General features: G+C 50.5%; 1 protein-coding gene and 2 long non-coding RNA genes across 6 annotated transcripts; 2 read left to right on the top strand and 1 right to left on the bottom strand.

Moving 5' to 3' along the window:
• Nucleotides 1-70,741: 70,741 nt before the first annotated feature.
• ICE1 (interactor of little elongation complex ELL subunit 1) lies at nt 70,742-127,348 on the bottom strand. Of its 3 annotated transcripts, XM_019450829.2 has the most exons (19): nt 127,020-127,347; nt 114,702-114,760; nt 113,981-114,015; nt 111,770-111,788; nt 110,915-111,026; nt 109,332-109,408; nt 108,335-108,372; nt 106,128-106,210; nt 105,866-105,905; nt 105,724-105,780; nt 98,385-98,471; nt 95,204-95,616; nt 88,173-92,936; nt 86,856-87,024; nt 84,097-84,257; nt 80,988-81,178; nt 78,621-78,727; nt 72,828-72,926; nt 71,502-71,795 (listed from the first exon to the last, which is right to left on the bottom strand). In XM_019450829.2, exons 1-19 carry the CDS (start codon nt 127,101-127,103, stop codon nt 71,614-71,616), a joined length of 6,777 nt encoding a protein of 2,258 aa, XP_019306374.2. In that variant the 5' UTR covers nt 127,104-127,347; the 3' UTR covers nt 71,502-71,613. The 3 variants fall into 3 exon arrangements, with proteins under 3 accessions (XP_019306373.2, XP_019306374.2, XP_019306375.2); XM_019450828.2 differs by lacking the exon at nt 78,621-78,727 and having other exon boundaries at nt 70,742-71,795; XM_019450830.2 differs by lacking the exons at nt 71,502-71,795; nt 72,828-72,926 and adding an exon at nt 77,136-77,960 and having other exon boundaries at nt 127,020-127,348.
• Nucleotides 127,349-127,469: 121 nt separating this feature from the next.
• On the top strand, nt 127,470-138,711 carry LOC109267847 (uncharacterized). 2 transcript variants are annotated; one of them, XR_008423648.1, is made up of 3 exons: nt 127,607-128,842; nt 130,023-130,128; nt 138,424-138,711. It is a non-coding gene; the product is annotated as an uncharacterized LOC109267847 (long non-coding RNA). The 2 variants fall into 2 exon arrangements; XR_002080309.2 differs by lacking the exon at nt 138,424-138,711 and having other exon boundaries at nt 127,470-128,842; nt 130,023-130,804.
• On the top strand, nt 132,664-136,165 carry LOC109267848 (uncharacterized). The gene is made up of 3 exons (XR_002080310.2): nt 132,664-132,898; nt 133,266-134,243; nt 134,544-136,165. It is a non-coding gene; the product is annotated as an uncharacterized LOC109267848 (long non-coding RNA).
• Nucleotides 138,712-143,486: the final 4,775 nt, after the last annotated feature.

Raw genomic sequence — 143,486 nt, 5'->3', positions numbered from 1 at the left:
AGTAGTAATGAAAATAGGACAGGTTTTCAGTGAATCGTGCCCCCCACAGCTAGTGCTCTCCTGAGTTCAGACTGTGTTAAACCACTTTTCACAGACACAAGCACTGACTGAGTGTGGGGCAGTTACTGGATTTGGGAGGGAAAAGTGACATCTCTGGGGACAGATGTGATTTCCGTTCAGAGAAAGAGAGAAACCAAGTCCCATTATAGCACATTTGTTAATCTCTTGACTGAAATTAAATTCTAAAAGGGCATCATGTGCTCCTGTGGGCTTACTGTTTACACACACACACACACACACAAAAGACCACATCTCATCTCGTAACTATCCTTTTTAAAGTCCAATTGTAAAGTTTTATCCAAAGATAGCACAGGTGGGAAAACTGAGCTCTGAGAACTTTATCAGAGCTCAGCTTTCCCAAATGGGTAATGGAGTTCAACCAATCTTTTTACTTAGGAAATTAGTAGAGTGTTGGGAATCTTCCCATAGGTGCTTAAAAAAAAAAAAAAAAAAAACAAAAACAAAACCAAAACCAAAACAGTTGACAACTTGGTATCCTGTTCAAGGTTGCAAAGTTCAAACTTCAGGGGAAAAAAACAAGCACCATAACCCCAACAAAAGACACGCTAACTTCCATAAATAACTGGCAGGTGGAGACCAAGGCAGCACCTAGGACAGCTCCTCACCTCCCATTCTCTCCCCTCAACTTGGCACCACCTGACTTTCCATCTCCTCACCCACTGTTCACTGGACTGCAGCTCTCAGTCCTTCCTCTGACCAGTCCAGTGGCCTTTCCTTAGTCTTCAGTCCCCAGCTTTAACACTTCCAGCAATGTCTCCTCTTGCAATCCTTTCCCACTGGGCTCCTCTACCACCATCGTCACAGCATCCCTAACATCTGCATTTCCCCTAACTCTCCTCCTACAGTGCCCTCCTTTCAGTGGCTCCCCCCATCCAGCCCAACATCAGATCTGGAGATCCTACTACAGAATCTCATCCGGCCCAACATCAAATCTGAATGTCCTACCACAAATCTCATCCAGCTCAACATCAGATCTGGAGATCCTACCACAGAATCTCATCCAGCCCAACATCAAATCTGGAGATCCTACCACAGAATCTCATCCAGCCCAACATCAAATCTGAAAGCCCTACCATGAATCTCATCCAGCCCAACATCATATCTGGAGATCCAACCACAGAATCTCATCCAGCCCAACATTAAATCTGAAAGTCCTACCATGAATCTCATCCAGCCCAACATCAAATCTGGAGATCCTACCACAGAATCTCATCAAGCACAACATCATATCTGGAGATCCTACCATAAATCTCATCCAGCCCAACATCAAATCTGAATGTCCTACCACGGAATCTCTCTCATCATTAGTCCACACCCCACACTTTCTCTCTGTTCACTCCATCGATGTTGCATAAGCACACCTAATTCAATAGGTTGGATGTTGACCTTAACATTTCCCAATTAACTCTACTCTCTAATCATTTCCAGTTTAACAGTTGAAAGAAATTTCCTCAAAAATTTGCTCTTATATTTTTATCCAGTTGTCTTTTGGATCTCTTCTTTTAAAGTCTCTTCTATCTGCATTTCGCTCCCATTCGTACAGCCATATTCATCACTCATGCATAGACTTTTGCAATTATATTCTGTCTCTATCCTCTTTCCCCTCCAGTTCACTTTTTATATGATTGCAAAACTAATCATTATGAACCTTGCTTTGAGCAAGTCGCCCTCTGCTGAACAACCACCAGCAACTGCTCTTTGCCTGTCAGATAATGTCTAACTCCTTACCGTGAACTCACAAGATATCACCTAGGACTCTCCCGTTACGTTATTTTCTTTTCATTATTCCTTTCTTCATTCCTTTAGTGCCTGCCGCATGCCAGGCACAGGGTTACATACAGGCTACTTATGATTTCCCTGAATTATCACAACAATCTGCCAAGGTTGGCGCTGATGTTCTATTTTGCAGATGAGGGAATGAGACACGGTAAAGCCAGGAGACGTTGGCGGTCACACGCATCAGACCCCACGGATGTAGTCTCAACCGCAGTATGTATTATCATCCATGCTTTGTCCTGATGGCTAAACGTGTGGCTCTATGTTTGTGGCTAAACAAGAGCTCAATGGATTTACTAGATTCAGATCAGCTGCAAACTTCCACTGCCGCTCACATTGTCTTTGCAACGACGCTCAGAGCTGTAGCTTCACTATGCTCATTAAATCAAATGCCAAAGTTTCCTTCTTTTAAATGCTAAGCAAGTCCCCACAAGTCCCCCACTTCCTATAATTAAAGGGACTACCTGGTAACAGACCATAATGATACCTGCAGCCAGTGAGTCCTGGAAAAGACCCAGAAGGGAAACAAACCCAAGAAGGTCCAGGCAAGATGGGGAAGAAAAATCCAAAGAGGCCACGGTATGGAAACCAAGATGAAGACAGTTGTATCAAGGGGCACTGACTTCTCGAAGGCTACACGGAGGTTGAAACCAGTGATAGCTGAAGGAGGTCGACAGCTATCATTTATCTTAAGTCGGACCAAGCCCACAGAGAATTTTGAAATGTGCAGCATTTCTATAAAAAGTAAAATTGTAACAAATATATGAGAGCAATAAACAAATATAAAAACTTGAACTATTGGGTGTTCTTCCCTAATTGGAAACAGTAGAAAAATAAAAGCATGATTCATTTGACTATTTCTGTTCAAGAAATTCCTTTGGCCAGAGCTGTGCCTCTTATTCAAGCAAAGGGGAGCTGTTGAGAGACAAGTAACAAACACCAGATGGGTGCTTTGGGATTCTACACCTGTCAGTTCTTTCCCCGTAGAGTGAAGTCCACTGGAGGATCCCAAAGGTGATAGGCTTTCGGCAGAGAACGTTTCATAAGATAATTCTCAGCAACTCATCGATTCTCTTCCATTTGCCAACATTTTGCACCTCGTTATGTGACCACAAATTAAAGATGTGATTATTTAGCACAAGTGGAAAGGAGGGAAAGTCTATTTTACTTTACTCTCTTCACCTAAGAGCTACGCCTAATGAGGCGTAAACCAACGGGGAAACTAATTTTGCTACATTTCCATCTGCTGCCCCAGTTTTAGTCTCCTACTTGCTGCTATCCCCAGCCACCACATTAAGGCCGTCCTCCGTGGTCAGCTTACAGAACAACCATTAGCGTCTCCAAACTTAAGGTTCCATCCAGATGTCGTTTGGGTTTCGGTTTTAATCAGAGAAATAGCCTTGAGTTCCTGCACACTGCAGACTGAATTTTGTTTTAAGAAACAAAAAATGTGAACAGGGTATTTTATGTATCAGTGCTTTGTGAATAATTTTCAAAGTGGCACTGAGTATCTTATTCTCCTTTATTCGTATCTTTCTGTGCGGTATGACTTCCCGCAGCCACTAAGGGTCATCGTCGGAGGGCCGAGAATATCTGCTACGTGGACCAGGCAGCATCTTGATTCTTCTCTCCCAGACTGCCCTCCCCTGTCTGCCAGCAGCACTGCACTGCCGTGTGGGGCTGTAAGGCTTCCACAAGGACCCAGGCCACTGAGTCCCGTGAACCCGTGGTCCCTGCGACAGGACACAGACACACGTGCTTACAGTATTTAGCAAGTTACGAACGTAGGGGTCAAGTCCTATCCCAGCTCTCTGGGGGGCTGGTTCCTGTGTTGTCCGACCTGCTTGTTCTCTGGCCTTTGGTCTGGTGACATCACCAGATACAAATAACCTTAAAACCTGGACCATATAGTTATATGTAAATATCTGAACAGCTCTCACAACAAAGTTTCAGCCCTAAACTGCCAATTTTGGAATCTAAAGCTGAGTTAATTTCAATATTACGTGTTGGACGCCTGAGTGGTTCAGTCAGTTAAGCATCTGTCTCTTGATTTCAGCTCAGGTCATGACTTCATGGTTTGTGGGTTTGAGCCCCACATGGGGCTCTGTGCTGGCGGCTTGGAGCCTACTTGGGATTTTCTTCCTCCCTCTCTGCCCCTTCCCCACTCTCTCTCTCTGTCAAAATAAATAAATAAACTTACAAAATTATGTTTTAAAGCACTTTTTTCTTATTGAAAAATGAATATATATATTTACCAAAGAAAATTTGGAAACTATATCAAACAGAAAGACAAAATTTAAAATCACTTCTATTTCCTATATTTACGGAGAACAATGTTATCAGTGTATCTTCTAGTATATATATTGTTTTATATATATATATATATAAAACATAGATATGTACACACTATAGATATGTACATATATGTACATATACACATAGATATGTACATATATAGTACACAAAATATGTAATACACAGTCTATATATGTACATGTATGTATACACAAATATGTACATAAAATGCATAAAGTATGAAATCCATACTTATACATCATGTATGTATATATATAAAGTATGCAATATACACATTACAGGTGTGTATATACGAGTCTATATACACACATATATATAGAGATAAAACAACAGATGTTTGTTTTTTGTTTTAGACGGGGAGGGGCAGAGAGAGGGAGAGTGAGATTCCCAAACAGGGTCCACACTGTCAGAGCAGAGGCTGATGTGGGGTTTGAGCTCCTGAACCATGAGATCACGAATGTGCTGAAGTCAAGAGTCAGAGGCTGAACTGACTGAGCCACCCAGGCACCCCAAAACAATAAATGTTAACTGTGGGAGGAGCCAAGATGGCGGAACAGCATGGACGCTTTTCCCGTCTCTTGCGTCCGTGAAGTACAGCCAGACCAACACTAAACCATCCTACACACCTAGAAAACTCACTGGAGGATTAACACAACAATCTGCACAACCTGAACCACAGAATTCAGCAGGTACACGGCGCAGAGAGCTGAACTTGGGGAGTGAGAAGGTGCAGGAAGGGAGGTGCTTCTGTGAGCGGAGACAGGACAGAGACTGGGGGGGCGGGGGAGAATACGGGAAAAGCACTCCCCCCAAAAGCAGCTGGAGAGAAAGTGGAAAAGTGGAAACAGCCGCAGGGACTGAACTAAAAAGGGAGAAGGGAGAAAGGCGAGGGTTCAAATTCCATTAAGACTGTAAACAAGGGGAGCGCAAGGGCTGCAACTCCGCAGCTCCCTACCTGGCGGTGCTCTGGTGGGAAGGGCGAGTCCCCGGGAGCCGAGTGGGGTCCGGGAGGTTCTCGGGCCACACGGGGAGAAGCGGTTCCACTGCCGGAAGGACAGTTGGTGGAGACTGTTGAAGCCCCCCGGTCCCGGCAGACCCCGGAAGGCGGCCACGTTCGCTGGTGCTGGAACAAGGTCGTTGAGGGTGAAGCCTGGTGCCAGGTGTGTGTTGCGATTTTCCATCATCCCTGAAAAGCTGCTGCTACGCTGTCTCGCGAACTTTTTTGGGGGGGGCTGGCACCCGGCCGCAGTCTCGGGGCACCGGCAGCAGCAGGGTCCCGCGGGCGTTCCTGGGTGCGGCCGACCCTCTGCCATTGCTCGGGGAGACCCTCCCGCAGAGGGGCGGAGCGGGTCAAGGCCGCGGTCCTTGGGGAGTAAGGGGCCGGGGAAAACAGCTGCGTCTGAGACAAAACTTGGGAGAGAGGTGCTGCTGGGGGCCTGGTCATGGGCGGTGAAACAGTGGGGAGTGGACGAGAGCTGAAGAGGGAGGACGGGTGCGCGATTGCTGACCCGGGAGAACAGACCGGGTGGTTGGGTGACGCCATTTTTACCGTTCCCGCGCAGGCGCATACGCACCTACGAGCGCCCCAACACTCCACCCCGGGAGTCTACCAGCGCCATCTGGTGGAGAGCGGAGCCGTTACACTGAGCCCCGCCCAACTGGGCCAACCTCGCTCTTCAAGAGCAGAAGTCTCACCGTCTGCTTAGTTTACAGACTATAAAGAGCTACATAGACTGACTTCCAGGGGAAACGAAGCAATTTCAGTCCTATGTCAATCTGTTAGCAGGTCCATCTATTCAAATTTCTTTCTTTTTTTTCTTTTTCTCTTTTATAATTCTTTTCTTTTTCTTGAATACAGAAAGAAAAAAATTCATTTTTATTTTTAATTTTTATTAACAATGTCTTTCTTTAATTTTTATTACTATATTTTTTACTTTTGTGTAAATTTTTTTAAATTCTACTTCCACCATTTTATTTTAGTCTACTTCAATGTACTCACCTTTTCAGATTTTCAAACAATTTCCATTTTTTCTTTTCTTTTTTTTCTCTTTTTCATTTCTTTTTCTTGAATGCAGAAAGACAAAAACTTCATTTTTACTTTCAATTTCTATCAAAAGTATTTTTATTTAATTTTTATTACTATATTTTTTGCTTTCATGTAATTTTTTTCAAATTCTTACTCCCATCATTTTATTTTAGTCTACCACAGTGTATTCACTTTTTCAAATTTTCAAACAATTTCTTTTTTTTCTTTTTTTATCCTTTTTCTCTTTTTTGTTTCTTTTCTTTCTTAAATACAGAAAACGAAAAATTCATATTTATTTTAAATTTTTATTAAAAATATTTTTCTTTAATTTTTTTCTCTACTATATTCTTTACTTTTATGGATATTTTTTCAAATTCTATTTTACCCCCATCATCTCATTTTAGTCTACTTCAGTGTATTCATTTTTTCAAATTCTCAAAAGATTTCCTTTTTGTTTTCTTCCCCCCACCCTTTCTTTTTTCTCTAATCTGTCAAACCACTTTCAACACCCAGACCAAAACACCCCTAGGATCAAGCATCATCTGTTAGATTTGTGTGTGTGTGTGTGTGTTTTAATTTTAATGTTTTTTATTTTAATTTTTTTTAATTTCAATTTTTCTACCTCACTAATTCCTTTTCTTCCTTCAAAATGACAAAACGAAGTAATTCACCCCAAAAGAAAGATCACGAAGAAACAACAGCTAGGGATTTAACCAACACAGATACGAGCAAGATGTCTGAACCAGAATTTAGAATCATGATAATAAGAATACTAGCTGGAATCGAAAATAGACTAGAATCCCTTTCTGCAGAGATAAAAGAAGTAAAAAATAGCCAGAATGAAATTTAAAAAGCTATAACTGACCTGCAGTTACAGATGGATGCAGTGGCAGCAAGGATGGACAAGGCAGAACAGAGAATCAGCGACATAGAGGACAAACTTATAGAGAATAAGAAAGCAGAAAAAAAGAGGGAGATGAAGGCAAAAGAGCACGATTTAAGAATTAGAGAAATCAGTGACTCATTAAAAAGGAACAACATCAGAATCATAGGGGTCCCAGAGGAGGAAGAGAGAGAAACAGGGGTAGAAGGGTTATGTGAGCAAATCATAGGAGAAAACTTTCCTAACCTGGGGAAAGACCTAGACATCAAAATCCAGAAAACACAGAGGACCCCCATTAGATTCAACAAAAACCAACCATCAGCAAGGCATATCATAGTCAAATTCACAAAATACTCAGGCAAGGAGAGAATCATGAAAGCAGAAAGCAGCAAGGGAAAAAAAGTCCTTAACCTACAAGGTAAGACAGATCAGGTTTGCAGCAGACCTATCCACAGAAACTTGGCAGGCCAGAAAGGAGTGGCAGGATATATTCAATGTGCTGAATCAGGAAAATATGCAGCCAAGAATTCTTTATCTAGAAAGGCTGTCATTCAAAATAGAAGGAGAGAGAAAAAGTTCCCCAGACAAACAAAAATTGAAGGAGTTTGTGACCACTAAACCAGCCCTGCAAGAAATTTTAAGGGGGACTCTCTAGGGGGAGAAAAGATGAAAATATAAATAAATAAATAGATAGATAGATAGATAGATAGATAGATACCAAAAGCAACAAAGACTGGAAAGGACCAGAGAACACCACCAGAAACTTCAACTCTACAAGCATCAAAATGGGAATAAATTCATATCTTTCAGTACTCACTCTAAACATCAATGGACTCAATGTTCCAACCAAAAGACATAGGGTAACAGAATGGATAAGAAAACAAGATCCATCTATATACTGTTTACAAGAGACCCAATTTAGACCTAAAGACACCTTCAGATTGAAAATAAGGGAATAGAGAACCATCTATCATGCTAATGGTCAAAAAAAGAAAGAGTAGCCATACTTATATCAGACAATCTAGACTTCAAAATAAAGACTGTATCAAGAGATGCAGAAGGGCATTATATCATAATCAAGGGGTCTATCCACCAAGAAGACCTAACAATTGTAAACATTTATGTGTCAAATGTGAAAGCACCCAAATATATAAATCAATTCATCACAAACATAAAGAAACTCATTGATAGTAATACCATAATAGTAGGAGACTTCAACACCCCACTCACGGCACTGGACACATCATCTAATAAAAAAATCAACAAGGAAACAATGGCTTTGAATGACACACTGGACAAGATGAACTTAACAGATATATTCAGAACATTTCATCCTAAAGCAGCAGAATATACATTCTTCTCCAGTCCACATGCAATGTTCTCCAGAATAGACCATGTACTGGGACACAAATCAGCCCTCAACAAGCAGAAAAAGATCAAGATCATACTGTGCATATTTTGAGACCACAACGTTATGAAACGCGAAATCAACCACAAGAAAAAATTTGGAAAGGTAACAAATACTTGAGACTGAAGAACATCTTACTAAAGAATAAATGGACTAACCAAGCAGTTAAAGAGGAAATTAAAAAGTATATGGAAGTCAATGACAATGATAACACCACAACCCAAAACCTCTGGGACACAGCAAAGGTGGTCATAAGAGGAAAGTATATAGCAATCCAGGCCTTCCTAAAGAAGGAAGAAAGATCTCAGATACACAACCTAACCTTACGCCTTAAGGAGCTGGAAAAAGAACAACAAATAAAACCCAAAACCAGCAGAAGACAGGAAATAATAAAGATTTGAGCAGAAATTAATCCTATTGAAACAAACAAAAAAAAAACCAGTAGAACAGATCAATGAAACCAGAAGTTGATTCTTTGAAAGAATTAACAAAAATTGATAAACCACTAGCCAGTTTGATCAAAGAGAAAAAGGAAAGGTCCCAAATTAATAAAATCAAGAGTGAAAGAGGAGAGATCACAACAAACACAGCAGAAATAAAAACAAAATAAGAGAATATTATGAGCAATTATATGCCAATAAAATGGGAAATCTGGAAGAAATGGACAAATTCCTAGAAACATATTCACTACCAAAACTGAAACAGGAAGAAATAGAAAATTTGAACAGACCTATAACCAGTAAAGAAATAGAATTAGTAATCAAAAATCTCCCAAAAAACAAGAGTCCTGGGCCAGATGGCTTTCCAGGGGAATTCTACCAAACATTTAAGGAAGATTTAACACCTATTCTCTTGAAACTGTTCCAAAAAATAGAAATGGAAGGAAAACTTCCAAACTCTTTCTATGAAGCCAGCATTACCTTGATTCCAAAACCAGACAGAGACCACACTAAAAAGGAGAACTATAGACCAATTTCCCTGATGAACATGGATGCAAAAATCCTCAACAAGATATTAGCCAACTGGATCCAACAATACATTAAAAAAATTATTCACCACGACCAAGTGGGATTTACACCTGGGATGTAGGGCTCATTCAATATCCGCAAAACAATTAACGTGATTCATCACATCAATAAAAGAAAGGACAAGAACCATATGATACTCTCAATAGATGCAGAGAAAGCATTTGACAAAATACAGCATCCTTTCTTGATAAAAACCCTCAAGAAAGTAGGGTTAGAAGGAGCATACCTCAAGATCATAAAAGCCATATATGAATGACCCAACGCTAACATCATTCTCAATGGGGAAAAACTGAGAGCTTTCCCCCTAAGGTCAGGAACAAGACAGAGATGTCCACTCTCGCCACTGTTATTCAACATAGTATTGGAAGTCTTAGCCTCTGCAATCAGACAACACAAATAAATAAAAGACATACAAATCAGCCAGGAGGAGGTTAAACTTTCACTCTTCGCAGATGACATGATACTCTATATGGAAAACCCAAAAGATTCCACCAAAAAACTGCTAGAATTGATTCATGAATTCAGCAAAGTTGCAGGATATCAAATCAACACACAGAAAACGGTTGCATTCCTATACACCAACAATGAAGCAACAGAAAGAGAAATTAAGAAATTGATCCCATTTACAGTTGCACAAAATACCATAAAATACCTAGGAATAAATCTAACCAAATAGGTGAAAAATCTATACACTGAAAACTATTGAAAGCTTATGAAAGAAATTGAAGACAAAAAAAAATGGAAAAAGATTTCATGCTCCTGGATAGGAAGAACAAATACTGTTAAAATGTTGATACTACCCGAAGCAATCTACATATTCTAATGCAATCCCTATCAAAGTAACACCAGCATTCATCACAGAGCTAGAACAAACAATCCTAAAATTTGTATAGAACCAGAAAAGACCCCGAATAGCCAAAGCAATCTTGAAAAAGAAAACCAAAGCAGGAGGCATCACAATTCCAGACTTCAAGCTATACTACAAAGCTGTAATCATCAAGACAGTATGGTACTGGCATAAGAACAGACGCTCAGATCAATGGAACAGAAGAGAGAACCCAGAAATGGACCCACAAATGTATGGCCAATTAATCTTTGACAAAGCAGGAAAGAATATCCAATGGAATAAAGACAGTCTCTTCAGCAAGTGGTGCTGGGAAAACTGGACAGCGACATGCAGAAGAATGAACCTGGACCACTTTCTCACACCATCCACAAAAAAAAACTCAAAATGGACGAAAGACCTCAATGTAAGACAGGAAGCTATCAAAATCTTCAAGGAGAAAGCAGGCAAAAACCTTTTTGATTTTGGCTGCAGCAACTTCTTACTCAACACGTCTCTGGAGGCAAGGGAAACAAAAGCAAAAATGAACTACTGGGACCTCATCAAAATAAAATCTTCTGCACAGTGAAGGAAACAATCAGCAAAACTAAAAGGCAACCGACAGAATGGGAAAGATATTTGCAAATGACATATCAGATAAAGGGTTAGTATCCAAAATCTATAAAGAACTTATCAAACTCAACACCCAAAAAACAAATAATCCACTGAAGAAATGGGCAAAAGACATGAATAGACACTTCTCCAAGGAAGACATCCAGATGGCCAACCGACACATGAAAAAATGCTCAACATCACTAATTATCAGGGGAATACAAATCAAAACCTCAATGAAATACCACCTTACACCTGTCAGAATGGCTAACAGTAACAAATGAGGCAACAACAGATGTTGGCGAGGATGCGGAGAGAGAGGATCTCTTTTGCATTGTTGGTGGGAATGCAAACTGGTACAGCCACTCTGGAAAACAGTATGGAGGTTCCTCAAAAAACTAAAAATAGAACTACCCTATGACCCAGCAATTGCACTACTAAGCATTTATGCACGGGATACAGGTGTGCTGTTTTGAAGGGACACATGCACCCCCATGTTTACAGCAGCACTATCAACAGTAGCCAAAGTACGGAAAGAGACCAAATGTCCATCGATGGATGAATGGAGAAAGAAAATGTGGTCTGTATATACAATGGAGTATTACTCAGCAATCAAAAAGAATGAAATCTTGCCATTTGCAACTACATGGATGGAACTGGAGGGTATTATGCTAAGTGAAATTAGTCAGTCAGAGAAAGACAAAAATCATATGACTTCACTCATATGAGGACTTTAAGAGACAAAACAGATGAACATAAAGGAAGAGAAACAAAAATAATATAAAAACAAGGAGGGGGACAAAACAGAAGAGACTCATAAATATGGAGAACAAACTGAGGGTTACTGGAAGGGGTGTGTGTGGGGGGGATGGGCTAAGTGGGTAAGGGGCATTAAGGAATCTCCTCCTGAAATCATTGTTTCACTATATGTTAACTAATTTGGATGTAAATTTTAAAAAATAAAAAATTAAATTAAAAAAGCAAAAAACAAAAAAATAAATGGCAACTGTGATTCCCATATATATATATATATATACACACACATATACACACACACGCCTATAAATAGATAACTATATATATAATACATATATCTATAGATAGACAAATATATATAATACATATGTCTGTAGGTAGGTAAATATGATTCACTTTTATTGTATGTATATGTGCATACCCATACATTTGTCTGAAGTACAATCATGTTTTACTTACCAAATTAAGGTAACCTCTTTCCACGTAGACTGTGAGCATGTTGCCATCCATAAAGGACCCACATCACTGCAAACACCTAGTTCTGCTTCGACAGCACAGCCATAATAATATCTGGCCATGGGGGGCCATGGCCATGGGGATTCTCAGCAATTCACATGCACCATTCCAGTTAAAGCATTTAAAGCTCGAAGCCGCACTACCAAGTGGCAGTGGGGAAACTGAGGCACCCGAACTTACACAGATAAAATGTGTTCAGCTGTTGAGATACTGGGGTATAACATGAAACGGATTCTGGTCTTCATCTCCAGGTCCTGGCACAGAGCTCCCAAAAGCCGTGTCAGACTCTTGGAGGGTCCCCTGGGTAGCTCCTGGGTGGAGACTGGTCACCAGAAAGACCAAACTTTAATTGAAAGCTGGGAACGTTCAGCCCCACCCACCTTCTTCTGGGAGGGGAGACGGACTGGATATTGAGTTAATAATCATCCGTACCCATGTGATGAAGTTTCCTTTAAAAACATCCCTAAGTGACAAGGTTAGGAGGCCTTCTGGGTTGGGGAGTACACTCAGGTACCTGGAGGGTGCAGCCCCCAGACACAGACCCTTTTGGACCCCACCTTGTGTACCTCTTCATCAGGCTGTTCACTTGTATCCGCCACGACGTCCTTTATCATAAACCCATAAAAATAAAGTGTTTCCCAGAGTTCTGTGAGCCCTTAGAGCAAACTGTGAAACCTGAGGCAAGGGGTGTGGGAACCTCCCAGTGGCCAGCTGGTCAGAGCTCAGGCGATAGACTGAGACCTATGGTTGGTGTCTGAAGTGGGGGCCATCTTGTGTCTGAGCCCTTCACATGTGGGGTCTGTACTATCTCGGACTAGTTCATGCCAGAATTGAATTAAATTGTACGTTGCCATCCACAGAGACTTGGAGTACTGCTTGGTGTGGAAAACCCGTCATTTAATGGGTCTTCCTATCAAAACTCACAGAATCATAGCTGTCCCCAATGTTATTACTAAAAACGATCTAATGAATATCTTTATGGCCAAATATTCATGTGTATCTGTGATTATTTCTCTAGGATGACATTTTTAGAAGCACGATTGCAGAGCTTAAGTATATGATTACAGTAAAGACTTTTGGTGAGCGACTTCCTAAATTGTGCTCCACTGTTTCTTAATTTGTGGGCTGGTGGGGGAGATACGGCTATTTCTGCTTTTACCTGTCATATCATGTACCACAGCAAACTCCTTGTCAGTCAGACAGGACCTCCGTCCCAGAGAGGTGAGGCTCCGTCTCTTCTCTTTCTCTGGGTGGGCCAAGCTGATTCGGCATTGTTGCTGGTAAACCACACGGGGCACTTTTCTGGAGCTGGGGCGCTGTGTCCTCTGCGATCCGGGACTGGCCCTCCACCGCACCTCGTGCCGACGCACCAGTCTGGAAGCGTGGCCAGCTTGTCGGAAGGATCCGCCATCAAGGTCTATCAACAGCTTTATTTGAAGAGAGCCCGTGCCCCGAGACGGCAGCTATGAATGCAGATCAGTATGTGAACGGACACTAAGTCTATTTATGGTCCTGCCCAGCAACCCTTTTCTTTCATTTCCCCTTTACCAGAAGCTTCCAAGTATAATGTGCTCGGCACTGAATTCAATCAATATCTGCATTAACATCCTTTCAAAGGCAACGGCCCATCAGCGTTCTCGCTTCCCGCGACCTTGCTCCACACGTAGGCTTGGCATGTGCTCAGCACCATCCTCGTGACTGCCCTGTCAGCGTGGGGCGGCGTCATCCTCAGAGAGCGTCCGGGTTAATTAACCTTTAGGTGAAAATGCCGAGGATCCCTGTGATACGTGCTTCCTTCTCGCTCATTACATTCAGCTGGAAAAGCAGCAAGGTGCTACAATAAATGCATTCATTAGGAAAATGATTAAATGCAGTTGCCTTTATTACCTTGGCAGTTAATCCTCTCTGCAAGGTGCCTGAAAAGTCACCCTCATCAGGGGGGAGCCCATGCAGGGGAGAGGCAGCTGTGAGAAGCCCAGGGTCCCTCACTCTCTCACTAGAAGATGAACTCGAGCTTCTACCAGTTCCACAAAAGCCCGGCCCGTCACTCGAGCACAGCATCCTCCCCTGCTTTTCCCCAGAGCCACCCTGCTGACAACATGTTAGACGAGGGTGTGGACACCTGTCACCTGTCACCAGTGGGGAGTACAGACCGTGTGGCCCACAGGTGGGAAGGCTCCCTGGCTGTCTAGCATCTCTGGACACTCAGTGTAGAGTTCTACCAGTGGCGTGAGTGGAAATTAGTAATGACAACTGGTAAGATTGGGCAACGTTTCCAAAGAGAGGTGAAGGGTTTCATTGACAGATGCCCTTACCAAGGAGACATGACCAAGGCCAAACAGCATCCTTCTGGGATGACCGTGCCATCTGATGTGCTGTGTCTCACCCTGGATGGTATGTTGGAACCTGATCTACCATTGCTCAACCCGGAAGTCTCATGGGGTCAAGTTCAATTGCATCCAGTGGGTAAACCGTCCAGAGAACCACTTTTTCTCTCTGCTTTGGGATGCACTGCCTCTCCTCGTTCCCCTTCAAACCCAACCCTGACAACTCTCACCCTTCCCGGAACCACCAGGTTCCCTCCTACCCACACAGACACCGTTCCACTGACCTTCCTGCCAATCTCACTGCCACACTCTTCCCAATAAAATGCAATTCATCCACTTACCTCACATTCATGCTCACAGCGTCAGTTGTCCAAAAGGGGCCTACCGCATAGTAGGTGCTCAGCAAACGTTCATAGAAGCCGACTTGGAAGCATAATACATGATATCTTCCATAAAGATTCAAGGAAAGGGAATCAGCTGTGCTACAGACTCCATGTGAAGGCAATAACTAAAATGTGTAAAGCTGACTCTGCAAGCTGACGTAGGACAGAAGGGAGAGGGGCAGAGAAGAAACGATTCTCCCACCTCAGTGCTCCTCAGGACGGACGTGGGTGTCCACTCAACACCAGCAAACCTCCTTATAAAACCACCTTCTGCCCCTCTCTCTGCAGGGGTCCCTGACCTCCTGCCTCTCCGTCCTATCTTCTGTATGCCATCCCGGAAAATACAACTGAATCTCATTAAAGGTAAAGTCCGAGACTCAAGAATTGTGACATTTACCAATTTCTATGGGGAAAACAATATCAAATTATTAAAAATTAAAATTCTTACCTGCGATGAGTGAAAACCTCTTTTTCCCGGTCGGTTCTACACATTTGCTGTTGACAGAATCACTGCAAAGCCCTGGTGCATCCTGTTCTCTCCAGCCCCCTGTCCCGCACCCTAGGCCTCCGCCAGGTGGGACCGGGCTGTGTCCAGCTGAACATATGCACTGGGTTTTCTCAAGGAAATCTATGAAGGAACTCCAGCTTCCTAAGACTGATCTTCCTTTTAACCTGAGTGAAGATTTACTGAGTCACTTAACTATTTACAGAGTGATTTGCTACTCTATTTGGAGAATGACAACAAGGGCCCCCAAATCCTGCAAACATCTTAAAAACTAAATTAACTTCAGTGCCAGAAGGCTTGTCTACTTTGGGCCTCTCATTCACGGAAATTGAAAGTGATGTCAGTGCTCTGTCTACGAGGCCAGTCCAACCAGGGCAGCGTAGGAAACGCCAAGCCCTCAAAGCCGGTCTTGGCCCACCACGGGTTGATTTGCACCAGCAAATTGCCCTGTCTGCAAAATTTACTGAAGTCCCAACCCCCAGGACCTCAGAATGTGACCTTATGTGGAAACAGGGACCTCGCAGGTGTAGTTAAGCTAAGAGGAAGTCATACTGTAGTTAGGGGGCCCTCTAATCCAACATGGCTAGCGTCCCTATGAAAAGGGGAATTTTGGACACAGAGACAGGCATACGCCCACGGGGAGAATGCCCGTCCCGGGGGCGGGGGAGAAGCGACAGCCAGGCCTCCCACCCCGCAGAGCGGCAGGACCCCAACCAGGCGGCTCGGCCTGACTTCCCTCTCGACCCCGGCCCACCGCCCCACCTCAGAGAGCTCCTCTCTCTCCTCCAGGGCCAGTTCTTCAGCGACAGGAACCCCTTGGGACTGTGGACTCCATCAATCCCACTTGGAGAAAGCCAGTGAGGACAGGACACAGAAAGACAGTGAGGACAAGAGACAGGACACAGTGAGTGCATGGGAGGAAAGCGGAGGCCCTGGCAGGGCCCCGCCTCAGGGAGATGCCCCCAGGTGGCCCTGTTCAGGCCTTTGTGCCGCGGGGGCTCCCTTGCTCTGGCCCAGCCGGGGCTCAGAGCCAGAAGGAGGACATGCTTCTTCTCCTGACCTTCCCCACCCCGGTCCCTAAATCTCCCCGCCTGGACATCCTCTCAGGAAGTATCTCCACCCTGGGACTCACCACAGGGGGATCATCCCGGGCACCACCCCACTTGGTGCTTGGCCAATGGAACTATTTCCAAAAGTGGTATTTCCAAAAGTGGTTCTTTTTCTCGTGCGCAGACACATTCAAAGTGCTCGCCCGCAGACGCTGAGGGATGGTGCCCGTGCCACCAGGCGCTGGCATGGACCCCACCCCTGCCCCCCGCCCCGCCGGGCCATCAAGTGGTTATGCACCAGGCTTGGAGAAAGGATGCAAAGCTTTTGTACCCCACCCCTAGGCACCGGAGTCCCCCTTCTCTGCTTCCTCGACCCCAGTGGAGATGCACGACCCAGGATGTCTCCCCAACCTCCGCTGCAAGAGCAGCGTGGGCTGCGAAGCGTGGAAATGAGCTCTCTATCTCTCATCCGAGCCAACGTCACCGTGAGGCTGCTCTGACGTTCCCACATTGAGCTAACCTTGACACTGTGCCATCTGCACAGAAGCTCCCCGCCGTCGCATCCCTGCGCCTGCGACGTTAGGGGAGGTCTGTTTGCAGCCGACTCACCTGAAGCACGCGTCACTCCTTCCTGGTATTCACACCTAGGTATTTTTTTTTTTTTGACATTCTAATGACTCTTAAATATGCATAATCATTTTCCAGAAAGGCATTCCACACTTTATAATCACTTGCATAAACCGACCAATTTTGAGAGCTCGCCCCTGGAAAGGGGGCACAAGTGAGCCGTAAATTTAATTTGCTCTCACATCTGCTGTCATTACGCCGGGGCCTCCTGGGCTCGATGACTGTCCAGGACTCGTATGTTCTAACGCCTCAGTTTTTGTTGTGACTGTTTTTAATTATAAGCGCTTCCACCAAAATGAATCACCGTTCACAATTCCAGCCGGGGAAGTCATTTTTTTTCTACTGAGCTACACTGAGCCCAAAGCACATTCCGGCTAGAAACGCCGAGGCTCAGAACGAATCCATTACAAGAGCATCCCGGTTTGCTGCTGTCACTTTGTGTCCTGGTGTGGGAGGGCCGTTTCCCTGGCTCAGTGCACCCAGCTAGAGCTCACCACCCAGTGGGAAGCCCCGGCCAGAGGATGCGGGGGTGGGGGTGGGGCTGGTGCAGGAGCACAGGCCCCCAGGGCCGTGGGGGAGGCTGAGGCGGGCTAGGAAGGGGAGCTGTGAGGCTGGAGCCCCCTCTCCCCATCCTGGGAGGTCTGAGAATCCGTATTCAAACTGGCCTTCCCCAGACGCTCAGAAAGACCCAGGGAGAGAATGTGTTTTATTCAGCAGCTGTAACTCTAACTGCCCTGGATTATAATCTGCACTGACTTTGAACCTCAGTGGGGAGATGGTGGGTGGGGGGCGGGGGGTCTGCCTTGGCAGCTGGCCAGGTGCCCGGTGCCCCCGTGCTGGCCTGCCCTGGCTTCCTCCAGCGAGGAGGCCCTCTCACAACGGTTCGGTGAAGTCTGGAAAGAAACAAGAGCCCCAGATCGTAAAAAGCACAGCCCCGAACATAAATTCTTGTTGAAGAAGAAAACAAAAAAGCCCCAGGGTGACCCCGCTGTGTTTTATATGGCTGAGGGGGTGTGATCTTTTTCTCTTAGAACCAAGCTTTTTTGAGGGTTAGTAAAGAGAAAAGGTGCTCTTTGGCTTTTGAAGGATAGTTTGAGTCTCCCGTGGAGCAGAGTCCTGACAGAAGCGGCCGCCAGTGCTGCCTCCTCCCCTTTCGAATTTGCATCATTCATTCATTTTTCCTGCGTGCTGCCTGACCGCTCTCCAGGGCTCAACTGGGGGCCGGGGGGCAGGTAGATTGCTGCAGGGGCCCTGGAAGCTCACGGAGAGGAGACGTGGCGTGCCTGCAGGAGCAGCAGCAGCTTCAGTCGGCTGGAGGGGCCATGAGGCCTCTGGCGGAGGACAGAGTTGAAACGGGCTTGGGGTGTAGGGTTTGGTCATGGGGGTGGCAGTGAGAGGCAGCTCCAGGCTACAAGGGCTGAGAGGAAGAAACAGGCAAGAAGTGATCGCAGACACAGCATGGGATCCAGAATGCCGCGGATACGAGGGGATACGGCTGGAAGTAAAAGTGGAGACCAGTCACAACGGCTTTGCACAGCCTGCTGCAGGTGTGGGACGCTGTGAGGCTGCGGGCGAGGGCACGGCGTGAGGGAGGCGGCCCTTTCTATGTAAGATGCTGCCACTGTGATCATCCTCACAGGGCGCAGCCGATGAGGAGCCGGAGCGAGGAGCCCGAGGCACAGAACTGGGAAGGGAAGGCTGTGGCCATCGGAGGGCCCAGCGCGGGCCAAGGCCACCGCTCGACAGCCCAGCGGGCCTTTGCGGGTGGTGCCCACTGTGTCCTCAGGCCTCCGAAAGCACGTGACGCCCACCTTAGAGACCCAGCAGAGACTGGGTCCAGTAAGTTGCCACAGAAAAGCCTAGATAACACACCAGGATCTGCCCTTGCGTCTGCCTAACCCCGAAGACCATTTCTACCCCTTACTTCACAGGGAGGGTATTAGAAATTAAAAACATATGTACCTATGTTTCTGTAAGACTTGGTGATGCCTTAATCTGGGAGTTTGGAAAAAGAAGGAAAAAAAACATGGCTCAGTCACCATACAAAAACATGGAAGTTCAGGGGAGGGGTGGTTATTTGGGGAAAAGATCAAAAGCCAAGTGTCAGGCTTGTGTGCTTTATGATGAAAAAGGGGCATCCGGGATATGCTCAGGGAATGAACTACGTCGCACCAGGGGCGAAGTCTTTGGAGACTGGGACCGAGAGGTTCTAGTTGTAGGTCTGTGCAGAAAAGCGGGGCCTGGGTCAAGGACTCAAGGGAGCGGTTTATTTTATCAAATCAGGAAAGTAAAAAAAAAAAATAAAAACAAAAACAGTATGGCCTTAGTTTGGTGATTTTTCTTTAATCTGAGTAGAAACAATCCATGCCTCGCCCTCCCCACCCCCCCGCCCCAGGGCTAATTAGAATTAGAAGATGGGTCTGTATACCACAGAGGAAACCAACCAAGCTAAGGCTATTCCAACACCCCATCTTCTAAGGACTGCCCCTCCAGGAGCGGGATGTGCCCGGCCCGGTGGCTTCTGGAGAGCAGGCTGGATTTAGTGACTCCCCTCGGAAGACAGAGCGTGGCAGGGAACCAGGTGTGAAGGGTCCGGGTTCACCAGCACCTCTGCCCCGCTCTCCAGGGAGGTCTCCATTCCGCAGGTGCACGAGAGGTGACCCCGTCCGGTGGGTGAGCTGACACCATGTGGCTCTCTGCAGTGCCTCCCGTCCCCACCGCCCTCAGCCGGCCGCACGCCTCCCACGGTGTCTCTGCGGAGCGGTGGGCACGCAGACCAGTCTGGGTTCCACTGAACACAGACCCACAAACAAACGGATGATGGGAAAGGGAGAGCCGGCCGCTGGAGACATTCTGACCCGGGGAGGGAGGGAGCGAAACCAGATAGGTCTTGGCAGCCTCCCCAGGGGAGGGCTGGGGAATTTCACATCCTGACTGTCCCCAGGGCCTTCCCTCCCATCTCTGTCCCCTGCAGGGAGGCTGGAGAGCAGTGATAAATGGCCTGTCACCTCCCTCGCCATCAGTCTCCAGCTGTTTACTGACACTGGGTTCAACTCTACGGATTCCAGTGACCCTTTTAAAATGGCTTCAAAATGCGTCATCCACCGCTGAACACAATCCCCCACTCTTGAGTCCTAAATGTTGTCACCGCTCGCTTTTCTCAAACCTGGTTTCTTTTTGCCCGGGAAAGGATGCTCGCAGAGAGGCCCCGGTCGGTACAGGAAGCTGCAGTGAGGTCAGGCCAGCATCTGAGGCGGAGGGAGGGCTCGTGGGGCCCGCGCCCATGAAATTTCACCCCTGAGCGCGCCCCTCCCTGATGACACTTCTTCCCCACGGGGGGTTTTACATGCGTCATCTCATTTCAAAGAGAAAACTATGAGGCGGAGGTGAGTAACTCGCCTGGTCACAAAGCCGGGAAGTGAGCAGGCCCCTCCGGACCCCTCTAGACCAGGCCCCGGCCTTGGGCTATGACTCCCAGCTTCTCAGCTTGTAACCCCGCCTCCTTGCAGTAACCATTGTGCGTGTGTGCGTGTGTGTGCACACTTTTTACAAAAATACGATACTGCATAGACTGCTTTTTTAAAAATAATTTTATGGAGGTGAAATTCACGTAACACACAACCATTTTAACGCGAGCACTTTGGCGGCATTTAGCGCATTCATCACGTCTCGCAATCAGAGCTCTGTCTCATTCCAAAACATCGTCATCCTCCAAAGCGAAATCCACTCATCCTTGGGCAGCGTCTTACCATTCGCCCCTCCCCCTCCGGCAACTGCCAGTGTGCCTTCAGTCTCCGCGGATCTGTATGTTCCGGACTTCTCGTATAAACGGAATCATGCAGTATGTGACCTCTGATGTCCGTCTCCTTTGGGCCAACACTATCCTCGAGAACACGCATCCACTTGATAGCACGGATCAGGACTTCGTTCCATTTTACGGCGGAATAAGATACTACTGTGTGGATGGACTACCCTTGATTCATTCATCCCTTATGGACATTTGGGCTCTTTCTGCCTTTTGGCTGTTGCACTTGTGCTGATGGCTATAAGCATGTCCTTGTTGAGTGCTTGTTTTCGATTTTGTTGAGTCTATACTGAGGCGTGGAATTGTAAGGTCACAGGGTAATTGTATGTTTAATTTTTTGAGGAACCACCAAACTGTTTTCCACAGAGGCCTAACCGTTTTCCCCCCACAGGCAATGTACAAGGGCTCTGATTTCTCCGTACCCTCATCAACACGTCGTATTTTCTTTTTCTTTTTTTTTTTACTACTATTATAGCCATACTGGAGGGCGTGATGTGCTATCTCGTGCTTGTCGTCTTCATTTGACTGATAACTAATGGTGCATTTTTCTTCATCAGCTTGTTGGCCATTTGTACATCTTCTTTGGAAAATACGTATGCACATTCTTTGCCCCACTTTCGTAATTGGCTTTTTCTGTTGTTGAATTCTAAGTGCTCTTTACATATTTTAATGTATATATCAATGATCAATGTATAATTTACAACCGATTTTTTCCATTCCCGTATGTTGCCTTTTCACTTCTTCGTAATGTCCTTTGATGACAATATTTTGACGACGTCCAATTTTTGTTTTTTGTTGTCGTTCGTGCTTTTGGTGTCATACCTAAGAATCTATGGCCAAGGTCATGAGGATTTACCCTGATGGATTTCAGCTCCTATATTTAGATCACCGACCCGTTTTGTGTTAATACCTGCGTGTGCTGTGGGTAGGGGTCTGACTTCACTGTGTTTTGCGGGTGGAGATCTAGTCACCCAGCACCACCCGTCCCGGAGATGATCCTCTCCCCGTGAGGAGGTGACTAGTGAGCAGTCTTGGCACCTTTGTTGAAAATCAATTCACCATAGATGTATGAGTTTGTTCTGCACTCTCAGTTTTAGTCCATTAGCTATTATCTCTATCTTTATGCCATTTTTATTTTTGTAGCTGCATATATGGGTTTATAAACTTTTTGGCTTTGCTTAATAAACCGAATACGTTCTGCAATGACAGCACGATAAATATCCTCCTACAACGTCATGACAAGTCAACCTTTTTTGGGTAAGTGGTCCATATTTCTTCATTATCAAGAGCAACATAATAAACACGCTTGTAGTTTCATAAATGAGATGAACCACAATCATTCCTCAGAATAGCTTCTTGCCCAAGATTTTGAAAAACTCTGAGAGTTTACATAGCTGTTGCTGAATTCCCTTCCTGAGAAGCTCTGCCAGCTGGTCCGGTCCCCAGACCGAAGCCACCAGCTCGGTCCCTGTGCCCCGCTCTCTCTTCCCCGCTACCGGACCCCAAGGACAATTGTCCCCTCTTTTCTTCTTTTTCCAACTGCGTTCCGTATCATCTCTTCTTCCTTCCAGAGTTGACGTGAATCACACTTTGGAAAATGTAGCACACCCTCCATATTTCTTTAGCCCAGAGATTGAAAAACTCAGCTCCCTTGGAAAAGCCTGAAAGCCCCATTCCTGGTGCGATGGCCCAGCAAGGACGGAGCCTGATCACGAGTGGCTCCTGGCTGATGCCTCCACTGGGGCACAAATGAAATGATGGGTCCCTGCATCCCAACTGTGCAGTATCAGCTCTCGGTGATCGCCTTCAGAATGGAGAGATGGTTGAAACTACCCAGCATAAATAATTGCTAGTCTCAGCTGAATGATGCTGCTGAACAAAGTCCTCTCAAGCCCGCCGGACAGGGATGACACAACAGAGACAAAAACATGCCTCCTTTAACGTCAGACGTTGACCCTCCTCTCTGATTCCCTGAGAAGACACAGTTCTGAAAAATTCCTGCTCTGTGGCTGACACCTCATCAAAGCCACATGGGCTGCGAAGGTTCAGTGAGATGGAAACGTCCTTCGCCAACGAACTCAGAGCAGGGACTGCTGGGCCGCACATGGGGAGAAATGGAAGCGGGCTGGGGCTGCCGCTGTGCACGACAGGGGAGAGAATCAGGTCCCCCGTCCCTGCATGTCTGATTGTGAGATGCACTCTGCAGCCCGGGGCTGCCCTGCAAAGCTTCCTGCCCAGGTCCAGTCCCTGGATAGGAGCACCGAACCACTTACTGTGCTGAGAAGCTGCTTCCGTAGCTGAGTCCCGGGGACAGCCGCTGGGAAGACAGAGCTTCTGGACTTTGCCTTTATTTCCAGGCTCTTTAAAGACTATGACACAGAGCAAATGAAGAATTGGCAATGAGGAGGGACAGAAAAGCAGGTGGAGAAAGTCAAGAACGCACGGGACAGCAGGAGAGAAGGAGTGACGAACTGGGGGGAAACAAGCGAATACAGACACGACTTTCTGTTTACAGGTTCCCTTCACAAAGCACTTCAAACACTATCATCTGGTCATCTGCTAACTGTACCCCCGGGGCGGGAAGCATCAGCCCTTGTTTCCAGATGAGGCGCTGGGGAGGGGAGACCCCCATGGTCTGAGTGAGGTCACGGGGCTCCTTCGCAGCAGATGTTTGCTAACCCAGGTCTCCTGGCTCCTGTTAGCGTCTCAGCTGATGCCAGATAGACAAATAAATGCACAAGGAAGAACATGTTTAAGAGCCCTGATTTAAAGAACATGTTTAAGAGCTCTGAGTGGAGGAAGGGAAGGGGAGTGCGGGCCAGGAACAGGGCTTGGGGACACGGTCACCCCATCCCCACGGCCTCTGTGGGCGGCAGGGAACTCAGAGGCCGGGGAAGGTCACAGTTCAGAAGGAGCTGGCTGGAAGCACAGAAGCCAAGAGTCGAAAGGAGAGCAGCAAACAGCAGGTGAAGAGAAACTTCCAGATGGAGCAGAGGAAGGACGGAGCTCCACGGAGGACTATGCCAGGGCTCTCGCCAGGTTCAAAGCGGGAAACGCCAGGAGTGGGGCGGGGAAACCGAGGCAGAGGCGACGCACACATCTGGACTCTGATCACAACCTTACGACACTTGGGATTAAAGGAGGCTCCCGGGTGCCTTCTCTGCCTATTTGACACCCCCCTTCCAAAGGTGGCTTGAGAAAAGGATATAAAAGTTCACCTAAAGGTTTCCACTGCAACTCTCTGGTGAGGGACCGCCTGCCACGGCTTGTGTTTTTGTTTCAGCGCTGTGCATTCACAAAACACGGTGATTTGTTTTCCTTGGAGAAAAATCAGAACAGAGTGGCTTTTAGTAGCCATTAATCCCTGCGACGTCATTCACCTTTCTCTTCAAAGAGGGCAGAAACCAGAAACAGATTTCAAAGGAAGGCTCCTCTAATGAGCAGAGACAGACAGGCAATCTGGGAGTAATGATCCCTGAGCCTGTAATCAGCCACCGTGTTAAAAAGTGTCCCCAGACAAGAAAACCCTCGGAATCCAAACAAGCACACATCCTACCTGATGTGGCTTCCTCTCTCCAGAGAAACTCTTCTCCCTGTAATTTCTCACTTTTTCCCCCCTTCCTTCCCACCAAGACCCAGGCGAGAGGTTTGGGGAGTGAGAAGTCTGTTTATTTTATCTTGCCCTGTGGTTCTCAAGCAGAGATAACCCTCCTCCCCCCGCCCCTGCCGAAACCACCACACGTACCGCCCAGGAGACATTTGCAGCGTCCAGAGATACTTTTGAAGGTCATGACCGGGCAGAGGTGAAGGGTGCTGTTAACTCTGGTGGACGGAGGCCAAGGGATGTACCTCACCAGCCTTCAGTGTGTAGGATGGCCCCTAGGACAGGGATCCCGGCCCAAATGTCCATGCAGCAGAGGTGGAGACACCACGGCTAACTGCATGACAGGAGAAATCACGCCTCGCCTGCCGCCTCTGACATCAGAATTAGTTCACACTCAGATCCCGGGTCCGCCATGTTTCCCACAAGTACGGGTTCCAACATTCGTAAACCCAAATAGGGACGTGAGTAGGTGGCTCATTGTTGCCGCCTCATCTACTGCTGACGTGCTGTCTTCCGGTTCAAGATGTTGCTGGCAGAGAAGGTTGGCCTTAATTACACACTGATCTGGGTGGGGATGGCTCCAGAATGTGCGACTGCCTGGGGTAGGGATGCGCCACAGAGAGTTGACTTCGGCACAGTCCACACATCAACTCTTTTTCTGCAAGAATCTCAGAGGCTATATTCTTACCCGCCTCATTTGCTGCACTGCTTTCTAGAAGTCAGCTACCTTCTGATGACTCATCCCGTCCTGATGGGATACTAAGAAAATGAAAGCCCCTCTTTAACCCTGGGCAAGAGGCTGCTGGGAACTCGGAGACTATATGTGTCTAGAGGAAGAAAGGGTTGTGTAACTTTTTTTAATCGTGGTGAAAACAACAGAGAAAACGTCCTTTACGAACTGAGCATGTAGGGGCACCTGGGGGGCCCAGTCGGTTAAGCGTCCGACTTCGGCTCAGGTCATGATTTCACAGTTTGTGAGTTGGAGCCCCACGTCGGGCTCTGTGTTGACAGCTCGGAGCCTGGAGCCTGCTTCAGATTCTGTGTCTCCCTCTCTCTGTCCCTCCCCGGCTCATGCTCTGTCTCTCTCTCAAAAATAAATATTTTAAAAAGGTATGTAACAATAGCTAACACGTGGAAACAACCCAAATATTCATCACCTGATGGATGGATTAACAAAAGCAGGAATGAAGGCCTGAAATAGTCTGCAGCTTGCATGAAGCTTGAAAATATTGCACTAAATGGAAGAAGCCAGATGCAGAGGCCACGTGTGGTATGATTCCACTTATATGAAACGTCAGTAAGCAAGTCAGGTGAGACAGAAGTGGATTAGTGATTGCCAGCTTCTGGGTAAGCAGGGACTGGAGAGTTTGGGGCAGGTCTTGGGCCATACAGGTGTATCAGGCAGATTACCTACCTAGTGCTAATTAAGTGAATTCTGATCGACTTCTGGGTAAGCAGGGACTGGAGAGGGGAGTGGAAAATGTTCCCCAACTAGGTAGAGGTGACGGTTTCACAACGTTGACAATGTACTAAAAACCACTAACATGTAGGCTTTCAAGTGGTTAAATGGTTAGTTTTACATTATGTGAATTTATCTCGATTTCCAAAGGGGGGGGGAAACATGTTTTGGGACATCAGACTTGGGAAAATCTGATAAAATGAGCTCTCTTGAATGGGAGGGAAGTTAAGTATGAAAAACCATTCAGAATCTATTGACTTATGAAAAATAAAGCCAGACAAATAGCAAGAATTATCACAATGTCAGGTGTTCGTGGATGGTAAATTGTATCATCCACTCTTGGCACCCGGTCCCCCAGTTCCGGGACAGAATAAATGAATACATGTCACTGAACGTAAGTCAGTCCCTGATCACTGTCCTGGCATATTGTTCTGTCATTTCCATTTTTAATAGCTTTATGCAGCTTAATTTCACCAAGACTCGGAGAGCTGAGTGTAATCATGGTCAATGCCAACCCCCGGCACAGGTGGCTGCCTATCCACTGGGACCCTGAGACCTCCCTCCCCAACCGTATTTCTGCCAGTGGCATCAATGGATCCCCAACTCTGGAGTCAAAACCTATTCTGCAGGTAGTCCTGGGGAGGAGACAGAGTGCCATGAGCTGTCATCTGTTAAGTCTGCACGACCCTCAACAAAGTGAATAGCATACGGGATGGTGACCAGCCTCTGAGTTACCTAAACCACACTGTGCTTCCTATCAAAGCCTGGGTCAAGCTGGAGACCCTGCAAGCTTGCAAAGGCAGAAGACAAGAAGGAAAGGCATAGCCGTTCTGAAAAGGAGGTGGTTTTCAACAAAAGAAGATGGGGTGGGCTCCAAATAGGAGGAGGTAGGGCCCTAAAGGTCAGCTTCATTGCTTCCACCTGCCTGCAGACCCCACCTTGGGCTCAGTCCCCTGTCATCCTGTGGTTAGATCTGACCGTCACCTACACGCTCCAACCCTGCCTTCTTTTTTGATGCTGCTAGGAAAGGCAGACTTCAGGGTTCCAGAATCTTCCAGCAACTTGTCAATCCCACAATCAAATTCACAGGGTCAAGGTCATTGCAGAAAAGCGGAAGCCATTCCAACCAAGACATTTTTTACAAAGGAGAGCAGGTGTGTCCAGACACTCAGACATTAGACATCGTTTCTCCTGCTCGTTGCTCATTGCTATGCTGCAACAGCACGTGAACGTGTTTTGGGCATTCGCCAGTGTTAGAAGATTAACTGAGGCCTATTAAAAAATTTAAGAGCTTATTTGAACAAAACAGCTCATTCGGATTGGCAGCGTCCAAGCTAGCAGGTAGAAAGGAGATCGGGGGCGCTGTACAGAATTAAAGATTTTTAAAGGCAGAGGTGACTGGAAACAAGGAAGTTCTACCGGCAAAAAAGAAAAGCAGGTTGGCTATTGCAAGGTCACCTTCCTTTAAGAAATCGAAGGAGTTGTAGGAAAGGAAAAAAAAAAATCCTTTCTACCCTACAAAATCCTTCCATCTGGTCTAATAATTTGACTTACGTGAGACAGATTAACAGGAGGAAAAAAGCCAAAGTTTTATTACATGTGCTCGGAGACCCAATGACAAAACTGGGACCCAAAGAAGTGACCAAGGCACCCAGTTTTTATGCTTTTTAGACAGACAATAAATCTGGGAGGAATTGATAAGACAAAAATAACTTAACTTTAGGAGCTTTAATTAGTAAGGAATTCTAAACAGAATTTGGGCTGGGGTAGTAAACTAGTAAAAAGTAACAAAGGGTGTTTATACAGCTTTCGGGCTGTAAGTTCCATATCTCTGGTGATCAGGGTGTCTCTTTACCTCCTGGTACAGGGAGGGTACCTTTCACACTGGACATTTATTTCCTGCTTTCTGGAGGCAAAGTGGGGGGCACAGTGTTCTTTTTGCACTGGCTGTTCTTAAGTATCTCTTAATTCAAAAATAATTAATCAATATGTCAGAGTGGTGCAGTTTGGGGCAGGTCTTGGACCCTACAGGTGTATCAGGAAGATTACCTACCTACTGAAAATTAAGTGACTTCTGATTGACTTATTTCTGCTTCCATTTCTGGGAGAGCCCAAACTTCAAGTCAGTTAATTCTCAGCTTGGTGACATGGGGCTTAGCATAAGCAACTCCGTTTTGAGACTGTTGTCTTGTTTTTGACAGCAGCCTGGGTTATTTTCTTTGATTTGAAGCAGGGTTTAAAAATCACCATAGCCAATGGAAGCTATCCAACCCTTAAGAAAAAATAATTTCCATCTTAAGATTGTCTCAAATGCTAAAATGGGTTTTGTTTTAAACGCTCAAACAACACCAGAAGGCTTTAATAAAACTGAAAAGAAAAACAAACTAACATATAAAGTTTCAAAAATCATAAACCCTCCTAGGCTCCTCCGGTGTGCACTCCCTATGCTTGTCTAAAAATGCACACAGAGGGGAAATGGAGGTTGTTTCGAGTTATTACCCCATCACATAAACAAAGGCAAACACCTTGCTTAGTTACATGCATGGTACCTGATGGCCAAAGCCACAACGTGATCCCTCACACCGGTCAGAGTGGCTGAAATTAGCAACACAGGAAACAACAGATGTCGGCGAGGACGTGGAGAAGGGGGGACCCTCTCGCACTGTTGGTGGGAATGCAAACTGGTGCAGCCGCTCTGGAAGACAGCATGGAGGGTCTTCGGAAAGTTAAAAATAGAATTACCCTATGACCCAGCAATTGTACTACTAGATATTTACCCAAAGCATACAAAAACATAGATTCAAAGGGGCACGTGTACCTGATGTTTATTACAGCCTCGTCAACAACAGCCAAACTACAGAGAGAGCCCAAGTGTCCTTCGACCAAAGAAGACGTGGTATATATATATACAACGGAATGTTACTTAGCCATCAAAAAGAATAAAATCTTGCCATATGCAAGGATGTGGATGGAGCTAGAGTGTTAAGTGAAGCGAAGTAAGTCAGTCAGAGAAAGACAAATACCGTATGATTTCACCCCTATGTGGGACATAAGAACCAAAACAGATAAACATAGGGGAGGAGGAAAAAAGAGAGGGCAGCAAACCATAAGAGACTCTTAACCACGGAGAACAAACTGAGGGAGGAGGGTGGGAGATGGGCTAGATGGGGGATGGGTATGGAGGAGGGCACCTGTTGTGACGAGCCCTGGGTGTTACACGCAAGAGATGAATCATTGAATTCTACTCCTGAAGCCGGTGTTACACGATACGTTAACTCACTAGAATCTAAATAAAAACTTGAAATTAAAAAACAAATTGTGGTCCCAGAGGCTACGAGAGCACAGCGGGGGTGGGGGTGGGGCAGTCACACTGCACGGCCCCTCCTGCCTGCACTGACCTAAAACCCCTGTCTCCTTAACTTCCTCCTTTGGAACTTGGTCTATTTTAAGACTGGGATCAAATATACAGTTGTGTGCTAGAGTTCCTCCAAGTCACTGCCCAGGCCCCTGCTGAGGGCTGCGGTCAACTCCCACGGGCCACCACCCGCCCCTCCGCACCGTGAGGGAGGACACCTGTAGATCGGTGACCGGAAGTCAAGGGGGAGTTGGTGTGTCGACTGGGGTTGACGTGGATCCCAGGTTTCTCGTCGCCCCCTGAGGGAGGGGAGAGGGAGGCCAACAGGGGCTTCGAGGTGTAGGTGGGAGCATTTAGGGACTTCTTTATACATCCGGAAGATGCACTGAACGTGAGCGTGTGTATATGGTACCCATGTGTGAGCACAAACTTGTAAACACGTATAAGCTCATACAAAGATGGGGGTATAAGACACCACCGCCCCCTGTACGAGTCAGCTGGGCTGTCATGAAAAGCACCGTGGACTGGGTGGCGTAAACAATCCATTTTCTCTCGGCTCTGGAAGCCCGAAGTCCAGGGCTCCTTCTGAGGCCTCAGGGAGAGTCATGCCTCTCCCCTCACTTCTGGCTTGTGGGCAATCTTTGGCCTTTCTTGGCTTGTGAACACATCACCCCAGTCTCTGCCTTCACCCTCCCCGAGTGTACGCCTGTGTTCAAAGCCTCTCTTTGTCATAAGGGCGCCAGTCACGCGGGGTTAGGAGCTCACCTCCTCCGGTATGACCTCGTCCTCACTCACTACGTCTGCAAGGACTCTATTTCTCAGTAAGGTCACGTTCTGAGGTACTACAGGCTAGGACTTCAACACATGAATTGGGGGGTTGGTCACGATCTCACAGTTTGGGGGATCGAGCCCCACATCGGGCTCCGTGCTGACAGTGTGCAGCTTACTTGGGATTCTCTCTCTCTCTCTCTCTGCACAACCCCCCCCCCCCACCAAATAAATAAATAAATATTTTTAAAAAGGGAAAAAGTATTCATGACACTTGGCAAGACAGTAAGGCAGACTTTCTTGAGAGGACTCTCACAATCGCTCCAGGAATCACCACAGTAGGGTTTTGTAGAAGAGGAGGGAGGTTGGGCTCGACTCTGGATGTGAGAAGGAAACATGGGAAGTTACAGCCCGGGAGGGGTTCCAGCTCACCCGGCCTGACAGGACTCTTGTTGGAGGTGGGTCGGGGGTCGGGCGTCACCGGGCCAGTGGGGGGGATCAGAGACCTGAGAGATATTGGGGGTGACTAGATATGCAGGGAGGGCGGTTCTGGCTAAAGCAATTTAGCAGGACTTTTGCTAAAAGTTCATGAAGCAGAGAGAGACAGGGAAGTCCGAAAGTCAGGGTCCAGTTGGCAAGAGGGCTCAGAGAGCCCTGACCAGAGTGTGGTCAGCGAGGGGTCACTTGACAGCGTTGGCCCATCGGGTCTGGCGAGTAACAGTCATCTTCCCCATTGTTTCCTTGAAAGAAGCCCCCGCTTCTGAGACCAGCCCTCTCCTCCAGGTCTCCCGAACCATCTGACTCTGATTTCCTCTTCTGCCGGGACCCTGACTGATCCAAGCCTGGGGTCCGGCCCTGTCCGCGACGGCCACCAAAGCCATCACCAAAGCGCCCAACATGAGCTACTGTTTTGTTTCTCCCGGTATCATGCAGCAGAAATTTGAAGACCTCCTGACAACAGGCAGGTCCCTCCTTCAACACAGAGGCACGTGAAAGACAGATGTCCCCCCCCCCACCCCATGCTCTCAAGGCCTCTCAAAGGAGTGGCTTGTGAATAGGAAAGATTTATCACTGTCATCCCTGCTGGGGAAAACAAGTCCGCACCTCACATCAGAGCATTCCAGCCGTAGACAGCGAAGTGAGACCAAATCGGCCCGTGAAGACCGTGGAGACCGTGAAGAGAGGCGCCTCCCCACCGCCAGACGTGGGCTTGTCTCTCACGAATGCTGATCTGCCTCTAAAGGGGATGGCTCTGGCCTGCACCTCGGAGCCCGCGCTTTCATTCTGAGCCTCCCTTTGTCACCGAGAACGACGCAAGCCCACGAGCCCAGTGCGCGGAGTGACCCGTCTAGTCTTGCTGGAAAAACCCACCACGACACACGGGTCAGCGGATCATAACTGGGCGAAACGTGGAGGCAACTGCTTGCTGGTTTTCTCTCACTCAAAGTGGAAAGTGACACCTTTCTTCGACTCATCTTCCTTCACTGACGCCAGAGAACAACCACAGCCTAACAGAGGTAAATGCTTCATATCACGGTTTCTCAAAAGCCACCTCACGGGGGTGCCTGGTGCGGCCCCTCCTCCGCCCCACCTTGAACCACACTCTGCCAGAGGCTCTGACAGGGACCCGGGGCTTTCTCCGTCCGCCTGGTCATCCCCGCTTCCCTTCCGGCCCCATCGGTCTTGGCCCTCGCGTGGCCCGTCTAGTTTTGCTGCACTTTCTGTAACTCAACGCCAGGCATCTCCCCCGCTCTGAGATGACAGCTGCCGGGACCGCCATGTGAGGAAGCACTTGGCCCCCGTCCTTGCACAGCACTGAGCCAGAAGTCGGCCTGCAGGATTCATGCTGAGCATCTGAAAGACAAACCACCTTGAAGACAAAGACACCTGGAGCCCTACTGAGGTTGCTCCGTGTTCTAGAAATCCAACGCACAGCAGCAAGGTGCTTCCACTAAAGGGAAAATAAAAAAACTTTTGTTCAATGGAAGGCTTACACGAGTAAAAGCCTCACGTCGTCAGCTGTGGGCAGTGTTGGCTGGACACTAAATAATGCCACCGCCCACGAGCGGGAGTCTACCCAGCTCTCACGTGTCCATAGTGCATCTGTGGCCGGTAATGTAGTGAATGCACACCAGACCAGGTGACAGACAAGAGGCTGGCGTCGTGGCCCGTGAGCTAAGCCCACTCCGTCTCCTACGTTGCACGTGACCCATCGAGTATTTGCAACCATTGATAAAATAATTTTGGGCTTTGGTATTTTGAAAAACTGTCTTTCATTCCATAGTGGGTCATTAGAAACGGTTTCCTAGTGAACCCACGTTCCACTTACCGAACTTTTCCTCCTGTACATAATCTCTACTAAACGTGAGGATGTCTACAAAGGCCTGGGATTAACTTGCTGATCTATTTACAAACAAAATACTTTTCCATATATAGTGTATTAGTCAGGTTGCAGAGAAACAGAACCATAGTGTACGTGTAGACAGAGAGAGATTTATTTTAAGGAACTGGCTCATGCGATTGTGCAGTCTAGCCAGCATGAAATGTTGAGGGAATGCTGGCAGTCTGGAGACCCAGGGGAGAGTGCACTCTGCAGCTCAAGCCTGAAGGCTGTCTGCAGACAAAATTCCTTCATCCTCAGTGAACACCAGTCTTTCCCCCTAAGGCCTTCACCTGATTGGATGAGGCCCACCCACATTAAGTAAGAAAATCTGCTTTAATCAAAGTCTTCTGATTTAAATGTGAATTACTTCTAAACAAGTACCTTCACAGGGACATCTAGACTGCTGTTTGACCCAACGCTGGGTATCGTGGCATAGCCAAGTTGACTCATTAAATTACCAGTTACACATGCAGATATAGGCAGGTAAAAGTTAAGTAGTCAAGAATGTCCATAGAATGTGCTACCTGTCTACCTGCAGGTGCTAATATGTTTGAGCTTTCTGGGCTAAAGTCCTATTAAATAAAATCAAACTCGATGGCATTAGACGTTCATCATTCATAACAATAAATACCTCTATGCACCTAAGTTGTCCTTTCTGGAAATCGAGGTGATTCAGTTTGCACAAGATATTTTAATAAAGTAGTGTAGTGCAAGACCCAGGGTTTTAGAGGCTGTGCAATCTCTGTTCACACCTTGGCTCCTTTATAGACTCCCTGCGTGATCTCGTACCACCGACCTATCTGCTGAGAGACCATAGAAGCATGGAACTCACAGAGCAGTTGTGAGGAGGTGTGTCTGAGACCCATTAGGGAGGCAGTGCTGGGCGCACAGTTGTGGCTCAGCAAACGGTGGCTGTAAAAGCAAGATGGAGAGGGTTTCAAATCACTGTCTATTGTCCACAGTGGAACAAAGACAGACTCAGATGAAATCAATGAGGATACCAGAGCAGTGAAAGTATCTGAGCTTCAAGGAGGAAGGTGGGGAGCGGTGATGGCCAAGACCCTGCAGAGTTTCTAGGCAGGCGGGGACCTGGGAGATGTGACCAGATGGTCCAGCACAGGGTTTACGGGGATGACCATCTCCACGCCGATTTCATGGCCAGTTAAGAGCAGAAAACACGATCAAGTTGGCAGAGTATCCGAAAGTCATGCACATTCTAGAACAAAAACATTCCAGTGCTGGCATGAGAGCAGTCTTTATTAGTTAGCATGGTCATAGATAGCTGTGAAGAAGATTGGTGGGTAGGTTCGATTACTTTCCCATGTATTACGTGCAAACTTTCCATGAAATCGATTTATCTAACAAATGGTTAAGATATGGCTATACAGTTGAGTTCTAGCTCCACTAATACCAGACTAATCCTTCTCCATGAGAACACCCATAAAATCTGAGAAAATATTGTTGAAATGTATTTAAAGTTGTCAGAAAACTAACACAACAACAACAACAAAAATTACAGAAACAAGCTTTGAGACCAAAATTAAACAGGTGAGTCTAGCATTGGGGGATTTTTGCCCTAGAACCTTCTCCTCCTGCTGAAATGATCAGCAGAACATGTAGCAATGAGCACAGGCTTTGGCTGACTCCCAGGGATAGAGACAGAAACTGGAATTCAGGGCTTTCCTGGTATGGAGGGTGGTTCTGTAAATACATCTAGGCATCGAGTTGGAACCTCAGAGAGTTAAAACCTAGGAATAAAGATCAACCAGAAGTAGACTGACCCTCACAGAAAGACTGTAGTCAAGGCACCTGGGTGGCTCAGTCGGTTAGGGGTCCGACTTCGGCTCAGGACGTGATCTCACGGTTCATGAGTTCGAGCCCCGCGTTGGGCTCTGTGCTGACAGCTCGGAGCCTGGAGCCCGCTTCACATTCTATGTCTCCCTGTCTCTCTGCCCTTTCCCTGCTCATGCTCTGTCTCTCTCTCAAAAATCAACAGTAAAAAAAATTTTTTTAAAGAAAAAGACTATAGTTAAGCGTTGATCCACGCCTGTCCCTGAGAGTCAAGGTAACCCCAGCTTCGAATCTGCTCACCTAGTTATGGTCCAGAAGTAGACTGAAACCCCCTGCATAGGAAGAGAGCATCATAAAGAACCTCAAATTATCTCTACAACTTTTCAAATACGATGCCTGCACCCTGTCAAAAATTACCACGCATGAGGAGAAAAGAAAGCATTATTTAAAATCCAGAGAAACAGTCAACCCACGAGGGATGCAGACAATGGCATTATCAGACACAGACTGTAAAGCAACAATGCTCAATGCGCTTATGGAAGTAAAATACAGGCTGAGAAATTTTATAGAACTAGACGCTGTTTTTGCAGAGAATTTTGTAGACAGCTACGAATTATTTTTAAAAGCCCAGGTGGATCTTCAAGAACCAAACCAAACCAAACCAAACAAAACAAAAACCCAAACAACAAAAAAACTACAGTGACACCATGTTAATGAATTTAACAGAAAATTATGAAGAGCTGAATATGGAATTAGCAAACGGACAGGTAGGGCAGAAGGAATCACCCAGACAGTATAATGAAGACGACAGAAAGAACATAGGAGACGCAGGGACATGGTGAGGAAGTCTACATGACCTATGCCTGAAGACCCAGCCAAAAGGGAAAAATAAAGAGGCAGAGGAAATGATGATACTTTTCCAAAGTATCCAAAGACCTAAGGCCACATATTCAATCAGCTCTACAAACTCAAACAGGGTAATTGTGACAACCCCACACCTACACACAACGTAGAAAAACAGAAAAACAAGGGAGAAATCAGGCAGAGAAAAAAGACGAGTGGCTTTCAGAGCGACGTCCGTGAGAGTTAAAGCTGACTGTTCACGCAAAGTGACGGAATCCAGGAGGAAATGAAGTCATGTCTTCAAACGACAACAACAACAAAACGAAGAATTGAGGTTCATCCGAGTTCTAGGAAAATATATCTCAAGGATGAAAGTAAAACGAAAACATTACGGCAAATGGGCAGAATCTATCAGCCTGGAACCCCACGGGCAGAAAGGCTCGAGTCCTCTCAGGGGAAGAAAAATGACTCCAGGTAACAAAAAAGATGGTAAACATCAAACATGTGAGTAAATCTGAACAGAAGTGTCCATGTCAAGAGCTAATAGCATCCAATCAACGTAAGTGACAACAGGAACACAGGAGGTGGGACAAGACTACATGCAGGTAGGATGGACCACCCTTCCTGCTGGGGGTGGAAGCGAGTAAAAGCAGGGATTGATGTCAGGCATCGCAAGTCACAATGCTTGTTGCATTCTCTAGGGCAATCACTTCTGTAAAAACAGTACATAACTGGGGCCCGTGGGGGGGTGGGGGGCTCAGTCGGTTGGGCGTCCGACTTCGGCTCAGGTCATGATCTCGTGGTCTGTGAGTTCGAGCCCCGCGTCGGGCTCCGTGCTGACAGCTCAGAGCCTGGAACCTGCTTCGGATGCTGTGTCTCCCTCTCTGTCTCTGCTCCTCCCCCACTATGAAGCTAATGAGGGTGGGGGATGGGACAATTAAAAAAAAAAATACTTAACCAGTTTAATAAAAAAGGCAATCCTAGACAGAAAAACATCTCCTCCAGGTATCAAGGAAAGCAAAGCGTTCACCAAGGAACTGCCATGCCCTGATCATAGAGCAGAGTGTGTTTTGGCCCAGTATCATTTTTAAAAGTAGCGTGACACATTGCGATTTTGCAGCCTCATTCATACAGATATTCGTATGATATTCATATCGATACCATATAGATATAGATATATAGATGGCTGTATAGTCAGAAATCCTACTTGGGTCAGGAATGGATGAACCACAGGAAAACAAAGATCTGCTAATGAATCAGATGGGTCACATTCTCCCTGAGAGCCTGTCCCAGATCAGGAATCTCTGAGACTCTGAGGGCCTGAGAGAGACAGCACGAGAAGCCCCAGCACGTGCGACGTCCCGAGGCTTTGCGAATAAGTACGTAAGGCTGATCCTGCTGCTGTCTGCTCAGCAATCACTGCCCTGAGCTCATCCCTCTTTCGCTCTGGTCTTTCCAGTGCAGGAAACAGTGAAATCACGATCAGCCGTGATAGTTGTGCCCCAACCCACACCTTCATCGGGAACTCTGAGAGAGCCCGCCTACCGCGGACGGCGTAAAGCATGGGACACTCCCGGTGGAGACTGGCCTATGAAGCTCCCTTCATCTCCTCCGACCGTTGTCCGAGTGCTTTGGCTCGGTCTCAGCCTCTCCCCCCATGGGTCATAGGGCAGGGATGGCATCCTGACTTCAACAACCACACACGTGAAGACAGATCCGTGAGCGGGCTCGCCCAAGAGTCCATGGGATAGCATTTCCAAAAGAATCATCCCAGACAAGGGAAATGAGAATCCGTTAGGGAGAGTTTCCAAGTCTACTAACTGGGCTCATAACAGTAACTATATCCTAGGGCTTGAGGCTTAAATTAGATTAAACTAGATGTAAGGCACCTGAAACAGAGTAAGTTCTGTAAACAGTAGGCATCACCATCATCGTCATTTCGTTATCGTCTCCACCATGCTTGTCCTCATCACCATCACGGCCACTGTCATCACCACGGCCATCATCATCATCATTCTGGAGCTGCTGTGCTGTTTCTTAACTTCTTGGTTTTTTCCAGCCTCCCGCACTCTGGAGTGCTCCACCCCCGACCTCCGGAACTAAATGTGCCCAGCCGTGCCCACCACAGAGGCACGGGCAAGGCGCTGTGTGCCCCCCGCCCTGACTACGTGAGAATAAGCAGGGACGCCTGTCGACGGCCAACGGCACACCACGTTAGTCAGACCCACCACAGCCCGGCCTGGACACATGGCTTTGAGCTCATGGACACGGACGAGGAGGACCTGGGTCCCGGGAAGCAGCGTGACCAGATGGCTAAGAATAAAGATACTAAGAAACTGGCTGCCTGTGATCTTGACTTGTGGCCGCCGGGAGCCTGTTTTGAGACTCTTTGGCCTTGAGGCTTTGAATGGAGCTCATCGTGATGCGTGTCTGTTCTGCTTATTTATAGTGATGAGATAAAACCCAGGTGAGTTATTTGGCAGCAGGGAATGCTGCTGTTTTTAATCAAAGCAAATAAAAAGACAATCTCTTGATTGAAAAGATGTATCCTCAAGGCCTTTTACAGACTGCAGATGTGTGCACCTTAATCTCACATTCCTTTGAAAAGAGAACGCTCTTGAAAAGCAATCTATATGTTCCTAATGTCACAAGGAAATACCTGAATAGTTCTGTCCTTCTGAACCAGAAAAGAAAAGAAAGGGGGGGGAAAAATAAGCCTGCTGGGACACGGGAGCCACCTCATGTCACAAGCTGGAAGGCCGCATGCTGGGGGGAAAACCAAGGTCAAGGCCATCAAAGCGGCGGGCTGCTAAGAGGCAAATTCGATTTGGCAACAGAAACGCGAGAAGTCAAGACAATGGCGGAAATGTGGGCATGGAAAGGCTGAACAGACCAGCAGAACCCAGTGTGTCTGTGGCTATGGCTGCAGGTGCACGTACGTGCCGTCAGAAAAGACTTCACACCCACAAGTCAAGGAGAAGTTGCACGTCGTCTGGTATCTTCTATACAACGACGATGAGCGACAGAGGCACATGGGCAATGGCTCTGGAAAAGCAGGAAAAAGCACATCGGCCTCCGTGCGTGCTCCCAGGGAGAGACCTACAGGGACAGGTGCCCGGGTCGTGCACACAGGCGCGGCACGGTCTTCTGCCGAGCGGGGCAGAGGGATGATCTCTCTGGTGGTGTCGCTAAGGAAAACCATTCTCTCTTACCTATTCACTTCTCGCGACTTTATAGACAACAGTGTATATAAAATATATCTGTGTCACTGGGTTTCTAATGTGATTTCTTCACCCAACTAGATTAGAAGCAAATCGTTATGCCTAATTTTCTTTGAACGTTTCGTTTATTTATTTATTTTGAGAGAGAGAGAGCACAAGTGGGAGAGGAGCAGAGAGGGAGAGAATCCCAAGCAGGGTCCACACTGTGAGCGCAAAGCCTGAGGGATGATGCAAGGCTAGGACCCACGCACTGTGAGATTGTGACCCGAGCCGAAATCGAGCGTCAGACAGTTACCGGACGGAGCCACCCAGGCTCCCCAGTTTCTCTTTATTTTTTAAAATCCCGGTTTGTGGTTGCAAATACAATTTCTCCGTTTCTCTGGTGGTTTCACTATTCCTGCGTGACTCTGATGGCCAAACCCAGTGACACCTCGAGGAGTTTTCATCACAAAAAGAATATGCAGAATGCGCGCAGCTGAGGGGCACTGGGACTCGGGGGGCCTGAGCTCCAGGGGATAAACGCGTGTGTGCTCACAAAGTACGGACTGGGTAGGAGAGCGCCTCTCCCGGACCCACGTCCACCCCAGACTTCATGGTGTGACTTTATTTGAAAGCGAGGTCCTTGCAGGTGGCATTGGTTCAAATGAGGTCCTTCTGGGTTCGGCTGGGTTCTCACCCAAGGACTGGTGTCCTCATACAAGGAAGACAGGGACGCAGCAACAACAGGGAAGAAGGCCACGTGAAGATAGGCAGCGCACGAGGTAACGTGTCCACCGGCCCAGGAACACTGGGGATTGCCAGCAACCACCAGAAGCGGGCGAAGCAAGGAGAGATCTCCCTTCGAAGCTTCAGGAGAACACAAGCCATCAAGCGTGTGGCACTTTGTTACCGCGGCTGCAGGAAAGCCGTGCCCGGTCCCGTGGCCATCTGGAGAACGGAGTTCACAGAACAGCACCCTCCGGGGACCCTTACACACTGAGCATTCAAGTGCCTTTTGAAATCTGTGAAGGGAAGCACCTGTGCGAGTAGATCAGGAAAGCCCTCCCTTGGGTGACTGTGCCAAGGCACGGAGCTCTGACGGGTACTCTGTCCTGCCCTGCGTGACGTGCGCCACCGGGGGTCCGCCAGTCCCGTGCGTGTGAGGACCAGGCTGATGGGAAGCGACGTCTTTAGTCATCTAGCCTGCGTTTTCAAAAGCCTGGACTGGCTTTCGCTCTACTGTCCATGGTTTTTAGCTGAGATTCTGGAAGTCTCACCTGGTCTTTCCGGCTGCCTCCGCATCTGCTATGACTCCCGTGCCGGTCCCGCCCTGCCCCATCTCTCCCTCCCCTGGCCCTTTCGCTCTCCCCCCTGTACGCCAGGCTTCCTCCGGCCCCCTTGCACCTCGTGAGCCTTTCTCGTCCCTGCACACGCAGGTGCATTAGTTTCTGGGTCACTGACGCAGCACCTCTTTCTCTCTGAAGCAAACTTCGTGGCCGAAACCCACAAAAATTGTACCCTCCCACAGCTCTGGAGGCCAGACGTGTGCAGTCAAGGTGTCGGCAGGGTCCCTGCGGGCTCCAGGGAAGAGTCCCGTGCCTCCTAGTTTCTGGCACTGCAGACGATCCTCGGGGGTCCTTGGCTCGTGGCCACATCACACTGATCTCCGCCTCCAGCATCCCCGTGCTGCTCTCCCTCCATGTCTCCGTCTCTGTATCTCTCCCCTCAGAAGAACATCAAAGGCCGAGTAGGGTCCAACCTACCCCCGCACGACCTCACGTTAGCCTCGGCAAAGACCCTATTTCTGAAGAAATGCACATTCGCCCTGTACTAGGGGTAAGACTTGGACAGGTCTTCGGGGGGGTGGGGGGGACACAGGTCAGCTGACGGCTGGAGACCTGGCCCTCTCTCCCACTGTCACGGCTCCCTGCCTGCAGCCAGCCCTGCAGGGCAGGTGATGACCCTGTTTCGGAACCTTGCTCTTGCCCGCACAGGGTCTGGGCCTGGCGATCTCTGGGCCCCACCTGTGCTCTCAGCCCTTCTGCCCCTCAGGACACGCACGGGCCCGTCTGCTGAGGGCCCGCCTTTTGGGGGTCAGAGCTCCCCGGTGCCCTCGGCTTCAGGAGAAAGCGGCAGACCCAAGTGAGTCCCTGACAGACCACAGCTTCTGGGGAGGAGCGATTCTACACCCCGAATGACACGGTTACTCCCCACGCCGACACCAGCCAGGGCCTCCCTCCGTGACGGCCGTCCCGGAGCCCGCGTGGCCCTGCTCTGCCTGCCGAACTTGAGCGGGTGTGCCCAGGGGAATGAGGCTGCTCGTTCGGGAAGAGGGCTTTGCCCACGTGGGCCCGGGGTCAGCAGGTGCAGGCCGACTCAGGCCACGGAAGACCCTCCATGTGCTCGGCTGCCTTCAGCAGCCCCGTGTCTGCCTCTTTGGAGGGTGTCCCGTGTACGGACGGTTCCCCAAAGGAAGACCGAAGCGAGAAGGAGGCCGACACATGAGAGTAAAAGCTAAACACAGCCACCAGTTGTGAAGGGCTCGCGGATGACCTGAGCCCTGCGTTATCAGAAGCTCGCCAGAGCCTGGAGGTGGGCGTCTGATCTGATAAGGAGGCCGGGATGCGGGTACAGCGGCCCGGTCGGGCCCACGTGAGTCAGTCGAGGGCAGGGCTGAGGCCTGAAGCCCACAGCGTCTGACGCTGCAGTAGTTATAACCACGGTGCCTCTGTGCCTCATCCCCGGGCGGCGCCCGGCTCGGGCTGCTCCCACGTCTGCGTCGTTTCCCGCTGCCACGAGAGCTTCCGTTTCAGCTGCAAACTCCTTGGCTCTCCAGCGAATGGGGTCAGGGGACAGCCGGAGCAGGGCTGCGGGTGGAGGTGTGGTGGGATCAGAGCTGGGGCCCTACGGCTGACCCCGGCGCCCGTGGCTGTGTCACTCTGGCACTCTGAGACTCCAAACACCTGCTAGTTCAAGTGGGTGGATGTGGCCCCTGGGCTGGTGTCGCTGAGCGGGCGCTGGGGTTACCGTCGGCTTCCTCGGGAGCAGTGAATCACAACACCTGCTCTGACGTGGGAGAAAAATTCCCAGATTCTCACCGTCCTGAAGGAGCCCCTACCACACCTTGCTGGGGCTCAGTTTCTTTCTACATAAAATAAAGAGACTGGATTGTGTCACCTTTGGGAGGTGACATTAGTCTTTCACTAGAAAATTCCCATCAAGACCAAAGCTGACTTTGCCTCCAGTGGGGACAAACCAAAGCAAACCACGTGCAGAAGTCACTGAGCCAAGCGCATGCTGGCCTCCCCAAACACCGCCCTCCCTGCTTGTCCTTAAAGTTGCCAGCTCTACCTCAGGACCTTTGCCTCTGCTATTCCCCCTGCCTGGGATGCCCCTTGGACAGCGGAATGCCTGGCCTCTGGATCCTACCCTTCCTTCAGGGAAAGGCGATCTGGGCTGTCCTGGGAGAAGGGAATGTATTCGGGATATGGGTCAAGGACACTGTTGTCCAGATTTACTGAGGGACAGGGACGTGGAGGGAATGAGACATCAGTGTATGATCACTCTGAGTTCCCAGGCCCAGACAGTAGGCAGGATGGAGCCACTGGGAACCGTGAGAGCAGGAGATAGAGAGCAGGAGATAGGTAGTGAGGGCACGTCAGGGGTTATGTCTAGACGTGTCACATCTAGGATGCCCCTTGGACTCACAGGGGAAGATACCGGATAGCCACTTAGAGATGAAAGTCTGGAGTCAACATATTGCTCATGGCTGGGGGTACAAATCGGGAACCAAGAGCTAACGTACAACGTTTAAAACCGGGAGAATTAAGTGTGAGCAGAGGAGGGAAGAGGCATGAAGGCTTGGAGAGCAGGGAGGGGGAGCGCCCACAAAGGAGGCTGCCCAGGTGGAGGGGGCTGGAGCTCCACCAAGCACAGAAGGTGCCGAAAGACAGGAGAAACCAGCTCCTTACAACCAGTATGTGAAGTGCTTTTCCTTCTTTCATGTGAGGAAATGAGATAAGTAACTTGCCTAAGATCACTGAGCTGGTGAGACACTGATTTGGGATTCAAACCAGGTCCGCTGGAGTTGAGAAACACAGATATTTCCACCACAGTATCCTTACTGCTCGATAAAGGACGGCATATTCTCTATAGTTATCGTGCCATATGTCATAGGCAGAGGAGTCCCGGGGCCACCGTATCATTCACACCCCTTCCGAGTGCACTGCCTTAGGGGTATCAGTTCTTTGTTTTTCCAAAGTTTTTAAAAAATTAAATAGAAGAAAGGGGTGCTGGGTGGCTCAGTTAGTTAAGCATCCGACTCTTGATTTTGGCTCAGGTCATGATCTCACAGTTTGTGAGATCGAGCTCTGCATCAGGCTCGGTGCTGACAGTGTGGAACATGCTTGGGATGCCCTCCCTCTCTCTCTCTCTCTCTCTCTGCCCCTCCCCTGCTCACACATGATTGCTCTCTCTCTCTCTCTCTCTCTCTCTTAAAATAAATAAACATTAAAAAAAAATGCAGGAGTACCTGGGTGGCTCAGTCGGTTGGGCATCCGACTTCAGCTCAGGTCATGATCTCGTGGTCCGCGAGTTCGAGCCCTGCGTCGGGCTCAGTGCTGACGGCTCAGAGCCTGGAGCCTGTTTCAGATTCTGTGTCGCCCTCTCTCTCTGACCCTCCCCCATTCATGCTCTGTCTGTGCCTCAAAAATAAATAAACATTAAAAATTTTTTTAAAAAATTCAATACAGGAAAATGTATCCAGATGTATACAGCTAGACAAATGTCACAAACTCATCATTATCGATGAGCTCCTGGTATCTGTGAATCAATGCCCTTCATCAGTTTGGGGAAATTCTCAGTCATCATCTCTTTAAAGATCATCTCTGACCCATTCTCTGTTTTCTCACCTTTAGGGGCATTCACTCCATCAATATCTGACCTTTCCCTTATGCTACTCTGTCCTTCCATTCTTTGTCATATTTTCCATCACTTACTCCTTCTGTGATCCAGTCTGCAACGTGTTTCTTCTGTGCCCTGGTTCTCAGGTGAAATTCTCCAACCTGACTTTTGATTCTTGAACATATTCACCAGTTATTTTACAGTCCATGTCTGCTAATTCCACCCCCATGTCTGCTAATTCCACCCCCTCTGTTTTCATTACACCATCAATCTGCAGGGAAGATTACCTCTCTCGTCAGACTGGTGGCCAGCATGGGGTGAATTCACAGTGGAGCTCCTTCTTTGGGAGACCTGACCGGTTTTTGGTTTACCCCTACTCTTACATGCTATCCTGTGAGATTCTCACCTGAAAGCCTGGACTTCTTCAAGATAGTCTCTGAGACTCCTTTCCTGTCCTTTCAGTTCTACAGATGCTGAGACATTTGGCTCCTGCAGTGTCTTGAGAGGAAAGTGGCACCTGACCTCAGGACTTGCCTCCTCAAATCCTTCACTGTTGAGAGCTCTGCAATGGCTACAAACCGATGAGTCTCTTTCCTTTTTATTGTGTTCAGTTTTCTTATTGTTCTCGGTGGAAAGGTTGTGCTGCGCTATCTAGACTTCCATCACCAGGAATAGAAGTCTCTTCTGAGTTGCTTAAAACAGCTTCACAGACGTTCCCCTGAAAGCATTCATCGCCCATCAGCATGGCAGATGCCTAGAAAGACACAGTTCACCACGCAGTTCCCACAGGTATAAATACAAATGACTTCATGCAGTGCCTTAAGCACATAATTTCAAGTAATCTCCTTAATGAAGTTTTCTTCCCCCTGCTTCATTTTGCATCATAAAGGGCCTAAAGTGTTCACTTTTTTGAAACAGTAAATCTCTCTCAAGTTTCATTTGTGTTGTGTTCATAGAAACTGTCCACTCCTCATTAAAGCATGCAGAGCATTTTACTGTAAGTTTCCAAGCAGCAGTTGGGCCAGGATAAGGGGTTTCAAGATGGACAACCTAGCCTCAAACTTAATAAATGTATTTTTAAGGGGCAAAAAAGAACTTTAATTAAGAAAGCAAAATGAGAGATCAGAGAAGTATAATCAAGCAAGTCAATCCTACACAGCCTCATTTTTTTATCCATTTCCTCTTGAGATCCAGCTTGGAGAATGAGAGTCAACGATCAGTTTGAGTTGAACTCTTCCTCAGAGTTAGTCTGTGCTCATCCCCCCACCCTGCCCCCCCGACCCCAGTCCTTGTCACTCCCAGGACCCTGTCATGAAGCCTGAGTGTGAGGGCTGGGAAAAGAGGCAAGGAAGGGGAACTCATTGTACAAAGTAGAGATGGGGTTTGGGGGGGGGGGGCTGCCCCTGTATGAACAAGCAAAGATGTGCCCACAGATGCGTACGGGCAAGTCAGGGAGAAAACCTTGCAAGCTCCCTGCCTGATGAGTATTTTAGGTCACTTAGAAAACATACTCACTAAAAACATTAATCTCGTGTGCCAAACCTTATCAATTGGCAGGCACTGTGCTCAGAAAGATTCTGAAGCTGCATCAAGGTCAATGGCAAAGAACACTACTGTAAACGGGTGAAATCAGCCACAGGCTTGGAGCTGCACCAGCCACTCCTCCCATTAAAATGTGTACAATGACAAGTATTCCAGAATTGCCGTGACACGTCAGGGTGCATCATTATTTTTTCACTTGTTTCTAACACAAACTCGTGATGTAGGTAAGACAGGTATCATAAATCCCATTTTCAAGTAAGAAAACTGTAATATGGGACATAATGGAATTTGACCACATCACCCACAGATCCTTATTGACTATTATCCCAATTTCTACTCAACTTTCCCACAGTTGTAAGGAAGACAGCAGGCACCGGATGACCGGGGCATCGTGTAAAAAAACTGACCAGGCAAAGATATTCGCAGGGCTGGTCTCAAACAACACAACAAATAACTCTCTAAAGAATAGCAAATAATTCTGCCCATTCGTGTTAAAAAAAATAAACAGATAATTCATATTCTTTTATAAAGCATAATTAAAATCTAAAAATTATGAATAATCATGCATATAGACTTTTTTTCATATTACTGATGGAATACCATAAGTGGTTAATGCTGTAAACACATAAGAAAATATAAAAGGTGCCTCCAAGGATTGAAAACTTTAGCTGATAATTATTGTGCATACCCAAAAACAAGGCAGAAAAAAAGCAGTTCACATCAGTAAAATAAATATTTAAGTGGACCATATACCAAATGCATAGAGTACAATCTATGTATAGGATATACTAAAATATAATCTAGCATGGGTTAGATAAATGTACAAATAACTATAATCCAAGACTAGATATGATACATGGCATTGCAGAGACACAGAGAAAATATCATGGGAGATCACTGAATCAGGAGATTTGGAAATAAGCCTTCAGAATGATGACTGCAGGAGTGTGATTTCATTTTTATAAATATTTAAAATTTACTCTCAAATTCCAGAAGGAAAAAGAGAGAGAGAGAGAAGGATTTCTTTCAACTTTGTGGATTGAATCTGCTCCTGTTGTCTTTCCTAGAATCCTCAGACGGGTATGAACAAACCAGGGCCCCCCCATGTACTCACGGCCATACCCAGGAACCTTCCTTTGTAGGATGGTATATAACAAGCATTCCAAAATAAACCAATTTATCTCAGAACTCATGGCATGGAGTTTAGTTTCTGCTTAGAGATCTTCAATGGTTAATAAAAAGGAAAATGTCTTCTCCAAACGAATCCTAGAAACCAAGAATTGGATGTAATTCCTTCCACCTCAAATAGAAATATTGTTAGACTATCCAACCTAGACTATTACTCACCTACTTTTATGGCTCTCCTGGAAACAAGATATGAGAACTCCTTGCATCAAGCGTTTGGGCACAAAGTCCCTTTGGGCTGTGAGCTCTTCTTCTCTTCAGGGTAAACGCATGGGCACCAGGCACGTGGAGAGAGACTTTAGAGCTGCATTACTAATTTCTAAAGTTGCCGGTCCATGGGCAGTCTCAACAGTGGTGTCTCTTCGTTGGGTGCCTCCCCCTCAAGTCAGGCAGGCTTGTGACTGCTTCAGGCTGTCAATGTGGCAGAAGGGACACCACCTGACTTCTGGAGGGAGGTCATACAAGCCGTGCAGCTTCCATGTGGCCTCTTGGAACACTCTCTCCTGGAATGCTCCTCCTCAGAGCCTGACCAAGCCTCGTGGAGAGGCCCTGTGAGGGCACTCCGCTTACCTGTCCCAGCAAAGCTCAGCCTTCAAGTGTCCCCAGCCCAGACACCGGATGTCTCAGTGAGGGAGCTTCCAGATGCTTCCAATGCCAAACTCAGGTCACCCCAAACCTTCTGCATTCTATACAATTTCCTGAGCCGTTCTGGACCCATAGGGTTTGTGAGCATGATAAATGACTGTTGCTCTACACCTCTAAGCTTGGGTTTGTCTGTTACACAGCGCTCAATAACTACAACACGCATCATGATCCGGGCCACGTCACTCAAACTTGCCCAGTGTCGACGTCATAACCCTCTTCTGCCCTGAGCACATGGTCTCTGTCAGTCCTTCTGCAACTTTTCCATCTTTCGCCCAATTTGCACTCGCACTTTTCTCATTGTCATATTTGGGTGCGCTCGTTTCCATTTGAAAGCCGTCTTAATATTATGCTCAGGTTCTCTTCCACCGGCTGCAATTAGGGACGACGCGATCACGAATAGCCTTGTATGTGATTCTGTGCTTGAGTTTGGGATTGGTTTTATAAGACAGATTTTCAGAAGTTCAATTACTAGCTTAAAGAGGATTAATGACTGTAGGCTCTGGAGGCACACTGTCAGATTTATTTTCAAAGAGTTGCAACAACTTAGAGTGACACCAATAACAGAGGAGCATGTCTATGTCACGGCACCCTCTCCAGCTAAATTAAGTTTTAAAATTAAGAAAAATATTAATTTGAGGCATCAAATGCACAGATTAATTTATCTCCCAAACACATGTGGATGAAGAGTAACAGCAAGGGCAGCTAGAACAAGAGGCACGTTCCAGTGTGGGATAAATACCAGATGACGTATGATTTGGAAGTGAAGGAAGCAAAAGAAAATCGTAATGGTCAAGCCCGAGGGAGAGAGAGGAGGCGGGAGGGAATAATGCAGCAGCAGGGAAACTCGGAGGCCATGGCTAGACGGCCGTGCCCAGAAGGGAGAGAGAGAAAAACAGAAAACTCTGAGTAGCTGCGTGCATCACTGTCTCAGGGACGATTCTGAGGCTCCAGTAAAGCCCCTGGAGGCTGAGTATCGAGGGGTGCTAGACGCGACTTCACTCCAGGGGGTTTTCGGGATCTCTGTGTCTGACGAGTAGACCAGGTCTTGACTGGAGGGGCCCAGGCAGGAGTCATCAAGAGAACGAGGGGAAATGCTGAGCACTGGGATAAAATTTCCACCCTGTTTATCATCCCCTTAGATAAATAGCATTAGGAAAAAAAAACATATTTGGAATGGGAGCGAATGTGGCCCGAAATGTGATTCAAATATCCCCTACCACCGTTTTCCAACTAACGGTTCGTCTTCTTTCAGGTAAATGTGGTTCTTAGAAGGAAGAAATTTATGAGGACATTCAAGACGGCATTTTAGGGAGTGTGTTCCTTGAAATCCCCCTGTTTAATGGCCCACGTGCTGCGCTGTCCTATTTTTTCCCGGACACCAAGGGTTTGTGATAAAAACATCTGGCGTACGTGAGCTGGGTTTTGGCAACAGCACGTTATGTAAATAAATATCTGCTTCAAATGCATCACACGGTTGCAACTGATGTCATCGGCTACCCAGTTTTCCAAGAACAATACGAAGTAAACCCCCAATTAAGCTTTCTCAACAGGAAGAGGACAATGGATAGAATGATCCGTTTCGTTCAGGCTCTGCTCTGAGCTAGCAAGCAGGACCCGTGTAATTCAGGGCACGCGGCACTACGGCACTTGCAGAGAGAAACCCAGCTCCCCCCAGATCACGCGCACGTGCTCCGCACATACACCCCACGTGTCCCAACAGAATTTGGGTTTCTGCTTGGCTGGGAAATGGGTAAATTCAATATTCCAGTTGATAGGGTAAGCCACATTTCTATATCAGGTGGATTGCCCATCACTAAAGATCACCTGTATTTGCAGACTGACCTGTGGTGTGAGAGCTGCTTTCCCGTCTATCCCATTCCCTTCGCATAATCGTGACAAAAAAACGATCAATATCTCCACTTTTCAAAAAGGTTCCCGGTGGGTCCGACTGCTCGTCTACACGAGAGGAGCCAGTGCTGCGGGCAGAAATCACACAAGCACCACAGAATGTGCCTTCAAATGTGCGTTCTCTGCGTGCACCTGAGCCCCCAGCCTCCCCACCACTCCTAGGCCCCCGGGCCTTCACCATACCTGGGTCCCCACCAGCCTGGGCACACAGGGCCCACCACACCTGAACCCCCGGGCCCCCCCACACCTGGGCTCCTAGAACTCCAGCCACACCTGGGCCCACAGACCGCCAGGAGGCCTGAGCCCTCCTGCACTTCCAGCCTCCGTGGGGGCTCTGTCTTCCGCCCGAGAGCCCCCTGGGTTCGGCAGCCCTCGCCCACTGTTCCTTCATATTCACCACGTGACCCTGTGGCACCCGCAGTTCTCCCGGTGAAGCCAACACAGGCCCGTGGAGAATGAAAGATTTTGTAAGGTCTCAGGGGGTCTGAGGACAGCCTTCGACATCATTTCCTGAATTCCCTGGTTTATAGGGGAACCCCTAATGGGACAGAAAGGCCTCTCTCCGCCCAGAGATCCCTGCTGCCCTCCGACCAGCTTTCTTCCCAGGTAGACGGCATTCCCGTTTGGCACCCATTGATTTTTAACGTTTATTTATTTATTATTGAGAGTCAGAGAGAGACAGAGCATGAGCAGGAGAGGCGCACAGAGAGACAGAGGGCGACACAGAATCCAAAGCAGGCTCCAGGCCCTGAGCTGTCAGCCCAGAGCCCGACGCGGGGCTCGAACTCACGAACCGCGAGATTGTGACCTGAGCCGAAGTCGGACGCTTAACCGACTGAGCCCCCCGGGTGCCCCACAACATGGTGGCTTTTAACGCTGCTTGGCTAGAGCCTGTGGAAGGTGCTTGCTGGCACTGCGGACTGGCCCCTCCAGCGACCAGCAGGTGCACCTGTCTCTGACCTCAGCAGACTTTACATGCGGGACAGGAACGTGGGCGGCTATGGGAGGGACAGGGCGGCACGGTGGGTTCAGAATCCCCAGCGCGGGGCCAGGCAGCCGTCGGTGATGTTTCCAGTCAGGTCCCCAAGAAGCAGACCTGAGACACGGGGTGACGTGCGTGTGATAAGAAAGGGGGCTGAGCAGAAGCCAGCGCCAGTCGAAGCCGGGCAAGGACGGGGACCCAAGCGAGGGGAGATACCAAGCAAAGTCCCTCGATGGCAGCTCGGCTGACCCCACAGGGAGCCCGCGGTATGAGCTCCGCCTCCCCCATCGAGGCAGCCGGCACCAGGCGCCGCACCCGGGGACACGGTCAGCGATCACCCTGGGCCAGGCACTCCTGCTCTGTGCACCTGGGAGGACAGGCCCAGCAGCCCGAGGAGGCCAGTGCATCAGGGAGGAGCCCCAGCTTCTGGCCACTGAATGGGCGCTGAAGAGGGGGACCAGCACGGAGCAGCACCCAGGGACCTGGGGGGATCCGAGCAAGGACCTGGCTTCGTCCACCACAGGCCGTGACTATTTGTATTATTCGACACTCAAGCAATGTATGCATAGGAATTCACTTCACCCTTGTAACAATCCATTTTACAGACGGGTAAGTTGTGCACAGAGAGGTTGGTTAAGTGGCCAGAGGTCGCAGGGCTCCTCTGTGGTCATATTCCTACAGACGGAAGAGTCAGGCCCCCAGTCCGCCCCGAGGGCCTGCGCCATGACCTCTCTGTTCTGCCTTCGTGTAAGAGCCTGTTCCCTCCTCTGGAAAGTGAAGTAACAACCAGCTAGTAAGGTCATACAGGAAGATCCTTGCTAATTACGAAACCGCTGATGAACTGTGTTCTGGGAGCAGGAAGAACCACAAAGGGAACCTTGCTGGCCCCAGATGACCAGAGGCCTAGTCAGCTCCAGCCACGTGAGCCTCTGGTCCCCGAGTCCAGGGTCAAGCTGGCTCATGGACAGGAGCAACTACGCACATGTTTAACTCCACCCTCACGACAGCCTCTGTGCAACGGACACTTACACCCGTCCTCTTCCACGTGCCAGGACCAACCAGCTCCTACAGAAGTTATCCTTAAAAACTGGCAGTTTTGTTTCCTTCACTTAATGGGGATTCCAGAGGCACTGGTTGCCAGCACTGATTCAGTGACTCAGTCTGGATGTCCGGAACGCAGTCTGCTAGTCTCTTGGCCTTCCCTCAAGGTCACAAGATGGCTGCTGTGATTCTAGCCATCACACCCAAACCGCAAGCAACAGGAAGAAAGAGCCGAAGGGCAAAGGGAGAATGCTAAGTGCCAGCTGAGCCTTCTGCCTTTTCAAGTTTTCCTAGAAAGTTCACCCCAGGACACGCATCTGTCAGAACAGTTTCACATGGCGACATGGTGAGCAAAGGAGGCTAAGAAATAATACTCCCTGATCTGAGTTCACTGCTGCTCGAGAATGCTGTTTCCATGCGAGCATTATTTGCCTATTGCTTCCATAAGAGAATACCGCAAATGTAGTGGCTTGAAACAATACATATATATTCTCCTCCGGTGTTAGAGATCAGGTGCCTGACGTGCCTCACCGGGCTAAATTGGAGGTGTGGGCAGGGCTCTGTTCTTTTCTGCAGGCTGTAGCAAAGCATCTGTTTCCTTGGCTTCTCTGGCTCCCAGCGGCCACGTGCATTCTCTGGTTTGGGGCCCCTTGGGTCTTGAAAGCCAACAAAGCCTCGTGGAGTCCTCTCGAACTTTGGTCTCTCTGGTTCTCCCTCTTCTGTCTCCCTCTTCCACTTTCAAGGGCCCTGTGATTACTTTGAGCCAACGCTGACAACCCAGAATCCTACCCCCACCTCAAGGCCCCCTTCAGGGGCCTCAATGCCCCTGTGCCGCGTAAGGTGACCCATTCACAGGTCCCAGGAAGTAGGTTGTGGACATCTTGGGGGGGAGGGGTGTCATTTTCCTGCCCACCACAGTTGGAAAGGAAATAGACACTGGCTGGGCCACCAGCAACCTCTACCCCTTGGGTAAGTGCCTGGATCCTTGCAGTAAAATGTTCAGTGAAAATAATCCCAGTTTCCTCTCTGGGCAGGGTTATAATATCAAGGAACATAAGAAACAGCCACCAAGTACCTGGTTTTTTTGGCACTGAAATTGGAAAGTGAGGCATGAGAGGGCTGACCGGCCTGCTCAGGTCACGGAGCAGCAGAGCTGGGGCTCTTCGTCGGGAATGGGGGGTGGAGGGTCGAGCGAGCTGGGACCTGGTCCTGGGTCTGCGACCTCAGGCCCCAGACGCAGCTCCTCCCCGGCACCCCGCCCTCCTGCCTTCCCCACCCAAGGCGTCAGGACTCCTGGGCCGTCCCTTTACATTTGTGTACACGAAGGAGGTGGGGGTGGGGACTGTGCTCGGCAGGCCCGCCCACCCCGCGCAAGGAATCAGATACTAAATAGTCACACTTCAGGACTCTGCGGTCTAGTCGCGACCCTCCCACTCGGGGTCCGCGAACGCAGGTGAATGGGCGTGGCTGCGCGACAATGGCACTCTGTTCCCCGAGGCACCCAGCCCAGCCGGGGGCACAGCTGGCAGTTTGTCTCAGAAACTTGCCGTGGACGCCGCGCTGGCCCGTGCCGAGCCTTGTCGCACCGAGTGGTCACGCCAGGGGAAATACGGGGGCCTCCGGGCACCCTTGTCAACCTACCGGTACACAACCTGTTTTACGTGTGTCTCTGTTTCAAGACACCTTGTTTACAGTAGAGTTGATGCAAAATCAACACCGCGATGAGATACCACCTCACAGCTGTCAGAATGGCTGGAATTCACTCAGGAAACCACGGATGTTGGCGAGGATGCAGAGAAAGGGGATCCCTCTGGCACTGCTGGTGGGAGTGCAAACTGGGGCGGGCCGCTGGGGAAGACAGCGTGGAGGTTCCTCGAAAAGTTAAAAATAGAACTACCTTGCGACCCAGCAATCCACTACCAGGTATTTATCCAAAGGACACAGGAATGCTGATTCGAAGGGGTCCACGCACCCCAGCACTGTCAACAATAGCCAAAGTATGGAAAGAGCCGGAATGCCCATCAACCGACCAAGGGATAAAGAAGATGGGGGTTTATACACACAATGGAAGGTCACTCGGCAACCAACAAGAATGGAATCTTGCCATTTGCAACAATGTGGATGGAATTAGAGGGTATTGGGCTAGGCGAAATAAGTCAGAGAAAGACAAACGGGATTTCACTCAGATGTGGAATTGCAGAAACACAACAGACGAACACAGGGGAAGGGAAGGAAAAGTAAGATAAAAACAGAGAGGGAGGCAAACCATAAGAGACTCTTAGGTACAGAGAACAAACTGAGGGCTGATGGAGGGGCGGTGGGTGGGGGGCATGGGTCAAATGGGCGCAGGGCATCCAGGAGGGCACTTGTTGTGATGAGCGCTGGGTGTTAGGTGCATCACTAGATTCTCCTCCTCAAGCCAAGACTACACTGTACGTTAACTAACTTGAAAATAAATTAAGCAAAAACAGAGGTCATAAAAAAAATAATAGAGTCGAGTTGCCTCATTAACACTGAAGCTGGGCCGCCTGGAGCCATCCTGCGGAGCAGAGCGGGTTCACCTGTGTGCACCCACCTGGCTGTGGCTCCCCCTGGCACCGCTTTCCATCTGCTACTGACTGTGCCCCCCCCCCCAAATTCCCATGCGGAAGCCTAACCCTCAGCGGGATGGTATCTGGAGATGGGGTCTTTGAGGGGACCTCAGGTCTCCCCGAGGTCCTGGAGGTGGCACTGCCGTGATGGGAGCAGCGTCCTCATAAGAAGAGACACCAGAGAGGTTGCTTCCTCTGTGTCCTCTCTGACACGCAAGGATGAAGCAAGACAGCCCTCTGCAAACCCAGAGCCACCCTCGCAGAGTCCGCCAGCCCTTCGATATCTAGGGTGATGAGAAATACACGTGTGCCACTCGAGCTGCCCAGTCTGTGCTGACTTGTCACGGCAGCCCGACAGACGGAAACCGTAGCCCCGCTCCCTCGCTCCCCAACACCACAGGCATCAGCCAGCAGCACATAATCCTTTCCTCAGGCTCTGCTTTCTGGAGAATGCAGGTTTGGTTCCAAGCATTCCATCTTTCAAATGGAGATCAGAAGGTTGGGGACGGAATCACATGCGGAAAAGCCAACACTTCTTGGGCGTGAGCCGTATACTGATACTGTGCTCAGCAGTTTGCATTCAGCACCTAGTCCTCAAACAACCGGTGCGGGGATCCTGTTTCACGAAGCAGGAAAGTGAGGCAGGGAGACTTGGAGAGATTTGGCCAAGGTCAAGTTGTGAGTTCAGGGGCTGCACAGGGCTCCACGCTTGCAGGTCTGGCCCCGGACGGCCCTTCTTTACATGATCTCTAAAGCCAGAGGTGGCTAGTAGATGATGGCCTCCCTTCCCCTGCATCTGCGTTTACCATTATGATAGAACGTGGGCTTTCCTTAGCTGAACATACTTTTGTAACATGATAATCCCCAGATGTGTGCCTCTAGCTCCCATGACATCTCCTATCAGCACCCTCCCACGCTGGGAATGGAGTCTCAGAAAAACACAAAATGAATGGACTGTAGAACGTAGGCCATTAAATTATTCTGCAAGATCCTTAAACGTGCCGAAGTGCCCGTCTCAATAAATATTTATTCTCAGAAGCTGGTGTTATTTCTGAAACGACGTGCAGCGTATTGATTCTTATTATAGCCCTGAAAAATCATTCAGTTTGATCGTAGTTAGTTCTGCTTGACTTAACGATTTTGCAAGGAACTTTTTGATTCCAGGAAAACAGATGAATTAAAAGTCGACTGCAGGAATTGAGTCACACTTGAGTTCAGAGCCCCTCGCACTTTTTTCCCCGTATTTTCTGCCCACACTCTCCTCTCGCCCCTTTCCTTTCAACCTTAGAAGAAATGTATTATCACTCGTGGGAAGAAAGCCAGCATGATACGCTATTTGCAGATAATTGGAGATATTGACGCTGGCTACTTTCCGTGGTTCTTGGGAGGTTCTCAGGCACAAGCTGAGCCCAGGGCCCCAGCGGATGGCCCCCCGGGAGAACAGCGGGTCGAGGAAGGCAGCAGGCAAGGATCTTCATGCCAGAACTAAAGGGTGAAAGCACAGAGCTTGGGCTCAGAGTGAGGGACAGGGAGGCAGCCTCCTCAGGAAGGCTGCAGGGGGTGAGCCCTCGGCTGCTGAGAAGCATGGTACTTGTCTAGAGACTCAAGGCAAGGAAATCCCAGATACAGGTTCCATGAGCAAAGCCACAGGGGATGGAAGTTCGCCCAGCTGGGTGTTCCCAGCGCAGATGGTGTGTGACAAGATGGGACTGGAGACGCAAGGGGCGAATGCTGGTCTCCCGTGGGCCCATCAAAGAGCCAGACTGGCAGGTGAGTGGAGGTAGGTGATCTGTAAAGGCAGTGAAATTAGCATCCTACCAACCAGCAGGGGAAACCGATCCAAGCCTGGAACGAGGCGAAGGCTTCCTGTGTGCCATCTCCAAGGCGAGGGAGGGGTGCGAGGGGATGGACGGGTTTCCCGGCCCCACCCGGACCCCCGTAGGTCTATGCCTTTGAAAGGGAGGGAAGAAAGAGAGGGGGCGAGGTGCGGGGACAGGAGCGCGTGCATCATTTGGAGGACGGCAAGGGAGGGTCCATCGTGGTGTGCAGCCAGGTCATGTAATGTCCTTAAGAGGAACCGGAGATCGGCTACTGCTACAGCGTTTCTTTCTAAGCCCCAGCCTTCACCTTCCTTCTGCTCGGGAACCTGTGGCCTATCCCAGTTTGGATGCGACTGTCTTCTTCAACGGTGTGCCGATGACAACCCTACACCATCGGATACACTGAGGATAGCAGGCTGCCGCTGGACCCCATTGTGGGATTCTGCAGTCCACCTGGGGACCCCACGTGAGACGGAAGACGGCGTGGCTCTCAAGAGGCAATGGTGCGACTATGGAAAGGAGCTGCTGATCTGGGGACACAGAAGCAAAGGGCTCCATACATCCCGAGAGGAGGGGTGAGTGGGGAGGCGGAGGGTGAGCGGGACCACATGTATGCTTTGTGTCGGCGTGGGCTGGGGTGGCAGGGTCCAGACAGGGTGGTCCAGCCCCCATACCCGTTCACTCCGGGGTTCCGGTCCCAACCAAGCAATTCGTCCTATGATGACTCTGAGAACCGACATTCACCCACCCGGTGTGTTCACTCTAGAGTAGCCAACGTGATTGCCCTCAGCAGAAAGTATCACGCGGGTATCAGACTGAAACCCTCACAAACCAGAGATGAAGAGATTGCAGCTCAACAAGTTTGCAGTCAACCACTGCTTTTCATTGAGAAGATAATGAACAGGCACATCATGAAGAAGTATACAGTGAGCACTACAGCACTGTTTTAGGGAGTCTGGATTCAGAAAGATGAATGCCCTGGTCCCCCAAAATGCCAGCCTGAAGACACCCTCATCAATCACTTTAAGAATGTTTCTTTCCAAATAAATGACCTTCCCACCAAGTCACCTGCTTCCTCTGCATTGGGAGTATGGGTTCTCCAGAGACAGAGACCAAGAGGACATGTATTGGTCGGGAATATGTAGTTCTGTGTCTCTGGAGAACCCTGACGAACCCAACACCGACAGATGATCGATAGATGATAGATAGAAATTGGTTTTAGATATATCAGATACAGATACACAGACATAGAGAGACCCAGATATGACATGTAGATCTCTGTATCTATTTGTAGACAAATAAATCTAGATATCTACGTACGTCTCTACATCTATATAGTTACCTAGATGGATACAGGTTAGAGAGATTATGTCTATCTATAGATTTATATAAACCTATATATCTATTGCAGATGTGAACCACACTTGGAAAATACCCTCACAGTGACGTGGAGATAGGTGTTTGACCACAGCTGGGCACCACAGCCCAGCCAAGCTGATGCATAACGTTAACCATCCCAGCTGGTACGTACTTCCCTCCCTCTAGAACTTCCATGGGGTGGGAACAGTCATCTTTCCCCAGAGAGCACACATGCCAGTGGGTCCACCAGCCACAGGTCCCAAAGCAGAGGGAAGTCAGGTGGTAGGAAACTGAGGAAGGTGGGGGACCTGGGAGGGCAGGCCGAGCCGGCTGTTCTGGGGGTGTTCTGAAGGTCAGATGCTTTGTTCCCCAGGAAATTTCCCTGAAGGTGACTTCAGATCTGCTCTGTGAGCCTCAAGGGTGGAAAGTACCCAATTTCACACAAGGGAAAAAAAGGTCAATGTAATTTACACACATTGAAATGCTCAGATCTCGAGTGCATTATTCTACAAGTTCTGTGAATATCCACTGAGGCACACAGCACCTTCCTGCATGGAAAGTTGCCTCGTTCCTCCCTGGTCAATCCCTCCCTCCCTGAGGCAAGCTCTGATCCTGATTCCTATCACCATAGGCCTCTTTTACTTATTCCTGAAGTTTATATCTACAGAATTACACAGTATGTGCATTTTCGCGTTTGGCTTATTTCACTCAGCCTATTATTTCTGAGACTTACACATTGTGTGTACATGTAGTTAATTTCTTCTCATTGCTGAGTAAAATTCGACTGTGTGGACAAAGCATGGTTTATCCATTCTGTTGATCAATAATCCACATGCGACTATTATAAAGGTCTTATGAAAGACTTTTCATACACACAGACACGTTTATTTGGACAATTTACCCAGGAGTGGGATTACCGTGTCATAGAAGCAGATTTACCACTTTAAGAAACGGACAGTTTGCCACAGCGGTTATATTCCCGCCTACAACGTGTGAGAGTCACCGTGTCCTTTGTGTCCTCCAGGCTTTTCTGTGGTCACCCCTGTGCATTCCAGACATTCTAGTGCAGCATGTGTATCATTATATCATATTATAGCCAATGCTGCATTGGGTTTTTAATGTGCAAGCTTCTTGATGATTAATAAAGTTGAGTGGGTTTTCACAGGTTTATTGACCTGTGTGTGTGAAGTGCCTATTTGCCTTTATCGCTTTTGAAACTGTATTGCCCCTTATTATTGAATCCAGGAGTTCCTTATATATTCTGGTTACAAATACTTGGACTTATGAATATGTCTTCATAGTCTGTGACTTGCTTATTTCATTGATAGTGTTTTGTGATGTAGAATTTTTTCTTTCCATGAAGTCTAATTCATCATTTTTTAAATTTTGTGAGCATGTCTTTTGACTCATTAGAAACCTTTGCTTACCCCAAGGTCACAAATATAGTCCTTTGTGTTTTCTCATTTTCTTGTTTACATTACCTTATTTTCTTGCTTACATTACCTTTACATTTTGGTCTGTCTTAACTAGGATCTTGTATGGAGTGAATTCCATACAACGTTTTAAATGGATCTCATGCAGGGCGCCTGGGTGGCTCGGTTGGTTAAGTGTCCGACTTCGGCTCAGGTCATGATCTCACGGTCCGTGAGTTCGAGCCCCGCGTCGGGCTCTGTGCTGACCGCTCAGAGCCTGGAGCCTGTTTCAGATTCTGTGTCTCCCTCTCTCTCTGCCCCTCCCCTGTTCATGCTCTGTCTCTCTCTGTCTCAAAAATAAAAACGTTAAAAAAAAAAAAATAAAAAAAAAAATAAAAAATAAATGGATCTCATGCAAAGCACATTGTAAGACCTAAATTACAAGGTATTAATATAGAGCAGTGGGATGGTATACTCCTTCCTTCCTCAATTTGGCATTTAATACAGATTTTGACGACCAGCTTTCATACACCTGGGGGCATAAGACAGCCCCCTGAGATCTGCCTGCTTTTCTAGCATTTCCAGCTACTCTCAGGGCCCCACTCGGACCTATCGGCCACACTTGTCTATCGCTGTCCGTGTCCTTGCCACCGAAATAGCACTTTCTTTGCATCCCTTTCTTTGCATCTCCAGACAGATTCACCTCCCTTGATTTCTTCCTCTCTCTACTTCTAATACACACACACACTTATCATGTCCTTTATATTTATACAAATGCATACCTTTTCTGGTGCTCTTTATTGCTTCCTACAGATTCACAATTGGAGCTGACATTATTCTTCAGCCTGAAGAAATTATTTTAGTGTTCCCTGTAGAGGATTTCATCGGGAGAAGTGCTCTTAGCTTTTCTCTTCTCAACACTTATTTCAGTTAATCTTTTCATTTCGAGATAGTAGTAGATTCATAATCAACTTTAAAGAACAGAGGGATTCCGTGTATCCTGTACTCAGTTTCCTCCAATGATAACGCCTTGTAAAACTACCCTACGATACCACAGCCAGGATACTGACACTGGGGCAGTCAAGATACGGAGCCTCCATCACTACAGGATCTATTATGGTGCTCCTTTTAGTAACACCTCACACTCTCTAACCCGTCGGTGACCCCGAGTGACCACTAATCTGTCTCCCCTTTCTGCAACGTTGCCATTTCAAGAATGAAATTACACAGGCTGTAACAATTTGGGATTGTCTTAGCTTCGTTTTTTAAGGCTATTTTTCAGGATATTGAATGCTGGATTGACAGCTGTTTGCACGTGTATGTACGCGTGCGTGCACGTACACGCGTGCGTGAACATCCTCTATTTTTCCCGATTTTGGTGTTTTCCGAGCATTTTGGAATCGTGCGTTGATGTCTCTCGTCAATCTTAGACCATTCGGAGCAAATATTTCATTAAATTTATTCTTCCTCATTCTCTTCTCCTTCTCAGATTCCAATTACAATGCTGCACCATTTGATATTGTCCCGTAAATTAAGACATTTTTATCTATTGTTTTTTTCTGTTGTTTTATTTTTTAAAATATTTTTCCTCTTTGCATTTCAGTTTAGAGCCTTCCAATTAACCTGTCCTCAAGTTTACCGATCATTTCCTCTGCTGACTCACTCTGATATTAAACCCAATAAAATATTTATTTCTGATACTATATTTCTCACTTCTAGCATTTTTACTTGATTTGTTTTATACTTTCCACGCGTCTGCTAAAATTCACCCTCTGTTCATATCTCCTGCACACTTTTTCCAATAGATCATTTAACATATTTCTAGTTATTTTACAGCTTTTGTCAAATAATTCCAACATCTGAGCCACCTATGGGTCTACTTCTATTTACTGTTTCCTTTCTTCATCATGGTATATGAGAACAGTAGAGACTGAAGTAAATAGTATTTTTATCTTAAAGGGCACTTCCTTTCTGGCTCAGGCCACTGGTTTGGAGGGACTGAGTAAATGTGTCTTACAATTAAGCCAGGTCTGAGCTTTTTGGCAAGTTTAGTTAATTCACCACGACCTTCAAATGTTTTGAGAATGGGATTAGGATTTTCCATTCTGCAGTGCTTGGGGTCTGGGCTGTGGCAAGATTTCCCAAATGTCTTCATGTTACCCAAACCGCCTGTTTTCCACACCATGAGATCTTGAGATTTACAAGTCAACCGATATTTTGAGCTCTCTTTGCATTCTGGTGCAGCCACGGCCCTTGGGGCACCTGTTCTGCCTCGGTACGTGGACGGGCTCTCTCCGCTCTCCCACCCACCTGCAGCTAATGCCCGTGGACAATCCCCCAGGTCTCTTGCTCATGCCCAGCCCTCGGGAGCTGACAATCCACAGCGCCTCTGACTGACTGACATCAGTTCTCATGTGCTGCTTCTCCCCTCCTCTTGTAGGTGGTTGTCTTGGACTTGGAGGAGGTGCCAGGAACGTTGGGGGAATCTCCAGCTTCCTGTCCAGCCCTGATCCTGAGCACTCGAGGAGGGCCTGTGCGAAAGACCGGTTCTGTGACTGGGGCTCCTCGGGATTCCAATCTGTCAGCTTCGTGTGGCCATGCAAAGACTTTTAAAATTCATACCCACTTCTCCTTATCCCCATCTACGGCAGAACCCTGTTTCTCTTGTATGTACACCAAGAATGAGAGTTGCTCTGGGTCTCTTCTCGCCTCTGAAAACCTTGCCATTTCTTGCAGTTAAGTTCCTTATGGGATTTTCCCCCCACATTTTAAGCTCTCTCACTGGTTTGGAAAGACCACGATTTCGTGGCTTATACATCTTGTTTGGGTTATCAAGAGCATCAGTCTCTTGGGAGACATCTTCCACGCCTCTCACCCTCTATTTCCTATCATTTTTTCTCTTGAGTTGTTTTCTGTAATTATTTGCAGAGCACTCTTATACCAATATCTCCTGATTTGTAACTGATCTGCTTATATCCTGTCTCCCGGCTTTATACTTTGAGATACACACGTGCGTGTCTGCGTCTTGTTTTTAGTTCTGTTTTTCACACCGATTGTCTGATAAACCTCCATCATCCCTTGTCCTCCTGTTATGCTTTCATATTCCCGTCCAATTTCTTTGAAATGTGAAATACTTATTGTGTGTATTCTAAATCTGGGAAATAAGACATACACAAAGTCCATAAATCTGGAGTTTGTTCTTACTGGAAGTTCTCGTCTCTTCAGTTGTTTTATGGGTATGAGTATGAATTCATGCTCCTTGGAACTTTACCGGTGGGAATTCTTTAAGGACTGGGCTTTAAAAACTCTTTCCTGCAACAAGCATTTCCATTCGACTTTTCCAGGCGCTTTAGCACAACTAAATTGGGACCGCTGTAAACTCACCTGGAGGGACTGGGGCCACATAAGTGGTGCACATTCCTATCCACACTCACGAGTGCAAGACGTGGGGTAGGAATTCTCATGCAAGATACTGTTTTGTGTGTGTGCTGGGGGTGATTTTTCCTGTTCCATCCATAGCTGGGATGGAGGGGGGCGGGGTCCTGTCCCTACCTTCTCCTTCTGTGGTTTTTTTTTTTTTCCTTGGCTTGACCTAGAATTTCATCCCTACCTGGGTCCTGGCTTCATGGGGTGCGGTTGTCACTGATGGAACCCGTGTTCTTCTCTCCCCAGGCCTCGTCACCTCTCCCCTTCCGTGTGGCCCGCACACCTCAATCCGTCTGCCACCTGAGACTGGCTTACTCCCTCCCATTGTCACACAGGCAGACGCTGAAATGATGCCTCCCCGAGTGGATTTCAGCTTCCTTGTCCTGTGTCACCTTCAGCAGATTTTCTTATTTTCTGCCAGCTCAACTGTGCACTATGTTTTAAATGTCTTACTCACCATTTGTTAGTCTGCAATTCTGCAGGATTCCTTCTCTAACTTTTACTACCTCTGTTGGGCTTTCCTGACAACTAGTGTGCAAGTTTGTGCTTTCCAGGGGCCTCAGGATCTGTATTTTTAAAGCACACTCCAGGACCTGGGTTAAGTGCAGGACAGTTGGGCAAACTTCCACACACTCGTCTGGATGACCACCTTCCAGAACTTTCGAAGGAGAGAGCCCGCTCCTTCCTCGGGCCAGTGGCCCACTTTGACTTTAAAACCTTTGGGTTAAAGTGGCTTTTATATTAGCCTTTACTTTGGCAGCTGTACATGCTGAAGCGAATGTAGGTATTACTAAGTTTAAAAGTAAGGTTGAATAAATCCGTGCCAGCTTCGTAAAAGGGAAGTGCGTAATCGATTCTGGAATCACGTGGAAACGCCGTGAGCCGGTCCAGGGTGAAAGTGGAAGTAAGTAAACTTGGAATTCTTCACACACGGTCATTTTCCCTTTTTGCAGAGAAGAAACGCCTCCTGCACGGATACCCACGCTGGGGGCAGATGATGGCACGGGCACTAGGAACAGCGGGTTCGAGACTGAAGTCACAGAGACCTGGCCGGGTCTGGGGGCAGTGGGGCTGAGAGCACTCGTTTGTCTGCCTCGTGTGGGCCACTGGCTGTCCCGCTCTACTGGCCGGGGCACATCAGCAGCTCCGTTCTTCTGAGACAAGGCGAGTGGCTCGAAATCAGGGCTCACCTCTCAGATACTTTTGTTGTGCCTTTGCTCAGTCTACCTGGATCTGACTCAGGAAACACCGTATCCACGGCCACTGACACTTCACGAGGTTGCTAGAAACAGAAAGAAGCTCCTACATTCTGCTTAGTGCTCTTTACAAGCCATGCCGTCACTGACTGGAGGTCACCTAACCTGCCTGCCGCTCAGCTCTGGAGGCAGCCGAAGCGATGCCCTTCCCCGATTTTCAAGCAGGCTCTAATGCAGAGATAGAATATTCCTCTGTTTTAATAAAATAGTCTGTCTTGAAAAGCTCTACCGAGCAAACAATTTAAACATTTAACCGAATGAAATTAGTGGCACTTAATTACTTCAATCATTAACACAGAAGATTGTGATATTTGGGTATAAACATGAACATGTAAAGCAAATCTCCCCTCTCCCCACCCCGAAAAAAACCCAACCGGAATCAACAAGAAGACAATAAAGGCAAAAGAAAACAATCAAAATAATTCCTTTCCGATGGTGAAAGGTTACTAGCTGTCAATTCCCAAACCACCAGGATCCTGCCCAAATGCTATTAGAGCATTGATGGGCTTTGCTAATAGAAAGCATTGTCTCCGAGGTGAATGTCTCCTTGATGGGGGATCATGGGGCAAGCTGAGGGCCAAATACAGGGTGGTACCATCCCCCCCCGCCCCCCCCCCCCCCGCCACAGTGTATGTGTGATATTCTCTGGACACTCCTGGCTACCCAAGAACCAAGGAGAGGGGTTTAAGTGCTTGCTACGGTGGTGTGGGAAACTAAGGCAAATGAAAAATTAAATTCCCTTACTGCCTGCAGCCCACTGACAAGTCCTTGAAACGGGCTGAGTGACCTCCCTCCAGGAGCTCAGCTGCCTCGATGACGACACTTTGCTGGGGACAAAAGAGCCCCTTAGCTTTTAACACTGTCCCAACCTCGAGGACCCTGTAAGCCTACTTCCTTTATCTCACCTGCCCTGGGACATATGCTGGCAGTCCTACTCCAAGCTTATGGTCCCCGATACACATCTGAAAGGGCTCATGACTGAGGTTTTATTAAACGGTAATAAGTGGTGTTTCCCTAGCAACAGCCACCCCTCAAGGTCCTGGAAACCTTGCTTCCAAAATACCTTAGAGACTTACTCTATCCCTAACCCCCTCCCAACCTGAGGTTATATGACGAGTTACCCGTCAGGACCCCAGGGCAGCTCTTGTGCCCACGGGTCTCGTCCCTGTGCTTTAATAAAATCACCTTTCTTGGGGCACCTGGGTGGCTCAGTCGGTTGGGCGTCCGACTTCGGCTCAGGTCATGATCTCGAGGTCCGTGGGTTCGAGCCCCGCGTCGGGCTCTGGGCTGACAGCTCAGAGCCTGGAGCCTGTTTCGGATTCTGTGTCTCCCTCCTTCTCTGACCCTCCCCTGTTCATGCTCTCTCTCTGTGTCTCAAAAATAAATAAATGTTAAAAAAAATTTTTTTTAAAATCGCCTTTCTTGCACCAAAGGCGTCTTCAAGAATTCTTTCTTGGTCATCGGTTCCGGCTCACCCCACCATCACCCTAAAACTTCATCATCCTGAGCTCAAGTTCTCATGATCTGAATCGGCATCGTTCAGGGGTACTGTCTGTATTTTCTACAGGACAAAGTTTTAAGCCCCACCGAAATTTCTTGGGTGACTCATAGAAAGATGTGACGTATGCGATGCGCGTCTTCTGTCTCGCTACACCCAGACGGAAGACAAGTCCCAGGGACGCCAACAGCCTCAGGAAGTCACAGGAGAACACAGACATCCCCCCACCCACCCTCCACCCGCAGGAGGGTGCGCGCTCCCGGCCCCAGTGGTCCCACGGAGGCTGCCCCGTGATTAACAAGGAAGGGTGTGATCTCTCAGCAGGGTCTCTGAAGGTCCCTGCCAGAAGCCCCTGCCCCAGGGGGAGCCCCGCCACACCAGCTCACGCCGCCTGTGCGCCCCGTTCCTGCGGCCGGTGCAGCGCGCCCCCTGCAGGCCGGCCAGGCTCCGACGGGCACCGCCTGCACCAGATTTCTTTTAAATCCCAGGCACCAGGGTTTTCTTATTTTAAGATTTTTCTTCTCCCTCTCCTCTCTCTCCACGCGGCCACACTGTGGGATCTCAGAGTGAAAGGGGCGCAGGTAAAGGGCACGATGTAAAAACAAACCGTTCGCCATATCATTTCCTTGATCTCAAGCGGGCTGGGAAGGTGGGGGTGTGCAGTTGAGCAAAGCCAGAAATCAAGCAACGTGAACCGAACAGTTCCTGGAATTTTATTTACCTCGCTTTATTTTTTCCCCCATGTCAATGTTTCTATTTACAAATTAAAGTTATGTATTTCACAACGGCATCGGAATCCAGAAAACTAATTTCCCCATCACTAAACAGATAGGCTGTCCGAACAGAAAGACGCAGGGACATTTGATTCTGGATGACGGCTTCAGGCTCCCTAAAAATACGAGTCCGGAAAGGTCAGGAAGGAGTGAGTGCTTTAAAAACTATTTTCCGCTCCACCGCAGATTTAACAAACACGTCTCCAAGGTGCAAACAAAGGCTGGCCCTGGGTGGCGGAGGCAGAGAGGAGGCTGTCTGAACAGCCCGCTGAGTCACGCCCCTCCTTCCGCCCCCCGTAGGTGGCTCCCCAGGACAGCACGTGTCCCTGGGGCCTCAGGCTGAAAGGACACTACAGACCCTGCAGGCATTCCGGGGACCGCCCTCTGAAAGGAGTCCCCAGCATTCAAAAGAGCACTTCTTCTGCATTTGAAGGGGGGGGAGGTCCACCTGGCTTTCTCCGTCAGTCTCTCCCTTGATGTCCCCAGAAGAGAAAGGACTCTGGAGCACTGGCTGCCACCACAAAGGACCCAGACTCTGCCTTTCTAGAGGTTTCCACACTAACGAGACTCCGGAGGAAGTGAACACCCGACGACTGGCAGGGCCTCCCCCTCGGGGTCCCTTTCCTCTTCTCCCCAAGGTCCCCAGGGTGACGTGAAAACGGATGATGCTGCGGACGAAATCCTGACAGCCTCCGAGTTACTGGTGGGGGCGCCCGCCGCTCAGCAGGGACGGGGCTGTGGGGGCTTCCCCTTAACCCTCCTCGGCCCAGGGCAGGCGGTGGGGGGGGGGGGGGCGGCCAGGGCTCCACGGAGCAGAAGAAACCCCCGCAGGCTAAATGCCTGTTTTTGAAAGACTCTCCACTTTCTCCACAAACGTACTTTTTCCCCAAAGGAGAAGCATTGGTGGGAAAACTACAGACAAGCAGGTCAGGAGACCCGACGTGCCAGTCGTCTTCCTGCGAGGGAAGTTTCCGCAGCTCAGACTTGGGTTGTCCAGACACCTGCAAACATGACTGCTGTTTGCTATTAAAATAAGGCAAGTCGGGGAGCGCCTGGGGGGCTCAGTCGGTTGAGCGTCCCATTCGGCTCAGGTCACCATCTCGCGGCCCGTGAGTTCGAGCCCCGCGTCGGGCTCCGTGGTGACAGCCAGAGCCTGGAGCCTGCTTCGGATTCTGCGTCTCCCTCTCTCTCTGCCCCCCACCCCCGCCCCTCACACTCCGTCTGTCTCTGTCTCAAACATAAATGAACATTGAAAATATGAAAGAAAATAAGGCCAGTCCTCAATTATCTGCTAGTGACTGATGGGCAGATCGAGGTGGGCTTTCCCCAGTGCCTGTGGGAGCAGGTGCCTGGGCCCCCAAGGGACACGTGGGGGTGGTACCCAGGAAGGGCAGAGTGCCTGGCAGTTGTGGTTTCGGCCCTATTGTCAATCGTTTCGCTAACCCCCCTCTGTCACCTTCCATTAGTCCACTGGTTCAAGGTGGCCTTAAATACCGCATCACACAAAGCAGGTGTAGACAGACACTGACTTGGTTGGCTCATCATAAACACAACCCCCCCCAAAGTTACTAGGTGGTCGTGTTTTGAGGACTGTCAGGAAACCCGAAGTAGGATTCCTCCGAGGTCAGAATGGTTCCCCTATTTGGGGTTGCTGCACACGGATCAAAGCTGGTTTTAAGAGTCTGACCGGTGTTGGCGTGGACTTCAGGGAATCATACAACGGCCCTCCGCCCGAGTTGGGGTTCAGGTATACAAGCCACCTGAGTGACAGCTGGGTTCAGAGCCACCACACGGCCCTCCCCGCCTTCAGGGGGAGCAGGACCCCAGCGGGAGTGCCCGCTCCCAGAAGGCTAAGGCTGGAGTGAAGGGACAGCCCTCCAGACCGGACTCCCTGCCACCTTCAGCTTCTGAGGGCGCCCACTTACAAGGGTACACGTGTCCCCCCCAGTCACTGCGGGCCCTCCCGTCCCCACCAAGCTGGCAGCCTCCCCGGAGGACCCTGCCCTGCAGGCAGGGGAGCAGCAGACAGGAGGGCCCGCAGCCCCGCTGTCAGTAAGCTCTGGGTCGTCGGCAGAGAGGGGTGAGGCGGGCACGCGGTCCCCCACGTTGGCGTCAGGCCATCCGGTGGGAGTCGGGAGCGGCTGGCGGATGTGGAAGGAGCCGCGGGCCCAGGAAGCAGGCCGGAGGGAGACCGGGGGGCCAGCGTGTGACCTGCTTCCCTTTTTAATTTGCTCTGTGCACACGGTACAGAATTAACGCGGAAAATTAAATTAAACCTTGCACCGGGTCCCCATTTAAACTATTAAAAGTGGATACACGGTAACACACTTACACCCAGAAACATGGCGACAAGCAGATCAGCTGTGAGCGCGAAAGGTGTGGGGGGTCCAGGGTTGACATTTCCCAGCCCTCGCTTTCCTCTTCCGTCAGCTGCGCACCCGTGATGCAGGGTGACGTTATCCCACAGCAGCAATTACCGAGCATGTATTAAGAAAAGAATATTCCAGGGGCGCCTGGGTGGCTCAGTCGGTGGAGCGTCCGACTTCGGCTCAGGCCGTGATCTCATGGTTCGTGGGTTCGAGCCCCGCGTCGGGCTCTGTGCCGACAGCTTGGAGCCTGGAGCCTGGAGCCTTCTTCGGATTCTGGGTCTCCCTCTCTCTCTGCCCCTCTCCGCTCTCGCTCTGTCTCTCAAAACTGAACAGACATTAAAAAATAAAAATAAAAGAATAAAAACGAAAGAAGAGAATATTCCTAACGATGCACCAATGACTTAGAACAGACTGTGGTTCCCGATGGCGGGAGGTTACCGGTCCCTCCTCTCCCGCTTCCCCTGAAGGGAATGGGGGGGGCCGTGCCCCTCGCGGGAGGCCTCTTACCCACGGCCCCAGACCCCCCACTCTGGCACTCGTGGGCGCAGGGGGGAGGCCGGGCCCTCCGAGAACCAGGGGTGGGGGGATCGGCCCGACGGGCCCCTGGCCCCCGAGCACAGAGCCCCCAACAGGGCAGCACCAGCCGCCAGGTATGGGCACCAGGGGCCCCAAGTCCTCCCCCAAGAGCCGGCAGACGCGGTCGCTCTCCCAAAACCAAAGTCACACCCTCCGCGCCATGTGAGTGCGCCGAACACAGGACCCGGCTCAGGAACCGCTCCTCACTTCAGACAGACCCAAGAAAGTCAGTCTCCCTCAGAACTCTCTTCGGAGGTACGAAAAGCAACTTTCTGCGTGTCACAACCACGCGCAGAATTCCTCCCACCAAGTATCCGGCAAACGGAAGGAAAGAAGCGAGGAAAGTGTATTTCAGTTAATGGCTCGGCCCTCCTTCTGAAACGCTTTCCCCTACCTTTCTAGAACGTTCCACACCGAACCCCTTCTCTTCAGTCTCCGGCAGGTGGATTAAACTTACCAGTCTGAGCTCCACGTGCGCCACTGACCGCCTACACAATGGTCCTGCGCGAGAGGACGTGTGAGGGACGGCATCTGAACAGGACCAGGCATGTTCAGGGTGGGCAGGGGGGTCTCACCGCCGTGCACACAGGACCGGCTCATCGGGCGAGGGGCCCACAGCCTTCCCAGCCACTATCGCTACGGCCTAGGCACCTGGCCACCTTATGCGTGTATCCGTTCGTGTCCAAGCCCTTTGCTCCAGGGTCGTTAAAAAACATCCAGGAGAGAATCTAACAGGCAAAGCGTGTGCATTTGTGTCTGGCGGGAGGGGTAGGTATGCTCTCAGGTACCGCTGAGCTTTCGTGTGACCCTTTCCAAACATTCTCCCCATTTGCTGCTGGGGAGAATGGGCCGAGGCAGGGGAATCTCATTCGGGAACCAGGTGTCCCGGGGTGACAGGCTCTGTGACTGTGCACTGTCCTCATCAGACACATCCCAGGCAGGTGCCCTCTGTGGCCCGGCGGGAGTTGCTCACGGGCGAGGCTGCAGCGCCCTCTAATGGCCACGGTGCAATTCTTCCCATTCCCAAATTAATCCAGGCTCCTAATTCTTGCAGAAGTTCAATCTGTGAGTTACGCCACCACGTCTTGAAAAACGAAGCAAGCAGTGACCGAGTGCCATCAGGGTGGAAAATGGCAGCCTGAAGGGCCGCATGCGGGCTGATTTTCGGAACGAAGAGTGGGGACTTCCTGAGCAGTCCCTCCAGACAGGGCTCGGCAGTGAGTGACGATCAGGGCCACACGGCTCACCGCCCCTGCTCACCACCACTGTCCCAGGGACAGCTCCTCATCCTGTGCCCTTAGCGTTAGGGGGCCCAGCCCAGAGTGCGTGGCCTGGCCTGCCCCTGGCTGTAATCCTAAACTGTGTGGGGCCCGGCTTGGGCTGCCCAGACCCTGTGTGGTTCCTGGGCGCACAGGACCCCGCTCTAGCCTAACGCCCCATCCAACCCCAGGTTCAACTGCACATTCCCTTTGTTGTTTATTCGTTTCCCCTAAGTGATAAAACCTGCAACGGTGTTCTGCCTGGAGGCCAGCATTCTCCACCAATGACACCTACTGAGGTCCAAAAGCCGTTCTGAAGCCTATGACCAGTCCATTTACCAGGCAGATTCTCCCACAAGCCTGTCCGCGGACCCACTCTTCTCTCTCCCTTAACGCCCTCTCCTTCGGGAAAGGATCAGGGAGTCCCCGCCACTTGCGGGGGGCAAAATGCATCACCTCACCTGACCTCGCGGCTCCAGCACAGAGAGACGGCCACCTGCCTGCCTCCCTGCCTTCTTAGCCTTGGCCAGGAGACAGCCGCCAAGGGGCCACCCCACTGTCCCCGGCCCACACAGCCTCAAATGTCAGGAGGTACCGAAGCTGGCAAGTTCTCCTTCCCCGTGATCACACACACAGCTTCAAACAGCCTCCCTAAACCGTCGACTCCCCAACTTCTGCCCGATCTCATCCACCCCCAGACTTCTGCCCGTAAAGGCTGCCCCCTCCACTGCCATGTCTCGTGGTCCCCACATCCCAGACGCACACCTAGGACCCGTGATTCCAACCACCAGCCTCTGCACCTGTCCTCAGTCCCGGTGCCCGACTCTGTGACCCGGGGATCCCGATTCCGACCTGCCCCTCCCGCAATGCATAGTTCAGCAGTGACCTTACTTCCAAGGGGGACTTGAAACCATCCCACCTTTCGCCCCCTGCACTGCCGCCCCGTGCTCTCCCCCGACTTCCCGACAGGTCTCTGCTTCCCTCTTGCCCTCCTCCCATCATTTGCCACAGTGGAAGGTGACTTCGTGGGACACCTCGGTCAAACCTCCCTCTAAGCACGAACGCGCCCGGGGCCCCCGGGTGCCGGCGACGGGCCCTTGCCTGTGTGACTGACTGAACAAACAGCACGCGCTCCCTTCCACAGCGTGTCCGGGCCACACCGGCCTCCTTCCTGCACGCAGCGGGTTCTTCCCTCTCAGAGCCAGCCGCCTGCCCGGGAGGGTCACTCGTCTCCTTTCAAGGCTCGCTCCCTCCGCCCAGCTCCCAGCTTGCCGGCCACGGCCTCAGAGGGACCGCTGCAGACAGAGTCTCCCCTGCTGTTCCGGCGCAAACCTCCACGTTGACCTCACTACACCTGCTCCAATTTCAGACGGCTGATTCACTGGGGGGCCGGGTTTTTCTCTCCCGGCAGCTCACAGGTCTTTGAGAACACAGCCCGGGCTGCCCGCTCCCCAGCTCCTCCCAGGGAGGCCCCAGCACGGAGCCCACGCTCAGTAAATACTGGTAGAAAGAACAACCCGCCAACAAAAAGCTTCCAAAGGGCAGCGCAGAGTTATTCATAAACGTCAATTATGTTTGTTATAACTGTTTTAAAAACACGAGGCAGGAGTGACAAAAGAGTTGTCGGATGTGATTTTTTAAAGGGCAGCAATATTCGTAAGTAAACAGAGAGGGGCCATCAGCACGTAATTACGCGGGATCCAGTGACGCCAAGAGCATCTCGGAGAACACGCACGACCGGCTTGATAGCAGCACGTGGCGTATTTCCGTTTTGGAGCGGCCGTCTTCCCTTTGGTTAGAGTGGAGAATTTTCCATCTGTGGTGATAACACCCAGGGTCACCCTTTGCGGATCAGAACAACCACGCGCGTGGCTTACTTTTTATTTTTTATTATAAAAAACACATACAAGAGTTTTAAGAAATGATGAATATAAGACAAATCGGAACCACGGTGAGTTATTAAACCCATCTTCTATGTACAAATACTACAATTCCGAAAGTGGAATATCATCAAATGTGAAACACATTATAGCACTGTCCATATGTACACGGCACACACAGAGACCCACCCGCGCTGGCCTCTGAATCGTTTAGATACACCTCGCGGACACGACCCTGCAAGTGACCCTTGCTCGGAGGCGCTCCTGGTCCTCCTAGAGTGACAGGGTTTTAAGGAACTGCAGAGACAGGAAGAAGACGCGCTACGACGGGGCCCGAAGGCTCTCCCCGGGTTCCCTCTCACCCGTGGCGCCCCCACCTGGAGAAACAATGGAACAGTCCGTTTCCAGCTAAGACCGCGGAAGAGTCTTCTAGCTCCTTCTTGGCCGATTTATTTTTTCCTAGTCAACCATTCCGGCGCAAAGTCCAAAATTAGCTCAGGAACCAAATCAATGCTTTTATATTAAATTCATTATAAAACGCCACTCAATTTTAAAAAGCGACTAAAAGGACACTTTCTGCAGCAAAAAAGGGCTAAGTTCAAGTTTTTGTTGTTTGACCAAGACACAATAATACAACCCACATGTCATGGAATCACAACAGCCTTAAGTGAAATGTATGCGGTTTGGGGGAGGGCGGCCCGGCCCCTGCTGGCTCCGGTGTCCTCGCCACAGTGACGGGCGCGCCTGGACATCCTCTCCTCTGCGACGACGTTCCGAAGCCTCAGTCGGGACTCTGCGAGCTGACTCAACTGTCCGGACTCAGACACGCGAAGGCACTTCTCTAGATGCAGGGGCGCACGGCTTCTTAGCCCACCTCCTCGGCGCACAGGCAGCTGACTTCCTCCAGGCAGCTGAGCACCGCGGAGGGAACGCTGTGAGAGGTCTCTCTGCGCCAGGCTTCCAGGATGCGGGAGATCTCCGCTGGGTTGCTGGGACTCAGATCGCAAAGCGCGTACACAGCTGCTAGCTGTATGCCCCACGGTATATCTGCAAAGAATTTTCCTATCAGTCGCCACGCGAGAAAATGCCTGTTATTCAGAATCTGAATGCCGTAATCTGCGGAAACACTCTTCAAACACAGGTCACTTTCTGCCAGCAATGGAAAGTATCAGAGAAGAAACCCACAGTGAAAAAATTAATGAAGACCCATCCACACGTGGCAAGAAACACAACGGCAAGAGAGCCGTGTGCAGGCCGGCACCCAGGGCACGGCCGGGGTGTCCGGGCAAGAGGCTCCGGAAGGATCACGCTCCACATTTATGTCGCGATGGAAGGTGGATCCCGGAGCACCCCTCAGGTAAATGATTCCATTACACAGCCACTGCAAGTGCTTGTAAAAGGGCTACTCTGAAAACGAACACAGACACGAGAGGAGAAGAAAAGCCCTCCCCGGGCCGCACTGCCCCCCCCCCCCCCCCCCCCACCATGTGCCTGAGAGAGGCAGAGGAAGGTAGGTTACAGCGAGGTCACAGACCACGTGTGCTAGGCTTCTTTCTCATTTAGCTTAAGTTTATTTACAAGTCCTTTAATGAAAATTTAATTTAGCTGAATTTCAGTTAAAACTACAATTCAAAGAACACAACATAAAACCCACATGTGCTCAAACGTCAGTTCTGAAACATAGCTTTAAAAATTACTCACCCCTCAAATAAACATTTTAAAAAGGCGGTGGGGGGGGGGGGGTGGTGGCGCCTGGGTGACTCAGTCTGTTGTGTGTCTGACTCTTGATTTCGGCTCAGGTCACGGTCCCAGGATCTTGGGATCGAGCCCGGTGGCGGGCTCTGGGCTGTGCGTGGAACCTGTCTGGGATTCTCTCTCCCGCTCTCTGTGCCCCCCCTCCCCCTCACGCGCATGCCTTCTCTCGAAAATAGACACACATTTAAAAACATGAAAACCACGCATCTCCCCCAGCCGCACGGCAGCGAGAGGTGCTCAGAGCAGGGCGCACAGTGGGAACTCACAAGAGGCTTAACGGGGCCGCGAGGGACTCAGAACAATCTCAGCCGACCCGGGTCCTACCTTCGTCCTGGGCGTGCTGAATAAACATGCCGATGACGGAGCTGATGCTTTTCACAGCAGACGGGAACCCTTCCTTCAAGCCCAACTGGCCCAACCGACCTGGGGGGAAACAAACCGAAACGTAAACGGTCTTTGGTTACATGACAACTTTTCCCGAGAAAGTAAAATTCACGTTTTCTCTCTTCTGCCGTTCCGCACATTAAGGTGAAGGATCCTCAAGCCGAAACGGCTCCCTGTCCCCACCCGAGAGCGGGCGGAACAGGAAAGCATCGGGACGCCTAAAGCACCCCTTGTCCCGCTGGGGGGCGGGGGCAACGGTGGCCAGGATGACTAACCGTCCCTTCTTCCGGTCACACGAGGGCGGCACGCACGTGCGGCTTTCTCCGCCGAGGGAGCCGAGAGGGAGCTCAGCGGAGCGCGTGGTCTGGCAGGCTCCGCGCGACAGGGCTGACTTGTGCTGGGTCGGGAGGACCCAGGCGAGGCCGCGGCGCCGGCAGCCAGGTTCTGGACCGGCACCCTTCCGAGCGGCGCAGCCCTGGCCGTGCCGCAGCCCGGGAGGGGGGGCGCGCGGGCGTGGTTTGCACGGTCCCCAGGGTCCAAATGATTTTCACAGCGGAACAACGCGGACTAGGAGGCGACCTGCCTCCTTCCCGATGCTGAGATAAGACCCAGGCTCAACACCAGCGCAGATCGGACGACTGGGTCCGCGGCACCAGTCACGGCAGCGGCTGCAAGGGGGCCACTGCTGCCACCAGGAGCTCCCGGTGAAAACAGCTACTTTCACGGAACGATGCCCCCTCCGAAGCACCAGCAGTTAGTCTTGCCACGGCCAGCAGCCCGTAAGCTGCTGTGGGTGTGGGGGGCACACGGCACACCGGGGGCCTGGCCAGGCTCGGGCCGGGAAACGCACCGCGGGGGCTGCCTGAACCGGGAGGGAGGCGGTGCTCTTCCGAGACACGCCCACATTTCTCTGCCCAATGACTGACAACCTACAGCTATTCGGACCCAGACAGACCTGTTCTCAAAAACGAATAAAGCGAGGAAATTTATCACTGCTGTCACTGATAAAATGTGCGCTCTTAAGCCAAATTAGAATTTTGGAAAAACTTCCACTAGCCACCCTGCGCCTGACAGCTTCGAAATTTAAAACTTCTCTGATGAGATCAGTGATGACATTAATGTCTGTTTTCTGGATGTTGTTGACGGCTGGAAGATCTGTGCAAATCAGTATTTTCCGAGGGAGCGAGCAGCGCGCCTTATAAAGTCGCCCTGGAGCCCTCAGGACCCGAGACCAGCGGGTGATGCGGCAGGAAGGCCCCCTGGTGACGGTTCAGACCCCACTCCATCCGTTTAGGGAGTCGGCACTTGTGAATTTTTACGTGGTGTCCCAGCATATCCACAATGATCTAAAAGGGCTATTAAAACACTCAGGAGCTCCGTACAAAGCTGGATTTTCTTTACACACTTCAACCAAAAAACCCACTGCAAGAGCCCGGTGCAGCGCGGACAGGCCCTCGGATCCTGGCAGAAAAGAGGATCTGCCCCAAGATAACCTTCTCCTCGAGGTCGGTTTTGTTTGGCAACCACTTTCCACGGAGAATGTCATTTATGTTAACACCGGTTTATCATCACTGGCTTTAAGTGCTAACGGAAGCTCTCCCCCAGTCAGAAGGACCTGCAGAGACAAGCCCTGGGGGTCCTCACGGGGGGGTGGGGGGTGGGGGGGCACATCCCGCTGAAGGCGGAGGAAGCACGATGATGCCACGCGCCCAGCCCCGCCCACCTGGATCCCTCCTGTGTTCTGCGGTCCGTGGAGGTGGGCTTGCTTCGAGGTGGAACCCCGTTCCCTCCCTCCAGGCGCGGCCTCGTGGTCTCCGCCCCTCCTCTCTCACAGGAAGGGGATTCCGGACGAACTGGGTGCCCTTTTATCCACGTCCTTTTCCTGAGTTTTTAGGACATCGCCCTATAAACTCACTCTTCTGTGTCTGCGTTTTCTCAACTCTACACACACCCTCCGCTGTATCTATGTACGAACCCAGGCCACCAGCTTCGCTGCCATTTTGAACACGGAGAAACCGAGACCTAGGACACTGAAGGAACCTTCATCACTTAGCATTTCCTACAGGAACCAACTCAGTACTGGCTGCGTGCAGCCCAAATGCTGTCACAGACAGCTCGATAAATTCCTACTGATGGATGGATGCCTGGAAAATTTCGAATCCAGGATGAAACTATAGACATCTGGATAATTCCCGGGAAATCTCTCACTGAGGTTGAAAAGTAATGTACTTTAGAGATCAGGAATTTCAATCAGTGATCACTCAATTATCTGCTTCCAATTAGATCAAACTGCTGTCTGCCCCCATCTGTCCTCTGAGACAATCTACTAGGGGTGCTCAACATATACGCGACAGCTGAGCAGGGGAAGGGTGTGTGCCAAACACAGACACGGGCTCGCTCAGCCCGGGATGCGCATGTCTTCCCAGATAATATAATGGCCCCTTTTCTTTAAATTAAAAGTGCTTACTGAACTGGATTTTATAAGCTCTTTAAATTAATGGAACTTTCAAGGATCAAATGATCAGTAATCATGAGTCGGAGGTAGGTGGCTTGGGGGAAAGACCTTAATGCACGAGAACAAAGATGAGAGACAAATCTGCCCTACAGACGGGAGAAACGGTCCCCCCAGAAGGAACCTGAGTCCAGGGGATTCGGCCACGTGAAAACACAGGTAAGAAACACGGAGTTCACCTCGCTGTCAAAGGTAACGACCCCCAGCACTCAGGGAAGCATGAGGGAGGCAGCTGGGGGCCTGCGGGGAAGGTGACCGAGTAGCCCCCCAGGGTTCCCTCAAGTCTGCAGGTGCAGGCAGGCCACGGAAAACAGGAGTTGAGGCGACGTCAAAAGAAAGGCCTGGCAAAAGGCTGGGTGGAAATGGACAAGCAGAGGCTACTTCAGCCTGGCCTGCAAACGCCTGATGTGGGCAGTGCTCCCCTGGCTTCTAGGCTAAATACCAGGTGGGCCCCGGAGGGTTCCTCAGCTCTTAGGGGCAAAGGTGGCACTACACGGCTTTGCACTCGACCGAGTCCAGCAGCAGACAGACTTCTGTCTCCGCTCGGCCACCTTCAGCGCCGAGGGACCTCAGACGAGGGCTTGACCTTCCCTAGCCTCACCGCTGCCCTGAAATGAGCAGACTGAAGCAGGTTCTACCACTTCTCCACATCCCCCTTGATCTAGAACAACCCAAACACTCCCCAAAAGGCTCTAATACGCTATCACTCGAGCACGTCAGAAGAAACCCCACTTACTAATCATGTACGACCACGTGCGGACAGCACTGTTCATCCCCCCATCCAACGTTAGGTGACCCCGGGCTGTTCTGACAGAAAGCGTCGTGGGTTTCCCATGGAGTGAAAATTCATTTGGGATTTTGCCAATTTGGAAATAAAAATAAAGACGACTCCTCTATTCTTTGAATGATGAGTGTGTCACTATTAGGAAAATCACGGCTCACCAGTTTGTGTGCCGAATTTTATAGCGTCAGCTTCAGAAACTGCAGGAAGGTTCTCTAATGGAGTTTCCTCTCGGAAACGGCTCAAACTCCAAATGGGACAGCCGTGCAGGGGGTCCGTGCACATCCGGCCCGGACACAACTTCTCAGAGCTCAGCAGCTCTAGAGAACAGGCCTCACCCGTCTCTGTCCCCACCCCCCGCCCCCATCGCCCAGCGCCACGGCTTCAGCGCCCACAGACGGCCAGAGCTGGCCAAGCTGAGCCGCCCTCTCTGGCACCGGCCTCTGCCCGCCGGCCCTCCCCACACCCGCCTCAGGCAGGGACGCCGCGGCGGCTACGCCGGGTGTCTGCAGACCCAAGGAGAATCCTCCAGGCCCGACCCTGCGCTTGTTTTCACCCTTAGCACTTCCCAGCTATCCATCCTCTGAATCACACTCATGTGTTTATATATTACCATCTCCTCCCGTAACGCTGTTAAGTACGCGTCATCGTTTACTCCTAGCTTATGTAACTTCATTACATATGGCTGAATTATGTAAGTGTACACATATTCTTTAAGAAGCTTCTCAGGGAATCTGGACGACCGGCCAACGGTGGAAGGCACGGACTCCGGAGAGCCAGCCTCAGGGGCGAAGCACGTGTGGGGCCGACCCTCCACCACAGGTGCACGGGGACCGCACGGAAGCCACCAGAAGCGCAGCCCTCCGCTCTCCCACGCCCGCTTCCTCTCCCGTCACAACCACAAGTGTGTACATGGACAACCTCCTGCAACAACAGTGGCAAAAATCACACAGTATTTTGTAAGCGTGACTTCAAAAAGTTTCGTGTTCGTTTCAAAATCCAAAGATACTTTATGGAGGTTGATATATGTATTTATAGACTTAACATCTCTTCCTAATTTTTTCTTCAAGAAGGTTTCTCGGTTTAAAATAAATCAGTTCAAACTATGAACATCTGTAAGAGAAGACGCTACCGAAAGGAGAATGTGCAGACACACACGCGGCCCGTCTGCCGTCCCCTGGCCCTCGTGTCCTTCCTGCTTCCTGCTGTCGCGGACTGTCCCGGGGGCCTGCAGGGAGGGGCTCTGCAGGGCCCGTGTGGCGGCAGCGCCCACGGAGCCGCTCGCCCCCTCCACCACCCACGCCTTATTCATCTCTGCAGGTGGCTCCCTTCCTCCACGGTCGCGGGCAATCACTCCGGGCTCGCACGCTTCACTCCAAGTGTATTTTCTGTCCTTTCCAGTGAAATTAGAGTCTTCCTTGAAAGCAGGTTGCCGTCTTGAACCATTTTACACATTTACTTAGTGCAAGGTTCTTAGGTTTGCATGTGAAGCAGATACAGAGCAGGAATCCTTCTTGCCGAGACGGTAACAAAAGCAGCCACAGACAGCTCTAAGTAGTACTTAGACAAAGTAAGTAATACTCTCAAACCTTCTTTTGAGCGGTACTGTCTTGAAGTTCTAAATAATTCAACTCTAGAGATACTTGAAAGTCGCAGGAAGTACCTTCAAGGATCTGAGGGGCTACAATGCAGGTTATCAGACGAACCTTGTTTGTTGTGTGTCGGGGGGCAATGCTACATGCTGCAGACAGAGAAGTCAGTTCCGAGTAAGGAGAGCCTTCTGAAAGGTAACAGATGTCATCACGTAAATCCCGCAGGGCTTAGAGAGCACCTCATCAGAGATGAGGCAAAGAGGAAAAAATGACTAACACTAAGAAATAAAAATCTGTGGGAGACAGGAAGGAGCAGAACCAAAAAGCCACTGAGGTCCTCCTTATCTGAGAGGCCTCATTTAAAATACGTTTAAACAACGATTTTCATTCCTACATATCAGCTTGGAGGAAAACAAAGTTGGTTCCCAGTCACGGCACCACAGGACGTGACCCTGCCGAGGCAAACAGGAAAGAACCCGGGTGCCTGGCGGGGAGGCAGCCGACTTTCAGGAACCAAATGAGACCAGAGTGTCCTTTAGAGCAACTCTGTGCCCCGGCTGGCGTAGGGCAGTGTGTGCCTGTGCGGCTACGAACAGTACGAACTGAGAAGCACACGTTCAATCATACACAAAATATACTGGCACGAAAACTTCATCTCTGGCAGAGTGGGATAAAACAAGAATTTGTAAGAGTAGGAGTAAGGAGAGTAAGTGAGAAAATATCTACTGTGATGGTAATAAAGTCACTCGTTATGGTCAAGTTTCCCCCAACGTATATTATTACACCTTTATTCCCCTACCAAGATACGATCAATAACAAGGAAAGGCTTAATAAAACAGACAACTCACCAATCAGCCTCAGAATTGATGCTATAATAATGTCGGGAGTATATGCAATGTTTGCATGTCCTTTTCGGTATTTTATCCACTTATCCATGACGGGCCACAGCTCTTTACTACAAAACAGTAACAGCACACGTGCGTGTTTATGTACATGTGCAGGAAAAGAACGTATGTGTGTCACCGCTCAGATATCAACAACTTGAAACTGGCCCATAAAAGACAGACAATCAGTCAAGAAAAGGGACTTCTTAAAAAAAATTTCATTTGTTTATTTATAAAAACAGGCTCCATGCCCAACGTGGGGCTCGAACTCACAACCCTGAGATCATGAGGCACACACTCTACCAAGTGAGCCAGCCAGGCGCCCGAGAAGAGGGACTTCTGAAGATGTAACTTTTTAGGTTAAAATGAGAACAGTGACGGGAGGCTCACACACTCTCCAACTATTCGGGGCGCCTCTGCCCACACTGGCTTCAAAGAGGCTACAAATAGCTATGTTTGCATCTTGATTCTGTTTCCGCCCTTTTCACAAGGCTTTGAGTGGAGAAGCTGAACGAGGTCTCCAGGTCCCAGAACTGGCGGCGGTGGGGGTCCGGATTTTCACTGGGACCCTCCAGACGTGCGCGTGGCCTCTGTGTCCTAGAAGCCTAGCATGTCCTCGGAGGAGCACAGAGCTCAAGAAAACCACGTTTTCGAAACTTTCTACTGACTGAAACACTGCCAATCCTCTTTGCTTTCTCTCCTTCCAAAACCCGATTTCCTTCTTACATAGCATTTGTAGTATTCGAAAAGCTGACTGACAACACACAGGAGAATAATGTAACTTAAAAGTGCCCCAAATAGCACATTTGCAGAGAATGTTACTCCACTAATTCTGGATTTTTCTTTCCACATGCTTCTCCACGTGCATGTACGTAAAAACCTGGGGAGGGGGACCACAGCGCTTAGGGCTCCGGGACTGGAGTTGCTCAGGCAGAGATCCCGGTCTTCCACACCCTGTCCTCACGCCCAGCGGGGGGCACTGGCCAAAGGACCTCTGGTGAGAATCACTTCCAGTGGTCTCATCGGTCACCCTGCCCACTGGGCTCCCACCAAGAGCCAGGGGATGAGGCCCACAGGAGGTCCGCGTGCCTTTCCTGACAGCACTGGGCAGACGGCTGTCACTTCCTTACTTGTCAGCAAAGGACTGTGAGATGCCGTCATGTCACTACCCGAGCATCCGCTTGTAGCTGTGTATTTTAATACAGCCGTACCTCGTTATACAGAAGTACCATCGTTCAATTTCCTACTGTTTCACATTTAGGAGTATAATCTTTCCCTAGTGTTAAGGAGAAAAAAAGGAGAGTACACTTTCCCACAGAATACATTCAAGTATCTCCAGGATACGGACTATCAATCCTTTGTGAATCCTTTTTCGTGTCATAAACTCCTTTAAACCAGCCTTTCTGGGGCGCCTGGGTGGCTCAGTTGGTTGAAGTGTCCAATTCTTGATTTTGGCTTGGGTCATGATCTCACGGTTCGTGGGAACAAGCCCTGCATTGGGCTCTGCACTGACAGGGCAGAGTCTGCTTGGGGTTCTCCCCCTCCCTCGGGCCCTCCCCGCCCCCACACGACCCCCCTATGCACGCACACGCACACATGCACACACACACACTCACTCTCTCTCTCAAAAATAAATCACCTCAAATAGATAAATTAATTAATTAAATAAAATCAAAAGACCCCCCAAACCCTTAGCCTTTCTAAGTCAGGTCCCCAGACAATTACGATCTAATAAGAACTGTTTGAGCAGCTATCTTCTCCTTTCCCCCACCTCCCGGTCTCCCAAAGATGGCACGCTGCCAGTGCCAGAATTCTCCAGGCCCAGAGAAAGGCAGATTCGTTACATAAAACAGACGCCTGGGACTCCGTTCTCTCCTGAAAGGCCAGGTGAGGAGAGCCGCTAATCTGGGCTCTCACTCTGCCTGTTCGCGTGGGTTTTCCCAAGTATTTGAAAGTTAAGATGCGATCGTCACACTTCATCCTACGCTACTGGCTGAGCACTTCCCTCAGTGGACACTGCTCTGCATGCCGGCTTGTGCCAGTGAGCCCACACCCCTCCTCCAGGAGACTCCTTTCCCCTTGGGACAGAGGTGGTAATAAAACAATCTACGGGAAGAAGTCACAGGCACCACAAAAAAACAAAGCAGAGATGTGACGATAATACGAGTCCTTCAAGGGTAGTTTTGCCAACTCTTACCCAAATCAAGATGTCATTTGTACATGTTTCCGCTGCCTTCAACAGCAAAATCTGCTCCAACCAAATTCAGCAACCATTCAACAGACTACCTTCCAATCCAACACCCCAGCTCTGAGTCAGTGAAACGGCCGTACCTTATAATGTTATCATGTGTCCAAATCCATTTCTGGTGGCAGCACAGCAGGTCAATGGCAAATATGTACTCCCAAGTGTTATCACTCAAATCCTCACCAAATTTTTCACTGGACTGGAATTCTGTTTTTGGACACAGCTGTATGGTCAAAAGCAGCTTAGAAACCATGAAACCCACATCCACAGGAGCATTCTAGCAAACGAAAAAAGAAAAAAACAAAATACAATTTAGACTTTCAAATACAGCACCTTTCATTTGTAATCTTGAGTGTAACAAGCATCCCATGAATAATCATTTAATTTTAAGACCTTTTGAAAGCTGTATTTGAATAAGGAACTACGTTTATCTTAGTCATAATACTTGTCCTAAGCTGATTATAAACCAGTGGTGGGTAGGCCACAAAAAAAGCTCCAGGCGGGATGCAGAATCCAGTTAGGTAGAAAACAGAGCAGCTGCAATCCAGATAGAAATGCAAATTGTCATTACCTCAAAGCAAACAATTAAAAAGTTATAATAAAAATTTTTTTTTAACTTCAAAAAAGTCCTTTAAGTTCTAACATCTTCCTGACCCTAGATATCAGTCTTGTTACAGAAATTGATAAAATTTAGTCACCCAGTACTGGACTCCTTCACCTGGCTTCATTCACACCTGCGCACATCTGTTGATATTTACCCACGTCCTTGTACCTATTGGTGGTCTGAACGCTCCTTGCTGCTGAACAGTTCTCCATTACATGACGGACCAGTGTGCTTATCCACTCACCTACTGACAGGCTTCTGGGCTATTCCGGCCTCAGGTGATGCGTGAGAATGCTGCTGTGAACACACATGTCTTCGTGTGGACGTTAATTCGACTTCTTGGATAAATACCTAACAGTGGACTTACAACTTTTTCTTTCTCGTCCTATTTTCTATTGGGTTTTGTTATCAACGGTAAATAGGAAGCTTTCAATCTTTTCTTATACTTGCAAAAGACTAGAATAACTTAGTTCTTTATAAGGTGAAGCAAAATTCAGGTGGAGCCTATACATGCTTTTTATGTTTTACATCAACTTTTCCAGCTCTTCTATAAACGTTAGCTGACAACACTGTCTCTTCAAGTGTTCTGCCCCAAAACCAAATCTGATACTGTTTACTTTGTTAGAAACCGTCCTTGGCTTCCAAATCTGCCGCCATAGTTGTGGCTAGTGGTCTTCTCACACTCTTTATCCTACGACCGTAGTTCTATTTTCTTTCTCGTTTTGAAATCTTCAATATTTTCCCTTTTCTCTTTTTTCATTAGTCCGACCTGAGAGCTATCTGTTTTGTTACTATTTTTTAAAGGCAATGTGTTTTTCTTCTATGTGTTTTCTTTTTGTTCACTGCTTCATACCTTTTAAGCTATATTCTTTTTTTTTTCAGATTGCTTCTCATATTTTTAATTTTTAAAATAATTATCAGCCACTTTATCAGTTTAATAATGAAAACACTCAAACTATGTTAGTGAGTGTAAGTTTTCCCAAAACTAGAGATCCTTGGTATGAAGGGTTTTCCTTTTCAATGATTTGCGAAACACTGACTTTACTTTTGAGTTCCTTATTCCCCAATTGTCCAGGATCATATATGCCAACTTTCAAGATGAGCGGGGGAGGGCACAGAGAAGGAGACACAGAATCGGAAGCAGGCTCCAGGCTCCGAGCTGGCAGCACAGAGCCCGACGCGAGGCTGGAACTCACAGACCGCGAGATCATGACCTGAGCCGAAGTCAGATGCTTAACCTACGGAGCCAGCCAGGTGCCCCGGGAATCTTCACTTTTTAAGAATTAAGGTTTTCACGTAACCAAATTCATGATGGGTCTGCACATGTGCTATAGGCAAACAGAAAAATTAATATTCTTCATTCAAGTTTACTTTACATATTAATGAATTCCAGTGCGTCCACTGCTTTTTGTCTCTCTGAGAGAGAAAATCTGCAAGTCTTGTACTATAATGGCATTCTTCCCCCAAGTATTACTCGTTTTTGTATACCTTGCACTTGATATTTTTATTTGATATATGGCAAACACATTTCTTAAAATTCTGCTTTTTTCATAAAGAATGTCTTTTATCATCAAATCACCCGTATCTGGTCTCATCCCGAACAGGCCAGAGGAGCAGGCTCCAGTGCACAAGCAGGGGGACCAGGCAGGGGCACGTGGCCCCGCAGGGGACCTGGGGGTGGAGGTGTGATGGTGGCCATCGAGGTCAATGGCTGGAGACGGAAGGGCCCTTCCGACTCAGTGACTGATGGGAATCTGATGATGCCTCCCAGGACTACACTCTGCTTTGTCTAGACAAGTTGCCAAACAGATAACAGACTTGCTTTTAAATATTTCCTTAACTTGTATCCACCAGTAGCCCTTTCCTGTACTTTTCATAAGAAAATAGAAGTCTAACGAATATTAATATCAAAAAGTACCAAAAAGGAAAGCAAAACGGCATATAAAATTCGACTACGTGCATGGGCCAGGATAATATTAAGAGGATATTAATACACAGTCATTTAAAAACAAACCAAAGTCAACCCCTCACTGAATTCGACATCTCTTCGAGTTTCCCACTGGCAATTCAACATCCAGAGATTCTCATTCGATAGAAGGTACACACAAAGGAAGGCAATCTAGATGCCATATTAGCCCTCAGTTACCAAATAAACACATAGGGACAAAGTACTGAAATAAAGAGAAATCCCATCGACCAAAAAGAAAAAGAGAGTACAGATTGAAAAAAATCAAAACGAGGACTTGAACTTTTTCACCTCACCATTTTTTTTGCCTCTCCAAGTGCCTACTGCAGACAGCCCCTCTGAGCCCTGCACACATACACGTGGACCTCACCAGCCGTAAACCAGTGGACAGAAGAAACTTTTGTTAAATTAACACAACACGTAAGTCTACACTTCTTCCCAAGCTGGCCCGTGCACATTTCCCGAACTAAATGCACAAGCTTGGGCTAAAATGGTATTTTAAAGGATCTCATACAAAGAGGAATGTCTCTGAAATGCTGGTGAACGAGTACGACCCGAGTGAGTACATTCACGTAAGATCTACGAGACGAGCACGGTTATGAGAATAAGGAAAAGCCAGCCTCACCTTTTCCCAGTTGAGGAATGCTCTCAGACAGTTCCGAACCTCTCCTTTCGCACGCTGCCTGGCAACCAGCTGCATTGCTTTATTAATCACCGACTGGGAAATAAATATATCATGCCACATGTTTGCAATGAACAAAGTCAATTTTTCTGATTCCGGAAAATCTATGAGAAAGACAGACAGACGATAAACCTTTACATCTGATCAAGTGAATAAGTTACAAGCTAAGAACAAATTTTAATAACTGTGCTTGTGCCTCGCAAGGCCTCCGTACAGTGAAGGGAGGGAGCCCGAAGAGGCCCCGGCCGCAGTTATTTCAAAATCTGCTTCCTTCTCCCGCAAACCCTTCGCTCTGGTAAACCTTCCTTAATTACATCTGAACCATGACAGCTCAGATACGCCACTGAACCATGAAAAGAGCCACGGAATCCAAAACACGAAGCCAAGGCAAACCGCTCTCTCCAGATTCTCCAACCCTAGAACCTTCCCGTTTCTTAAGTGTCATTTCAGGCCAGTTTTTATGCATCCGTAAGACAGAACTCACCGGTACAACACTTTTATAAAAGGCTTTCGACTTGGAGAGATGTTTTTATACACTGCGGAGGACGACCTTCTATCGTGAATGCTCTTGCCCACGTCTGGCTTTGTTTAATCAACCTAAGCCACGTACAGCTCACACACAACAAAATGCACCCTTTTCAAGCAGACGGTTTGGTGAATGAATGGATCTGTGTGGCCCCCACCGCAATCCATTTAAGAACATTTCCGTCACCCCAAATTCCCACGGTCTGACCCTTTCCAGTGCGTCACTTAGTCCCAGACACAGACAACTCTGATCCGCTTACTGCCACTTTCAATGAGTTGCTTGTTCTCAAATACGTACGAACGGGTTCGGACGGCACGCGCTCCTTTCCGTCCGGCTCCCTGACTCCACAGAATGTTTCTGCGGTTCACCCGTGTTGCCACGCACATCAGTGGTCCCTCGCTTTGCGTGGCCAAACAGTGGTCAACTGCTTGATATAGCACACTCGTTCCTTCACTTGCTGAGGGATGTGGGCCTCCAGCCACAGGCCCCTGCAGGTGGAGACGCTACGAACAACCGCGGGCCGGTCTAGTGAGCGTATGTCTCTACTTCTGTTAGGGAAGGACCTACGAGTGGGATTCCTGGGTCATTTGGTGAGTATTTGAATTCTATAAGAAACTGCCAGTGTTTTGCGACGTGGCTGAGCCAGCCAACACAGACTTTTACCCTGTTTGGCAGGAAGCGCATCTCTCCCGTTTCCTGTTGTATCTCACCTAACACTGCAACGTGTTGAAAGAGCAGACGACCAAAGCATAAACTCCCTGCACTCTCTTGATGTGTTCTTTCTGAAATCTTGGGTCCTGCCCCAGGACCTCTGCACATGCCGCTTCCTCTGCCTGGCGTTCTCTCCCTCGCTTTTCTTGGATACACTGCCTGGCATCTTGCCACCTCAAGCTCAAAGGTCACTCTGACAAGGAGAGCTTCTCTGACCCCACAGACACTCACAAATCCTCCCTCCACAGCACTGTTCGTTCACTCATTCAACAGATACTCCGTGACTGTGGACAGCGTATTGCTCTGGGGTCGGAATAAATGGGGACAAGACGAAGTTCCTCCTTTACGGAGCACGCAATCTAGTGGAGGAGAAAGACAAACAGATTCAGACACGATGGAAGCGGGGGTGAGGGCCATGCAGAAAACGCCAGGAGAAAGACCGCAGGAGTCCGTGTGGGAGGTACCACGTGAGCCCCGAGAAAGCTAAAGGGAAAGCTTCCCAGGGGAGAAATCTGTGCCCACGAGCCTGAGGGGAGCGGGCTGAACCCCGGAGGGGGCTCAGCAGAGCGCACGCAGCTCGCCTCTCTCCTGCCCACCACTGATGATGCCCTGCGCGAGCCGGGGTCACGTTGGCTTGTGCGCATCTGGGTCGGGCTGTGGCCACCACCCAAGCCCGAGGCCTGGCACGCACCCCGTTACCACTGCTGAGGAAAGCAGGGCCTGAGAGAGTAAACAAGGCGAGGGAGAGGGCGACACACAGCAGTCTCACTCGCAGCCCCGCAGGCAGCGGACATGTCCCGTCACCTGATGCACACGCCCCCCCCCCCCCCCCCCCCCCGGAAGATTAAAAGATTAAAGGTTAAAAATCTTCACGATCCAGGTCAGACTTTCTGGGCTGCAGTCAAATCACATTTATGCGCCGTGTCACCGTTCACAAACATTGCCACCGATGACGTGTGATCAGGAAGGGGGCTTCTGTGCCGACCCGTCCGTGGGGACGGAGGGAGCGGAGGGGCGACGGGGCCCAGGGGAGCCCTCCTAGGGTTCCACGTCTCTGGTCCTCGTCTTGTGGGCTTTACGGCTCCGTTTCAGACGCCGCCTCTTCCAGCCAGAGACACGGCAGCACGCTTTGACACCCACCTTACAAAACCATCCTCCCGTCTCGTGTGGCCCACACCTGACTCTGGAGTGGCTACACTAGGAACAGACAGACACACGTCGTGACGACACTCTATGCACAAGCGGGAACGCAGCTGCTGCTACGAGCAGGTCAGCCACGGAAACTGCCCCCCGGGCAACGAGGCACGGCTTCACCCGGCCAAGGCTCTTCACGGCCTCGGGGAAACGCACCAACGTCCTGCGTATTTGCAAAGATACACAGCGGTCCCTCGGCTGCAAGTACAGACCCAGTGTCGCGGGGAAAGTACACACATGTCAACACAAAACGACCACCGTGTGAACGCACCTTCCTTCAGTAGGCTGTAGCAAAACAGGCGGGCTCGCTCCAAGTCTCCCAGTTGCCGGCATATGCCCACGTACACCCTGCAGAGGGCGTGGATGTAACTGCGCTCCAGGGAGATCTTCTGAATCTTCAGTTCTGAGAGGATGGAGTGAAGCAAGCACTCTGCTAGATGCTGGGTCGAGACACAAAGAGAAAACACAACGTGTGCCGACATTTCGTCTGCTTACTGAACAACGGCTACAACTTACAGATGAAGTCTGTCTGTCGGGACCACACAACGTGCCCCAGAGCAGCAAGCAGAGGAGAGCGGTGACTGCGGAGGACAACCCGCCTCGCTCGGCCCGGTGAGCCACGCGGCGCGGGGGTCAGGGGCCACGGCCGCGGGCTGCCTGCAGGTGCCACAGGCCGCGCCCGAGCACGCCTGGGCCCCTGAAGCCGCCACCTCCCCACCAAAGTCCACTTCCTTGCTTTTCGCCGAAGTAACTCTCTGATCTACTCCAGTTCCTGTTTTCTGAACTCCTTTAGATCTTAAAAACACCGGGCAACGTTTGTCTCGCTTTGGAAGAAGGGCGTTAAATAATTTGATCCATTTGTTCGTTTCAAACGAACCTCCCGAAGTCACTCGCACTGCTCTCGCGCTTTCTGAAAGTACGCGACCCAGGAAAACTACGTGCGTGTTTCTACCACTCCACTGCGAAGAGGTGCGGGTAGGCAACACGGCAGGGGCACCGGAAGGAATCCGCACAAGGTGTCGACACGGGTACTCAGAAGACACAGCCCTGTGAAGGCCCCACTAAACCACCTGTCGGTCTACACGATGCTCCCATTTCTGTTCCCCCCATCTGGAAGCCAGCACGTGGTCGGGCTTCGTGCGTGACGTACATCAAGGGAGGGACGGGAAACCCCGCGCTATCTTTGTGAAAGACGCTCACTCTCGGGTGTGTGTATGGTGCAATTCATGGAAAAGAAAGGCTCCACCACAGGAGACAAATCTGCTGCTTTGAAACAAATCATTTTGAGCCTTTCAACAGGCCAGAATCGATGGAAAATGTGCAACGGTGGTCCTGACAGACACTTTTTTCCTTCCAAATTATCAGGTATTTGATAAATACAAATGATCAAATCTCCACTGCCTTCTCACATCCCGCGTGTGTAAAATGCTGACTAGAAACCAAGTATGGGTCACAATGTGGACACGGGTAACTGTCCACCTCTGGAATAAAAGTCCTGTTCAGGGCCATCTGCCACCGGGCTGCGAGCAGACAGCCTGTCTCCGAGCACATGCAGTTCCTAACGCTCGTACAGAAAAGTTCCACGTACCTTTTTGGTCGTGCTGAATTCGTGAACAACTTCCTTCTCTTGATCTCTCATTACGGGCTTTTTGGAGATATTTCCCACATACACGTGACTCCGGATGACAGGCAGGAGATCAAAAGACGACTCTGCAATCTTCTTCAGCGCGTCAGCTATGGCTTTGTCGTGGGACTCTACAGTTTCTTTCGGGTTTGGAGGCAACTGTGAGGCTGTGCTGACGGTCAGAAGAGCACTTCTCTCCTCCTCTGTCGTCACGCCTTCAGCCTGAGGGAGGCTCCTCCGGACGGTCCTGTGGACTCCTTCTGCGGCGGCGCTCCCGGGCTCTGGTTCTGGGGACCCGCTGTCCAGCCGCAGTCTCTTGGCGCTCCTCAGCGTAGATGCAGACAACGTCCTTTTCCCACCTGAGTCCTGGTGAGTCCCCGTATCTTTGGACTTATCCTGACTGCAGTCACTCCCAGAGCTGCCCCCCGTTTTCACAAAGGCGGTTGACGTTGACGTGATTGCTTTGAATCCTGTGATGGCGCCGACGGGCCCTGCTAAGTTCTTACAGTCAGCAGGTGGGCCCCGGGCGAGCTGAATGTTCCCTTTGAGGATGTTGAGGGTGCGGGCCCTGGCAGACAACTCCGGGTACATGCTGTCAAGGATTTTGACGGAATTCTCCTGGGGTCCGGCCACAGCCGCATGGGCGGAAGCAAAGGGGGGGAGGCGGCCCGGCACAGGGAGGGCATGCTTTGGCGTCGCAGCACAGAACTGCAGGGGAGACGACAGGATCCTCTCGCCGGCTGCTGCGGTGGATGGGGACGGGGACGTGCGCAGGGGCGAGGGGCATCCGGGCTCTTCCGGCAAAGGAGACATCGCAGGAGGCACCGGGATTTCACACAAGGGAGAAATGGGGCCGATGGGAGAGGCGGGGGAGGAGGGAGTGGAAGTGGCTATCAGAGGAGACACCGGCCGGGAAGTCCGGGGAGGGGTGGCAACCAAAGGAGCAAGCAAGGGTGGCAGAGGGGGCCCCACCTCCTGCCGTATTTTACTCAGGGTGTCAGAACAGTCCGTGGGGGTCGACGTGTCCGCATTGGCTAGGATGGTCTGAGTTTGATTTCTCTGGGTTTTTGCGTTCTCTCTCTCCCCTAAAAATGACTGGGAGCCTTCACTCTGATTAGCTTCAACTCTGCTTGACGCTGAGGTCTTTGCTGGCTTGTTTGACTGATCTTTGTTGGTCACCTTGGATCGATTCTTATTCTTGCCAAACGGCTCTAGTTTTGAGTTAAAATACGTGTGATCGGACGCAACCACCTGAGACTCGAAGTTCTGGTCGTAGATTTCGGAGCTAAGCCTCACACTAGGTTTGACCGGCCTGTTGCGCAAGCGACTTTTATCGAAGTTGGTGCTCTGACTACTGCTGGAGATTTCTTCCTGGGCACCCGGGAGGCTGCCGCCCTGGGGCTCCGGAAACGCAAGGCCAGGGTGACCGGTCTCTGGAGACTTGTCCACAGCAGTGACGGAGATGAAACCGGCTCCCGGGCCTCCCGGCTCCGGGGAGACAGCGACGTCCTCCGGAGTGTCGCACAGTATAACCTGGTCCACGTTTGGCATGAGAGCCACCCCGTTGATGATGGTCCAGTGGTCCCCCTTTTCAATGACTAGATTCTGATCCTTGTTGATCAGCACATTGATGACCTCGGAGGTCACCGTAGAGATCTGGCACTGGAATGTCGTTTCTGCCTCCCCTTCGGCACCGCGCTCCGCCGTCTGCCCCGCTCCCGAGTCGGCGTGCAGGGCTGAGGGCTCCGCCGCTTCTGACAGGCCCTCCTCCCCACCACGGTTCGGGCTGGTGACGTGGGAAGCGGCCTCGGGTCCGCCGGGGGCGCTTCCGTTCCCCGCGGGACCGCCCCCGGGAGAGCCGCCCTCGCCGGCCAGGCCGGCTGCTGGAGGGGGCGTACCCGTGGGCAGTGGCGAGGGGTCCCCCGCTTCCCGAGGTGGGCCGTGCTCTCGGACGGGCCCGGCGGTCACGGCGTCGTGCACGTTGAAGAGCACGAAATCGGCAGCATCCTCTCCGGCGGGGCCCTCGCAGCTGGCCTGAAGCTCCTGTCCGATCTTGGTGAGGACCTCTGACAGCGTTTCCAGAGAGCGCCGAGAGAGCCGCCGCGTGCCCCGCAGGGGCCCGTCCTCCTCCTCGGACTCGAGCCACTCTTCCGGGGTTTCGAGCGCTTCTTCGTCACACAGCTGCTTCCTGTACTTTTCTCCTGATGGCTCACCTGGCTTTAACTCTTTGCTCATGTCCTTACTCAGGGTTCCTTTGCTAGAACATTCTGAAACAGAGTCCCCGGAACTATAATCTCTCAACTGACAACTTTCGAGAAACATGACGACCTCGGACGTAGAAAGTCCGTCTATCTCCGACAGAGTACTGATGTTGAAGTCCTGCAGGGCCGAGGTCAGACACCCCACCTCCACGGAGGGCTTGCTCTCGGCCGCGCCGGCCCCCAGGGCTCCCCCACCTTCCCCGGAGGCGCTGGCGGCCCCGTGCCGGGCGGCCCCCGTCACGGCCTCGGGCTCGCTCTCGCCCTCGCTGCAGCTGGGCGCCTCGCTCTCTTCCACCTCCGTGTCGCCGCCTCCCGCCTCCCGGATGCCCGTGTAACAACACGGGGCCGCGGCCAGGGCACCCGGAGGGACGCCGCGCGTCTCTTCATCTTTTCCGAGACCCGCCGACGGGAGCGCCGTCCCGGAGGTGCCTGGGTCTCCGGGAGAAGCGCCGCCCGGGGCCGGCGACGGCAGCTCCAGAGACCCCCTCAGGCTCTGCCGCCCGCCAGGAGGGTCCTCGGGCACGGCCAGGGCCCCCCCGCCAGATCTGCCCGAGCCCCCACACGGTGCTCCTGCACCAGGAAAGCTTCTCGACACGGGTGCCGGCGTGGCCGGAAGGCGTCCATCCACAGGCAGCCCGGACGAGTCCAGATTCGGGGCACGGAGGAGCAGACCTTGCTCCTGTACTGCTTCCGGTGCCGAGGCTCCCGTCAGGACATCCTGGTTCGGGACTGGGATCTTTTCACAAGAGAAAGACAGTTTGCTACCTGTGGAACAGTGAGGATTTTCTACAGGTAAAGAACCGCTGGGAAAACTGAAATCTAATTTTCTCCTTGAGGCAGAAACTTGTGGCGAGGTCCCCCCCGTAGCAGCCGCCCCCGGCATATTCCAGGCCGGGTCCTCTCTCTCTCCACCACGTCCCGCTCCAGACGCCGTCACGAAGGCCGGCTCAGTCCTCTGTGGCCCCCAGTGCTCTGACCTAGCCCCGTGTGCCGTTTCGGGTCTGGCCTGCTTGGTGATCACCGAAACTTGGTTAGGCAACAGTGACGGAGCGGCCCTGAGCCCCGCGGGGTTATTTCCTCTGGCAAGTTCAGGCCTGGACGCGGGTCCCCTGTTTTCTAAGGCTGGCACTGCCTTTTGTAACTGACGGTCAGTCTTGTGTTCGTGTTCCGATTTAGCTCTCAGCCTTTCCTCGCTACCTCTCCTTAACAGGTCACTCTGGTGCCAGGAAGGGCTTTTCCCGAAGCCAAACCCACTCTTGGTCAAGCCGCACTGAGACTCCACCAACGGCGTGGAATCCGCCCTGGTCAGGGAGGGCTCAGTTCTCGGACCCTGACTTCGACACTGTGCCTCTTTCGCAGCGTTTACAAACACCGACTGCGGAAGCGAACAGACTCTGGGCATGCCTTTCCCAACGTCTGTGCCCTCGACCTCACTGCTACTTAGGTTACTAAAATGTGATGGTCCCAACTCGGGGCTCAAAGCATACAAGCTGTTTTCCAGATGGTTCTCTCCGGCAGGACACTCTGGGGGCTCGGGCTGCAGGTCCAGCAAGGTGAAGGCCTCAGCTCGTAGCTTCTGTTCTGAGCGCTGCAGCTCGGTGGGGGCGGAGTCAGGAGGAGGGCGTGCATCAGAGGAAGGCTGGGAGTCACTGCACACGGACGATGCCCCCGAGGTAGGAGAGGAAGAAAGCCTGGCGTCAACACCGAGCCCCGTGGTGCCCACTGTGTGACCTGCGTCGTCTGCTGGTTCAGGCGAGGCTCCTAAAATGAACCTCCGAACATCTCTGTCTTTTCCCAATACTCTACACATTCCCTGAAAGTGGTCAGAAATGGGTACATGATCCGATTCAAAAGGGATTTCGTTTGTCAGTGTCCACGTGGTAAACTGGGGTTTGGGCGATCCTATCATTTCGGACAGCAGGCTCTTTCCTTCAGATTCCACGAGGTCACCGAACGGTCTGCTGCCGAGGGGAGGGTGATGCACGTCAGCCCTCCAGGGGGCCGCCGCCCCGTCCTGGGCCTGGCGGCCAGACGTCCCCCCACACACGCTTCCTGCCGTGTCATCGAGCGTGTTCTCCGTCTGCACCGACTTGTCCACCTCGCGACCCTCTCTCGGTCTCTGCGCCTCATCTAAAATGCCTCTTTCCCTGTCACTCGTGGCTTCCGAGGACACTGCCCAGGGTTGCTCGCGAGCTAAAGCGCGTGTGGCTGAAGGCTCTCTCAGGGCCGCTGTGACTGTCCCAAACCCAACCGCTGTCACTCCGTTTACTTCCAGTGCAGTCAGAGTTCTGGAGGCTTCATGCGATGTGAGCTTTTCCTCCCGCGTATCCCTCCTTCCATCACTTCTCCTGGATGAGCCAAAGTAATGCGATTCAGACGTCTCATCTTCTGAAACAGACGCGGCAGAATTTCTAGGTTGGGACGACTCATCGTCACTGGAATCCGTATACTCTCCGAAGTAGGTTTCCTGAAAAACGAAGGAGTTGTTCCCGTTAGTTAAGACTAACTGAACCGAGTGAACACAACTTACCAATTGCATGCATCACAGAACACACTCCTGCTTCCTGAAGAACCCGTAACACCCATCTGCAGAAGGAGCATCTCCTCGTGTGCAGCCCACAGGCGACGGGCGAGTGGCAGCGGGACACAGACAGCACTGCCCCGCCTCCACCCTGACCCTGTCCCAGAGCCCCACCCCCACCGCCGGCTCCTCCCACAACTCACAGCCCCACGTGGCCTGCGGTCTGTTCTCCTAAGGCCGGAACAGTCCCTCTCTCCAGCTCTTCCCCTCCGTTTCCTGGCACAACGGTGTCCAACTCGGGACGCACTGCCCTCTAGTCCCCAGCCTCCGGGTCACTCTGGCCCAGGCGCCCAGCTCCGGCCCAGCGCCACCAGTGTGGGCGGTGCACCTGGCCCCCGCTCTGGTGATGCCACGTAGACCTCTCGTGCCAACAGCCCCTCTCACCAGGCTGCACCCGGGGTGCCACTAACAAGCGGACGGGCTCCACTCTTTCAACGGTGCGCACACAACACTGCTCCTTCCCACACAACCCGCTCTCCGCCTCCGTTCCAGAAGCCCTCCACCACCCCTGGGCAGCCCCGCGGCCCGGGTGAACCGGCCCCCATCACACAGCACCTCCGGGAGAGCTACCTCCTCAACCGCGGGAACTCATTCCACAAGGGAGACTACGGACCGGCGAAGAACAGCACGGACGTACGCTTGCCCCACCAAGCCAATCCTTTCCTCCCCCAAAATCTTAGGCACTTTTATCTGGTTCTCTTCCTGTCCTGCCACTCGTCCTCAACCTCCTCTCCTCTTCGATGTGGTCACCTACAGGCAGATGCGCTCCTGGGACCCCAGCCTCTGCTGCTACCCACCCACACCGAACAACCTCCCAGTCCCACGGCTTCTGTGACACCCCGAGGCTGGGGAGCCCCGACGTCTGGGCGCGCCGCAGCCTCCTCCCGGGCCCCACGCCCGTGGGCCTAACGTCGCAACGCACGTGTCGCCTGGAAACCCACGCACACCTCTATCCGCACCTGACACCGCGCCTTCCCACCCACGCAGGGTTTCTTCCTTCCTCTCCTTTCCAGCATCGCTGACTCCTGAGCCTCCCTTTCCACCACGTGGAAAACCTCGCCAGAGGCCGCTCGTTCCCCTCCTACCATTTCTCAAGCCACCCCACCTTGAACCCCAGTGCCGCTGCAGGGATATGACCTGTGGAGAAGGCCGGCAACGGCTGAGTCGGTCAGTGACGTCCCCGTCCACGCTCCTACCTCCCTCCGGACTCTCCCCACTGCCTACACTCTGCCACACAGCGGCTAAGCGGAACCTTCCAGCTGAAAACCTACCAGCCGATCCGCCTCCCGGGATCCACCGCCTCCCAATGCCCCCACGATCAACTGGAAAGTCCCGAGGCCCCAGACGGCCCTTGCACGCCTGGTCGACATGAGCATCCTCTGGCACGGGATCACCTTCAGTCCCACAGGTGTGTAAAGAGCTCCAGCACCGGACACACCCTGCCCTCTTGAACACTCAGCGGGCTCCTGTCCTCCCAGAGCTTCTCTGCCCGCCCTGGCCTCCCTGAGGGCCGAGCCTCCGGCCCGGGTCCACTCCAGCCCCACGGTGTCCCTCACGGCCGCGCAATCGCCTGCGCCCTTCCCCACCCCACTGCCAGGCGCGACCACGTCACCTCGCGTTCCCAGTGCCGAGCACGGCCTCCGGAACAGAACGGACACGCGCTGCTTCCCAAATGAAGGGAGCAACTCAGAGGAGCAATGCTTTTACCTGCTCCTTAAGCCAAAAAGCATACAAGTCTGCTTTATCCAGACTGGCTTCCTAAGAAATTACAACAAACCTTCGTGCAAACACACAAAAAGATGACGAATTCATCAAGCGAAGGTGGGGAATTGGGCAAACGCGGGTTAACGGGCATGTGTGCTACAAACAGGGATGCCCCATCTCTGAAAACAACTCCGTGCCTACACACATTGTTTGTAGGGACTCAGGATTTGGTTGTGAATAAAGACAAACAGAACACGACCCTAACACAAACCACCAGTGTCACGGCAGCCACGCTGGTCCCAAGAACACGGGCACGCCTTACGCAGTTCTCACTTCGTCCCCAATAAAATCTGGCCCGAGTATCACCGAGCACCTCCCACCGAGCATGGCTAAGTGCCAGGATGGGCAACGTGCCCACTGGATAACTCAAATCCAAAGCGCAAACTCACAGGTGCGAGTGAAGAAGGTAACGTGCTCAGGTGCGGTAAGGACACCAGAGGCGGGGACGGCACCGGAGACAAAAGAGGAGGGGGAAGTCTGAAGAAGTCGACTGCAGCCTGGAGATCTTCATCAAAAAAGCGATCACGATCAGAGAAGTCAGCGCTGTCCTGCTCACTCCTGTGCAGCAGGACCTCAGGATTCCGGCCCTCGGGAGACACGCGTTCGGGACGGTGAGCAGCGGCACCGGGCCCCTCTGTTCCCACACTCTTACAGGCAGGGAAGTCGCCCTCTATCTCCATGGACAGTTCCGTCAGGCACGTCTGCACGGCTGCGGCTCTGAGGGGACCGCCTCCCGCCGGAGGGGGTGCGCCAGCATCTTGGGACTCTCTGGGTGCGGGGGGGTTTTCTTTGGCGGGTTTTTCTGTGGGAGACAAAAGCTAATACTAAACATCTATAATATCAAGAAAACTTACAAAAAATATGCTAAACGTTCAAAATGCTTGTACTATTGAGTAAATTCGAATCAACAGAAACCTCCTTTAAAAGGCAACCTGCCAATCCCTCCCCACAGATCACCCTAGAAGACCCGAGCACATTTCCCATAAGCACAGTTCCCTAGCAACAAGCAAGCCAAGAGGGCCGGCAGGCAGAGGGAGGGGATGCCCCCCGCCCACCAGCAGCACGGTGCCTGGGAGGAAGGCACCACGACGGCGGGTAATGGGCCTGGACGGCACGTGCCTTCTCTCAGTAAATCTTCCACACAGTGAGTAGTACTGGGGAGGAACGGCTCTGTGCATAGAGGCTGACGGGGAACATGATCTTCAGGTCTGAAAAGCAATCAAAAATCAGCCAACATCAAGCCTATCCCGTGGTCATATTTATACAACGCTCTAATTAAGGGACTCGGCTAGGTCACATAAATGCTTTGTATCACAGCGCACCGGGAAAATTACAGTAAAAAGCCAATGGTTTGGGGGTCTTGGTTTTGGTGAACTGTAGCGAACTGTCAAGGAAGATGTTTGTGTCCTGGGAAGTAACTGGAAACAACCATCTGTCATCTATGAAAGTTGTAAACATATGTTTTACACAAGGACTCAAGGCTGCCTGGAGAAGTGACTGACTGACTGGAGGGCTGGGGGGGGGGGGGGGGGGGAGGGGGGGGTACCTGAACATCTCACAGAGCCAGAAAGAAATTCTCCAAACAGGCTGGGGGTGCCTCAAGGGCCCCGGAGCCGACCTGAAGATGGACCCAATCACCAAGTGGGAAAAATCTGAACAATGAAATGATATGAGTTATGATGCAAATACAGAATTCCGATTAATGTGTGTAGAAGGGATGAGAGAAATGCAAAATCGCTAACAAACTAAGTAGTAATTGTAGCACAGGGGCTTTGCCAGCGGGCTCGACTGGGAGAGAAACAGACTGTCTGCACAGCATCCCAGTGTCCCCCTCCAGGCGAGTCACGGAGACTTGCGGTGGAGAACCCTGGTGGACGCCACCTTAAAGCAGCAGCCCTGCCCCCCCCCCGCCCCCCGTACGTGCCCCCTCCCCTGCAACGGCCCGAGCACAGCGCCAGGCGCTACTGGGGACCTCCTGCCATAAACACGGTCTTCACCTAGCACGACAAGACAGTACACAGACGAAACTGATGGGTTTCCTCCCGCCCCGAAGACGTCAAAGACAAAGAGACAAGGCGAGATGGATGGACCGCGGACTGGGGCCGAGATGCGGGCTGGGGGCGCTGCGAGGGGCAACGTGGGCTCGGGGATGGAAACACCTGGAATGGAACTGGAGGCGTCCGTGTGAGGCCCAGCTCGGCTCAGAGACCCGCGCTGAGGGTGACATTCAGCGGAATCTGGATGAGGAGCCTGAGGGGGATTCTCTGCCTTATTTTTATGAATTTTCTCATAGAAAAACAAAAAATTCGAAAGAAAAAGAAGATGTTTTAGGATTTAAGATTCCAAAGATGCCATGTTTTCCTTTTTACTTGAAAAAGTTACCATTAAGCCATAGACTTACCCCTCAAAATAGTTCGCTTTTAAATAAAAACATCGGATTATTAAACAGAAAGCCCTTTTAATAACACCTTTAACGACAAGAAGTCGCGTGCTCATAATAAAACACGACTACTGCCTGCTGAGGCAGGCGGAAGTGTCCCAGGGTGCTTCTGGCTGAAGGCACGAAGAGAGCGATTCGGGACCGCAAAGACGGACTCACGAGACGCAGGCCCCACCGGCCCGTTGGCGGTGCGTCTACCCAGAATGTGACAATCTGCTTAAAAGCACCCCATCACCGTGCCTCTCTTCGCCTCACAAAACCTCACGAGTTCCGAATCGAGCACTGATGAGAACCAGGAACTTGTCTAGCAACCTTTTTCTGCAGGAACTTTGCCTGCAGAGCTGGGGAGTAAAAACTAGGTCCACGTTTCTACAGATTTAGATCCTCAATGATCTGGCAATTCAGAGCAGCTAACCACAAGAAACTAGTTACACCGAAACAAAAACGGCCGAGAAACGCTTTCCTCTAACGCGAGACCACTAACTTCTCCCCATCCCCGCTGGTACGACCAACCCCGATTTCCAAATCCTAAATCCTGGGTCGGGTGCACGTGGGCACGTGGGAGAACGCCTCCGCAGCTTTCCCCTGCAAATCGGGGTGTCCCGCAGATTAGGTCAAACCTCCGAAAACGCATTCGGGGTGGCGCTGCGCAGTGACCACGTGACGTGACGGCGCGAAAGGAAACGGGCTCTCGTCTGACCACAGCGGTCCTCTAAAGGAGCCGATGCGAGTACGGCAGGTGGAGGCGACAAGGTCAACCAAAGGCACTGGGTAAGCTGCAGGGAAACTGCACACGGCTGGGCTGCTACTGGATTCAGAAAGGGCCGTGGCCCCCCGCGTCCCGCCGGCTCCGGCCACACGCGCTCCGTCGTGTGTCCGTCCACTTTCTCTGCACGTTCTCTGCTGGAAGCCGCCATTTAAACGGTAAAAGCCGAAGGCGTTTTTAATTTTCTTTTGATTTGAATTTCAGGCCCCGCTGAAGGGAAAGGAGCTCCGTGTAACGAGAAGGACCCACGCCAGCCCATCTCGCTCTCGTAACGGGAGATGTCACAGACTAAAGGCGTACGACACCCCGGGTAAACGCTGCTACTTCCACGTGTGAGAAGTGCTTGCGGAAGCTGCGCTCTCACCTGGGACACACCTGCTGCCTTCACCAGGTAGTCTGTGTGTTGTGTTGATACAGAGCCAGAGTTCCTTCAGAAGCAGTTTTACTTTTCCTGTGAAAAAGAGCAAAGTATTAAAGACAGGTCACTTGGCCCAGTCCACCCAAGGCCAAACACACTCGTAGGAAATCGAGAGCTCCAAGACTAGGTTCCCGCAACATCGCCCCCCGAGCGCAAGCACTGCGCGTAACACGCTCAGCTGCAGACGGGAAGGCCTGCGATGCTTTAGCTCAACACCGAAGGCTGAATGCACGCTTGGTTTTGTTCGAGGGGTGGGGGAATGAGAGGGCACGGGATTCGAAGGACCAAATCTACTTGCTGTTGAAGGTCTCTATCGTCTTTGTATATGCGTGGGCCAAACACATCTCTGGCCTTGTCACAGAAGGCGGTGAGAGATGAGGGACGGAAGCACGGCCAGAATGACCGACGTCGGAGATGCCGGCTCCCCGTATACGACAGACAATGTCAGAGAGGCACCCTCGGTCACAACAGGGTGTCAGAGAACCCGTGAGAACTGACCACGCTGTAACTGACCCGGGGGCTTCGTGGATAATTGAAAGATCCATTAATGGTTTTCAGGGGTGACAGGGTGGGAGACAAAAATACGTGTGTATAAACACTTGGAAAGGAAGGGATCATCACACACACAAACAGACACACACAGAAGCGTATGCTTTTATAAGGAAAAGTGAAAGTCTCTGAATTTGTATGAATTTTCAAAAGGGTCTGAATTCCTCAAATAGTTCAGAACCATCGGTTCAGGTTGAAAGGTAAGTATTTTTATAGATTTAGATCCTTGATGATCTGTGAATTCAGACTTTTGTAACTAAGACAGGCCTAACGAAATTCGTGTAACATTAAGAATACGACACTATGGTTTTTAAGTGAGTTTAGCATTAATGTGTACATACATTCCAAAAAACTCCCAGAACAAAAAATATTCTTAAAAACTTAAGTATGAACGAAGAGCCTGTGGTCAAATCTGCATCAAAAGACCAACCACGCTAAGGAAAGTTCAATTAAAAATGCGCTTTAAGTGTTAGGTAATTTGAGGCCACCTCAAGCTCTATTATAGTTTCCCTGAAGCTCTTAAATTAGCCGGAAGCACTTATTGAAAATACTGAAATCTTTAATCCAGTTCTAGAGAGGATAAAAGACCAAACACTGTAATGCCCTTTGCTTAAATGACCTGACCGGGATCCCGGCTTATTACGTATACCCAAAGCAGCAAACAAGGAACCTTAAAAAAAAAAGAAACAGAGTTACTTTTCTATCCTTACGGAGCTACTGCCCACAACTACGCCTGTTCTGAGCATTCATTACTTCTCATCGGACAAACACAAAAGTCGCCCTTCCCAGTAAAGCAGGAAAAAATCCACCCTGTGCTTTCCTTACTCAGCTGTGAAGAGGAAACCTCATTGGGTCCAACTGCACACCTTCCCCCACGCCTGTAAAGTCCTCCCTGAATCAGAATCTAAGGCATCGACGAGCATCTCTGAGCCTGTCTGCTCCACGGATTTGTCAGTTACACCACATGAACACCACGCTTCCTTCATCATGATGAGCTCGCAGTTACGTTTTGATGTCTGGGTGGGCGTGGGCTTTGCTCAGGTTCTTCCTTCCCAAACACTCGATTATTCTGAATACCTATTCTTCCTAATAAGCCTCGACCGCCTGCTTGTCCTTCCCCATATGAAACCGCAGCAGGGTCTGCGTAAGACGGGAAAACTCACATCTTTACACAGCGAGTCTCTGATCCAGGAACGCAACGTTCCCTTACACGTTCTGGTCTTTAACGCTCTCCACGGGGTTTATGGATTTCCCCGCTGAGGCCCGGCGCACACGGTTTATAGGTTTTCTCTTCCTAGACGGCTGACGGTCCCGCGGCCTTTGGAGGATGGGCTGTTCCTGTCCCGTCCCTATTCTGACAGGTCACCGTCGGGCACCGCACATCACACTCTGCCAGCAGAGTCCACAAGACGGTCTTACCATCTGCAATGATGACAACTCTGAGCCTCCCTCATCGGATCTACAGCTCGCCCTCGTCTGTGCTGGCCCTGCCCCACTGCTGACGGCCTCCAGCCCACACAGAGTAGACGGCACAGAAAGCACGCGCATCCGCGTCTCACGGTAGTGACAAGGCTCCTCCGTTTCACCTTTCTCGATTTCAAAATGTGTTGTTCTCGGGGCGCCTGGGTGGCTCAGTCGGTGAAGCGTCCGACTTCGGCTCAGGTCATGATCTCGCATTTCATGAATTCAAGCCCCACATCGGGCTCTGTGCTGACATCTTAGAGGCTGGAGCGGGCTTCCCATTCTGTGTCTCCCTCTTTCTCTGCCCCACCCCACTTGTGCGCCCTGTCTCTCTCTCAATAATAAATAAACATTTAGGGGGTGCCTGGGTGGCTCAGTCGGTTAAGCGTCCGACTTCAACTCAGGTCACGATCTTGCGGTCCGTGAGCTCGAGCGTCGCGTCGGGCTCTGGGCTGATGGCTCAGAGCCTGGAGCCTGCTTCCGATTCTGTGTTTCCCTCTGCCTCTGCCCCTCCCCCTTTCATAATCTCTCTCTGTCTCAAAAATAAATAAATGTTAAAAAAAAAAATTAAAAAAAAAACAAAACAAAATGTGTTGTTCTATTATTACCTCACCACGTATTGTTCCCTGAGGAACGGGTACTTTTTCTCTTCGGCAGCTGTTGTGGCATTCCTGAGACAAATCTGTGAGTCGTAACTTGTGTGTGTTCTCTGCTACTACTAAACTTGAGTCCCCAAAACTTCATCTAGCGTCTTGCAGCCCCGTTCCTGAGTGACCGCGCTTGGAGTCTTGAGGATGTGAGCACGGGATTCTCAGCCGCCTTTGGTACTGGCCTATTTGAGTTCGAGAGAATGACATGGAAAGCGGTCCGTGTTTTTCTAAGTTCTAAAACGAATACATAACAATAAAGACATTCGTCTCATCCACTGGCGCCTTTACAGAGCTCCCTTATAAGTCATCTGGATCTTCGACGGTGTTAGATCTTTATTTTATTTTAATTTCTTCTGGGTTATTTTTCCTGTTCAGGTTTACAACTATCCCGACTCAATCTGAGCATGCTTTCCTTGAAAATGGCCCATTTCACAAACACGATCAAATCTGAATATAAATCTGTGAACTAAGTAATTCTCTAACTGCAGTTTTGTTCCAGTTTTCCCAGTCCTCGTGCTTTTGTCCCTTCCTGTCTCGGTCACACCTGCCGAAAGGAGCTGTGGGCTCCACCAGCCTTGCAAAGATCCAGCTGTTCCATTTAAAGGTCCCAAATCAATTGCTTTGTTTCCTATTTCATTAACTTAGGTCCTTCCTTCCATTTTCCTTAGTTTCTGTTTTCCGTTGCATTTTCTTACTTTGTTATTCATCTTCTGTAGGTCTTGCTTTCTAGAATAATCACATAGGCCCATTCGTTCCTGTGAATGCCATACTGGCAGGATCGCAGAGACTTCAATACTGCCCTACTGTTTACTTCCAAAAGGGCTTAGTATTTCAGTTATTTTCTGTTATCCAAGAGGTGGTTTGTGTCTATGCACATTTAGTTACCAGACAGGTTTGGTAAGTAATTTTCCCCCCTTTGGGTGAGGGCAGGATTTTTGTTAATATCTTATTAAATATCAGCATCTTAATAATATATTAGGCTATAGTTCCTGTTGTCTAGTAGTCAACCTTCATATATGTTTGAAAAGTATTTTAAAGAATTCTACGTTTGTGGTTTAAAAGGATTAGATGGAAATCACCAGTCTGCAATTATGAAATCAACTCTACCTCCTACTTTGTCTGCTTTTACAAAATCAACTGTTTCTGAGAAGAATACTAAGGCCTCTTATGGAAACAATGTGACTATTCCCTCTAGAATTTCCAGGCATTTTTACTTGATGCAGTTTCGTGATTTTAGGTCTATGACCGTAGCATCTGCTTGGCAAACTGATCAATCACCAACTGATCAATCAATTTAATCAACCTGGATATTCCCTTTTAATTCATGTAAACTCATTTCCAGGCTGGAATTACTTTTTGCCTGATTACGGCTTCAAGTTAGCATTTGTTTGAAACTTCTTTATCCATCCCTCTATATTCAACTCCATTTGATTTTACAAATACTTCCTACGACATGCCAAAAACAAAGGTCATGCACAAGAAATCACACCCAACACCTGAAAGGCCTTTCTAACATAAATATCACGTGTGTGTCCTGCTCCTGAGTTTCCTTCAACTACTTCTTGCCGACCTTCTGCCCGAGGGCTCTGTCCTCCCCTCGCAGAGGTCCCGCTGGAGGACCATGGGGACATCGCCGATCTGGCTTTCCACAGTCGAGAGCCCCACTGGCTCAATTTCGCAGCCGCAGCCGACGGGTATGCTCTTAGACTTTCTCTCACGACATTACCTCTATTTTTAACATGTTCTCCTCGTTCATGATTTAATCCTGTTTCTTCAGGGTTCTTCTCCTTGAGTGTGGTGGCTTCCTTTCACGACTGCTGCCTCTCAGTTTTAAATGAAAATCGAGGCAGGACATCTTTGAGAGCCAGTGTGTACTTCTTCAGCCTCCACTTCCCTGGCAATAAACGAAGGGTCTCATTTCACGGACCTACAGGTCTCTACCTTCGGACGGAAGCGATGCAGAGTGAACCAGTTACGAGGATTTACCCGGAGAATGTAAGTAGCCCATTTTCTGCGAACCTGAGTGGCTACCCTTCAAAGCAGCCATAATTCCTCAATTTCCTGATTTCCTTACATCCACACCCACTCCGAGTGCCTCCTGTGCCATAAATGACACTTCACAGACCCGAACTCTGAGCCACAGCGTGTGGACAAGTTCCAGAAACGGCTTCTGACATGGAAAGGCTACAAAATGTTCACCCTTGAATCAATCACCTGGCAAACCTCTCCTGTCCTGCTCTTTCTCCCACTCCCCGTGCCCCTGCGTGGAAGCAACACAGGGCTTCTGCAATAAAACTTGCTTTTCGAGGGCTGCCGTTTTCTCTGTCGTTTTGGGTTTCATCGCCAACTGACGCCACCTGCTTTACATCTTCCTCCACTGCATACTTTTTTTTTTTTTTTACATTTATTTATTTTTGAGAAACAGAGACAAAGCGTGAGTGGGGGAGGGGCAGAGAGCGAAGGAGACACAGAATCTGAAGCAGGCTCCAGGCTCTGAGCAAGCGGTCAGCACAGAGCCTGATGCGGGGCTTGAACCCACGAACTGTGAGATCATGACCTGAGCCAAAGTCGGACGCTCAACCGACTGAGCCACCCAGGTGCCCCCCCCTTTTTAACTCTAAAGGAGAGTTTTGTGTTATTTTTTCTTTCCCTGCCATTTTTAATGGAACTTAGAAGGAATAAAAGGGAAATGTGGCATTCAGGCAGACTTTTTAAAAATGAAGTCAACCCAATACTCAAACTTATGAATTCTTTCATAAGTATAGATGGCCCTTGAATGACATGGGGGTCAGGGGCACCAAGCCCCGGCAGTTGAAAATGCACATGTAACTGTGACTCCCCTAAAACCTAATTACTAATAGCCCACTATTAACCTGAAACCTTCCTGATAACATAACAGGCAATAACACATATTTTATGTTATACACATTATATGCTGTAGTCTTACAGTAAAGTAGGCTAGAAGAAAGAAAACGTTGTTAAAAACTCAGAAGAAACATTCACAGTGCTGTACTGTAGTTACCCACATATAAGAATACCCACATATAAGCAGATACGTGTGTAATTCAAACAAGTGTGAAGGGCCAAAAGAGTGTATTAAGAGAAAAAGTGTTACTTGGGAATTAAATCCACCAAGGTCCTCAGTGAAATAATTCAGATTCCCAAAGACTTCACTTACTTAGAAGAAGTAAAACGTACAGCAGACAATATGCTCAGCGTCACGGTGAGGGGAGGCAAAAGACCAAAGAAAACACAAAGCCGGGCTAGAGAGCAGCCAAGGGGATGGGGTGGGAGGGTTCAGTTTGAGACGGTGAGGCCTGAGCACATCAGATCCTCAACCACCCGTCAGCGCAGAAGAGAAGACGGGGACACCGGCAGCCGGCAGGTGGCTGCGAGAGGCCAGCCCAGCGTGCCCGCTGCTTCCCTGGGCAGCACGTCTGCCCAAAGCCTGGCTTCCCGCATGTAAAGGCAGGAAGAACAGGGTGAGAGCACACGGAACGTAGCGAGAGCAGTGAACGGCCAACCGGGGTCCAGGCAACTGCAAGGCGTCAACTATTAAAGCCTCAAGCCCAGGAAAAGCTGGTCCTATGCTCGGAATTAAAAGAAAAAAAAAGGAAGCAGAGACAAGGTAAAGGAGACTTCCGAAGAGACACTATCTACACGCCCAGAACGACACGAGTGGTTTTAGTAATTTCCGTTTGGATGAGAAATAACACGCTGGTGAATGAAAATACCATTAGTTACTTATTTACCATTTTCGATCCATCCCTTCCCGAGAAAGTGTGAGACAGGTAGAGCAGAAATTCACAATCTAGGTTTTAAAAGTGAAAAACAAGGGCGCCTGGGTGGCTCAGTCGGTTGAGCTTCCGACTTCAGCTCAGGTCATGATCTCACAGCTCATGGGTTTGAGCCCCGCGTCGGGCTCTGCGCTGATGGTGCAGAGCCTGCTTGGGATTCTCTCTCCCTCTCTCTCTGCCCCTCCTGACTCTCACTTTCTCTCTCAAGAAAAATAAAAGTGAAGAAAAAAGAAGGAAAGTAAATGGCCAAAGATCAAACAATAAAGAGGAAGATTAAAGCAAAAACTCCCAATTTCTCAACTTCCAGAGTTAGACCTTCTTGCCTACAAGATAACACACCGAACGACAAATGCACACGGACGCAACCCCTCGCTCCCCCACGACTGCCCTTTTACTTTCCTGTATAAATGCTGGCCTCCCCCAAATGCTTCTGTCCTCCAAAAATACAGCAGAGGGCTTTGACTCCAGTTTTCCTGCCTGACTTTAATAATCGTTACACATCTGGCACCTAAGAAAGTTTATAAATTAACTTGAGAAACTTCGTAAGAAAACTATAGTTATTTATTGACAAGTATGGAAATTATATCTCTGACAGTTTCCTTTTCCAAACAATATTGCTTTCTGAGTCTTTCATTCGCTATTTTATTTGATCAGACAGCAAGGTGGTAACACGTGCAGACCTGAGGGAGACCTAAAACAGGACAGGACGCCTCGCACATGAACACCCGCTAAACCTCAGAATCTTCCTAATTACAGGTGAGAGCAGCGAGCCACCTCCCAAACCACTGAAATCACGCACAAGTAAAAAGAAATCTGTAATATACTCACTTTTATCTATGCTTCCATAAGAATCGCTTGAAATTTGTGTTCCGATATGTCTCAACTCTAAAATCATGGAGGAGAAGACTGTTAATAAAGAACACTGCATGTCGAGCCAGGATTTTTAAGTAGGCATGAAGTGAATACTCACCCTTTGCAGTTTTCTGTTTAGAGAATTCATCCAGCCGTTCCTGTGAAAACAAAAGGCTGCCAGTGTCTGTAGGGGACAGAGGGGGACACAGAGCGCAGGCGCCCCACACCCAATGTGAGACGGGGAGCTGAGCGGGTCCTGCGGACTCTTTCGTGGGGTGGCCCCGCTCCTGACTCCCGTGGGACCAGGACCCGCTGGGCTGACGGACAGGACGAAGCCCCGAGGCTGGCAGTTCCCACGTGTGTGTGCTATTATCTGTTACCTGTGTCTTCCTAAATTCCTTCTCGAGTATCTTCTTCTCAGTCCTCAGTTGCTTGAAGTCCTGAGTTTGCTTAACAGCAGCCTCTTTCAAGAGTGCAACGGAGAGAGAGAACGATAATTTACCAACTTTACAACTACCGTCAGCATAATACTCAAAATATAATCTGAGTTTTCCTTATTTCACAGAACTTTAACACAAACTTTGTAAGTCGCTGCTCCTTCAGCGTGTTATCGGTCAGGGATAAATGTAGGAACGCTTCGCATTTACACTGTTATCTGTGAAACCACAGACTTGGCTCAGACCCTAAGACTCCTTTCCGATCCCAGCACAAGCCAGCCCGTGCCCTCTGGTCAGGCAAGAACCCAATACACATGAGCCTTCCAGAAGGAGGGGCACTGCTCCCCCTTGCTCTTCAGCAAGAAGCAACGTTCACGCTTCAGACGTGTCAGAAGCGTGGCTTCATCTCGGAAGAGTTCCTACCACCTCTGTATTGGGGAGGGGGGCAATCTTTGCCATGCTTCTTCTATGTTATGCCTTCCTGGAGTTCCCTTCAAGTACATACTTCTAGCGAGTGCCTTTGCTCTAGATGTACTTTTAAGGAATTGTTACAGTTCTTCCCTGGATCTTCAGCAAATTCTTCAATCTGGCTTTTGGTTCTGAAGCACACGCTCCAAATACATTAATCAAGAATTTAGGGGAGCCTGAGTGGCTCAGTCGGTTGAGTGTCCGACTTCAGCTCAGGTCATGATCTCGTGGTTCATGTGTTCAAGCCCCACATTGGGCTCTGTGCTGACAGCTGGGAGCCTGGAGCCTGCTTCGGATTCTGTGTCTCCCTCTCTCCCTGGCCCTCCCCCGCTCATGCTCTGTCTCTCTCTCTCTCTCTCAAAAATAAACATTAAAAAAAATTAAAAAAAAAAAAAAAAGAATCTAACCAGCATTGACTTCATCTGAATATGTTCAGACACAGCCGCCATGAAAACTAAACTCCCATAAACCACTGCAGTAATGATCCACCCCTGACTGCTCCGACAAGCCTGAGTATTTCCTTACCTGATTATTATGCCACATCACTTATGAGGAAAAAATATTTTTGTCACACGGGAAATAAAGGCTACACTTTTGCTTCAAAGGAAATCTGTTCTAAGAGCTATACACAGTCTCCCAGGCATTTCAGATGTCTTTGAAACGTTTCCTAAAATAGACACTTCTCTCCACACACTAGCAAGAGAAAGCAGCACTTAACAAACACAGTCATATCGTGTTTACTACCATATTGTCAGTGTTTGTGCAAAAACCCAATCAGAGGAAAACTTGTTAAAATATTTATAGAGTTTAAATCTAAAAATGTAGGCTCAGTCTAGGTAAATTAATGATGAGAAATATTTTCAGCTAAGTCTCTTCTCTGTGCCCGATCCAACTACGTTGAAATTCTTACTCCTCACTACGTGAAAAATGAACCACGCTCTGAAGGAAGGTGGGATCCATTTGATGAAACAGCCCACGCAGGAATGAAAGGGGGACCCGGAGACCCGCAAAGCCCCACTGGTCTCTCCCTGATGTATTTCCGTGTTCCAACCACGTAACGAAAGGGGAAAGAACCCAAAGGAAAGATCTTGAGATCAGTTCCTGAAAGGGCTATTAGCCGTCCCGTGAGGACTCAGCTGACCCTCTCGCGGTCCCTCTGTGTTCTGCCTACTCAGCGTAGACCAGGAGCCCGAATCCAAACGCTGGGGCGGGGAGGGGGTCAGAGACAAAGGGATGATACCCAGGGCAGGCAATTTCTCGGAACCTTTCCACGGATGTGTCAAAACTGTCTAAAAACATCAAGTTTCCTGGCACGAGAAGTAGTATTTTCTTTCTACTAACCTCTTATTTCAGGGAACAATGAGAAAGCCTCCTCAAACTCAACTTCCCGAATTAAATCCTTTTCCTGACTGCTGCTTTTTAAGGTAAAAACACGGGCCGCTCCTAGTTTGGGCCACGTTTCAGACATTTGCCACACAGTATGCTCATATTCCTATTCCTCCCCCGGAAGGGAGCGTTGCCGCCGACCCTCCCGCTAATTGTGCCCTCGGCGCGGCCACTCAGGGCCCGCCCTCGAGAACCACGCAGCCACCGGGCCAAGCACCACAACCCTGTGAAGTCACCGGTGGGACTGGTGAGAAGAGCAGTGACCCCACCAGCGAGGTGACAACAGTGCCCATTACCTTCCAGCTTCTTCACCTTGGCTTCTAGCTTCTTCTTCCTATTGAGACAATTTTATAAGTTAAAAAGGTAAAAACGGTCAGCTCTCAAACCAGAAACACGTACGTTACAATTCACGGTACATAGATTTTCTTAAATCGCTACAATTTACACAACAAAGGCACGTCGGTCACGATCGGTCATGACGAGCCTCGCGCCTCGACCACTGAAATCACCGGCAACTGTTCTGAAGGCAGAGGAAACCCGAGAGAGAGCGCTACGCGGCTTAGCGTGCCCTGGTTCTAAAAAACTCTCTTTGCGCCAAGTCTGGGGTTTCCCGCAACTGCAGCGGCCTCGCCACCAGGCCGAGCCGAGGCGCGCAGACGGGCTCCCGCGAGCGGTGCGGCACGGATGCGGGCGGGGGGACTTCTGGGGCGCACGTGCCGGCAGTGCTCACGGCCCCACGGCCCAGGAGGCAGGGGCCGCCGAGCTGCACCGGTTTTCAGGCAGACTTTGCAGTCGGAGCGAGTGGGAAACTCCGAGAAACCGTCTCTGAGTAACCACCGCGTCAGATCGACGTCACCGCACTGCGTGTGTGGCTCCCAAGCTTTGTGAGGAGCGGGGAAGTGACCAACCGGGTGCCTTCAGACAGCTCTTTTTATTAATGGTAACAAAGACCCCACCGCACAGGGCACAGGGCAAGGAGCTGACGGTCGTGTCCGAAGGCACACGGAGACGCGTGCGTGCTGTGCGCGCGCGGGCAGACATAAAAACTCTGGAGTTCTTTCTCTGTGCAGCTCTTCAACGCGCCCAGGCTTCTTAGTCCTTCTTATAACCTTCACGCGAGGTGTGACCTCCGTCTTACAGATGTGGAGACTAAGGCTGAAGGACCGACTCGTTTACAACCACAAGGTTAGTGACAGGCAAGATCCCAAAGACAGGGAGACAAATGGGACGGATGGAAGCATCAGCTCTTTTGGAAAAGGAAAACCGGATTTGCACAGTTATCTTAACACTTACTGAGCATCTGTTTTCAAGCATTCTTCTTTCACACGAGCATACTCCTGATGAGTGTCCTGGTACAACTTCAGAGAACTCTGGAAAAAGATAACATATCTTATCTTATCACCATCAGTGATAACTTATTTTGACCTTGACCAGCAAAATTATTATCACTTAACAGTAAGATGTTAACCAGATGAATACATACATTAGGCAGGAAACCACCATATAATTCTTTGAACATTTTAATAAAGATAACCAGATCCTTAACGTAAATTTAACACGATTAATAGTCTCATCAAAGAAAGCTACTAAGAATGTGAAAATGTACTAATTTTAGGGCAACTCCAAATCTCTGTAATACGGATTAGCAAATATTTTGGTCTCAACCAGTTAAAATTCAACAAAATCTGAGGAAATTTTAGAGCTTAATAAATATAAGCTATCATTTTTTACCATACAAAAATATAAACAAACCATTATACTTAACGATAACTGGGAAGAATGTGTTAACACCCATTAACGTGTATGTCCTGATGGCCAGCACAGAACGGGAAAGACTGTCACCGAGCACTGTCTCCTACTACGTGCACATGCGGGGTCTCTAACTGCCACAGCTCCGAGAGGGGTTTCACGACCCCCTTGTACACGAGGGGTCTGAGGATCCACAGCTGACTTATTCCTCTAGAGCCACAGAGAACGAGTGACGGATGAGGGCTTGTCACTGGGGTCTGACGCCAGTGTTCCTGCTTCCTCTCGGCTGTGGCTGCCGACATGATTATGTGTCAGAGGCAGCCAAGATTCAACGTCGCGGCTGTTTCCGTTTCACCTTCTTTGCATCGTTCGACACAGAATAAAGACTTTCTACAAAAGTATTACGACCGGTCACTGTTGAAGCAGGTCAGACAACCGATCGGTGCACGGCATTGCTAGAACAGCACAAGGTGAAGACTGGGAGGCACAGACACCACGGTGACAAGGGCTTGGAGAACAGGCTGAGAAGACCAGCGTTGTCCCAGCTTAGCTACGACATGTCTCAAGCAAACCAAGCAACCGACTCTACTGGCCTCTGACTTACGGTACCTGTAAAAGCCATAAATTCTCTCCCAAGACTCCTGGGAAGAGTAAGCCGAAATTCATACTGAAGTGCAAGTTTACAGCACTTTTTTTCCACCACCCCCCAGGTTTACGGAATTTTAAATCAACTGCAACTTGATTTTGAAACAGAGAACATGATCTCTCTACCTTTAAGTTTGAATGTTTGCTTTTCATTTTATAACTAAAGCAAGACCAACGTGAATAGGCAATCAACGCAGGACACGCAATAGCCCTAAAAACCCACAGTTAGCAGGTTCCTCCGGAGAACCTCAAAGAACACAGAAGCGATGAACACAGCATTATAGGGCTAGCAATTACCATGAGGACCAAGCCATGAATCAACCCGTGCGACCTTCTCTAAAAATAGTAATACGCTTAATGCTTCTTGACTAGCACCTGTTTCCTTTGTGAAGACGTAAAATGCCCCCTCATTCCAATGACAGTGAATAAGCAGACCTTAGTTTACGGAAGGTAAAGCTTTGTGGGAAAATCCCTTCAGGTACCTTCTTCTCCTCTAGCTCTGCTTTTAAAGATCCCAGCTCTTCCTGACATTTCTGCAGAGGAGAGATCTTCTGAAGCATCTGTTCCACTTGGTGATGCAGAGTACTGTTCTCTCTAAAAATGGACAATGCGTTAGCGTCAGTCGACAAAAGTATCTCCAGCATGTTACTAAACAGACCTACTGATGATTTCCTGGTTTCTCTAACTTGGACCAGAAAAGAAACAAGAGAATGTCTCATTTGAAATGCCTTCTCTCTATTTACATCAACATGACCTTCATGCTGCCCTTTGTTCCTTTGACATGATAGTCTATTTCTAATAAAAAGTATATGAAACAGCTACCTGAGACGCTCTCAGTCTGACGGAGAATATATTAAAGAACAATCTGTCAGATACTCTGGCTTTTCCGATCTGGAAGTCATCTCCATTTACTCAAACTAAGTGACGGGCAATTTTGTGATCCAGGTCATAACAATGTTTTGCCTTCTTCTAGGTGACGAATGTATTCAGAGTATGAGACACTGCTAAATGTTAAGTCCGTTTAAAATTGTTTAAGACGCACAAGATAACCGCACTTAACAGTCCAATTCATACAGACCACAATCTGATTAACAGTAAACTTCATTTCAATGGCAATGCCATGGGTTCAAGTATTGAAAAGTCAAATGCCAGGCTGTAATTTAAGACCTTGGTAAGAAATTGATTTGGATAAAAAGGTAAATCTTCTTCTATTATGACCAGCAAAGCAACACTGTATACAATGGATCAATCCTATGTGACACTTTGATTGAGTCTGTTTAAAAAATCTAGTCTTTTAAATGTCTACCCCAAAACAACGATGAAAACAGGTAGCTTACCTTCTTGCAAACTGCAGCTGTGAAACTTGTTAAAGAAAACTCTTGAGAGTTTTATCTACTGACACTTGTCTGAAGATTAAACTCACTTTAAAAGTATCTGTAATAATCTCTGTTCAATATACATACAGGCAAGATCACAATTCCTAGAAAACAATTATTTCACGTGCCATTTATAACACAGCAATAAAAATTTTTACTACGTTATTCTATTTACCATACCATGTACCTAAAGTCAAAACACCTACTTCTCTAAATTGAAACAAGGTATTCAATTTAATACAGATTAATATGAAATTCCAAGAATAAACACAAGGTAATATTCAACCAACGAGCAACACCTCCAATCCTGTAAGTAACAAAATCCTGAAACAACCTACCCTGGATTTCTCAGATGGTCCCCAGCATAATTGCAGCAAACAAGAGTTTAGGTTCTTGCACAAACCATCTACCACTACACTTAATGAGCAAGGAGAAGAGAAACACAGGGAGAACAGGAAATCTAGACGACCTTACTCTGACAGCGTCCATGGTATGATCACTTCAGCCCCATCTCACGCTGCCAGGAAAACGTGCTAAAAGAACAAAACAATTATCCCTTTAAATTTCACCTCCTGGAAGTTTCCACGTTTACAGCACAATGTGGCAAATGTCTACAACATCACACCTCCATCCTCCTCCCAGAATACAGACTGCTCCAGATCAAGGACTATATTCACTCTTACCAGTCTTTGCAAGAAAGTAAAGTTCAAAAATATCGAAAGGAAAAATAAAATATACTCTCTGTCCTTCAGAAAAAGGAAATAAACAACACAACAACCAGAATTACACAAAAAAGTAGGAAATGAAGTTACAAAATAAAGCCATTTAAACCTGCACCACGAGCACCGTGGGCTGCGAGAGCAAGCTACTGCCCACGCGAGGTACAGAAGTCCGTACTTGGGACCAACGCCAAGTACGCAGCTAGGCCGCAGAGGATCAGAGCACAGAATGCGCATTCAAGAATTAAGCCCAAGGCTTACCAGGTTTTAATAAACTATTCTAACAATTTTGACTTTAAAATTTGACAAATTTTTGAAAAGTGAATCAGTTTTCCTGCTAGATTACATGTGTTAATTACCTCAAAAATTTATGCCAAAAAAGGATATAATGAAAGTATATACTCTTCTAATGCTGGAATCGCCTATTTCCCTATTCAGCTAATTAAAAGTATTTCTATTAATTGTTTCTGCTCAGCTTTCATGATCAAAGATATAAAAGATATTATTACTATCAAAGATATCATTGCTCTTACCATAATATACATTTAGTTAAACAGACTGCGAATTTCAACAAATAAAGCACAAGGGGCTTTCACTGACCTATTGTTTTTAACATAAAAATCCAGTACTAAAAATAAGTCTAAAGCTTATGCCTTCATTTTATTATTCGAATCACACAAGTTAGGTACGGAAGCACCAACACAAACAATCAGTGATCACACACAAGCTCAGGAAAGTCAGAAAGAGTATCGAAGCAGGCCTCAGGTTCCCGACAAAGCTGAACAGCAGAATGTGTCCCGAGACTGAAGCTGAACTTCAGCGAATCCTCACAAATACACCTGTGCTATTTTTTACGGGGGAGATTCCCTTCGTGATGAATGTTTTCACCACAAAATGCAGAAAAATGAATCACACACACCATCTGCACCCTCGCAACAAAATACTTCGACGGTTACTGAACAAATGCTGACCACGAGTCCACGCCTGTCTTGTCAACACAAGTCACCCCGATGAGGGATAACATCTATAGTAATTCTCTACAAATCAGAAAGCTAATTAATAAAAGTCAATTTTCCAACATTCTGACTATTCCTACAGGGCAAGTCTTTCAGAAATTCCGGAACATTCTCACATTCAGCTTCACGCTATTCCTAAACCCGCAGAACATACGTCACACCTCCTCAGGACAAATGAAAGAGACCCACGCGTTCGAAAGTTAGGAAACCTGAAGAAAACCGAAGCCAGGGACAAAACCAGACTGTTCTAAAACGGACACTCACAGTCTTTGTCATTCCACGCGGTCACAGGAAGAGACTCACGTCCACGCTGTGTTCCTCCCTTAGAGGCTGTAAATCCCACCTCCCGAAAGATAACTGAAAATCCCCACGGTTCATTAAGAAACTATAAAGATGTAAATGTTAAAATTCGAAGGAAAAAGCTGGTAAAAGGATATCATCACATTTCTTCTGATATTCTGTTAATAAATTACTGCAACAAAGAAAAGAATTACGTTACCTTTTTGATCTGGAAAATACATTGTTAAAATCACATTTCAAAATATGCCAGGCACCCTTGTTCCTAGGTTTCTGGCAACAAATTTATGCTTAATAGGTATGCGTGCGTGTGTGTGTGTGTGTGTGTGTGTGTGTGTGTGTGTGTGTGCATATATATCGCAACTGTATCATATATCGAATATATATGTACGTATACGTACACATCACCTTCAATTCCTTAGAAGCAGCGCTGCACTGATACATGAACTTTTAAGTTAAATCCCTTTGACTGGAGTAACATCCTAGCCTATAAATCCATGTGACTTTTAGAATATTAAAAAAAAAAAAAAAAAAACAAAGACTAAATCTCATCCCATGACTATGAAACACTTACTGTGAGGAAACCTGAGGTCCAGTCCTAAAGCTACGAGGGCTTTAAAGACAGAAAACAGCTTGAAACAAAATGTCCACTCTGTCTAGCCCAGATCGCTTCCCAAGCTGTAAGGCTGGCTGTGAAGGGCTGTGGGCCAGTACCGCAATGTGAGTTGCACTGTGACCCTCAGCACGCGGGCCCCAGGTGACAGACTCAAGGTCTCTTTGCCCAGGGGTCTAACACACCACCTGCTCCGGCTCATCCGTTGGGTTCATGAAGTTCAACCAAACACTTGAAAACATACTCACTCTGTATTAATAATTTTTTGCTTCAAGGTAATTAATGCTTCGACATACTCGTTTAAATTCTGAAAGACAAAAACAGCTACAGTCAGCTACTTGTTTCATAAGTTACTCTACACAGATTCTCTGTGTAACATATTGTGAAACACAAACATGCTGTTCATTCACTCTGTGACATAAAAGCAGAAATGAAGGCGCTACTCACTCTACCTATAAACACAGACCCACAGACTCCGGGTGATCTTGAACCCATGCTGTATCTCTCTGAATTCTTACGCGAATGACACTCTCTTCCCGACAGCAAGGGAGCCGTGCAGAGGCCGTCACCTGTGCCCTCAACGACAGAGTCTGGTGGGTGAGTAGTCACTACCTTAGCTCACCAACTACCAGTAATCATCAGTCTACAACTTACTCTGCCTTGTTTCTGAAGGGACTGAAGACAACCAAAAAGACACAGAAGTTACAAACACACACACACACACACACACACTAAAAATTAAAAAAAACCACAGGAAGGACAAGTAGGAATATTAAAATAGGGACAAGATTCAATAAAAAAAATTCATTTTATAAGGATTTGTAGATTTTAGGGACTAACTACAAATCCGGCTCTACATTGCTACTATTGACAGGGAAAACATCATTAATTACACTGCTCAAAGTGTTTCTAAGATTTAAAAGCAAAAATTTTTTTCCTTAAGTGACTTTTTTCCCCTTCACGTCTGCACATTTCATTAGCAAATATTTCAGAAATAAGTACTTATTTTCACTGATTATACCAAAACACCTTTTTCTAGATAATCCAAATGATTCTGAGAATTAAAGAAACATCTCCCTCTACAGTGCCACGTGCACCTTCTTCAGTCCTACGCGTAACGTGATCGTTAAAATAAAAACCGTATACACTGAAAGACATAAAGAAAAAATCTTAGCTCTCCTCTGGCCCCACCCCCAATGAAAGACCTCGATTCCACGTCGCCCATCTCCCTCCGGAACCGCTCCCACACACGACACTGGGTGTGCTCAGGGCACCAGGGGCCACCGCAGGACACGCGGGTTCTCCTCAGCCTTCACCCGCGCCCCACGAGCGTCCCTGCCCATCCCCTGTGAGACACTGCTCCCAGTCCTTAGGATCGAGCGCAGACAGGCTCCTGCAGCAGGGACAGTTACGGGCAATGCAAATCTCAGGGCCCTTTTTTTTTTTTTTTTTTTTTTTTTAACGTTTTATTTAGTTTTGAGACAGAGAGAGACAGAGCATGAACGGGGTAGGGGCAGAGAGAGAGAGGGAGACACAGAATCGGAAGCAAGCTCTAGGCTCTGAGCCATCAGCCCAGAGCCCGATGCGGGGCTCGAACTCACGGACCGCGAGATCGCGACCGGAGCTGAAGTCGGACGCCCAACCGACTGAGCCCCCCAGGCGCCCCATCAGGGCCCTTATTTTTTCATCTGTGTTTCTCTAGGAGCGTGACTGACAAATCTCTGCCGGCTACTCACAGTTCTTCTCCTCTTAGTTAACAGCTCCTTCCTACTGTTCGCTCACTGGGAAGTTGCCCTTTCCGAGGGGCTGCCACATCTAAGGCACGGTGACATTTCATTAAATGTTACAAATGCACATACGGTATGTCGGGTGACCGCTGAAATACACCCACGTAGGCATGTATACGTTTTAAATACTCAGAGTTGAATCCGTCACTTTTTACAAAATTTCGGTTTCCTGATGTGTTTAGAAAGTTCTATCCCACCCATGACGCCAAAATAAAAGGATTCTCCTCTACGCTATCCTAGTACTTTCATGCTTTCGTATTTTGTATTTCTAGCTTTAACCGCTCTGGTGCTGGGTACAATCCAGACTCTCAAGGCTGAAGGTCAAAAGGGCAACAGGGGGCCCATTTATTTTTGTATTCAATGTATACTTGGCCTCCCACGTTGAAGAAACAATCTTTCATTAACAAATTTGGGGTGTAGCAACAGACTTCCGGGCCCAGAGGGTAAGGAATGCATCTGCTTTTACGCCCTCCCTAAAAACCAGCTGAAACTGAAGTCAAGGAACTTTCCACCAAAGGCAAGACCCACAAAGACGAGGGCAGAATAAGAGACCAATGGCAACTGGAAAGCAGATTCAAGAACACGGATTCAGGGGCTCAAGAGAGCAGGGGGGTGGGGTGGGGAACAGGGACACCAGGTTCCTCTGAGACCAGAGGCCGGCAGACGGCGCTAACGTGAGAACTGGTCGCAAGCTCTCTTGCAAGCATTTAATCCTCAAATTCCTACCTCTCTGCCACCATCCAGGAAAAGTCTGCTGTGAGGAATTCTCTGCCCGGGACACTGAACGCAGTGCCAGAAACAAAGGGACGAGCCGCTCCTAAACACAGAGGGGACGCTGACCACCTCCGGGCCCCACGAAGCTCCCAGACGCTGGCAGCCAGTCCTTTTGCCCTCCGGGCAGGAGACTGACCACACTTGGTCGGAGGAAGTATAACCAGCCTGCAGATGAGATCTAAAGGCACTGACAGGAGATCTGCTTCAAATAAACGGCCCGCCAGACCTTCTGCGTGAAGCCCGGGGTCCTGAAGCCCCGCACTCAGCATTTCCCGCCAGCACCTTAGCCAACAGTTTTAACACGAACAAATAATCAAGGATTTCCGCACATCAGAGAGAACCCTGAACGTGAGCGAGAGAGACCAAAAGAAGACAAAGCAACTTGGAGTAAATAAAAACTGAGACGAAAACTGCAAGAACGGTAATATGAGCGGAGGTTAAGTGATGTTACATTCACGAAACAGTATTTTTAAAAGGAATATACAGAGTTCCTAGGAACTTTATTATAGCTCTCAAAAATTAAAAACATATACACGCACGAGGACGGCTAAACAACTCAAAATGACAGACAGCAGCAAGTGCTGGTGAGGATGCAGAGACCGGAACCCTCCGAGTCGGGGGTGGGGGGCAGGAAACGGTGCAGCTGCGTCGAACAGCTGGGCAAGGGCTCACTCGTTAATCACCTGACCATCCAGCAATTCCACTCCTAGGTCCGTGCCCCGAGGAACCGAAAACACACGTCCCTGCCAACCCCGCACACTGTGGTTCACAGCATTAGTCACGCTAGACAAAGAAGTAAAAAATAAGCTAATGAAACGGATAAACAAAATGTCACACAGCCACATAACGTGATTACTCGGCAATGAAACGGATGAATGCCACCCGCTACCACAGGGGTAAACCCTGCAAACATCACGCTACCCACACGAGCTCACAGAAGGCTGTATGACTCCATTCATGTGAATTGCCCATAACAGGCAGATCCAGAGACAGAAAGTAGATTAGCGCTTGCCAGGGACGAGGGCGGGGGAGACAGGGAATGACCGCTAATGCCTAAGAGGTTCCTGGCAGGGGCGAGGTGGGGGACTCGGGTGGAGAGGAACGTGTTTTACAAAGTGGTGACAGGGTTGCAAAACTGTGACCGAACTAAAAACCACTGAATCGCACACATAAAAAGGATGAATTTTATGGTATGTGAATTGTATCTCAATAAAACTGTCAGAACTAAATTAAAAACAGGAAAGCAAAATAAAAACCTTAAAAGAGTTGAGGATAAAGTTGAAAATAAAAGTTCCCCAAATAGAACGAAACACAGACCTAAGAACAAAGTAAAATAAAAAGCAATTAAAGTTATCAGTGCAAGATCCCACATGCCCAACAAATAAGAGTTCTAGACACAGTAATTGGAAAGATGGACAGATGATCAAAGTCATTCTGATATTCAAGGAAAACAAATCTCAGAACCAAAGCCAGACATTTCCAAACTGAAAGGTCCCAGCACATAAATAGAAACAGAATCCAAACCAGGAAACATCAGCACCAGGTTTCAGGGCATCGGAGACACAGCAAAGACCCTGCAGGAATCCTGAGAGAAAAATGAAACCAGCCAAGTCGCATGCAGAGAATCTGGAACCAGAATGGCTTCAGCCTTCACAACAATCTGGAAACCTAGAACCCCGCAAAGTTTTGAAGGAAAAGTGAATTCCAAGGTAAAATTCTGTGCAAGCTAGCAATCAGCTGGGGTGGTAAAACTGACATTCTTGGTTTTTTCTTCCAACAAGATTTTACGTAAATTCAAGTTAGTTGAAAGTAGACTCTTCCCAGTCAGAAGTTCTACAAAAGTTCTACTTCGCAGACATCCTTACTGAGGGAGGTACTGCAGGTCATGACCACACGTGACCCCCCCAAACTCCTGGAGTAAAGCCAGAGAAGGCGACGTGGCACAAAAGACAGAGGTGACGAGAATCGAGAAGGCGGCTGTGCCCCGGAAAGGAGCAGGCCCCAAGGCTCTGCACGGAATTTCCCCCTTAAGGAGAAAACGACAGAGCATCTGGCGGAATGAAAGCCCTGAGGAGTTTCTGCCCTAACTGGCAGAGAGCTGCAAGTAAATGTGGTTGGTTCGCACCATGCATTTAAATTATGACTTTTTAAGCACAAGTGATCCTTCCTTTTTTCCCATCCTCTTTCCAGTTCTTTGCCAGTGGATTTCATCTTCCCCACCTTGCTTCCAGATGCCGTTCTACAGTGCTAAGTACCATGCAAGAGACATTCCAGAAACCTCTAGAGTCCCACACAGCTGGATTCGAATTCCTGCCCCACCTCCTTCCAGCCCGGGAACCTTGGGCAGATTTATTTAGCCTCCCTTTGCCTCAGGACCCTTTCCAATCCTATAGATAAGCAGACAGAGCGCTGGGAGGGACAGAGCTGGCCTGCTATAGGAAGTAAACAGGATGAGCCAGGAAAGGGTCAACCCGTCCCTGGCATACAGCAAAGAGTCCTTAACATGTTCAAGATGAGCAAGCTGAATAAAGGCTAGAATCACTCATCCGGGGAAACAAACAAAAAAACACAAGAAAGGAAAAGTAATCATGATTTACTCGAGTACAGCTCTGAAGACCATACAGTCAGAATAACATCCGCTCGGAGCAGGGACGGCACCGAAATTACACACGGGCTGAGAAGGCAGGGGAGCAGAGGGCAGGGGCCTCAGGGGCAGCAGGGTCCCGGCTGCAAGGAGAGCTCAGCGTGCACCTGCCGAGGTCAGCCATCCGACAGGACGCCTGACACCGAAGACCGAGAAGCAGCAACACAAGTCTGTCACTTCACGCTATTCAGGTTCGTTACAACACGCACCGCGAACAACTCAAAGCGGGACGGGAGGGAGGTGGGGCTGGGGGCTGCTGGCTCTTGCCCATCCGTGGACACATCTTGTCCATCTGGCCACCTCTCTAACCTGTGTTCACCCACATTTGCTACGGGTAAGAAATGAAAACCACAAAACACAGCACCACACGGGGGAAAAGCAGACGATGCAAAGACCAAACCACAGCACTCGAGGCCCTGACTTTTCCCTCTGAGCCCGCCTTCACGGCAGCTCAAATCCGGGCAGATCCTGCAGCACCCTGACAAGTCTTCTGTGTCTCTCCAATCTGGTCCGAACCGTCTCTAACCAGCACATCTCGGGGCTGTGAGTGTGCAGCGGGCTGTGTCTAAGTGACTTTCGCTCATTTACGAGTGCACACGGCCCTACGCCGCCCAGCCTCGGGAAGCAGGCAGGTGTGGGAGCTCCCCTCCAGGACAGGCTGACGTGACGGGGTTCCCGGGACCGCGGCTTCTCTCCCAGCCGTCTGGCGCTTCTGGAAGTCGCGCTCTAACGTCTGCCGGAAGGCTCGGGCTTCCTCCCGGTGGTCCCCCATCGCTAGCCCCACCTTGTGTCCCCCTCCAGCCCTAAGTCGCACTTACTCACTCGTCCACCAATACGGCTCCCAGACCAGCACGTCCTGTCACCCCGACTTACTCCCCACGTACTCCTCTTCCACAGCACGCTGTTTCAATCTTATCCACGAAGAACCTCTGGACGGGCACTGCGCACGTCTAGCACTTGACGAAAGTAAAGGGCACCACCGTTTGCTTACCTTCCCTCCCTTCTCCCAGAGACGTGGAACGGGAGCGGTGGCGGAGGGCACAGGGCGAGGAGGGGCGGGACAACCTGGCAGGGGGCCTGGGGCAGGTGCCTTTAGGAAACCGGCACCGCCACCAAAGGGGTCAGCAGACGTGCAGACAGACAGCAAGTCAGTTAGCAGAGGTGGCGACAGGAGAAGTACGGTGCCCAGGTCGACCTCCACACTCCCACCCGGGCTGGCAGATTCTTGTCTGCGGCGGCTGTGCCGTGCACGGTGCGATGTTCGCGGCGCCTCTGGCCTCGGCTCACGAGGTGGCGGGAGCACCCCCTCGGCCCCCCCGGGGCACGTGTGGGAACAATGGCCACGGCAGGTCTGAGACTGTCCCCAGCAAGGCCTGCTACAAGGGTGCCTGTGGTGGTGTGTGGGGAATTGGGATTCTAGAGGGTTCCCACCCTTCGCTCGATGCTACGAGTGGCTCCCTGTGCTGACCTGCGGTGTGGTTTCTGCCGAAACTTGCTTTCCTTCTGGAATCTGAGCGTGTATCCGCCCGACCAGCCCCCAGCAGACACTCCGTGTGTGTCACTGAGCACTGCTGGGTAACGTCCCTTGAGTCCAGTCACCCTCGCTGGGCTGCCTCAGGGCCCCACCCCAGGGCCTTTCCGCCCGGCAGACTCTGCTTTGTGCGCTCCGGCCGTAAGGCCCCGGGCGAGGAGGACGGCGCGCTCACGTGCATGCTCCTGGCCAACCCCTGACCCCGGGTGTGGGCTCGCGGAGCCCTGACACAGCGTGGCCCCCACAACGTCTGCAGACCCCGCCAACGAGAACACAGGCTATGCTCCTGAAGCTTTCAGGGACACGAAATTCAGAGAGAGACTCCACGGAGGAGGCTGAAGAGACACGAGTGCTCTACAACACGTTTTCCTGAGCGGGCCTCGAACCAGCGAGAGGCAGAAGCTCCTCCTTGGCCCGGAAGCAAACTGCGAGGGGCCCAGGGACTGGGCGAGCGGCTGCACCGACGCTCGCGTCAGGACTGGAGGGCAGCGGGCTCACCATGCTGAAGGGTGCTCGGATTTCAGGGCAACACAGCCCGAAGCGTGCAGGGCAGGGAAGGCGTGTGTGCACAGCAGGGACGAGGCCCACGAGCAAACCCCTGGACAATCGGCGAGTGGGGTGAAGAGAATGCCGGAGTTCCGTGTGCTATTCTGGCGACTTTCTTGTACGTTCTAAGTTAAGTCGTTTTTTTTTTTTTTTCCCCAAAAGAAATTATTTTTAAAAATCACAGTAATCCATTAACCCCTAGGCTGGGGGTGATGTGGCTCGCTGCTCGCCTTGAATCCTCTCCAGGGTGCCACATCTCCGCCTCCTCGTCCTGGTCAACTTTTTATCAACTGCAATCATTTAAAGTCCACACTGATCTCCAGCAGAGCGGAGCGTGTCTCCTGAGCGGTGAGCGAGGAGCCCCCTGTGGACTCCTTGGCGTCAAGTGGCCGGGAACACGGCAGGAAGGTAGGGACGCCCCCCTCCAGCGCTGCTCCGGGTACTTCCCCGCCAGACCAGCTGAGTGGCTCCGCTTCCCGGGAAGGCAGGACAACGTGGCCCCCCTTCGGGCCACGACACTCTCCCTTCACTCTTTCTCCTTACTCAGCTAAGAATCATCCTCAGACCTCAGTTCAGATTCACTTCCTGTAGGAAGCCGCCTTCCGCTGCCCCGCCCCTCGGTGCTCTCGGGGTACCCCGTGCATCCCCCAACGTGGTACCTGTTTCCTACACTTGCTCTGTGGTTTTCTCGCCATCTGTAACCTGAACTAGAACACGAGCCTCAAGCCCCTTCTGTCCGTGACTGTATTCCAAACTCATACCATGACGTGACACACACACACATTTGCTAAGCGACCGACAATGCGGGGAGTGTCCCTCGTAACACAACCACTTACAAACCACTTACAGTATGTCTAGGAGAGAACAGGTTTCAGGTTCTAAACCACAGGCAATTATCAGTGGCAGTCCAACACAAGTTTACATAAATCACAGGCTCGATTCTGCTCTGAGGACGGCCAGAGAGCATCTGTCCCGCATCCAGTCCAGTGACACGAGCGCAAAAGGATCATCATGTGCTTCGGCCTCTCATCAGGGTTCCCAGGGTTAAAAGGTTTTGCTCTGCAGGGAGTGGAACCGGTGGCAAGGGGGCCTCGCCTCCACCAGAACACAGCAGCCTGTGCCAGACCTAAAACAACCAGCTCAAGAAAGGTCACTGGCAACAGAGTAAGGACCCACACTGGATCACGTGGCGTCTCACACTCAGGAACCCATACGCACCTTGGGCCAGAGCTCAGTGACAAACCATTATCACCACTGAGGGTGACAAGAGACAGGAGAGGAGGCACGAGACTACAAAACACAGAGGATGCAGAAGATGTGGTTAATCCGCACCCTGCGGGACGCAGCGCCGACCACAGGGTACCACGAAAGAGAAAGACGGAGTGGGCAGGAGGAGGGGGGCAGGAGGGAAGATTTCCAGTGCAAGGACAGGACCGCGGGACTTAGGACAGACAGCCAGCTTCCCGCCACGGTCCGGAACCAAGGCCTAGCACCCGCCTCCCGCAGGGATGACACCTGCCTGCTTGCCCACGGTGTGCGAGATGCGGGGAGCTGTGCGACACTACACAGCAGGCCACCCTCTCTGTGCAGGGCACCCCCTTAGCTTCTCTGGCACAAGGCGGCCTCAAGTGTGGAACCCGCTGCGGTCCTGAGGCGCCTCTCCAAAAGGTGACCCCGCTCAGGCTGTCAGATCCCTGCTCCCTGTTCTCCACGTTCCCCACCCTGACTTCGCGGGCTCCCATTTCCCTGTGTCCTTCTGTCCCCTTCGGTCCACACTTGCCTTCCGTCAGCAGCTTTCCCTTCATGGACCCCTCACGACAGCACCTCGTCTCATGATTGCCGCAGAAGTTTCCAAAGTTTCCGTAAGTGACAGAGCGTACCCCTCCGGGCCACTTCTGTTTTCCTAGAAGTCCCCTGGGCACCTGGGGGCACCGTGTACCACACAAATCGCCACACACACCACGTGTGACTGCAGCTGGGCATCCCCAATCCCGCGGTCGTTCCAGAACCTCACTCCCACGTTTCCAACGTCTCTTCCGGCCGCGTTTCTACTTCCCTTCCCTCCACCAGTGCTCAGATGCTCAGGTTTTACTCTCTGGTCTTCTAGCTCCCAGACCTGGGACCCGTCTCCTCTTTGTAGATTCTCACATTTAGACCTTTTTCTTCTTTGTTCCCATCCCTGGGAAGCTTCAGTTCCCCCAGGCTTTTGTTATCACTAATGTACCACAGCTGGTGGCACCCCCTCCAGTCCAAGCAGCACATCACCACCTGCTATTTTTAGGGAAGACACGGCTACTACGCGGCAATCGTGCAAGACCTCGCTCTAGTCCCTAAGCTGAGAAAACTAACGCAGAACTGTAAGGTGGTGACCAACGAGATCTTCAATCGCCTGCCACAAACCTATTTTCCCAGCCTCACTTTGCAAAATTAAAGACTTGCTCGAGGCTCTACGCGTATCTGATCCTCCTCTTCCCCTAAAAAGATGTTCCAGGCAAAAACCCAAATGCAATGGAGTGTCCTGATTTAGGGAAGAGGTCTCCAAAAGCAGGCCCTGCTTTTGTGAATCAAGTTTCCCTGGAGCCCAAGCATGCCTGCTCCTTGCCTGCTGCCCCCACGGCACGTGCCCTGCGATGGCCAGGGGAGGAGCTGACAACAGCCTGGATCCCGATGACCTTGCCCCCCACGGAACCAGTCTGCAGGCCCCTGGATTGAAGAGACTTCACAGGTCTCCTACTGCTGTTCTGAGACCCAAGTCTGGGAATGCGGCAAGGGCAGGAGAGGGGGAGTCCTCGGCAAGATTCAGCGAGAATCTCTAGGCCAGAGATCGCGCTGGGTCACACAGGCTGGCAGCAGCGGGGAAGAGCAAGGAGTGGGGGGAAACGAACGTTCTGGGTCAAGGGAATGGGTTGATAGACTGGATGCAGAATGCGAGAGAAAGACAGGAACCAAGAATGACACTTAGTTTCCGGCCTACACGATGAGAAAGCTACAGTTGCTACTTTCAACTACCAGAGGACCAGGAACCACGCTCCTGAAGGAGGACCAAATCCACAGCTGAAAAGTGGAATTCACACCAGTTCTGCACAGAAGCCTCCAACAGCTCACTGTTCTTTCAGAGTAAAAGCCAAAATCCTTACGGTGGTCCAGAAGAGCCCCACAATCAGGCCCTCCTCATTCTGCCTTCATCAGACTCCCTGACTGCTAATAAACTCCACCCAAAACTCTCAGGTTGAAATCTGATCCCCAATGTGACAGCGTTTGGAGGTGGGGTCTTGGGAGGTGTTTAGGTCATGAGGGCAGAGCCCTCAGGAATGGGATTAGTGCCCTTTCCAAAAGACCCCAGAAAGCTCCCTTCCCTTTACACGGGGTGAGGACACGGTGAGAAGACAGACAGACACAAACCAGGAACCAGAACCACGCCCCGCCCCCCCCCCCCCAGCCCTAAATCTGCCTGTGCTTTGATCTAAGACCTCCCAGTCAACAGAACTATGAGGAATGAACTCCCATTGTATTTTACGGCGTTTTGTTACGCAGCCTAGAAGGGGTATGACATCCACGTTCACTCCACTGCAGCGACACTGGCCTTCTCTTCCCAAGCACATCCAGCATGCTCCTGTGTCGGGCGTCCACACCTGATCTGCCTGCTGGACGGGACGCTGTCCTCCCAAGATGTCGACGGGGTTCGTTCTCTCACTCCCTTTGCTCAAATAGAACCTTCTCAGAGAGGCCTTCCCAGGGCTTCCTACGTAAATTCCACCAGCCAGTGGCCCCTTCCTGGCCCATTTGTTCTTTCTACCTCCTTTGCTTAATTTATCTCCAACGTATTTATTATTTTCTCACATAACTTGTTTAATCTGTTCCCTCCCCCCACCTCCTAAAATAGAAGCTCAAGAAATCAAGAATGTTTGCCTTTTTCCTCCTGCTGCCTAAAACACAGCAGGTTACCTATAAATAGTTTTGGATGAAACTGGCCCAAAGAATGCGGTTTATGAAAGATCCAAGAGACCTTCACTCAAGTTCCTGGGGTTTTGAGGGAAAATAAAAGTACATTATAGACACCTATCCAGCGCAGCAGCTAAGCTCAGAAACGATTTTCCTGCCAGTGCAGGACTCCCTTTCTCTCTCCCCTGCTCTCAACACTTAACATTTGGGATCATTTCACAGATAGCGCCCTCAAAAAAAAAGAAAAAGAACAAAAAAACACCTTATCTTGATGGCCTATCTGGCCTACATTCTTCTCCGGTCTCATCCCAGCAGCCACTCTCCCCTCCACACTGTGCTCATGCCAAGCAGACACTGTTCTGCTCCCCAAAGACCCACTGCTCCCTCCCACCTCCGAACATCCCACCTGTTGACTCCTCCATGTTGACCCCTCCACGCAGGAAGGTCCTCTCCCGCTCTTCGGCTCAACATTCAGGTCTCCCTAGCTCACCCCCTCAAAAGCCCTCTGCCCCCACCACCGCCAAGAGGCAAGACCACCATTCCAACTCCTCCTTTGTCTTCCTCCCAATCCTTAAAATCCTGTGAAGTCTTACTTGCACACACGAGTCTTACTTATAAAGGCAGATCGTGTGTTCTGCTCACTATGTCCCTGGTGCCTAGAACACCAGGCAGAAGGCGTGACAACTTCATGACATCTAGTAGGTAGGGCAGGGAGGGGCCCCACTTTACCACTAATGGTGCTGACAGAAGTTAAGAGACCCTCGATATCAGACAGCTAAGAGGATCAGGTCGGACACAAGTGCCTGGGACCGTTTCTACTACCTCACAAGACTTGGGGCCAGACACTAGTAACTCCTCTCCTGTCACCGTAGAGAACAGTCCCTCCTGCTGTTAGAAACTTCCAGTACGTGCACACGCCTTTGATGAATGACCCTCCCCGCCAACCAGCACGGCCTGCCTCCGGGCAAGAAATATTTCAAGATGAGCCAGAGCAGCCCCAAACCTCGTCCTCGGAGAGGCAGCGGTCCCGAGCATTTCGCCCATCACCCGTCGGCCCCGGGGAAGCCCTGAGACTGGGGGAGTGAAGCAAGGGGCCCCGCCAGCGCTCGCTCACGCTGCCCCCCGCTACCACCACCGCATCCCGGCCAACGAGTGCCGGGTTGCAAGTCTAAATAAAGCAAAGGAGGCGGTTCCCAATACAACTGCAGTAGAAAGGGGGGCGGGCAGGGGAGGAGGGGGAGCTTCCGCCGTGGAGCGGGCGCAGCGCGCGCGGCGGGACCCCCAGCCCCACGCCCCGGCCGGCCGAGCTCCTCCGCGCCCCCGGCCCGGGAAGGCGCCGCACCTGCTGCAGGGAGGCGCAGCCCTGACACCGCGAGAGGTCCGCCGCCGTCCCGGGCGCCGCCGAATGGGTCTCGCCCGGCATCATGGTGCCAACGCCGGGCCCGGTGGGCCCGCGCGCCTCAGGGACCCGCGGCCCGGGCCCTGTCCTCCCTCTGCTGACGCCGCCGGGGCCGCCGCCTGCCAGGCCGCTTCCCGCCGGGTCCGGGCGGGTCCATCCGTGCACAGAGGTCCCCGTGGAGCTGGCGAAGGGCTCTCCCAACCGGAGCCGCCTCGGGCACTAGAGAGAAACGCGACCCGGCGCGGCCCCCGAGCGCGACAGCGCCCAGCCAGGACCCCGCCCCGCCCTAGCTCGCCCCGCCCCTCTCCGCGGCTTGGGGCTGCCCGCGGCGCCGCCTGAGCAAAATAGGGAGCGGAGCCGAGCCGAGGCGGCGGGAGAGGCGCCCACAAAGGAAAAGTCAGGGAGAGCAGAGGCATCGGAGGTGCACCCCTTGCGCTGAGTAGGGGGTTAATCTTTTATTGCCGGCTGGCTGTGTGGCAGGTTCCCGTAGACACCTACAGCCCTCAGCGAGGGGGCGGTGACCCCCTTGATGACGTCACTCAGGCGCCTGCAGCAATGGAAGGTCCCGCGCCGGGACGGGCAGGTGTGCGATTTGGAACTGGAGGGAACCGCTCTGTCCGAGCCCGGCCGGGTACCCGGAGGGGAAGGAGGGACTACGCTTCCCGACGCCCCGTGCGGCGGACGACCCCGGGCGAGTCCTCCCGCCGTGGCGCGGCCTTCGCGACAGCGGCCGCTCCTTCCTGCGGGACCGTCGTTCTTCCCGGCAGCTGGCCGCGCTTGCGGCGGTCGGTCGGTCTCTCTGCCAGGCCCTCCCTGCGGCCCGAAGCCCTGGCCGGGGCGCAGCCGGTGACCCCAGTCACGGACGGTGGCAGGCCGCTCCCAAATCTCAAGTCTATACCCCTTGAGAGGGGAAAAAACAAAACTCCTCCCCCTGGCCGCAATTCCTGGGTGAATTCGGGCCCTGGTCCTCGGCTTGGACCTCAGGTCTTCACCTTATCCCCCGGCAGCAGAAATCTCTTCTTAACGATCCCAGCTCGTTGCCGTATCACTGCCTGGCTCAGAAACTTCCCGCGGCTTCCCAACGTCCAAATTCTTAGCATTCGATACGAGCATTGTATGTGCTACCTAGACACCCAGACTTCACGGGCTTTTTCCAAAATGTTCAGTACGGACACTGCGACGGGAAACGGCCCTCCCCAGAGAGCAGTCTGGTTCCTCTACAAATACCGCACCCCTGCCCCTTCTTACACAATCTGTGGCTGCCACTTGCTGTGGAGCAAGGGACCAGGGCTCCGGACCTGACAGCCAGATTTCCTGTCGTTGGCACCTAAGGCGGCCCAGTACCTGACGGATCCATTTACCCCTGAGCGGAAAACAAGACGAGCAGCAGTGCAGCGGGAAGCAGATGTACCTCGGAAGACCGTCGTGTGACCCATTAGAGAAAGGGGAGAGCAGACCATGTCTGCGTCCTGATGACTTTCCGTCTCTGGCTTCTGATCCAGACAAACGTGTCTTAACAGTAACTTCCCTTTTATTTAAGGTTTTCCCAAGTGAGTGTTTTTTTTTTCCCAGGTTATTTGAGTGGAAGAGGCACCAGCTTACCCTCCAGCCTTATCTCCCTCTACGTTGCCCTCCACACCCACAGTGCACCTGCTGTTGCTGGAACTCAGAACGCTCACTGCTGCCTTTCTGCCTTTTCTTTTGGCCCGTTTCTTCCCCTTGCCTGGAACACCTTCCTCCCAGGGCTACTGGTTGTCATCCACCAAGTAATCCTTCCAGGTCCCACATTTTATGCCACAACCTGAAGTGACACCTACCTTCTTTTCTGCCCTTTAGCACCGACTGATCTTTTGTTTGTTTTTTTTTTTAATTTCTTAAACGTTAATTTATTTTTGAGAGAGAGAGACAGAGCACGAGCAGAGGAGGGTCAGAGAGAGAGGGAGACACAGAATCCGAAGCAGACTCCAGGCTCCGAACTGTCCGCACAGAGCCTGACGCCCGACGTGGGGCTCAAACTCACGAACCGCCAGATCATGACCTGAGCTGAAGTTGCTCAACCGACTGAGCCACCCAGGCGCCCCCTGACTGATCTTTTTGTAACCCCGCATTTAGACTTGGGTTACAGTGATTGTCACGTCTTCTGAAACCTCTCAGTTTTCCTCATACACCTCGTGAAGTGCTGTACACAGTAGGTACTCAGTGAATGTCAGAGTGAATCAAATTTGCTGCAACTAATTGAAGGTAAAAAAAAAAAAATAAGCATTTAACATTCAAAACTGAATGCTCATTTTCTCCTTTTCTCAAACCATTCCTGAAGACGTTCAAAGAAACAAACGTTTTGTTCGTATAACGTAGGGTAGACAAACTCTACAAAGGGCCACATAATAACTGTTTTAGGCTTTTGGGGGCCACGTAGATCTACTGCGTATTTGTCATTATTTTTCGGTTTTTAAAGAATCATTTAAAAATGTAAAACTTGGGGTGTTTGGCTGGCTTAGTCCATGAAGCATGCGACTCTTGATCTTGGGGTCATGAGTTCAAGCCCCAGGTCATGTACAGAGATTACTTAAAAATATATATTTTGAGGCACCTGGTGGCTCAGCCGGTTAAGCATGTGACTTTGGCTTAGATCATGATCTCGGCATTCGTGAGTTCCAGCCCCGTGTGGGGCTCTGTGCTGACAGCTCAAAGCCTTAACCTGCTTTGGATTCTGTGTCTCCCTCTCTCGCTGCCCCTCCCCCTCTCACGCTCTGTCTCTCTCTCTCTCTCTCAAAAATAAACATGAAAAAAAAAATAAATTAAGTCTTTTAAAAAAATGTAAAACTTATTCTTACCTTGCAAGCTGAACAAAACCACATGTTATACGTGGTGATGGAAACTGATGTAGGGCCACTAATTGAGGAATGCCGAAAATTACATTTTTCCTCTTTCCCCCATTTCCCACAGCCACACCTGTCTCATTGTTGTCATGGAAAAAAGCCAGCAAACGTCTACACTACAGAAAGTGGCGAACAGTGAATTTGGAACCACATACCTGCCTTTAAATTGTCAAGTGAGTGGCCTATTTGAACCGGTGTTTTCTTATAAAGGATTACCTGTCATTTAGGGGAAAAGCAACCAGGACAGATCCAAATCCATAGGATCTATGAAGCAGAGAGTAGTTAGTAACAAGTTATCGATGGTATCCATTTCGGAAAACAAATAGGTCTTTAGCTTACTTGTAGAAACCTAATTTGTGGTCTCTTGGGTTTGGTTTTGTTTTTTTTTTTTTTTAATCATTTTTTCATACCAAATTTACAAGAAAAACATTGCATTTTTCTGTCCGAGAGTCCTCAGGCCTGGAGGGATGTCTAGATTCTGGCTTCTGATGTGGGGACTCCCTTGTACATGTGGAGCCCAGTCGGTTGTTTAGAGGAACTGACTCAAAGGCTCAGTTCTTGCCTCACGACCTCCCGGATACTCAGTAACGTCTCCAAACTAAAGCTTTAGAACGTAACATAATTCGGAGGTTAGTTACACTGATGACTTAATTCATTAATGTAGTCTTCCCCTGAAATGGTTAATAGATTTGGTCTAGAAGCCAAGGAGATTTTTATCATATGAACTCAAAACGGAAAGATACTTGTTCTTTGCAAGTTCCTATGTTTTGCTTTACGAAGAGCTATTCCTTCATCTTATGCGCTTCTGCATAATAAAAATAAACCACATTAGGTCTTTTAAAATCCCTGGGTATGTTTCATGGAGTGGTTTCCAGCTCTGACAGTTTATAATTCAGACAGCATCTGATGAAGTTAATTTCTGGACCTGTGATGTCATGCTAACAAATGGCCACCAGATGTCAGTCTTTCCTTGTGTTTTTAGACACAAATGGACTTTGGAACCACATTTACGGTTCTATTTGTGTGGCATCCTCAGTGGAAGGCACTTTTCAGGGAGCATCTGCCCCCTCACAGTCCACCACGCATGGTCCTAAGCTCCCTTTGCTCCGGTGTCACTTACGTCCTGGGTTACGGCAGTGACTTGTCCCCACGGGCCACTACTCGGCCCTGGGCCCTCGCTTAGAAAGCCCAGCTCCCACCCTCGAAGTGATGCAGAGTTGGGGGGAAACGCGGCCGCTTTCTGGAAGATGGAGCTCGCTCAGAAAGCCGAAGAACCCATTTTTCAAGACAAGCATCATTGGGAGGAGAATGCAGAACCCATGTGAGTGTTAATGATGAAGCATGACTTTAAAGGACTTTCACGCTTGTATAATCCTTTCCACGGGAGTTCAGGCTCACTCCCCTCGTGGGGTGTTCTGTGAACACCAGGCAGCAGTAAACCGTTTGTCCTGAGTCGCTTCTGGGGATTTGCAGAGGGAGGTTGGGGTCTCGGGGGCAAGGGAGAGAGGCTTCCCTCAGGGAGGGCTGGTGGGCGGGGTGCGACCCACCCACCCCAAAGGAGGGGGCTGTGGGATGGCCCACCCCAAGCCAGGCACGTGCCCTGGTGTGATTCCAAGGGGACCCACTCCTGAGGCTGTGGGAAGTGGGGCGCGCAGGGAGTGAGCCGCGCTTTCGCAGGCGGGGGACAAAAGGTGAGGGTTTTCTGCCCACTGGATATCGTGGGCCTCTTGGCGGAAGCCGCCGGGGACCCAGAGGGCGGCCCGAGGGAGGCAAGCTGCCTGGCAGGTGTTCCCAATGCCACGGCCAAGGCAGAGTGGAAGCAGGCAGCCGGACGTCCAACGTGGCTCCTCCGCCACCGTCAGAAGCACTGCCGCTGGGAAGGGTCCGCTTGGGCCCCCTCCTGGGTCTTGTACCAGCCGCAGACCACGGCAGGGCAGCGGCCCAACAGCGTCAGGTTTTCCGAGGCATTCGAGAACTCCCCGGCCCCCCCCCCCCCCCCCCCCCCCGGCCCCTGGCGTGCAACTACCTTCTCCTGGTTGACTGTCAGCTGCGGGGGCCTGGCCCAGAAGACCCTCTGTGCTCCTCACTTGCCCCCCCAGGGAGCAGAGAGGAGCCCCAGGGCACTGATGGGTAGGGAGCTCCCGCCTCCCAGCCCCACCCCTCCCCTGCTACCCGCCCTGCGCTACTGGGACCCTTGAGCTGGGCCTGCTGGGCTCCTGCTGCTGGGGACCCGCAGACTCTGCCCAGAGGCTGCTCCTCAGCAGTGGGAGGAGGGAGAAGGGCCTGGGCCTCCCTTTTCATACTGGCGGATTCCAGGCCCTGTCAGTGTCTCTGCCTTGCTTTGCCCTGGGCCACATCTGAGTCCTCAGAGAGTCCCTTCCCAGCCCCACAGGGCCCCTCCTCCCACGTCTGAACCTGAGCTCCAGGGGACGTCCTCCAGGCGTCCGTTCTTGCAGGTTCTGTCCTTTGCCCGAGGTCGCCTGCAGCCTGCGGGGTGGCAGGTGCCTCTGGCAGCACCGAGGTCCCCGTCCTGAAAAGAGGGGACTGCCCCCCCCCCCAAAGCCTGCTTGTCCACATCGCACTCTGACCCCAAGCTGAGCAGCCTGTGAACCCAAGTCACCGCAGAACCAACCACGAGGGACCGTACCTTCTCTTCCTGGAGGGCCCAGGCCCTGGCTGCAGCAGAGAAAAAGGCCGCCAGGCCTCCCCCCTTCCCCACCCCGCCTGGCCTCCCCCTCCCCCAGCCTCCCTGGGGCATCCCAGCACAGGCTGGAGCTCAACCGGTGGGAGAAGTCAAGCCCAAGACAGGAGGTGAGCGGCCAGCGAGCTGTGCTGGGCTTCGTGTGGACAGAGACGCCTGCGAGGCCACGGGCCCAACAGGGGGTCCAGGGTACCAGGGGCCCCAGACAGCCCGCGCCGCGGGGACCGGTGACAGAGAGCTCGGTCAGTGGAGTGGCTTCGCAGTGGCTCTGCCCAGCGTTGTTCTTGCTCACGTGCTGCACTTGTGCGGACCCTGCGGTCACCACCCTTCCTCTCCACCTCCCCCCCCTCCCCCCCGGGCCGTGCCTCCAAGGGGGCTCCAGGCACCTGGCTGCGCGGCCTGCACAGGACGCCCCTCTGGGCCGCCACTGAGGGGTGGTGCTGTGCGTCCCGGTGGCGGCTCCTCCCCTGGGAGTCTCCTTGGTGCTGCCGGGCAGGCCTGGTGGCTCGTCCCCTTGTCTTATTTGGCTGTCCTCCCCGCTCGGCCCCCTCGCCTCCCCACACGGCCGATCACCTGCGGGCCTGCTGGTGCCACGTCCCCGCCGTCCAGCTCCCCTCCACGGCCGCCACTACCATCCGGGGACCGGCAGCCCCTGGACGGCCCGGGAGCCCCCCACAGCCAGCTCCCGCCCTTCGCCACCAGCCGAGATCGGTGTCCAGCTGTCCGTGAGGACGACACCGCCGACAGGAGAGAGGCGGACAGGCTCTGGATCGATGCACCGTCTCCCTCTCTGCCAGAAACAGGATTTGGACTCCTCTCCACCGTCGCCAGGGCTCCCCGGGCTCCGGTCCACGGAGCTTCATGCCACGTGACCCCACAGTCCTCCAGATCTGGCCGGCCCTCTGCCTCACCCGGTCTCAGCCCAGATGTTACCTGCTCAGACCTTCCAGGCCCCTGTGCCCGCCCCCCCCCCCCCCCCCCGGTTCCTGCGTTTTCCTTCCCCACAGTAGCCCCATTCTCCCAGGAGGAAGATGAATGTGAGATGTGAAGGGGCCTCGCTGTGTCCACGCCGGGCCTCGTCCGCTGTCCTCCCTGGACGGGGGGCGGAGGGGCAGCCGCCCCCCCAGCCCCTCTCTGCCTCCCCCGGCTCTTCTCCGTCTTCGACGCTTCCTGCAATTGTACCTTAACAGGGGCCTCTTCCCTGCTCACCTCCAGGTGCCCTGAGACCAGACCCAGAGACCACGCTTCGTCCACCTTCTTTCTTCCCTTCCCCGGCACTCGTTCATCACGCGGCAAACGTCGCCGGATGACCGCATGCGCCAGGCACACGGCGCCTCGGGGAGGGGAGGCCCGACACGGCCCTGCCCTCGGGCCGCTCGCTCCCCGGCTTCCTGTGCAGCCCCTTTGTCTGCCTGGACCCTCCTCAGCGACTCGCTCCTTACAGGCGCCCACACCGCAGGCCCAGCCAGCTTCCAGCACCTTCCAGCGCCAAGACCTGCTACGCGATTTGCGTGGCCCAGTGCAAGATGAAAACACCAGGCCCTGTGTTCAAACGTACTGAGGCTTCGAAGGCACCGACAGCAAAGCGTGAGAACAAGAGCGGAGGGGGCACCGCACGCCCAGGGAAGCTCCCTGCCAGCGGCCTCCTGGCCACACCCCTCCTGGCCCCCTCACCTGCAGGACCAGGCCTCCTCCCAGTCCAGAGTCACAGAGTCACCCCACCCTCGCCCTCAGACTCTGCGCACTGAAGGGGCGCTTTGCCTCTAATGGCCCAGCCCTCCCTGTTCTAGGCACGTCCATCTGGCCGGTCCACGGGCACCGACCCATATCACCCTCACCAAACTCGGATTCCGGGTCTCACATTGCCCTTTCCGTCTGTCCGTCCAGGCCCTTCGTGATTCCGGTTACACAGGAGCTCTCCTGCCCGCCCACGCTGGATGTCTGTCCTCTCTCCTGGGGCCGTGGACATAAGACCCGAGGGAGCCCTGGGACACCTGCCAAGTGACCCCAAGAGGAGCCTGAGAATGGAATGTTCCTAAGAGGGAACGTTGGGGGAAAGGCGGCTTTGGGAGCAGCTGACCTCACAGGATTTTTAGGCAGATGGAGTGACCACGTGTGACCTGGGGGACAATGGACTCGATATCAAGGGGGTCAGACCTAGAGGGTGGGGGATTCTGGGCAAACACTTGGCAGGACTCTTGAGGACAATGCAGAGATGAGCACGCAAGCCCAGAAGGCGGGGCCTGGCCGAGCAGAGGGTCAGAGCCTGGCCAACGCTGGGTCAGGAGAGACTGTCATGATGGGAGGCAGCTACTGTCATGGGGCTCTGGTCCCCACCACAGCACACCTGCCACCAGGCCTCCTCCGGGATGCCTCCTTGAGGAGGGCTCTCACTCCCAGAGAAAACGGACCTACGCCAGAGTGAGAGCCGAGGCCTGGTGAAGGGGGCTCCGCTCCGAGGAGGTCCCCCAGGGCGTTTCCACATCAGACGCCTGGTAAAGAATCTTCCAGCCTTACCACCTCGGGGCTGAGAGGGTGGGTCCCTGCATTGGGGTGACAGGAGCAAGGCAGGCGTCACAGGGATCCCTGCTCACCGATGCCCTTGCTAAGGCTGTCCGCTGCCTTAGTACCTGCCTGCTGGTTTGGATCTGATCCCCTGGTCCTTCTAGGTAAGTCTGAAGGAGGGGGTCTCTAAGGGGCGCTGTCCAGGGAAGGCTGTGCTCCTTCAAGGACGGACTCCCTCGTGGGAGTCCCAGCTGCTGAGTTGCCCAGAACCCAGGGCAGCTGTCGCCTGCCAGCTGCACTGCCCACCCTCTCCCCCTGCCGTGGCCCTGGAGGTCCCTCCCCGGGAGTCTGGTGCCACCTCCCTACGTCCAGTACAGAGGCTAAGCCCTCTGCTGACCTCTGGCCGTGGGCCTCACAGGGTGCCAGACGTTCTGTTGTAGGGTTCCTCAGAGACCGCTCTGATTTTCCATCCCTCTCCGCGTGGGGGGCCCCCGTGCCGTCCCCTCACCCGCTTCCACCGTGCGCCCTCCCAGCCCCGTGGGTTCAGGTCCCACGGCCTCCACCCATGCGCCCACATCCTCATGGCCCCGAGCACCTGCTCGGGAACTGGTCTGTTCCTGCACTGCCTGACGTTTCCTGGGCTCCCCTCCCTTAGCACTCCTACCTTGCTTACCATCATCCACGGGACTGCCTGAGGTCTGGTGAGCCCTATTCAAGGTCTGGCACGACCTAGCCCCCTGGTGTCTTCAGTCCCACGCGGGCAAGTATTGTCACAGATTTGTGTGCTTGGTGTAGAGGGTTTCCACTGGGCTCTGCTAGGGGGCCTGAGGCTGGGGGCTACTCCGAGCGGGTCTCCTGGGTCTCCGGCCGGGGCGATCCTATGACCTGTGCACCATCCCCCACGTCTCACGCCAGCCTCCAGGAATGCCTGGCCCAGTCCCGTGGTCGTCGTAGCTGTCTCCGGACTTGCCCCACGACCTGGGGCGGAGGTGGGGGTGGGGGGGGGTGGTGGGGGGAAGGCACAGAAGCTCCCTGGTGGGGAACTGCCACTCTACATCTAAGCAGTGGCTTTTGAGATGTTCTCGGTGGCTGGAAAAGGGCCATTGGAGTCAAGGGAAAGGCTTTTTTTTTTTTTTTTTCTGGAGAAGGAGTGAAGAAGCAGTCATTCACCAAAGAGTTGTTGAAAGGATCAATGAGCACGTGAATATGTGGATATTCATCTGAATAAAAGTATAACCTTGTGAGATTAAATACCGGGAGCTCTGGCAATCACACTGCTTGGTATTTAAACAAATGACTTGAAGACGTATCTCCATGAGAAAGCCTGCACACAAGTTTACAGCAACTTTATTACAAATTGTCAAAACTTGGAGGTAACCAAGATGTCCCTCAGTAGGCGAGTGGATAAACCGGGGTCCATCCAGACAGTGGAATATTATTCGGCACTAAAAAGAACTGAGCTGTTGAGCCGTGAAAAGACAGAAAGGAATCTTAAATGCGTATTTTTAATTTTATTTTTTTAAGTTTGTTTATTTATTTTGAGAGAGAGAGAGAGGACATGATTGGGGAGGGGGCAGAGAGAGATGGAGACAGAGAATCCCAAGCGGGCTCCGTGCTGTCAGCACAGAGCCTGACGTGGGGCTCGAACTTACACATTGTGAGATTGTGACCTGTGCCGTAATGAAGAACAGGACACTTAACCAGCTGAGCCGCCCGGGCACCCCAAATGCATATTTTTCAATGACGGAAGCCAATCTGCAAAGGCTACATGTTGCAGGACTCCAACTCTGTGACCTTCTGGACAAGGCAAGACCGCGAAGACAGTAAAGGGGTCAGTGGCTGTCACAGGTTGGGGGAGGGGAGGCTGCGTAGATAGAGCGCAGAGGATCTTGAGGGCAGTGAACCAACTCTGTGTGGTGCTGTAATGACACATACACATCATCCGTACGTGCATGAAAATGTATACAGTGTGCGACGCCAGGAGTGGACCCTAACGCTCCCCGTGGACGGGGTGTGAGGATGTGTCCGTGCGGGCTCATCAGCTGTAACAGACTTACCACCCGGATGCTGACGATGTCGGAGGCTAAGCACAGTGCGGGGGGCAGGGGCACGCGGGAACCCTGTACCTTCCGCTCTATTTTCCTGTGAACCTAAAGATGCTCTAAAGAGTAAAGTCTGTTAAAAAAAAAGAACAAAAATGTTGCAGGCGCTGGAGGTGACAATAGAGAGTCTCCAAGTCAGAAGTGAATTTGGCACGTCGAAGCATCAGAAACCAGCTCAGAGTCTGGAGTGTAGGGACTGGGAAGCCACTTACTGGAGTTGATTGCTTGGGGGGCAGGGTAGCGCCTGCCGATGCCACCAGGGTCTTGGAAACCAGGGTAGACATGTTTGACACTCTAGGTGCAAGGAGCAGCCATAAAGAGTTTTCAGACACGGGGGTGGCATTCTCGGATTTGCGTGAAAACCTTTGGTTCCAGCTGCCTTCTGGAAATAGACTTGGGAGCCTGGGTGTCGTCTCCCCAGTTGGGAAAGAAGAGTTGGTGCTGGGTAGGTAGGAAGTCAAGGATGTGTTGATTCAATGACGTATGCAGCCTAAAAGAGGATTGCTTTTTTTCGGGAAAAAAAGCACACAACACAAAACTCTCTGGACCCCAGAGTGACAAAGAGCTTTTTTGAAAAGCAGTGTTTTGAGTTTCTAGGTGGTCTTGAGAAGCCACGGGTCTCAAAACTTCCTTATTTCTGAAACTGATGATTCAGATTGTGAGTTGGAATGGTGTTATTCTAAGATCGTGAGAATATAGTACATTCTGTAAGTTATCCAGGCAGAAAATTATTGCCAAGAAGGGGGTGGTGGCGAAAGTGTCTTTCATTTAGAATAAGTGTGTAGCAATTGTTTGAATTTTAGATAAAATGATACCAAACATCTTCGGCCAGAAATTTTCCTTTGGGCTCATCTTCAAACCCTGCCATGAAGAAAAATGGTGCTGACTTGAACAGTGCATTCCAGGTGTGTAGCGACTGCTCCAAGAGTTGGAGACCATATACCAGAATAAGAAAAAAAAATAGCTTAATGTTCTTTATCGAAAGAAAGATAGGGAAGTATGACCCCCAAATGTCTCTTGGATGCATCCTGTTGAACTTGCGGCTATACCCTGCATTTCTATTTAAGAAGAGATTTCGGATCCAGTAAGGCATTTTATGGTTGATGAGGGGAAAACTTAAATCTCTATTTAAACACCACTCTCTTTCTTCCCTTCTGCAGAGAAGATGGAATTACTTCTCATTTGCATGAAGAATAAACAAATCCATCACGTTGGGCGGGAGCATCGGGTGTCCTCACGGCGGTGCAGAATCTTCCGTGCGCGATGGTGTGTGTAGACCCTGAGCTGGCAAAGGAGTTCCTAGGGCACATTTGGCAGGTGGGCACTCCAAGTCCATTGGACACTCTCGCAAATGTGACTTCCCAGAGGTCCAAGGTTGAGGCGGTGTTTCTGTCATTTTATTCGAACTGCGTCACACGGAAGTTAATTTCCAGGAAGCAGCCACCCGCATGGGAAGGCTGCCGGGCAGGGGCCAGCAGGGAGCTGTCGCCTTGGCCCGTGGAGCTGGCAGGCAGGACGGAGATGCTGGGTTTCTGCGGCTGCAGCCTGCTCTCTGGGCCCTCACGGCCTGCACCCAGAGGTGGCTTTCTGGTGCCCAGGATGCAGCTAAGGGTGCGTGTTCCCGGGGACGTGGCTAAGGCTGCACGTTCCTAAAGCAGGCTTCCCACAGCGGCCTCCCCAGGCCTCCCCTTCCTGCCCCGGGTAGGGGACGTAGCTCTACAGAAGGCCTTCCAGACTCATTCTTGGAGCCTGGGGCACGGACCACTCCTCCCTTGGACGCTGATGGCAGCACACAATTCTTTGCAGGAGATCTCTTCCTGCTTAAAATAGCTAGTGGGGCGCCTGGGTGGCTCAGTCGGTTAAGGGTCGGGCTTTGCCTCAGGTCGTGATCTCATGGTTGGTGAGTTCGAGCCCCGCGTTGAGCTCTGTGCTGATAGCTCAGCTCCTGGAGCCTGCCTCGAATTCTCTCTCTCTCTCTCTCTCTCTCTCTCTCTCTCAGCCTGTCCCTGCTTACTCTCTGTCTCTTAAAAAGAAACATTAAAGGAGCGCCTGGATGGCTCAGTCGGTTGGGCGTCCGACTTCGGCTCAGGTCACGATCTCATGGTCTGTGCGTTCGAGCCCCACGCCGGGCTCTGTGCTGACAGCTGGAGCCTGCTTCGGATTCTGTATCTTCCTCTCTCTCTCTCTCTGCCCCTCCTCTGCTCTCACTCTTTCTCTCTCTCTCTTAAAAATAAATAAACGTTTAAAAAAAAATAAAAATAAATAAATACATAAATACATAAATTAAATAAATTAAGTAGCCAGTGATTCCTGCTGCTTGCCTGTTGATGTGGCTTTGGAGGCAGGAGCACACGCTACTCCCGAACCCTGTCCCCAAGCCGGTTCCCTGCTCACCCACCTGACTTCTGCCAACGACAGCGCATTCTCCCCACCAGCCCACGCTTCCCCTGCTCCCTTCCTCCTGCCTCTGCTTCCCTTCCTTGCACCTCATCACAGCAAGGGTGCACCCCTGCATCAGCTGAGCCACAGAGCCCCACACTCCACCTGTTGCACATCCCTCACTGCTCTACACGCCAGTGCTCCTAAAGAGCTGCTTCTTTTTTTTTAAAGCAAGTCACTGTCTTGGCCTAAATACTGCCACTACAGTAACCTACAAGACAAAGCCCCGCTACCATAGAAGGAGACTCACAGCCTCCTCTCCACCCCTCGCACAGCCTTCTGCAAGCTCTTTGGAAGCTTAATATCAATTAGAACATTAAGTCAACCCTCAAACTCCCAATCATGCCTTGGATGATGTCACCTTTCATTCGAGACGTTTCCCTCCTGCCCATAACTCCATCCAAATGCTGCTGCCTTTGACTCCGTGCCCCAGTCCCCCACCCCGCCGGAGAGGAGAGGGCTGTCCCTGGCCCAGAACAGCGCCCTGCCCCATACCTCTGAGCCCTGCGCTACGTGCTTCTTCTTGAGCCACCCCACACTCTTCAACAGGTAGGGCGCGGCCCCTCAGAACCACCCAGCAGCACTGTCTTCCCCAGTGCACATCGCAAAGTGACTCCTAAGGCTTTAATCTGTGATGGCGCGAGGGGAGCAGGCACTTGGGGATGATGGATGGAACTATAGCTCCGGCCATCAGACCTGGAAGATGGTGGCAAATACCTTATGTCTAGTACCAACCTGGTTGTGCCTTTCCTGCGTGCTTAGAAATATTTTCTTCGCCCGCGTTTCAGATTTTCCGCCCAAGAAGCGGGGGTACGTATATTGTCTCACCGAAAAGGAATCCTGTGAAGTGCAGTGTTATTCATAAAGCACTCTGTTTCTCATTGATAAATAGCAACATGGAGAGGACAGGGTAATCTTCTTTATGAAGCATGTTTAACTCACAGATCTAAAATTTGGGAAAGGCGAGAGGAGTTTGATAAATTTCAAACTTGACAAACATGATCTATTGTCTTTGAACCCAAGTGGTACTAATTTAGCAAAGAAGACCAAAAAAAAAAAAAAAAAAATCTTTGTTCCTGCCAGAGTTTATGTTTTTAATTCACTTATCTAAAAGTCTTTCCTATTCGTTTGGAAGGGAAATTCCCGTTTTGCACCAGGTTTGATGATGCATCTGTATGTTACAGGAGGAGAATGCACAATTTCCTCACACCAGCGTCTCCCCAGCACTAAGGGCTCACGTCAGGGCCTTGCCTTGCCCCCGCTTCGGCTCACTGAACCGTGCAGACTGAGCGTGTGTTCAGGCGGGGCACTGCTCTGGGACGTGGACGTGCTGGAGCTGCTCTCCTGGCCTGGCAGACACCTCCCAAGCCGGGACACTCTGCACTGTGCGTGACACTCGGGGAACAGAGAGACACCGCAGGGTCAGAGGCAGGAATCTCACCGGGTGTCCGGGGATGATTCACAAGAGCGAGGAGTATGAAATTTCGAGGTGGCCATTTAAAAAGGATTTTTCCAAGAACGGAGCCATTCGGTCTAGGGCGCTCCCGGGGGAGGGATGGCTTTGGCAGACGTACTGGCTTCAGGAGGGGAGCCGGAGGGTAGCACAGAGCTAGAAAGAAAGTCGTACTGGGCAGTGAGGATGGGCTCATAAACGTGGGCTGAGGGGCCCCTGGAGTTCCAGAAATACAGTTTGGCCACCAAGGACACCGTACTCTGTGGGAGGTGGGGGAGGAGAGGGGTTTTGTATGACAGTCTGGGCTTCTAAGGAAGGCAGCCTCCTTGGGATAGACGTCTTCTCTCTTCAGTGGGACAGAAATAAAAACACACATGGCATACAATGCGTGATTTATGGCAACACGTGTATTTATAGGTACGCAGTGTGCTATCGCTGCAGAGCGTAAGAGCAGACCTAACAGTGACTTTCCAGAAAGGCCAGGGGGCAGTATGGCATTGTGCAGAGGCTAAGGGTTTAGGGTTTAGCCACTTGCCGTGTGGCCTTGGCAGGATACTCAGCCTCCGGGAGGGTTGTTTTTTTTCCTACATCTGTAAGATGCGGCTACGAGAACTTTCTCTGTGCTGACTTGGTTGCATATGCGATGTACCTGAGCAGCAGGTAGGTGCTTAGCGAGCAAGAGATGTTGAGCTCTGAAGACACACTATGTTCGTAAATTCGGTACTTGTGAATTTCTACTCCTTCGCCACAGGCTGTGCTCTCTCACTGGAAGCAGAACGAGCTACCAGAACACTCCCCTGGTTCTGGATAATAAGGCGAAGGGCTCACGCTTTGTCGACGTTCGAACTCGCCCCAGCGTGCGGCCCCTGGCATGCGCACGCCTGGGTGCAGGCCCTCCGTGGTCAGGTGGCAGGCGGCACGGGTCTGTGGTGGGGCTGCTGCATTTGCCCTTGTCACTTACGGAATGCTCCCCCCTTCTGTCTCCAGTTCCACACTTTCCGTCATTTGAACACACCCTTGGAAGTCATTCGGGGTGTGGGTTTGGGAAGTCATGTGGAGAAAATGTTCCGCTCTGACAGCTGCCTTCCTTGCAAACTACGCAGGTGACACCCTCCTGTCCTCACATGCGTCTGACTCTCTCACTTTGTACTTCTGGGTTTCCTACCAAGGACGGACCTCCCAGAGGCGTGCCCCGCTCTAATGTGATTCAGGAATTTGGGGTGGGCTGGTTCTCAGTAAGAACCAACGCATCTATACCCATAACTGACTGCCACCATTAACATCTACTTGCTTTTCCTCTGTCTTAAGCAATCTGGCTTCACCGCTCTAGGTAAGTCTAGCCCAGAAAGATAAAATGTGCAAATAACTTTATTGCTAATATCAGGAACTTCCCCAGTATTAATTTAAATGGGTATCAGGCCACTGAATGTACAACGAACAGCAATGCCCGACGGTGTGCTTTCAGGGCTTGTCACGTCCGCTTCTGCTAAACTACAGGTGGCCCTCCAACAACGCAGAGGTCGGGGGCGCCGACCCTCTCTCTGCACGGGCAGAAATCCACGTATAACCTTGACGCTTCAAAACTTCACCACCAACAGCCTACTGTTGACCGCAGCCTTACGGCTAAGGTAAGCACATTGGCACACGTAAATTGGCACGTAAATTGTCACATAAATTGGCACACATTTGTACGTGACAGGTGTTATCCGCCGTGTTCTTACCATAAACGAAGCTAGAGAAAAGAACACGTTGAGAAACTCACAAGGAAGAGAAAATACGTTTACGGTGCTTATTAACAAATGCATTTACCGTATTTATTAAAAATTCCACGCGTTAAGTGAACCTGCATGGTTCCGACCCGTGTTGTCCAAAGGTCAACTGGATTATGTCATGGATCGTGACCAGTAACGCAGCTCCATTTCCACTTGGAAGACCGGCCTTGGACCAGAAAGCAGAAACCTCACAACTATGTCGCCTTTGTCCAAGTCCCTCCCAGACAAATCCAAGACCATCAGGGCAATGCCTGCCTGCGCCAGGGTGAGCGAGCAGCCCCCTCAGCCCTGCTTGTCCCCAGACGGCACTGGTAGGATTTTCGGGGAGCCAGCCTTCGGCAGCATGATGCGCACGCACGGGTACTTTTGGTCACCTCCCTGGGGGCTCTGCCCTCTGTGCTGAGCCCGTGGATCTCTGAGGACTGGCCACAGCCATGTGCAGGGCCAAGCGTCAGCTGCAGGAGGCATCTGGGTGGCTCAGTCGGTTAAGCATCGCACTCTTCTGTTTCCGTTCAGGTCAAGATCTCACGGTTCGTGGGTTTGAGCTCCCACTCAGAGC

Source organism: Panthera pardus, unplaced genomic scaffold, assembly GCF_024362965.1.
Source record: "Panthera pardus isolate Hobbes unplaced genomic scaffold, ASM2436296v1 HiC_scaffold_2, whole genome shotgun sequence".
NCBI classification, from domain to species: domain Eukaryota; kingdom Metazoa; phylum Chordata; class Mammalia; order Carnivora; family Felidae; genus Panthera; species Panthera pardus.
The sequence above is the reverse complement of the archived record's forward strand: the minus strand, read 5'-3'. Positions and strand labels throughout refer to the sequence as shown.

What these genes read in the sequence shown, in the direction of transcription:
- ICE1 (XM_019450828.2), bottom strand. Translation starts at nt 127,103, where the DNA reads ATGATGCCGGGCGAGACCCATTCGGCGGCGCCCGGGACGGCGGCGGAC. An exon ending in TGCTTGAAAACAGATGCTCA is followed by an intron (nt 108,373 to 109,331) that starts GTAAGTGTTAAG and finishes TTGTCTCAATAG; the next exon opens with GAAGAAGAAGCTAGAAGCCA. An exon ending in TCAGCACGCCCAGGACGAAG is followed by an intron (nt 71,796 to 72,827) that starts GTAGGACCCGGG and finishes AATTCTTTGCAG; the next exon opens with ATATACCGTGGGGCATACAG.